This window comes from Moschus berezovskii, chromosome 2 (genome assembly GCF_049115385.1).
Source record: "Moschus berezovskii isolate FMDL1 chromosome 2, NW_MosBer_1.0, whole genome shotgun sequence".
Classification (NCBI taxonomy): Eukaryota; Metazoa; Chordata; class Mammalia; order Artiodactyla; family Moschidae; genus Moschus; species Moschus berezovskii.
Genome location: NC_142461.1, coordinates 135,886,230 through 136,030,408, shown reverse-complemented (window position 1 = coordinate 136,030,408; position 144,179 = coordinate 135,886,230). Strand labels below are relative to the sequence as shown.

The following is a 144,179-nucleotide window of genomic DNA, read 5'->3' as shown; positions in this document are numbered from 1 at the left end:
TTTCAGCTAAGTGGACATCCCTCACACTGACCTGAACCCCTCAACTCAGGATGAGAACAACATTTTATGTAGCAATATTTCCCAGTCCCTGGCACAAGGCCTGGCCAGTAACAGAAGAGGTAGACTAAATAATTCCTTTAATGCAGAAGATGGCATTAAGGCAGCTTTTCTTCCTGTGCCCCAAGTCTCAGGAGAAGTGGCTTCTCTCCCTAGAGGTTGCACCCCCTGCCTACTGGTCAACAGGGATGCCATTTCACCCTGGGCTGCCAGCTCCCCATGCACAGGCAACACTCCGGAGTCCAGGACACAACTGACTTCACCACTGGCCTACTTGACACTGTCCCCTGAAATCCCAGCCCCTGACCTCCTACTTGGTCAGGAAGGGCACAGGGTCATAGGGCATGTAGTTGGCAGCAGTGGAGTGGATGGGCCAATGTGCAGTGGTGCAGGGGCCAGACTCCTCTAGAGTGAGCAGGACTTCTGTGTTAAACTTCAGGCAAGCCAATCGAGATCCCCTAGTGGCCCTATGAGGTCCTTGCCCCAGAGGTCTCCACCACATCACTGTGGCCGGGACTGGACATCATCAGGATTTGTCGGGCCTGAACAGACCATTCTGATGGTCGAGTGCAGCCGAAACAATGCAGAACCATTTGTGGTCCCCTTCGAGTCTCACACGGACTGCATGGGGTCGCAGAGCCTGACACTACTGAGCGGCTCTCACTTTCGAGTTTTCACACTCCTGTGAGCACCCCTTCACCAGGAAGAGATGATCTTTTCATTTCCCGGTGGATTTTGCCCCAAGAAAAGAACTGTCTCCCTTTTCCCTTCCCTCAGCAATAGCTTTGCAATTAACGAAAGGAGACCTGATACTGTTTTAAAGAAGCTGGTTCTTGGATGAATCCCACACGCTCGGCAGTTTGCATCCACTGTGATCGGATAAAGAGCACTTGGCCTGGAATAGACAAACTGCCTGGTGAAACAGATGCCCCTGGTGAGGAGAGTGACCCCAGCTCCAGGAGGGGAGGGGACTGGCAGTCACACAGTTCCCCCATCCCTGTGGTTGGCTGCCGCAGGCTGGCTACTCTCAAACCCTTGTGCTTGATGGCCCTGATGGCCTGTGCACTTGTCATGGGGATCTCAGTGCGTGGCGCCCTCCCCGACCGGGGGCCTCCGGCACAGCTGTTGGTCACAGGGCGAGTGGCCATGCCACTCTCTCTGTGTTCAGGGTCCTGCCTGGACTCTAGGGCTGCAGCCTTTGGGCTTGTCACCCCTTGGCGCTTTTCTAGCTCTTCCTGCTTCATGGCATTAGCTCACCCCAGGAGAGCTGCTTCTCTGCACTGATCTGGACTCTCACAGGCACCTGAGAGGCACACGTGGTCCTCCTCTGCTTACAGGTGAGCAAACTGAGGCGCAGGAGGAAAAAACTAGACCATCCTTGCCCGAGGAAGGAGCTGGCACATCAGACTTCAAAGCCCTTCCTGGGAAGCCTTAACCTACAGCTTTGAAAGCCATAACTTCTCCAAGGAGCTTTTCCAGCCCACTGGCAGCTAAACCCAGAAGAGATGAAGATCCAGGGCCCTTCTCAGGAGGGGTGGGAGTCCCCCATGGAGAAGTCAGGTTTCGGGATTACTCACAGAAAAGGACCCTGGACTGGAGAAAGACACCTGTTCTTGATAGAATCCTGTCTCCAATCCAGGCCCAAGCCTGGGGAGGGGTGGCTGATGAATCGGTGAAGGGTGTGGGGTTTTCCCCAGGCTACAAATGCATAGTGCCTTAGTTGGCCCCCTCCCCCAAACCCTTGTGTCTGGTTTTTGGCATAATAGATGGTTTTGTGGATGAATTAACTTCCAGAAGCTTCCTCTAACCCTGCATCCCTGCCAAAACCCTGTTCAAGCCTCTTACTTCCAACCCAGCTCTGAAATCCCATTTCACTTCCTGGTTGAAAGAGCCAAGCCCTGGGAGACTAATTCTTCAGTCTTAGCTGTATTTTTAAGTCCGCTCAGAGAGTGTGGTGAAATCAAGGGAACTAGCACATTTGAATTTAGAATTTACATGCGCCAGCTGTTAGCCTAGGCCCCCAGGATGGGGCTATTAGTCAGTCAGACCTGTTCCCTGCTCTGGCAGAAGGGGGTGCCTGGGGCCCAATATTCATTCATGTGTTTATCCTTTCCACCCATGAGTGGTTACTGGTCACCTGCCCTGTGCCAGCTCTTTCCTAGGTGCTGGGATTCAGGACCTGAGGCCTCATTCTGTCAGGTGAGATGCACAGGTAGAATGTGACATTGTGTGCTAGGCAGGAGGAATAGAGCAGGAGAGGAAGTGCAGGGTGGGGGCGGGGGTGAAATTTGTGAGGCCTCTTGAGAAGGTGGCTTTTTAAAAGGGAAGGGACAACGTGGAACTGCATGCGGACTCTCACCCAAGGAGGAGGCAGAGTAACCAGCAAAGAGCAGAGGCTCCAGGAGCCAGCAGGGAGAGGGGCAGCGGAGGCCCCTGGGAGAAGGCCAGAAGGCTTCTATAGGGCAGAGCAGACCTGGAGGGGCTGAGCAGAGGCAGGCCATGGCCTGACCTGGAGGACCTCTTTGCTGCTGTGATGGGAAAGGCCTGCAGGGGGTGAAGACAGAAGCGTGTGACGCTCCTAGGTGAGCACAGTGGTCCTCCCAGCTGCCGTAGCAAACCCCACAGATGCCACTTCTCTCAGTGTCACCTCGAGGTTGTCCCTCTGCACATGTGTGTCTCCTAACCTCCTCTTCTTATATGGACTCCACTCACACTGGGTTAGGGCCCACCTCCCAGCAACTTCGGCTCACCTTACATCTTTGAAGTCTCCATCTCCAAATACAGTCGCCTTCTGTGGTCCTGGGTCTGGGATGCCACGTGTGGATTCTGTGGGGGAAGGTGGCGCGGCTCAACCCATGCAGTGACAATGACAGGAACCAGACGCGAGGTCATGGCTGGGACCACAGTGGCAGGGAGGATGGTGGGAAAGGGTCTGACCCCGCAGGCAGGTGCTAAGGTAGGGCGTGCGAGCAGTCTGCCCCAAGGCAAGGCAAAGGGGGTGCACTGCCATGAGACAATTTAACATCTAAGAATGGAAAACTCTAAATATTATCACTGAGAAAATAGTCCTCCTTCAAAAATATTTTGTCTAATTTTTAAAGAATGGCTGCAAATACTATTGAATTTTATTAATACATCTATAAACTTCAAATCTGCACATTTGGTCAACAATGTGTTCTATGTGAATGTTAATTCAGAGAACTGTCACTCCCAAAGTTGACTGCCCCCTTCTTCCAGGATCAAGTCACGCCTAAGTTCCTGTGGCTCTGAACCATGCAAGCTCACTTAGGGTCCAGATCAGGTCTCTAGATCTTGCATTTAAAGAGTAGGGTTGAAACAAATTTCGACAGCACTGCAATTACGAAGGCAAGGCAACAGTATGTGAGTTCCTTCAACTCTGTCATTTCATGTGACCACTTGGGATATTTTGTGTGTGTACATTTAAAATTTGAAGTAAAACAGTACAGACTGTGAAATGTGACATTTTTGTTTTGCAAGAAAATATTTTAATTCATATGCAAACTATTATTGATGGTAAACCATATTTTTAACTGAAATTTAGCCTTTTATAATTGTTAAGTGATCATTTTAAAGCCAAAGAACTAATAAAAGAAATAAAATATTGCATCAGTGATATCTTGCAGCAGTTGCCTGAAGTGTGCCTCTGTTGACTGACTATTTTACTGAAATTCATTCATTTCTTATTGGTATCACTATATACACATGCACTTCCCGGGAGGCACTAGTGGTAAAGAACCTGTCTGCTAATGCAGGAGACACAAGAGACATGGGTTTGATGGATCAGTAAGCTCCCCTGAAGGAGAAAATGGCCACCTCCTCGGATTCTTGCTTGGAAAATCCCATGGACAGAGCAGCTAGGCAGGCTACAGTCCATAGTGTCACAAAGAGTCAGACACGACTGAAGCAACTTAGCAGGCAAGCGTGCAGTCAATGTAAACACAAAGTTCCCTTTAAGAAAATTTGCAGTCGTTTCTGGACCTTATTACTTGTTTTGTTTTGTGATTATTACTGAATATAATTTTGTCACACAGAAGAGGATGTCAGTTTGAGTTGCCATAAGAGCATCAATGAAAAAATATAACCTGCCATATCAGTAAGCAAAGGATATTGCATCCATGAAGCCATCCCAGTACAGCCATCCCAACAGTGAGCCCTGAGGGAACTCAGGACAGAAACAATATGCCCACCGTTTCACAGTCAGCCTCTGCAGCCAGTCCTCCTCCCAGCGGTGCGTCCTGAGGAGACTCAGGGTGAGAAAGCACAGGATGCTGGCCCCAGATAGCTGAGGCACACATCAAAGGAATGACTTCAGTGAGCTCTGATGCTTGCATCTTCCCATACAAAAAAAAAAGGTGCTAAGTTCATTAACATGAGACATCTGGTTTTCTTTAATTAACAGTAATCTTTTGATGTTCCAACTACCTGGTCTTTGTTGCAAAAACTCCTATAAATGCTGGCTCCTCCCTTGCCTCTTCAGAGAGGTCCCTTAGAGCATCTGAATATCTGCGTCCTAGGCTTAAATTCTCCATTTTGTCCACCAAACAAAACATAATCCTCAACTTTCAGGATGTGCATTTTTTTTCAGGGCACAACAGAGCACCATAGATGTGGATGATTTAAACAACAGACTATTCCTCATGGTTCTGGAGAATGCAAGTCCAAATTAGGGAGCCAGCATGGTCGAGTTCACTATGAAGTCTCTCTTCCATGACCTTATATGGCCTTTTATGTTGAATGCATGCACAGAGATTTGTGTCTCTTTATCTTCTAAAATGGCACTAATCCTGTCCTGGGGACTCCACCCTCATGGCCTAATTACCTCCCAGAGGCCCTACCTTCAAACATTGTCAAGCTGCAGATAAGAGCTTCAACAGGTGAGTTTAAAAAAGACACAAACATAGAATCCACACAAGGGCGGTATTGAAAAAAGGATTAACTGCTGCTGTCAAATGTGCTGCGATTTGAATGTCCTTTGAGGTGGAGCCACTACCAAGGTAAGAGAAACCCAAGTAAGAGGGTAGGTATTGCAAGAGGGCATCACAGGGCAGACACACTGAAATCATAATCACAGAAACTAGTCGATCTGATCACATGGACCACAGCTTTGTCTAACTCAATGAAATTAAGCAATGCCATGTGGAGCCACCAAAGACAGGTGGGTCATGGTGGAGAGGTCTGACAGAACGTGGTCCACTGGAGAAGGGAATGGCAAACCACTTCAGTATACTTGCCTTGAGAACCTCATGAACAGTATCAAAAGGCAAAATGATAGGATACTAAATGAGGAATTCCCCAGGTTGGTAGGTGCCCAATATGCTACTGGAGATCAGGGGAGAAATAAATCCAGAAAGAATGAAGGGATGGACACAAAGCAAAAGCAATACCCAGTTGTGGATGTGACTGATGACAGAAGCAAGGTCCAATGCTGTAAGAGCAATACTGCATAGGAACCTGGAATGTTAGGTCCATGAATCAAGGCAAATTAAGTTCAGTTCAGTCGCTCAGTAGTGTACGATTCTCCACGACCCCATGAATCACAGCACGCCAGGCCTCCCTGTCCATCACCAACTCCCGGAGTTCACTCAAACTCATGTCCACAGAGTCGGTGATGCCATCCAGCCATCTCATTCTCTGTCGTCCCCTTCTCCTCCTGCCCCCAACATTTCCCAGCATCGGAGACTTTTCCAGTGAGTCAACTTGTCGTATGAGGTGGCCAAAGTATTGCAGTTTCAGCTTTAGCATCAGTCCTTCCAATGAACACCCAGGATTGATCTTTAGAATGAACTGGTTGGATCTCCTTGCAGTCCAAGGGACTCTCAAGAGTCTTCTCCAACACCAAGTTCAATAGCATCGATTCTTCGGCGCTCAGCTTTCTTCACAGTCCAACTCTCACATCCATACATGACCACGGGAAAAACCATAGCCTTGACTAGATGGACCTTGGTGGGCAAAGTAACGTCTCTGCTTTTTAATATACTATCAAGTTTGGTCATAACTTTCCTTCCAAGGAGTAAGCGTCTTTTAATTTCCCGGCTGCAATCAGCATCCGCAGTGAGTTTGGAGGGTGAACGTAGACATTCTAGGAAGCAGTGAACTAAAATGGACTGGAATTGGTGAATTTAACTCAGATGACCATTATATCTACTACTGTGGGCAGGAATCCCATAGAAGAAATGGAGTAGCCATCATGGTCGACAAGAGTCCGAAATGCAGTACTTGGATGCAATCTTAAAAACGACAGAATGATTTCTGTTCGTTTCCAAGGCAAACCATTCAATATTACTGTCATTAAATATTACAGTAATCCAAGCCTATGCCCCAACCAGTAACACTGAAGAAGCCGAAGTTGAACGGTTCTATGAAGACATACAAGACCTTTTAGAACTAACACCCAAAAAAGATATCCTTTTCATTATAGGGGACTGGAATGCAAAAGTAGGAAGTCAAGAAACACCTGGAGTAACAGGCAAATTTGGCCTTGGGGTACGGAATGAAGCAGGGCAAAGGCTAATAAATAGAGTTTTGCCAAGAGAACGCACTGGTCATACAAACACCCTCTTCCAACAATACAAGAGAAGACTCTACACATGGATATCACCAGATGGTCAACACCGAAATCAGATTGATTATGTTCTTTGCAGCCAAAGATGGAGAAGCTGTATACAGTTAGTGAAAACAAGACCAGGAGCTGACTGTGGCTCAGATCATGAACTCCTTATTGCCAAATTCAGACTTAAATTGAAGAAAGTAGGGAAAACACTAGACTATTCAGGTATGATCTAAATCAAATCCCTCATGATTATACAGTGGAAGTGAGAAATAGATTTAAGGGACTAGATCTGATAGATAGAGTGCCTGATGAACTATGGATGGAGGTTCATGACATTGTATGGGAGACAGGGATCAAGACCATCCCCATGGAAAAGAAATGCAAAAAAGCAAAATGGCTGTCTGAGGAGGCCTTACAAATAGCTGAGGAAATAAGAGAAGCTAAAGGCAAAGGAGAAAAGGAAAGATATAAGCATCTGAATGCAGAGTTCCATAGAATAGCAAGGAGAGATAAGAAAGGCTTCCTCAGTGATCAATGCAAAGAAATAGAGGAAAACAACAGGATAGGAAAAACAAGAGATCTCTTCAAGAAACTTAGAGATTCCAAGGGAACATTTCATGCAAAGATGGGCTCGATAAAGGACAGAAATGGTATGGACCTAACAGAAGCAGAAGATATTAAGAAGAGGTGGCAAGAATACACAGAAGAACTGTACAAAGAAGATCTTCATGACCAAGATAATCACAATGGTGTGATCACTCACCTAGAGCCAGACATCTTGGAATGTGAAGTCAAGTGGGCCTTAGAAAGCATCACTACGAACAAAGCTAGTGGAGGTGATGGAATTCCAGTTGAGCTATTTCAAATCCTGAAAGATGATGCTGTGAAAGCACTGCACTCAATATGCCAGCAAATTTGGAAAACTCAGCAGTGGCCACTGGACTGGAAAAGGTCAGTGTTCATTCCAATTCCAAAGAAAGGCAATGCCAAAGAATGCTCAAACTACCACACAATTGCACTCATCTCACACGCTAGTAAAATTCTCAACATTCTCCAAGCCAGGCTTCAGCAATACATGAACCATGAACTTCCAGATGTTCAGGCTGGTTTTAGAAAAGGCAGAGGAACCAATGATCAAATTGCCAACATCCTCTGGATCACGGAAAAAGCAAAGAGTTCCAGAAAAATATCTATTTCTGCTTTATTGACTATGCCAAAGCCTTTGACTGTGTGGATCACAATAAACTGTAGAAAATTCTGAAGGACCTGCCTCCTGAGAAACCTATATGCAGGTCAGGAAGCAACAGTTAGAACTGGACATGGAACAACAACTGGTTCCAAATAGGAAAAGGAGTACGTCAAGGCTGTATATTGTCACTTGTATATTTAACTTGTATGCAGAGTACATCGTGAGGAACGCTGGGCTGGAGGAAGCACATGGTGGAATCAAGATTGCTGGGAAAAATACCAATAATCTTAGATATGAAGATGACACCACCATTATGGCAGAAAGTGAAGAGGAACTCAAAAGCCTCTTGATGAAAGTGAAAGAGGAGAGTGAAAAAGTTGGCTTAAACTCAAATTTCAGAATACTAAGATCATGGCATCTGGTCCCATCTGTTCAGTTCAGTTCAGTTCAGTCCCTCAGTTGTGTCCGACTCTCCACAACCCCATGAATCACAGCACACCAGGCCTCCCTGTCGATCACCAACTCCCGGAGTTCACTCAAACTCATGTCCACAGAGTCAGTGATGCCATCCAGCCATCTCATTCTCCGTCGTCCCCTTCTCCTCCTGCCCCCAACCTTTCCCAGCATCAGAGTCTTTTCCAGTGAGTCAACTTGTCGCATGAGGTGGCCAAAGTATTGGAGTTTCAGCTTTAGCATCAGTCCTTCCAATGAACATCCAGGATTGATCTCCTTTAGAATGGACTGGTTAGATCTCCTTGCAGTATAAGGGACTCTCAAGAGTCTTCTCCAACACCACAGTTCAAAAGCATCGATTCTTCGGCGATCAGCTTTCTTCACAGTCCAACTCTCACATCCATACATGACCACGGGAAAAACCATTGCTTTGACTAGACGGACCTTGGTTGGCAAAGTAATGTCTGTACTTTTTAATATACTATCTAGGTTGGTCATAACTTTCCTTCCAAGGAGTAAGCGTCTTTTAATTTCATGGCTGCAATCAGCATCTGCAGTGATTTTGGAGCCCAAAAAAATAAAGTCTGACACTGTTTCCACTGTTTCTCCATCTATTTCCCATGAAGTGATGGGACCAGATGCCATGATCTTTGTTTTCTGAATGTTGAGCTTCAAGCCAACCTTTTCACTCTCCTCTTCCACTTTCATCAAGAGGCTTTTGAGTTCCTCTTCACTTTCTGCCATAAGGGTAGTGTCATCTTCATATCTGAGGTTATTGATATTTCTCCCAGCAATCTTGATTCCAGCTTGTGCTTCTTCCAGCCCAGCGTTCCTCATGATGTACTCTGCATACAAGTTAAATAATCAAGGTGACAATATACAACCTTGACGTACACCTTTTCCTATTTGGAACCAGTCTGTTGTTCCATGTACAGTTCTAACTGTTGCTTCCTGACCTGCATACAAGAATGTTCCACAGTTTATTGTGATCCACACAGTCAAAGGCTTTGGCATAGTCAATGAAGCAGAAATAGATGTTTTTCTGAAACTCTCTTGCTTTCTCCATGATCCAGCGGATGTTGGCAATTTGATCTCTGGTGCCTCTGCCTTTTCTAAAACCTGCTTGAACATCTGGGAGTTCACGGTTTACATACTGCTGAAGCCTGGCTTGGAGAATTTTGAGCATGACTTTACTAGCGTGTGAGATGAGTGCCATCACTTCATGGTAAATAGATGGAGAAGCAGTGGAAACAGTGTCAGACTTTATTTTGGGGGGCTCCAAAATCACTGCGGATGCTGATTGCAGCCATGAAATTAAAAAAATGCTTAGTCGTTGGAAGGAAAGTTTTGACCAACCTAGAATGCATATTAAAGAGCAGAGACGTTATTTTTCCAACCAAGGTCCTTCTAGTCAAGGCTATGGTTTTTCCAGTGGTCATGTATGGATGTGAGAGTTGGACTATGAAGAAGGCTGATCGCTGAAGAATTAATGCTTTTGAATTGTGGTGTTGGAGAAGACTCTTGAGAGTCCCTTGTACTGCAAGGAGATCCAACCAGTCCATTATAAAAGAGATCAGCCCTGGGTGTTCATTGGAAGGGCTGATGCTAAAGCTGAAACTCCAATACTCTGGCCACCTCATGGGACGAGTTGACTCACTGGAAAAGACTGTGATGCTGGGAGGGATTGGTGGCCGGAGGAGAAGGGGACGACAGAGAATGAGATGACTGGATGGTATCACTGACTCGATGAACATGAGTTTGAGTTGGTGATGGACAGGGAGGCCTGGCGTGCTGTGATTCATGGGATCGCAAAGCGTTATACATGACTGAGCAACTGAACTGAACTGATCTTGAAGTGGAGCCAACAGGTAATAAATGAACCCAAGTGTGAGAGTGGCAGAGACATCAAGGGTAGGCCGAGTGTGAACGGCTGCACTGGACCCTGCAAGAGAGGCAGCTCTGTCACTGGTGGGATTGGGAACTTGGTTTTCAGACATGTTCCCTGCTGAGGTGTCTGCTGGACATCCCCGTGGAGATTTCAAACAAGTGGACAGATACCCAGGCAGGCTGAGAACCCAGAGGAGAGGGTAATGTGGGAAATACCAGTGTTTCCATGCGATTTAAAACCAGGAGACTACAGGGTGTTGCCTCATGCAAATAACAAAACCACAAGTACAGCTATTTAAGGTGTCATGGACACGCTTCAGAGACATGGATCCCTGACCTAGTCTGAGAGCATAGCACGTGACCTTGGGAAGCACAGCATGGTGAGGCCAGGCTAGCCAGACAAAGGCCTGGAGGAGTGGGCAGCACGGAGCTCTTAAGAAGCAGGAAAAGGCCAGTGATGAGTGAACTCCGGGAGCCAGGACTCCACTTGTACCATGGATCAGGAATTTTGTCAACAGAGCTATTGGAAAAGATTGAAGAGTTCTAAGTACCAAAGTGACATGATCCAAGGGGAGTTTTTAAAGGCTCAAATAAGCTGCTTTGTGGAGAATGGATTACAGTGCCAAAGGCATCCATCCAGGTGAGAAATTACTTGTTTGGACTAGAGGGCTATCTGGAGAGATGGGGAAGGTGGTTAGGCTAAGAACCATGAAGCAGGCAAAACAGCACAGGAGGTGGTGGGGGACAGAAGTAGAGGGAATAGAGTAGAAAGGGTTTGCCTGGGCAGATGGGGTGGCAGGGGTGGACAGTGCCCTGTGCCTGGGGGACGATGAAGTGCCAGATCAGGGAAAAGTCCAGCTCAGTGGAAACACACTCAGTGCTGGCATGGCACCGATGACCCCATGAGGAGGCGTCAGCCAGCCACAATGTCAGAACTGGGGCTTAGAGAGACAGACTGAGCAGAAGGGAGAGCCGGCTGTTGACAGGTCGTGAATGGCTGGCAGGCACTACTATATGGGTAGGTGAGATCTCTCAGAACTGACCCTGAGCAGGAAGACTGAGAGCCTAGGGGACAGAGACCAGACCTTTGAGTCCAGTGAAGCAGGGGAGCCAGCAAAGGAGAGAGGGTTGGGGAGAAAGATAGGTGCAGAAAAGCTGGGTGTATCCTGGCCATCAAGAGGAGAGGCTGCCTCAGGAGGAAGGCAGCTGAGTGCTCTATGAAGTAAGATGCAAGACAAGATGCAAGGACCAGTGTGCAGGACTAATAGCCACAGCCATTCCTGATGACCCCGGGAGCAACTCCTAGCAGAGATGGGCTGAGGAGTGAAAGGGAAGTGAAGCAAGCTAGCAGGTGCAGACAGCTCTACCAGGAAGCCTAGTGCCAGACTCTACAGTGGACAGCAACCAAGGTGATAAACACCCTACTCTGGGCGGTCAGTGTGCAGACAGAGCTAAGGGCATTCTGTGTATTCACTCCCTTAATCTCTGCAACAGTCCTGTAAAACAGTGACAAATATTCCTGAAACACAATCAGAGGGACTGGGAAACAACAGTTAAAGCCTCACTGTCTATAAGAATATAGGGAGGGTGGGGTCTGAATTTGAACTCTGGGCTGAGGTTGTGCCTATGCTGACCCATGACCAGGAAGGTGGTGGCAACATGCAGAAGGAACAGAGAGTCTGGCTTGAGGCAGGATCCTGGTCCCAGGTCTCTCTGTGCCCCAGTTTCTAAGATGAAGGTAGCAATCCTTCCTTTTTCACAGAGTTCCTTGGTAGATGAAATGAGATTCAGGCATCTGTTTAACAACTTGAGCTTACACCTCATGGGGGAGCCCAAACAGTAATGGAAGATGTGGACAGACCTGGGGCCCGGGTGAAGAGAGAGTCAGTGGGACTTGCTGTTGGGTCAACTGTAGAGGTTTCAGTTCAGTTCAGTTCAGTTGCTCAGTTGTGTCCAACTCTTTATGACCCATGAACCGCAGCACGCCAGGCCTCCCTGTCCATCACCAACTCCCAAAGGCCAGTGAGTGGGGTGCAGGATGAATGGATGAAGAGGAGTTAGAGTTAGCGTCAGAAACATCTCTGATCATGATAGGGAATAATAATGAAAAAAAAAGGAATAATAATGAACCCAATTTGGAGCCCATATAATTTTCAACATTAGACTTTCAGTAGGTACAACATTTCACTGCTTACAGAGAGGAGCCCGAAGAAGGGTGAGAGCAGTGAGCCCAAAGCAGGACATGGGACAAGAGTTTGAATGTGAGCCCAGAAGTCCACCTTCCACTCAGGTCTTGGGTTCCTTGGGAGGTTGCCCCAGGCTATACACCAGGGTAGCTGAGAAGTTGAAATCCCCAGGGCATCTCCACACCTAGAGAGAGCCTGCGAGCTGTAAGCACATGGATTCTGCTTCCCCTCCCTGAGCTGGCTGCCAGCCCTAGCTCATCTACTACCTCATTGGTCTGTTCACATACACATTTGTTTAAAAAGCCACTAATGTTGACAATTAAATTGACTTCATGTTGGGTTCATTATTATTCCTGATCAGAACTGTTTCTGATACTGACTCTAATAAAGTCTGGATCTGATCAGACCTATACTGTATCCAAAAACTTGGGTCTGAACTGGACCCTGGTCTCACTCAGGAGGACAGACAAGGAGGCAAAGCAGAGAGTGATGAGTTCAGGGGTAGAGGGGCCTGTTGGGACTGGGGCAGCGGGTCATGAGGAAGGGCCTCGTTTGATTTTGTTGGGGGGAGAGGGGAAGTGACACATGTGCTGACTCTTAGCAGCCAGATGCTGTTATCCAGTGAAGAGTGGATTTCAAGGGCTCAGAAAGTAGAAGAGAAATCTTGCTCAGTCTGGTGGGTTTGGGTCCAAACTGGAGATGCTGGGCCTGGGCATGAGCTTTGGCTTTGGGCCTGGATTAACCATTTTTCAAGTCTACCCTTGGACTTGTTTCTCTTAATAGCCCTGGAAGGTTAGGACAATGTGGATAAACCCTGCTCAGAAAATCACCAGCCCAGGGCTTGACTCAGCTAAGATCACAAGCAAAAATAGTGACAGTGACAGGGAGAGAACATCCTTAGAAAGTGTTTATCATGCAACAGCCTCTCCCTGCAACTCTTTGCACACATGCTCTTCTTAACTGTCCTGGCTTTGAGCAGGGGGTGTCCATATGGGACAGGGGAGGAGGTGAGACTCAAGGAGGCTGAGCATGGCTCACTGGGCATACCTACTGAGGGCCACAGTTATTCAGTTGCTCTGTGTCAGGGTCAGGTGGCCCCCAGGGAAGCTGTCCCTATTGTGTATACCCACTGCTTAGAAGAGAGGCCCCCGTCTTTCTGAGCCTGCTGAGCTGTGGGAATCCACATGAAGCCCTGGCAGCTGCAGCCTTGGTGCCAGCAAGATGAGCCCTCACCTGAAGCAGCAACTGGTCAACAGAACAAGCGCTGTCCACAGCCTATTTCCAAGGTCCTTCTATCACTGCCCTGTGGTTTGATGTCCCTCTGAGCCATGCCCCCTCCTCTTATTTCTCTTCCAATCTTAGGCCACCGAGGACTCGATGTCCCTCAGTGCATCCTTGGGCTTCCCCACAAAGGCCCTCTGTGCCTGGGAGGTGAGCCCACCTCCCAACAGACCCCAGAGATCTGGCAGCAGCAGGGAAAGTATCTTGTCTGGGGACCAGTTGAGAACATGCTCCAGCTCCCCGACTCTTCCAAGGACGACAAATGGCCTGAGAAGCCTAGGCGTTTCCCCAGCTGTGATCCATCCTACTCAGGAACACAAGCTTCACACAGAACAGCCTCAGATCACTGAAGAGCAAAGAGAGAAAGCCTAACACCCAGCCATGCAGCCAACCCACTCGCAGCCCTGCAAGCTGCAGCTGGAAGCATGCCCCATCTCAGGCAGGATCTGAAGCAAGATGCAGCATCAGGGAGGGCTGCTTCCCAGATGGGAGAACACAGCACATGTGTATGCTCGTAGGAATGAGCCAACAGCACCAGGGGATGACGATGGGAAAAAGAGAAGGAGAATGGGAAGTCCTGCCCACAGCCTCTGGCATGCACACTGAAGGGTCACCCTCCCATAGAGGGCTGTCAAACTGTACACTCTTCCCAGCCTGTAGAATCCTTGAAGGGCCCTGAATGTCAGCTGCTTTCTGAAATAAAGAAAGCAAAACTCTAAGATGCAGTAACCTTGGGACCCGATGAAATGACTCATCAAAGCATATGTCTTACCCTAGTTTGGGGGAGAATGCTTTTCTTTTCATTGAAAAATTTCTCACTGAAAAGAGAAAGTACCAGCTACTCAATAAGACTATAAAACAATAAAAACAATGGTGAATAACATGAGAAATACAAAATGTTCTACTGAAGCCTGTTATACAGAGTAAAGTAAGTCAGAAGGAGAAAAACAAATACCGTATTTAAATGCATATTTATGGACTCTAGAAAAATGGTACTGATGAACCTATTTGCACAGCAGGAATAGGGACACAGACACAGGGAACAGACTTGTGGACACAGTGGTGGTTGGGGGGAGAGGGTGGGGCGAACTGAAGCATACACATTACCATATGTAAAATAGATAGCTAATGGGAAGCTGCTCTATGACACAGCGAACTCAATCTGGTACTCTGTGACAACCTAGAGGGGTCGGGTGGGGAGGGGAGATTCAGGGTGGAGGAGACACACGTATGCTCATGACTGATTAGAACTGTTACACTGGAGAAGTCAACACAACACTGTAGAGCAATTATCCTCCAGTTAAAAATAAATTTTAAAATATAAATAAAATATTCTACTGCGCTCCAAATATGTACCAGAAACTGTTCTCGTCGCTGTGAGTAGAGCAGGATCCAGGAAGCCTACTGGGATAGAGGGATAAGAGGCAATAAGTGAGTAAGTGAAGCAGAAGGGGGTGGGCAGAGCCAAAGCACTCTTACAGTCCTCGTGGTATCTGGGGACAGGGTGCATGGCTGATTAGTCTTAGACTTGTTGACACGTTCAAAGTGTATGTGTTTAATCCATTTCACATTTTAAGTGGGTAAAATAGAGGTTTAGTCTCATTTTTTAACATGTGTAACTTGAATTTTCCCAGCACCATCTATTAAAGAGAGTATCTTCTCCATTGACTATTTCCAAACATAAGATCAGAAATCATAAAGCTCCTAGAAAAAAGCACAAGAAAAAAGTTTCTTGACATGGATCTTCAGAATGAATTTTTGGATATGACACTCAAAGCAAAATTAAAAGCAAACAAGTGAGGCTACATCAAACTAAAAACCTCTGCGCTTTTAACAAAATGAAAAGACAACCCACAGAATGGGGGAAAATAGTATTTTAAAATTACATATCAGATAAGGGATTAATATTCAAATTATATAAAGAACTCATTTAATTCAATAGCAAAAAAAAAAAAAATCACCAAATAATCCAATTAAAAAATGGACATAGGACCAACATAGATACTTTTCTAAAGATGATATAATGAAAGCCAACAGGTACATGAAAAGTTTCTCAACATCACTAATCTTCAGGGAAATGAAAATCAAAACCACAATCAGATATCACCTCACAACTGTTAGAATGTCTATAATCAAAAAGACAAGAGATAAATTCTGGCCAGGATATGGGGAGAAAGAAACCCTTGAGTGCCACTGGTGGGACTGGAAATTGGTGCAGCCATTATGGAAAACAGTATTCAGGTTCCTAAAAAGTTAAAATTAGAATCACTACATGATTCAGCAATGGGAAATGAAGATATTATTCCAGAGGTATCTGCACACCCGTGTTCACAGCAGCATTATTACAGCAGCCAATGTGCTGAAACAACCTGAGTGTCCACTGGTAGATGAACGGGTAAAAATATATGACGTATAATATATATATATACACATATCATATGTAATAAAATGCTATTCAGCCTCAAATTAAAGAAGAAAATTCTGGGACTTCCCCGGTAGTCCAAAGGTTAAGACTCCACACTTCCAATGCAGGGGTCACAGGTACAATCCCTGGTCAGAGAACCAAAATCCCACATGCCACACAGCACAATCAAAAACAAAAAGAAGATCCTGTCATTTGTGACAACGTAGATGGACCCTGAGGGCATTATGGTAAGTGAAATGAGTCAGACAGAAAAAGACAAATACTATATGATCTCACTTTCATGTAGAATCTGGAAAAAAGAAGCTCATAGAAAGATATATAATACTTGCAGTCACTGGAGGTAGGGAGTCGGGGTGTGGGGGAAAGGAGTATTTGATGAAGGTGATCAAAAGATACAAAGTTCCAGTTATAACATCAGTAAGTCCTGGGGATGTAATGTAGGACATCTGTTGATGATATACAGAAAAGTTATTGAAAGAGTAAAACCTAAGGGCTCTCATCACAACGGAAAAAATCACTTTTTTTCTTTTTTATATCTATATGAAATGATGGATGGTAACTCAACTTACTGTGGTAATTATTTCACAATATATGTAAGTCAAGCATTATGCTGTATACCTTAAACTTACACAGTGCTGTGTTGTGATTACATCTCAATAAACCTAGAGGAAAAGTTTTGTAAAAAAGCGATGGAGGAAGTTTCCATGTGATCATGAGATGAAGAGGAAGAGAATGCATAACTTTCAAACAATCAGAGGAGGAAAAGAGGAATAAGAAAACTCACTTGTGCCAGTAAAAGGCAAAAATGAAAACAGAAAATTAAAGTAAAAGCAAAACAAAAAGCAGACATAAATTGAGGTGTAAAAGTAGGAGGAAACCTAAATAGATCAATAATCACAGTAAACACACATTTTCTGAACTTTCCTGTTTAAAAATAAAAACTAGAGGTTTGGGTTGAATTAAAAGAATAATCCAGAAACAGGTTGTTTATAGGAATCATACCTAAAACATAGGGATACAGGAAAATTATAAGTAAAGAATGTAATATATATATATATACACCAGCAAAACACTAGCCAAAAGAAAATCATTATTAAGAAAAGTAGAGACTATACTAAATAATGAGGAAAAAAGAATTTATCAAGATGATGCAAACTTTCTAAAGTATCAGTTCAGCTCAGTCACTCAGTATGTCCGACTCTTTGCGACCCCATGAAGCACAGCACACCAGGCCTCCCTGTCCATCACCAACTCCCAGAGTTCACTCAAACTCATGTCCATCAAGTTGGTGATGCCATCCAGCCATCTCATTCTCTGTCGTCCCCTTCTCTTCCCGCCCCCAAACCCTCCTAGCATCAGACTCTTTTCCAGTGAGTCAACTCATCGCATGAGGTGGCCAAAGTATTGCAGTTTCAGCCTCAGCATCAGTCCTTCCAATGAACACCCAGGATTGATCTCCTTCAGAATGGACTGGTTGGATCTCCTTGCAGTCCAAGGGACTCTCAAGAGTCTTCTCCAGCACCACAGTTCAAAAGCATCAATTCTTCGGCGATCAGTTTTCTTCAGTCCAACTCACATCCATATATGACCACGGGAAAAACCATACCCTTGACTAGATGGACCTTGGTTGGCAAAGTAATGTCTCTGCTTTGTAATATGCTATGTAGGTTGGTCATAACTTTCCTTCCAAGGAGTAAGCGTCTTTTAATTTCATGGCTGCAATCAGCATCTGCAGTGATTTTGGAGCCCCCAAAAATAAAGTCTGACACTGTTTCCACTGTTTCCCCATCTCTTTCTCATGAAGTGATGGGACCAGATGCCATGATCTTCGTTTTCTGAATGTTGAGCTTCAAGCCAACCTTTTCACTCTCCTCTTTCACTTTCATCAAGAGGCCTTTGAGTTCCTCTTCAGTTTCTGCCATAAGGGTGGTGTCATCTGCATATGATAGCTTATGGCTTTATATTTATAAAGCAAAAATTGACCTAATGAGGAAAAAATACAATACTGTATTTTTACAAAAAACAATACTGCGAGATTTTAAGTCACTTCTCACTAATTTGCTATTCAAACATATCAGAAAAATTTGTAAAGATATAGAAAATCTGAGCAACACAATCCATCAGATAATCATGCTGCTGCTGCTGCTAAGTTGCTTCAGTTGTGTCAGACTCTCAGCGACCCCATAGACGGCAGCCCACCAGGCTCCCCTGTCCCTGGGATTATCCAGGTAAGAACACTGGAGTGGGTTGCCATTTCCTTCTCATAAGTCACAAGAAAATCAAAAGTACAAAACTCTCAATAACATTTGAAATATCAAGAAGAAATTGATTGCATACTAGGCCTAATTTAAACTTCACTTTCACACATTGGAGAAGGAAAGGGAAACCCACTCCAGTGTTCTTGCCTGGAGAATCCCAGGGAAGGGGGAGCCTGGTGGGCTTCTGTTTATGGGGTCACACAGTCGGACACGACTGAAGTGACTTAGCAGCAGCAGCAGCAAGCCTAATTTAAAGATGCTGTATGATGCAATCAAGTTAGAAACATAGAGCATGTAGAAACATACCAGTGAAAACATACTGTGGGTGAAAAAAGAAAACAATCTATTAATCAGAAGATCCTTTAAAATGAGCAATAACGAAAGTAATACATATCAGAACTCAAGATGGTACTTATACAGAAACTTATACCCATGGATGTTTATATCACATTAGGAAAAACTGAAGACTAATGAGCAGGACAACAACTCAATGAGAAAAACGATGGTGTAACCCCAGGAGAGTCGGACACGACTGAGCGACTGAACTGAACTGAACCCCAGGAAAGAGGAAGGAAGATAATGACAAAGAGTAGAAATTAGGAAAAGCAAGATTGCAATTTTAAAAGTGAGAGACTCATTTAAAACGCCATGCAAACTTAGGCAACTTCCTAGCAATTTCTGCTTCCCAAAACTGACTCAAGAATATGGGGAGGGAGGTGGGAAGGGGGTTCAAGATGGGGAACACACATACACCAGGGGCGGATTCATGTCAAAGTATGGCAAAACCAATACAATATTGTAAAGTAATGGGGAAAAAAAAAAAAGAATGGAAAAGCTGAGTAGACTCATATCCATCAAAGTTTTCAGTGTTTTAAAATCTACACTGGGGGCGGAGAGGAGACTAGAGACACAGAGAAAGAGACAGAGAAAGATATCAAGCCTGGATGCCAGGGGATGTTAGGTGAGTTCCAAAAATTAGTGGAGGAATAGAAAATCCTATATTATACACACGATTCAAACTGGTAGAGGGAATGCTCCTCAGCTCATTTTATGAGGCTAGTGTAATCTTGATATCAAAAATCAGACAAGGATAACACAAATAGGAAAAATTATAGGTCAGTTATATTTGTGAACATACATATCAATATCATAAACAGGGTATTAGGAAACCAACTTCAGTAATGAATAAAAGCAGCAACATATGACCAATTTGCCACCAGGAAAGCACGATTGATTTAATATTAGAAAATATATCAATATAATTCACCACACTAAAAGGCTGAAAATGGGGGAGAAAAGATAATTTTACTACAAATGGATTTTTTAAAAATCAATGAAAAAGCACCTCTTTACATACTGGAATTAGGAGGGAACTTTCTTAACTTGATGAAGACTATGTCTATAAATGAAGGCTATCTCTATAAATCCAGTACAAACACCATACTGATTAGCATAATTTAAAGTCAAGCATAAGATCTATTATAATTATTTCACTCATTGCTGTACCAGTACAATAAAACTTTTTTAAATTTATATAAGGATTAGAAAAGAAGAAATAAATATTTTATTATTTGTAGATACTATGGGTGTCTACACAGGAAAATCTGCAAACTGTTAGAACAGCTAAAAGAATTCAACAGGTTCACTGGATCCACAGGATGATATGTGTATATGGGCACAGTCACATGTGCACACACACAAACTAGCAACATTAAATTAGAAAATGTAAATTTTTGAAAGGTGTGTTCTAGTAGCAATAAAAGCCATAATTATTATGAATAAATAAGAATCTTAGGAATAAATCTAAGAACAGGAATAAATCTTATCTTAGGAATAAATCTAAGAACAGTTGCACAAGACTTGCACACCTAGTTGTTCTGGGCAGCCATGAAGTGTGTACACTGCATAACTCCAGGCATCATTACATAGACTGAGATACACAACCTGAACAGTGGGAGATTTGCCTTACAAAGAAAGTTCTAAGGCAGTATTGAAAAAATGTAAAGTAAATGAAAACAAATGAAGATTTTTGCCATGTTCAAGGATGAAAAGATTCAATATCATAAAAATATCAATTCTCCCCATATTATGCTATAAATTTAGTGCAATTTCAATTAAAATCCAGCAAGGTATACTTGCTCCTTGACAAAGTGATGATATTAAATTATATCTGGTCTAAGTATTTGGGTCAAAATATCACCAACATTTTTAATAAGAAGAAAAAATAATATATACACTTATCAAAAATCAGGACTTAAAGCTGTAGTCATTAGGGTGGTGTGATATTGGCCCAGGAACCATCAAATAGGAAAATGGAGCAGAGTGATAGAGTCCAGGATCAGGTTCGTATCTATATAAAACAATATATGAGACAGTTGGCATTAAAATAAGTGGGAATAGATTTTTCCACAAATGACAAAAATATTATACATTTGAGAAAATATAAAGACAGATCTGTACTTTGTAGTGTATGTATATACATATGTACCATATACAAAAACCTATTTCAAGTGAATTAAAAATCCAAATATGAAAAGAAAACCTTTAAAACTCTTAGAAGATTACATTGAGAGATACCTTTCATGATCTCACTATGAAGAGATTTCTCCAAGGACACAGAGATAACATATCATAAAGAAAAATATCATGAATTTAGCTATAATAAAAATTTTAAATTCTATGAACAAAAGTTATCCCCCCCAAAATATGAAAAGAGAGTCACTAAGGGGGAAAAATACCTGCAACTTAAAAAGGATTAGTAGCCAACAGGTATACAGAAATCCTACAAATCAAAGAGCAAGAGACAGATAACCCAACAGAAAAAAAACGGTGATTCACAAAAATGGAAAAACCAAAAGAATAAAAAATGTGGGAAGAGATGTTCAGGACTTTCCTGTAAAGACAGGTGTCCTTGATTCAAGATATGTCCAGAATCTGGCCACTTCTCTCCACTGCTGTCACCCTCATGGGAGTCACCGTCACCTCTCACCAGAAGCTTTGTAATAGCCTCCCTAGGACTCTTCCTGCTCCTCTCTGGCCTCCACGCACAGACCCACAGTGACCCTGTTAAAAGAAGGGTCGGATCATGCTACTCCTCTGGCCCATCTCTCCCTCGGCTCCCATCTCAGAGTAAAAGCCCTAGTTTTCACCATGACCTACGAGGACCCGCCTGCTATGAGCTCTCTTATTGCAGTAGTGCTTCCCACCTTCACTCTGCTGCAGCCACACCAGGCTCCTGGCTGTTCCAGGAGCATTCCAGTGGGATCCATTCAGGGATTCTGCTATGGTTGCTCTCTCTACCTAGAACATGCTTTTCCCAATATCCACTCCACAAGCTATCTCCCTCTCCTCCTGTGACTCTGCTCAATGCCAACTTGACATTGAGGCCTTCCATGACCACTTCATACAAAATTGCACACCACCTCCTGCCCTCACCCATCCCAGCCCTCTCTGGATCCCACTGATTTTGCTCTAATGTATTCACGCACTGTCTCCTTCAAACAGTCTACATAATGTCCATGGTTTATAACGTGTCTCCTCTCTGCTGGAAGGCAGCCATGCCAGGGTGGAGAGCTTTGTGTGCTATGTCCAGTGCTGAGGACAGCAGCTGGCCCATAGTAGGCCCAGCAAATAATCACCTTCCCCTTCCTTTAAAGCCTGGAATCTTAAACCTGCCTCAAAAGTGCTTACTGTTGCAAGCATCAAAGGAAAACACTTCTAAAATAGTTAACATTATGTGTGGAACAGGTGGGGAGAACCCCAGTTCCTCATTTCAAATAGCTCTTTAGTAAAAGCTGGAAAGCACCGGCCAGGAGTGGAGAGTCTGGTGGATGATTCAGTGGGGCCTCGGACAGCCAGGACCACAGTGCCTGCTTCACCAAGTGGCACTGACTGCACTATTTTGAACGCTTATTTGCTACCTTAGCTCAGGTCACTCAGCAACAGACACTGATTTTTCACAGTTCTGGGGTCTGGGAAGTCCAATATCAAGTTTCCAGCAAGTTCAGCCTCTTCCTGGCTTATAAATGGCCACCTTCTCGCCATGCCCTCATGTGTCCAAGAGGGCAAGCTCTGGTCTCCCTTTCTCCTCTCACTTGGACGTTAATCCATCACAAAGCTTCATCTGAATACAATCACCTCTCAAAGGTCCCGCCTGCCAATACCATCCCTTGGGGGTCAGGGATTCAACACCTGAATTTCAGGTGGATACACACATTTACCCCATAACACTCTCTCAATGGGTTTCTGCGCAGAAGTGGACAGAGGCCCACAGAGCTATGATCTGGCTGTTGGCACTTCCTCAGCTGAGCTCAGGGTCTAATGACGCAACATCTTCTCCAGTGTGGTCAGTAGATAAGAGGAGGGTCAGGGCTACTTCCAGTCACTCTGCAGAGTAACTGAATCCCTGCCCCAGCTCCCTTGGCAATACGATGCAATTTCACATTACACACAGGTTGCAGCAGGACAAGGCACTGCGTGGAGTTGGGATGCCATCTCTCCCACATCACAATTAATTTATTGTCTTCTTCACCAGGACACAGAACCACGGCTCCCTGTAATTGTGCTAATCAGAACTCCCATCTCTAATCCATCTCCCTCTCTTATTGGTCACAATCACATCCAGGGTGGGCTGAAGTTTCCAGCTGGAATATTGCACCCTTGGATGAATGGACTAAAATGTAGCCCAGCACTGCCAATGGATTCCCAAGGGTAAGTGAATTTTGCCTTTTCTCAGAGAGTGATTTCCAAGAATCATAAACTGGGATCACGCCAGCTCTAGAGGAGCCGCCAAGGCCTGGGCTGAGTCCTGATGTTTTCACTGACCATTTCCAGACTGAGCTGGGTCATCCAGAGACCATGGAGGTGACCTCCCCTCAACCTCAGACTCAGGAGGAAACTGCTGTCATGACCTGTCTCCCAAGCACCTCTGAGCCTGACTTTGGCTTTGCAGTTTGGGCTCAGTGGAGGTAGGTTGCATTCAGAGAGCCCTGCTGTTAACAAGCACCGTAAGGTGTCCCCCTGGGTCTCACAATAACCCTGTCCCCCATCTGTCACAGAAGGGCAAAGGTCCCAGAGAGGCAAGGGTGAAAGGCTTCGTCATCCAGCAAGGTTGCATCTGAACTGAGAGGAAGACCCAGCACAGCCCATTGTCAGTGAGTAGGGGCCCCAGATTTCTCCCACATCCCATCCTCCTTCCTAAGTGCCTCGTTACTTGGGGGTGACAGGAGAGGAAGGTGTCAAGCAGGCTGCATACAGGCAAACAGCCTTCTAGCCAGTGTGCAGGGCCCGGCCCAGCCAGAATGCTAACAGGCATGGCTGACACAGGAGCAGGGACAGTACGGGGCTTCCTGACCCTGGATGTGGAGGAAGGATGCTTTCAGGCTTGGGTGAGAATGAGGGCCTGTGACAGGACAGGTCCAGAGGTGGAGGAGAAAGTGAGGGTCTCCAGGATAAGCCAGTTACTAGAGAAAGCTGAGTTGCTAGATAAACCAGAGTTGGGCAAGCCCCTCAAGAACCCAGAAAGCTGTGGCTCTAAGAGGGAGGGGCTGCAGTCTCTCCAAGGTCCAACCCCTATGAGCCTTGGACACCTCAAGGTGACCTGTCATCATCAGTCCTTGGGGCTCCCACTCTTGGGGAAGGGATTGGGAAACATGGCATTACCAGGCTAATGACTCCATCAAAGGAGCTGAAGAGAACAGAGGAAGGGGCCACATCTGGTGGGAATGGTGAAGGGAGTCAGACCAGGGCCTGAGCACGAGCTCCCCATCAGACTTTCCCCTTCCAACCAGGTGGCACCTTAGCACCTTCTGCTGTGAAATTAGGGTCCTCCACTGGCCCAAATCACTGTGGACAGTGATTGCAGCCACAAATTTAAAGACACTTGCTCCTTGGAAGAAAAGCTATGACAAACCTTATTATGACAAAGCTTATTAAAACACAGAGGCATCAGTTTTCTGACAAAGGTCCATAAAGTCAAAGCTATGGCTTTTTCAGTAGTCATGTACAGATGTGAGAGTTGGACCATAAAGAAGACTGAGTGCCAGAGAACTGATGCTTTTGAACTGTGGTGCTGGAGAAGACTCTTGATAGTCCCTTGGATGGCAGGATCAAACCAGTCAATCCTCAAGGAAATCAACCTTGAATATTCATTGGAAGGACTGATGCTGATGCTGAAGCTCCAATACTTTGACCACCTGATGTGAAGAGTTGATTCATTGGAAAAGATCTTGATTCTGGGGAAGATTGAAGGCAGGAGGAGAAGGGGGCAACAGAGGATGAGATGGTTCGATGGCATCACCTATTCAATGGACATGAGTTTGAGCAAACTCTGAGAGATAGTGAAGGACAGGGAGTCCTGGCATGCTGCAGTCCATGGGATCACAAAGACTCAGACATAACTTAGCCATTAAACAACTGACCAAATACAGAGATGACTTTCCCATCACTTTATCTTTGCCAGGGTGCACAGGAGGCCCCTGTACTCACTCAGGGGACAGCCCTGCCCCAGCTGACAGCTGGATGGGTCTGCAGGGCCTGGAGTGCTGGGCTCACCTCACCCCTCTTCCCTCACATGGTTGAGGAAGCTGCCTGAGATCACAGGGCAGGGAAGGCCCTGGCCCAGGACCCAGGCCCCACTATCACACTTGACTCCCTAGTCTCAGAATTAGACATGGTCCACTTTTAAGCTCTCTAGTTCTGAAGTCTGGGTTCTCTGCAAACAGCCAGTGTATGCGGCACCAGAGGGCAGCCCTTGGAAGACACTGGTCCTACCCCTCCTGTACTGCCTTTGGCTCTGGACTGGTGCTAGCCTGGCCAGCATCACCCCAGCTGCTGCACCCAGCCCCAAGACTAAAATGAGCACATCGTTCTTGCCTGAGCTAGTTAAGAAGTCACCGTTGCATGTGCCAGAATTACCTTATCTTTGCACAACAGACATTTTTACAGGAAAATTTGAAATGTTTTCATCCATCAAACTGCTAGGGTTCTGCACAGGGAGCCCCACTTTCTGGAGATTTCGTTTTGAGCCTATTTTCAATGCACCAAATTGTGAGTGGCCCTGTTCCAATTTATAAGAAAGGTCCCCTCAGGTCAAGCATCTCAAGCTTCAGGGGCCAGGGTCTCAGACCCAAGGAGCTTTGTGTGGAGACCCCAAGAATGGTGTGGTCTCATGACCATGGATTGCCAAGTGACCTCTTCTTTTGCTCAAATTCTGGCCCTACGATCTGTGGCCTTGGGCAAGTTACTTCACCTCACTGTGTTTTAGACACTTCATTTGTAAAATGGGGATAGTCTAAGTGAAATAATGCATGTAAATCATGTGAAGATAAATAACGATGTGTGTGAATAACATCTGAAAAGCCCATGGTCCTCAATAAAAGGGAGTAATACTCCAGGCCTTGGTTCACTCGGGTGCCATAGCAAACTCCACACCCTGGGTGGTTTAAACCACAGGGTTACCCCACCGCCTGGAGGCTGGAAGGTCATGATCAGGTGCCATCATGGTTGGTGTCTGGTGAGGCCCTCCTCCTGGCTTGGAGATGGCTACCTTCTTGCTGGTCCTCACATGGCCTTTTCTGTGTGTTCAGAGATTGAGAATGAGAGGGCACCGGGGTTCCCTCCTCTTCTTATAAGGACACCAGTCCGGGATCAGGGCCCCACCCTTATTCTCTGTCTCTGAAGACAGTCACGCTGAGATTTAGGGTTTCAACACCTGAGTCAGGAGAGAAGGGGGACATAATTCAGTTCATGACAACTGGAGTCCTGAAGACAGTCATTCAGCCAATTGGCCAACATGGGGTCCCCAAGGATGTTCAGCACCAAGACACTGTGAGGACTAGACAACAAAGAGTGGCATCTTTGGGTTTAGGGTCTATTGAACCCACGTTCTCCACTTTCCAGTGGGGCCAGAATTCAACAGTTTCATAGCATGGAAATGCAGGGCCTCCCACATAGAGACACACATATGGGCAGCATCCGTGCAGCACCTACAACCCCGAGCTCATGCTCTTGCTCCTCAGGTCGACACTCTGGGGGCCCCTGAGAACACATGTGCCCCCTCATTGCACAACCTCCATGCCAGGATGACAGGGAAGGTGATTCTTTTCCATCAGCAAGGGGGTTTGGCGAACTGAGTTCTCCTTGTATTTCAAGTATCCATTTGCACACCAATGGTGTTGAATGGAGAAGCAAGGGGGAGAGAAATCTCAAAGTGACTCTGCTGGAATTTCCCAGACAAGCCCCACCAGCCACACTAGCCCCACCACTGGAGGCTATCACTGATGGAGCCCTACCAGTTCCTGGAGCTACACATGCCTCTCGAGCAGGGGTTATGCGAGCTAAGTGTTGGTCGCTCAGTCGTGTCCGACTCTTCACGACCCCATGGACTGTAGCCTGCCAGTCTCCTCTGTCCATGGAACTCTCCAGACAATAATGCTGGGGTGGGTAGCCATTCCCTTCTCCAAGGGATCTTCCCAGGGATCAAACCCGGTTCTCTGTCTGAGCCACGAGGTGTAGGTGGTATTAACACCATGTCCTGAATTGGAAGGACTGGTGCTGAAGCTGAAACTCCAATACTTGGCCACTTGATGCAAGGAGCTAACTCATTGGAAAAGACCCTGATGCTGGAAAAGATTGAAGGCAGGAGGAGAAGGGGACGACAGAGAATGAGATGGTTGGATGGTATCACCGACTCCATGGACATGAGTTTGAGCAAGCTCTGGAAGTTGGTGTTGGACAGGGAAGCCGGTATTGGACGGGAAGCCTGGCGTGCTGCAGTCCATGGGTCACAAAGAGTCGGACACAGTTGAGCAACTGAACTGAACTGAACCAGGGAGAAACCAGAGAAGCGAAATAGCTTCTTCTCCAAGCTGCTGAGGTCCAGGCCAGAAGTGACCCCCAGCCTGTAAGACTCCGGGGCCCTCTCTTATTTTTCATGCTTGGAGTGTGACTGCTAGAGGGACTCAACACTGCAGCCAGGCATGCCTCAAGGACTTCTGGCCACCTGAGAGAGTACAAGTGGACAAGTGGGCTCTGAAGCCTGGGGCCAAGTTCAGGAAGGCTCACCATGGGCCCTCCTTGGGGCTGTAATGATAAATGGTACCAGCCAGCTCTCTAAAGTAAATGAAAAAAAAAGCCTGAAGTGCTGCTGCTGCTACTGCTAAGTCATTTCAGTCATGTCCGACTCTTTGCGACCCCATAGATGGCAGCCCACCAGGCTTCCCCGTCCCTAGGATTCTCTAGGCAAGAACACTGGAGTGGGTTGCCATTTCCTTCTCCAAGGCAAGAAAGTGAAAAGTGAAAGTGAAGTCGCTCAGTCATGTCCGACCCTCAGCAACCCCATGGACTGCAGCCTTCCCGGCTCCTCCATCAATGGGATGTTCCAGGCAAGAGTACTGGAGTGGGGTGCCATTGCCTTCTCAGCCCTGAAGTGCGGCATGAACCAATTCCCATGGTGTAAACATTCTCCGTGGTCAATTGCAAGCTATCAACAGTTTGATGACCAACTCTCAAAATTTCTAAGATTGTGATCAGTTGTGGTTCTGAGGCAGCCCCGGCCTGTGGACTGTAAGCAGACAAGGCACAGAGCAGATTTAAAGGGTGCAGAGTTCACACAGCGGGACCCTAAGGCCACTTGAAGGGAATAAGGGAGCACCTGGAGCTCAGAGGGCGAAGGGGCCCTTTCCCTGGTGCTGCAAAGGAAAGGAGAGACCACCGTGGGGGAGGGATGGCTGTGTATGACCAGAGAGGGTGGGAGTTAGGTACACGAGCCTGACCACGCCCTTGTGGTAGGCCCACTCCCTGAACCATGAGGGTAGTTCCAGGGAAGCCAGTCACTCGCAGAATGCAGCCAGGAAGGGCACTAGGCTCCTTCCCCTCCTTGGTCCTTGGTCCCAACTGGGTTGCTGAGGAGCAGATCATAAGGACAGCCTGAGTCTGCCTCCCCTCACTTACTCAGACACAGCCCAGACCTTGGAAAAGGAAAATGTCAGGGTGACAGCTCCAGTGTCTGCATCACTGTAACCAAGCAGGACCCTACAAGACCTTCCCAGGATAGACCCCCACCCATGTCCTCCAGCTGCCTTTTGTCTGTAGCAAAACTTTAGTCAAAGAATAAATTTAATCAGAAAAGTAAGAAAATGAAGAAAGGAAAGCTGTCAAGCAAGACAAAGTAATAATACTTTAGCCATCATACAAAGTCAAGGATCTTTAGTTCTTCCTCAAAGACTATAGATAATATTCTGGACCACGTCCTTTGAGCTGTTTTGAAGATACCAGAACCCCACCGGGTAAAAGAAGTTAACCTGTATGCTGCCCACAAGCACATAGACCCCAGACTGTTTGGAACCAGAAGGCTAATGATGCTCATTCCCGATTAACTCACAACCAACCAACAAAAAGCATGTCCACGAGCAGTTCACATGGACACAATAAAACTGCTCACTATCCCCTCCAGGGTGGGACACACAGTTTTGAGAGCATTAGCCCACTGTGGCCCCCTTTGCCTGGCAAAGCAATGAAGCTCTATCTACTTCACCCAAAACTCTGACTCTGAGATTTAATCCATTCTGCATGTGCCTGGTCAGTCGTGTCTGACTCTTTGCAAACCTGTGGACTGTAGCCTGCCAGGCTCCTCTGTCCATAGGATTTTACAGGCAAGAATACTGGAGTGTGTTGCCATTTCACCTGAACACATAGACCTTGGGTCTGCAGGAGTAGACCTCTGCCCATCCACTCTCCAGCACTGAGGTTTATCATGTCACTTCAGGGATGTTATATCCCCAAGCCATACCAAGAACTGTTGGGCATATTTTAAACCTTGTCTAAATGGCCTGAGACCACCTGCAATCTTCTGCAAACTGCTTCGCAGTTTTTCATAAAACTTTTCTGAGACAAGTGGCTAGCAGTTGGAAGGTCTTGGAACTTAAGCCTGCACTTGGCAGCATGATCCACATCAAGTCACACAGCCTCCCTGCTCCCCCCCTGCAGCAAGCAGCATGTCATCAGGAGTAACCACAGATGGGTAGGCCCTTCCTCAATACCTCCTGTTTGACAGGATAATGAGCTGAAGACAGGTCATCAAGTTCTCATCAGGATTACAGCAGAGGGTTAGGGGATGAGTGGGTCTCTTACTCCTCACTGGGCCCCTCCTCTCCACCTGGCAGTCATGGGGTCCTGGCTGATGGTCTCCAGCACCTGTGCCCCCTCCCCGCCTCTGCCCTTTGAATCTGCTGTCTGTCACCAAGACCCAACTAGTGCTTTGCAGGGAGCAGCCTCATGAGCATGTCTGTGAACTGACATCGCATCCTGAGAGCATTTCCCTCACCACGGCCTTGGCGCAGGGCAAGAGGCGTGCTGAGAGGCACGCTGCTCATCCTCACAAGAACCTCACAAAGCAGGGAGTGCTGACTCTTTCACGAGTGAGGAGAACAAGGCAGTGTGGCTACAGCCAAGACACGTGATTCTGTAGCCTGCCCTCCCTCAGCCACAGGGTAGAGAGAGAACCTTCTAACTCATGCTTGGCAGGTAGGAATTTAGAGATTTCTGCTCAGATGATAATTCCTTACAAATTAGCAGAAAAGTGTGGAAGGAGGGTTCAGTTAAGTTCAGTTCAGTTCAGTCGCTCAGTCGTGTCCAACTCTCCGCGACCCCATGAATCACAGCACGCCAGGCCTCCCTGTCCATCAACAACTCCTGGAGTTCACTCAAACTCATGTCCACAGAGTCGGTGATGCCATCCAGCCATCTCATTCTCTATTGTCCCCTTCTCCTCCTGCCCCCAACCTTTCCCAGCATCAGAGTCTTTTCCAGTGAGTCAACTCGTCGCATGAGGTGGCCAAAGTATTGCAGTTTCAGCTTTAGCATCAGTCCTTCCAATAAACACCCAGGATCAATCTCTCTTAGAATGGATGGGTTGGATCTCCTGGCGGTAAAAGGGACTCTCAAGAGTCTTCTCCAACACCACAGTTCAAAAGCATCGATTCTTCGGCGATCAGCTTTCTTCACAGTCCAACTCTCACATCCATACATGACCACGGGAAAAACCATAGCCTTGACTAGACGGACCTTGGTTGGCAAAGAAATGTCTCTGCTTTTGAATATATTATCAAGGTTGATCATAACTTTCCTTCCAAGGAGTAAGCGTCTTTTAATTTCATGGCTGCAATCAGCATCTGCAGTGATTTTGGAGCCCCAAAAAATAAAGTCTGACACTGTTTCCACTGCTTCCCCATCTATTTCCCATGAAGTGATGGGACCAGATGCCATGATCTTTGTTTTCTGAATGTTGAGCTTCAAGCCAGCCTTTTCACTCTCCTCTTTCAATTTCATCAAGAGGCTTTTGAGTTCCTCTTCACTTTCTGCCATAAGGGTAGTGTCATCTGCATATCTGAGATTATTGATATTTCTCCCAGCAATCTTGATTCCAGCCTGTGCTTCTTCCAGCCCAGCATTCCTCATGATGTACTCTGCATATAAGTTAAATAAGCAAGGTGACAATATACAACCTTGACGCACTCCTTTTCCTATTTGGAACCAGTCTGTTGTTCCATGTACAGTTCTGACTGTTGCTTCCTGACCTGCATACAGGTTTCTCAAGAGGCAGGTCAGGTGGTCTGGCATTCCCATCTCTTTCAGAATTTTCCACAGTTTATTGTGATCCACACAGTCAAAGGCTTTGGCATAGTCAATGACGCAGAAATAGATGTTTTTCTGGAACTCTCTTGCTTTCTCCATGATCCAGCGGATGTTGACAATTTGATCTCTGGTGCCTCTGCCTTTTCTAAAACCTGCCTGAACATCTGGGAATTCACGATTCACATATTGCTGAAGCCTGGCTTGGAGAATTTTGAGCATGACTTTACTAGCGTGTGAGATGAGTGCAATTGTGCGGTAGTTTGAGCATTCTTTGGCATTCCCTTTCTTTGGGATTGGAATGAAGACTGACCTTTTCCAGTCCTGTGTCCACTGCTGAGTTTTCCAAATTTGCTGGCATATTGAGTGCAGCACTTTCACAGCATCATCTTTCAAGATTTGAAATAGCTCAACTGGAATTCCATCACCACCACTAGCTTTGTTCGTAGTGATGCTCTCTAAGGCCCAGTTGACTTCACATTCCAAGATGTCTGGCTCTAGGTCAGTGATCACATTATTGTGACTATCTTGGTCGTGAAGATCTTTTTTGTACAGTTCTTCTGTGTATTCTTGCCACCTCTTCTTAATATCTCCTGCTTCTGTTAGGTCCATACAATTTCTGTCCTTTATCGAGCCCATCTTTGCATGAAATGTTCCCTTGGAATCTCTAATTTTCTTGAAGAGGTCTCTTGTTTTTCCTATTCTGTTGTTTTCCTCTATTTCTTTGCATTGATCGCTGAGGAAGGCTTTCTTTTCTCTCCTTGCTATTCTTTGGAACTCTGCATTCAGATGCTTATATCTTTCCTTTTCTCCATTGCTTTTCGCTTCTCTTATTTCCTCAGCTATTTGTAAGGCCTCCTCAGACAGCCATTTTGCTTTTTTGCATTTCTTTTCCATGGGGATGGTCTTGGTCCCTCTCTCCTTTACAATGTCACGAACCTCCGTCCAGAGTTCATCAGGCACTCTATCTATCAGATCTAGCCCCTTAAATCTATTCCTCACTTCCGCTGGAAGGAGGGTAGCAAATGAATTTTAATAAAACATGAAATGCAAGATCCCTTTTGCAGAGGACACTTGCTGATGCCCCCTTGGCATCACTCACCCTCCTGCTTCCCAACAGCCCTGATCCCACTGAGCCACCCCAGGGGCCTCAGGGAGGCAACACCTCTGTAGCCTCCAAGCACAGAGCTGGCCTTCTGGGCTGAGCCGGTTCTGGCATCCAGTCATGGGAATAGAGATGGGCTACTGTCTCTGCTGGTCCAGACTGTAACTGCAATGGCTCGAGCGCCAGAACCAAGGCTCCTCTAGCTGGATGTCAGAAGACTCAAGTCACTCAAGAAGCTACAGTCTGCCATCTTGGGACCTGATAGGAAGCGCTCATTTGTTAAATCTGACATTGCAGAAAGCGGCATGGGGAAATGAGCCTTTTGACACTTCTAAGCCACTGGAACAAGCCTCACCTGAACCCATGCCAGTCTGGACTTCTCACTTGAGTTAGTCAAAAAGTTTCTCTATTGTTTCAACTAGTTAAACTGCTTTCATGTTGCTCATGATCAAAAAGCACTCCAAAAAGACACACTATTAGACATTTTTAAAGAGTGGCAGGCATAACTCCACACTGGCATACTTTGGGGTGGAGGATGGAGACAGAGAGATGAACTGAAAGTCTATAAACAAATTGATTTTTATTTAAGAATTGCACAAGTCAGCATTTGCAGGGGCAACTCTCTAGGTCCTAGAAAAAAATTGGGTAGTGTGCAAATTTGATTTGAACAATTGGGTTAATATTCATTCAGCTCAGGGTTCTGCACCCCTTCTCTTCAGGAAGGGTCAAGCACATGTTTGCTCAGCCCTTAATCCCTACACTCAGTAACCCAATGCATTCTATCAACAGCCTCTCCAAGCTCAGACAGGGAGGGGTCAGGGCACCGACCGGTCTCAGGGACCCCCCCTCTAGGCTCCATTAAAACCCATCTGGTCATCTTCCTCCTACCGAAACATGATCTCTTCAGAATGAGAAATCTACTTTTCCAGGCTTCCCAAACTCATCTTTATGCTATAAACTTCATGTGCTGAGTTCTTTTCAAAAAGTCAAGCTCTTACCATTAAAAATCTAGGCTTGCAACACTGTGTCCCTGCTACGTGTCTTAGAATATTTTGAATTCAAAGTCAAACAGTGGTTCTTGGTATATTAGTCAGCATTTTCCAGAAAATCAACCAATAGGGTGTGTTTCTGTCTGTCTGTGTCTATGTGCATATGTGTGTATAAGGAGATTTATTATAAGAAATCAGTCCATGTTTTGTTGCAGGAACAGGGATCCCTTCTAGGGCTTGAAAGAGGGCTGTTGTCTAACAGTCAGAAATTAATTGTACGAGGAGACACATATGTTGATGAAGCAAGAGATTTTAACGGAAAGGGCACCTGGGCAGAGAGCAGTAGGGTAAGGGAACCCGGGAGAACTGCTCAGCCTCGGGTTTTACATGACGATGGATTAGTTTCCGGATTGTCTCTGACCAGTCGTTCTGACTCAGAGTCCTTCCTGGTGGTGTGTGTATTGCTTAGTAAAGATGGATGCCAGTGAGAAGGATTCTGGGAGGTGGTTGGACACGTGGTGTCTCCTTTTGACCTTTCCTGAGCTCTTTCAGTTGCTGGTGGTTTATTAGTTCCGTATTCCTTATCAGGACCTCCTGTTGTAAAACAACTCATGCAGACAGTTACTATGGTGTCTGGGCAAGGGGGGTGCTTTCAGTCAGTGTGCTTCCCCTAACAGTATCATGGAAGCGGACAAGTTCCACGATCTGAAGTTAGCAAGCTGCAGACCCAGGAGAGCTATGCTGTAGTTCCAGTCCAAATGCCAACAACCTTGAGACACAGGAAGAGCCAATGCTTCTGTTTGAGTCCAAAGGCAGGACTCCCAACTCCCTTGAGTTGATATCCCAACTCAAGGCAGTCAGGCAGAAGGCATTTACATTTTTGTGCTGTTCAGGTCCTTGGCTGATTGGTGAGAGCAACCACATGGGGAGGGCAAGCTGCTTTCCTCAATCTACCAATTCAAATGTTAATTTCAGCTCCCTCACAGACACACCCAAAATAATGGTTAACCAAACATCTGAGCACTCTTTGGCCCAATCAAGTCGAGGACATTATAAGATTAACCATCACATGAAATTCCAGGCTGTATCTGCCTCTATACACAGGAGGCAGGGCACACAGAAAGCAGCCTCTTCTAGGGGATATGGTACAAAGAGCTTGTGCAATACAGCTCATGTTGCCCTGCTCCACTGAAGCCCATCTCCAGGTTTTTACTAGCATGTTTCCCCCAACCATAAATTCCCTCCTTCCTCTTTGTGGTTACCCTAGCCTTGCTGATCACTCAAGGTCCAGCAAGATGCATACACCTACTGTCTGAATCCCCCCTCCCCAGAAAAGCTGCAAGCAGGGCCGATTGTGGGAAAGGGGGACATCTCTGCCCAAAGCTGGGGGTGAACTTAAGATTGGGAGTTAGTGTCCAGCTGGATTGTGATGGCAGATGGCGCAGGCTGATGTAGACCAATAGCTGGGTGCCAGGGCCAGGAGGAGAGGAGAGCCCAAGGGTAGCCGTGGGCACCCACTCAGGCCTTCCCTGCTCCACAGCACACACTTCCGGGTGAGGCAGGAGACAGACTGCCCGAGGCTGAACAAACACTCCAGGATGAAGATAATAGCAGGAGGGGAGCTGAGCCCTGCCCTGCCCAGATAAAAGATAGAGTTCTCATTCTTGAGGTTGAGAGAACCTTCCAGGCTCCACACACACAGAAAGGCTCCTTGGGGGATCTAAAGGGGAGGGGATGCCACCTCATAGTAAGAAGTGTCAACCTGCCAAGAGGCCTCTGTGCTAGGATATATCTTGACTAAGAGATGCGTGCACACACATGGGAGTGTCCTGAGATATACCATAAATGGACTCAGAGCCAGGCAAAGCAAAATGGCCAGAGGAAACCAGAAGAAATGCCCCACATAAGTGGTTCAAACTACCACAAGGGCTCTGCTGTCTCTCTGAGCCCGCTCACTGCCCCCACCTCCACCCCACGTGAATCTATTCATATACTTTTTTCCCTCCTAATGAACACTTTACTTGTTTCACTACTTTCTCTTTATGGAAATTCACTTCTACAAAACCAATGGGCCAGGGTTTTGTCATTGGCCACTGGTCTAATGGCTAGGATTCAGCACTCTCCCCACCACAGCCTGACTTCCATCTCTGGGTGGGACCCAAAGTCCCGCTGCAGGTCGAGGCCACCCAAGATGATGTGGACTGGATGCACCCGAGGTGATTTTGCCTCCTTCACCCACCAGGCGGACTTGCACACACCATTTCTCTGCCACCATCAGCCTAAGACCCAAACCTGGCCCCTCCTGCACTGTCAGAGAAGACAAAAGGCACTCATTTAATGGGCTGGGCCAAGGGTAATGGTTATCTCCACTGCCAGTTGCCCCCTTCCCTGTGAAACGCATAATGTACCATAAGCACTGCTCAGAGGCAGATAAAAATAGCTTTGTATCAAAGAGGTAGTTTCCTTATTTTGTCTCCAAGGACAGATCAGAGGACTGGACTGCATGTGGGCAAATCAGTTTTTGCTCTTGGCAGGAGTTTCAGTGCTTTTCCTCCACAAGCACGGAAAAGTCTGCTAATGTCGATATCTGAAGCTGAGATAATAGGCAGGGGCAGTGTTTTATCTTTTCTTGACCCACTCCTGGCCTTCAAGGTCTCTGCTATCCTTCTGTAGACAGACAGGCTAAGCCAGACATAACAGCAATAGCAGAGAAATCCCCCAGGCCTGCCAGACTGATGCAGCTATGTAATGATGATCATTGCCTCCACTGCAGACATCTGCCTGACATTCTGCAGACCCATAGCAGCAGCCTCATTTTACAAGTGGGGAAACCGAGGCTCAGAGAAGCCACATTATTTTGTTAAGGATCAGAGCTTAATCCAGTTACCCTCAAAGCTTGAAGCATTTTAGGACTCTGCAGATGTGGGACAATCCAGGGTTTGCCTCCTATCCTCCTCTTAAAAGCCTGGTCTCAGAGATTCAGGCTCTTCACCTCTCTGAGCCTCAGTTTCTTCATCTGTAAAATGGGAGTCAAAACTGCTTCCAGAGCTGTTTGCAACTCTAAGGTGATCACATAAGTTTTTTATCTGCAAATTGACATGTAGATACTAATTGTTGTTATTCTTTTAACTGAGCATTTAATGCACACAAGGCACTGCTCACCAGGCCCCTAGGAGGCAGGAACTGTTAATATCCCCACTTTGCAGCTGAGAGATAGAGGTACAAGAAGGTTAAGGCCTTGTACACAGCTCGAAGGAGGTGAAGCCATCATCTAAACAGAGGAAGCTGGCCCCAGAGCAGGCACAGTGAAGTCTAAACAAGGCGATGGTTATCCCAGATGTCTTATCCTGTGCTGAAGACTGTTAGGGGTGATGGCACCTTTGCAAGAGAATCTTCACCTCCCTTCAAATTCTCCCAAAGGTCTATTCTGTTCTCTAGTACAATCTTCAGTCTTGGGGGGAAAAAAAGATCTGATAAAGAAGTCACACCAAGGTGGGGCTGCTGATAACGGCTCAGTCTGTAACCAGCACTGTCTTTGCATTCAAATCAAAGCCTGGAGGAGCCATGTTTAATTCAAAGGGCATAATCCGAACAAGACAAGCAGAAGGCAGACAGAGGGTCAGTGCCCAGTCAACCACCTCTGCAGCGCATCCACTTTTTAGCCCAGCACCCCTCGCAAGGGGGCAAGGAAGGGGGCAGTAGGGGATGGGGGCCTTCTGGAGAAGACTTTAGCTCACTAATCTGGGCACTCACCCCATCAGTACCTTGGACTAGAGAGCAAGTCCAAGTTCACCTTGGCCCTACACCAGCCCTCTGGTACCTACTCCAGGGCAAGGATGTGGGAGGGGCCTGAGCAAGCCAGCCATGCCCTGCAGCAGAGTCTTCAGAGATACACCTCCTAGCCCTGCCCCCAACTGCCCAGCTCCAGGGAGAGTGTCCAGAGCATTCCTTCCCCTGTTATTGGTACCAGGGCCTCTCTCCCCAAGGTGGAAATGAAGGTTGGATGAGTCTTTGTGTAGTAGTGGTTGCAAAGCAGATGATCCAGGTGATCATGGCCCCCTCCACCGCCATGCATACTCCTCCCCAGCACCCATCCTGCCTGCCTCCCATGAGCTCACACACCTCATGCTCCTCTCAGTGCTGTGTTGAGTAGGTGCTAAACATTCAGCCCAGCGGCTAGCACCCGCTCCCTCTTGCTGTTGACCAGAACATAGTGGGAAGTCCAGATGCCCCTACCGCCAGGCAGGCAGGGCCAAGGACCTGTGTGCCCATAGAAGAGGATGAGCAGAGTTGAGCTCAGGATTTACCCAGAGGCCCAGAAGAAAGCTATCTTTTAGCTGGACTTCCCTAAGGAGTGCTGAGGCTGGCCCCAAGAGCCATCTTCTCATAGAGTATTGAGGAGCAAGACCTGCATGAGGAGGAGAGAGGTGAGGAGAAGGAGCAGGGACCTCTTAGGAGCTGTCTCAGTCAGCTTGACAGCCATAACAAAATACTGCACACCAAGTGACTTCAACAACAGGAATTGATTACACAGGCTGGAGATTGAAAGGCCAGGATCAGGGTGCCAGCAAAGTCTGGTGAGATTTCTCTTCCTGAACTGCTGCATGCTATCTCTGATAAGGAACAGCTCAGCCCTGAGCCCATGTGTTAAGGACTGAATCTTTCTATCCTTCCAAAATCCATTTGTTCAAACTCTAGTGTGATCATATTTGAAGACGGGGCCTTGACTGAATCTGGGTGTCAGAGGAGATCATGAGGATGGGGCCCTCATTAGGGGACTAGTGCCTTCCTGAGAAGAGACACCAGAAGCTTGCTTTCTCCCTCTCCTCTGGCCCCATCAGCCCCCAGCTAAAAGACTTCTGCTTCTCTCCCTCCTTTGCCTGACCTGGTCTTACCTAGTTTGGGGGAGAAGGAAATTTGGCCTTATGAGCTTGCTTGCGTGTAGAGAATCTTCTCTCTGCATCTACAATTCTGCCTCTTCTCAATATGACATGATGCTGCTGCTGCTGCTAAGTCACTTTGGGAGGGAAAATTGTTTTGGGGGATCCTGCCAAGAAATAGGTTGGCAGGGCTCGGAAGAGGTTCCAAGGGAGGAGAAGAGATAGGATGACAAAGGCTCAGTCAGAGCCCAGCACACCCGTATCCCGAACAGCACAGGTCAGAAGGACAGCTGAGAAAAGGCAGCCAGAGAGGGGTGGGGAGCCTGTGGTGAGCTTGGCCACCCCGAGGCCACGAGATGAGGGCTTTGTGAGAACAGGCAGGGTCGAGGCTGGTTCGTGCTGCTGAGAGGTAGAGAGGAGCACAGAGGGGTTGAACTCAATCCCTTGGTGAGAGGAGGTGGTCTCAGGTGGCCTCTGCCCACAGCAACTTGAAGCAGCGCCTTGGTTCTGGGAAGAGATTGAAGCCAGGCCTCAGCAGTGAGAGCACTGAATCCTAGCCAGTGGACCACCGGAGACTAATGGCCAAGGACAAGGCCCTGGCCGTCAGCTGTGTATAAATGAATTCCCACATGGAGACAGAAAGCAGGGAAACAAGCAGTGTTTGTTAGGAGGAAAAACCGGGAACATGGACAGACACACGAGCAGGCTGAGAGAGTCACACCCGCGTGGTAATCTGAATCACTTTTGTAGGACTTTCTTCCGGCTTTCCTTTGGCCATTCATCCTGGTTCTGAGTTCACGTTTAGTATATCTCAGGATCCTCCCGTGCGTGCGAGCGCACCTCTCAGCCAAGATGGACTCTTGCAAAGAGGCCAATGGGTAGGTTGACATCACTTACTATGAGGTGACGTTGTCCCCTCTCTTTTGACCTCCGAGAAGCCTTTCTGCACACGTGTAGTCAGGAAGATCTTGACTTTGAGAATGATAAATATGTGTTCTATTTCTCACCTAGGCAAAGCTCGGCTCCTCTCTCACTCCTGCTAATTTGGAGTCTCTGTCCACAGGGGATGATCTCCGGCTGCTTAGCCTGGGGTCCATCTATCCCCTGCCTCAGAAGCAGTAGGAGGACAGACAAATCCAGTGGGATGATGAATGAAATGAAGAAAGCAGCAGCCCATTGGGGAAGTCATGGGAAATAAGGCTCCCGAGAAGCTGGGCAGCCTCCCAGGGGCCGCGTGTTCCCTCCTGAAGAGCCCAGAGCACTATCCCAGGGAGACGGCAGGGGTGGGAAGGTCAATCCGCTGTCTTTCATCCATTCTGCAGTTGGCTGGGTCTATCGTCTCCATGTTTACACATCCGCTCTCACCAAAGAATATTTGCAGATTACAAATGCTAATCCAGTCTTCTTTCTCATTTGTTTTTTTTTTGTGTGGATATACCTTTTGTTTTCTGAGTACAAAAATAATGTACAGTTGTTTAAAAAAATCACATGACCTAGAAAAAGCATAAAATAAAGCATAAACTTCCTTCTCAAACCTTCCTTCCAAACTTAGCCGCTGCTTACTATAGATCCTTCCAGACGTTTTTGCTACATCTTCATTTTTTCTCTTTGACAAAGATGGAATGAGATCTTATATGCATTGCTCCTCACCCTGCTTTTAAAACTAGCAGTCACGGACATGTTTCTACCTCAATGCAAAGTGATCAAATTCATTGTTTAGCGTTTTCATCACCTCCGAAAGAAACAGTGAACCCTTCAGCTCTCACCCCTTTTACATGTTCACCCTCCCCTAGCCCCAAGAAACCACCAATCTACCTCTATCTCTGTCAAGTTCCCTATTTTGGACTTTCATACCGCATGGAATCACATAATATGTGATCAGTTGTGACCGGCTTCTTTCACTGAGCATATTTTTCAAGATTCACCCCTGTATCAGTACTTTATTTCTTATTATGGCAGAATAATATTCATATATATGCATATATCACATTTTGTTCATATATTCATCAGTTGATGGAGATTTGAGCTGTTTCTGCCTTTTCACTATTACAAATAACGCTACTTCAAAGACTTCCACAAGTTTTAAATAGACATGTTATCATATATGTTAAGTGGCATCTCATTGTGGCTTTATTCTGTTCATATAAATGCTGTTAAGCATCTTTTCATATGCTTATTGACTGTCTCTACATTTTCCTTGGAGAAATGTCTGTTCAAACATTTTGCCCATTTTCAGTGGGGTTAGTTGTCATTATTATTACTGAATTGTAAGTGTTTTTTATATACTCTAGATACAAGTCTCTTAGATATGTGACCTTAAATATCTGTCTCCATCCTAAAGATTGTCTTTTTACTTTCCTGACGGTGTCTTTGAAGCACGAAAGGTTTTCATTTTTGAAATCCAATTTATTCATTTTTCTTTTGTTGATCATGCTTTTACTAGGATATCTAAGAATATTTTGCCAAGTCATGTAGTAATGGAATTATAAAGATTTACCTGTATACTTTCTTCACAGTTTTATGGTTTTAGCACTAACACTCAGATCTCTGATACATTTTGAGTTATAAAATAGCTTCTTGATTGTGTATATCAAGTGTAAGGTAAGTTCAACTTCATTATATGTGACTGTCACTATTTGTTGAAAAGACTATTTTTCCACGATTGGCAATCTTGTTAAAATCATTTGACCATAGATGGGTGGGATTTATATCCAGACTCTCAATTCTATTGCTTTGTAGTAAGGTTTGGAATTGGAAAGTATGAATCCTTATATTTTTTTCTTCTTTCTCAAATTTGTTTGGCTATTTGGAACTCATAATTCCATGTGAATTTTAGAATTATCTTGTCAGCTTCAATAAAGAAAACAGCTGATATTCTAACAAGGATTGTGTTGAATCTGTAGATCAGTGGGGGAATGTGGTCGTCTTAACAATAATAAGTCTTTTGATCCATGAAAATGGGAGTTTTTTCAATCTATTTATATTCTCTTTAAATTGAATTTCAAAGTTTTTTTAAAATTTAATTTAAAAATTAAATTCAATTAATAATTTTTAATTTTAAATAAATTGATTTTTAATTTACATTTTATAATTTTAAGAGTGTGAGTTTGGGGCTTTTATTAAACTTATTCCTAAGCATTTCATTTATTTTGATGCTGTTATAAATGGAATTAGTTTCTTAATTTCATTTTTAGAATATTCAGTGCATCTGTATAGAAAGACAAGTGATTCTTTTTATGCTGACCTTATTCTGAAACCTTATCAAACTTGTTTATTCTAATGGTCTTTGAGTGAATATCCTATATCATTTAGTGTTTTCTATGAGTACAGATAGACTTTCCTCCTGGTTTTGAGCCTGGATGTCTTTTTTTTTTCCTGTTGTATTGCCCTGGCTAGAACTTCCCGTATGATGTTGAAGAGAAGAGGCAAGAGCAGATGTCTTCATCTTGTTCCTGATCTTAGGGAGAAAGCATCCAGCCTTTCTCACTAAGTGTGATAATCACTGCGTTTTTCATAAAAGCTGTTTAACAAATTGAGGACGTTTCCTGCTCATTCTGGTTGTTACTTATTTTATGATGAAAGAATACTGAATTTTGTCAAATGTTTTTTTTCTGTATCTATCGAGATGATCATGTGGTTTTTATTTTTTGGTCTATTGACATGCTCCGTTACAGTAATTTATTTTTACATGTTGAACTAACTTTGCATTCCTAGGGTAACTCCCACTTGGTCATGGTATATATTCTTTTATATGCTGCTGGATTCAGGTTCCTAGCATTTTTCCCTGAGGATATTTTTATCCTTATTTATAAGAGATACTTGAAGAAGGCAATGGCACCCCACTCCAATACTCTTGCCTGGAAAATCCCATGGACGGAGGAGCATGGAAGACTGCAGTCGGACACGACTGAGCGACTTCACTTTCACTTTTCACTTTCATGCATTGGAGTAGGAAATGTCAGCCCACTCCAGTGTTCTTTCCTGGAGAATCCTAGGAACGGGAGAGCCTGGTGGGCTGCCGTCTATGGGGTCGCAGAGTCGGACACGACTGACACAACTTAGCAGCAGCAGCAGCATAAGAGATAGTGGTCTGCAGTTTTCTTATGATGCTCTTTCTGGTTTGGGTATGGGTAAATCATTCCAGTCCCAAAGAAAGGCAATGCCAAAGAATGCTCAAACTACCGCACAATTGCACTCATCTCACACGCTAGTAAAGTCATGCTCAAAATTCTCCAAGCCAGGCTTCAACAATACATGAACCGTGAACTCCCAGATGTTCAAGCAGGTTTTAGAAAAGGCAGAGGCATCAGAGATGAAATTGCCAACATCCGCTGGATCATGGAGAAAGCAAGAGAGTTCCAGAAAAACATCTATTTCTGCTTCATTGACTATGCCAAAGCCTTTGACTGTGTGGATCCCAATAAACTGTGGGACATTCTGAAAGAGATGGAAATCCCAGACCACCCGACCTGCCTCTTGAGAAACCTGTATGCAGGTCAGGAAGCAACAGTTAGAACTGGACATGGAACAACAGACTGGTTCCAAATAGGAAAAGGAGTACGTCAAGGTTGTATATTGTCACCCTCCTTATTTAACTTCTATGCAGAGTACATCATGAGGAATGCTGGGCTGAAAGAAGCACAAGCTGGAATCAAGATTGCAGGGAGAAATATCAATAACCTCAGATATGCAGATGACACCACCCTTATGGCAGAAAGTGAAGAGCTAAAAAGCCTCTTGATGAAAGTGAAAGAGGAGAGTGAAAAGTTTGGCTTAAAGCTCAACATTCAGAAAACAAAGATCATGGCATCTGGTCCCATCACTTCATGGGAAATAGACGGGGAAACAGTGGAAACAGTGTCAGACTTTATTTTGGGGGGCTCCAAAATCACTGTGGATGCTGATTATAGCCAGGAAATTAAAACATGCTTACTGCTTGGAAGGAAAGTTATGATCAACCTAGAAAGCATATTAAAAAGCAGACACATTACTTTGCCAACAAAGGTCCGTCTAGTCAAGGCTATGGTTTTTCCCGTGGTCATGTATGGATGTGAGAGTTGGACTGTGAAGAAAGCTGATCGCCGAAGAATTGATGCTTTTGAACTGTGGTGCTGGAGAAGACTCTTGAGAGTCCCTTGGATGGCAAGGAGATCCAACCAGTCCATTCTAAAGGAGATCAATCCTGGGTTTTCATTGGAAGGACTGATGCTAAAGCTGAAACTGCAATACTTTGGCCACTTCATGCGTCGACTTGACTCACTGGAAAAGAGTCTGATGCTAGGAAGAATTGGGGGTGGGAGGAGACAGGGATGACAGAGAATGAGATGGCTGGATGGCATCACCGACTCGATGGACATTAGTTTGAGTGAACCCCAGGAGTTGGTGATGGACAGGGAGGCCTGGCGTGCTGTGATTCATGGGGTCGCAGAGAGTCGGACACGACTGAGTGACTGAACTGAACTTTCTGTTCCATCTTTTTAAAGAGGTATTGAAGGATTTTTATTAATTCTTCTTTCAGTGTCTGGAATTAGAATTCAGTGATGAAGCTACATGAACTTTAGTTTTTCTATGTGGGTCGTTTTTTAATTCCTAATTCAATATTTTCACTTGTTTTAGGTCCATTCAGATTGTCTAGTTCTTGAATCAGTCTAGGTAACTTGTGTCTTTCTAGAAGTTTGTACATTTCATCTTATCTGATTTTCTTGTCATATCGTTATTCATTGTGTCAACTACACTTGCCATTGGCACTTGCCATCTATGTCTACAAGGATTGAATCATGTGCTGCTACAGGCACTGATTTCAACATCCCCAAGAGGAGTTCGGGGTGCAGAGCAGAAATGCGGCACTCTGTGCTCTGGGAAAAACTGGCAGAATAGGTCTTAAAATAGATATTTTCAGGAGTTGGTTTTATGAGCCCAATTCTTTTATCTCTTCTTATCTAGAAAAGCACTAAAATCCTTTATGGTGATGCCTGCTCCTCATGACTAGCAATAACCATCTGCAAAAAAATATGCACTTGATTGCATATACTCCCCCTTCACCAAAATCACATGTATACCAACCTTCCTCCATACCTCCTTGGAGCAATTTCTCAGCGCTATCTGAGGTGCTCTTTCCCAGGCTACAGTTCTCACATTTTGCCACAAATAAAACTTAACTCACAACTCTCACACTGTTCATTTTTTTAAGTCAACAGCTTAATGACAACCATGAAAAAGGGACCCAGAGTGGACTTCTCTCCTTCACCTGAACTCCATGAGGAACCAGAGCCTTGGTACCAGCAGAGGCCCTTTGCACTCACTTGCCTCCCCAAGGAGTCCAGACAAATTTGAGTCTCTCCTGTTTCTTAGATCTCCATGTTGGTTGATGATCCTGAGTTTCATATGGCAGTGTATAGCAGGTACCTGCCCTCTCCCAGTTGAAAGATACTGGAAGGAGGGGCAATTGAAAGATACCATGGAATACCCATCCAGTTGAAAGATATTGGGTGGGGCTCAGTTGAAAGATACTGGGAAATGCCCACCCAGGGGAAAGATACTGGGGCTGAGTAGGGGAGCAGGCTGGTTGAAAGATAATAGTGTTTGCCCAGTTGTAGGAGACTGAGTGGTCTGCACTGAGCAATTAGGTAAGAGGCTGATCTGAGGCTTTTCCTCAATTTGGCTGCCTTAATAGAATTTGTTGGGATAAAAGTGAAGATATTGTGTGAGAGTTTTTGCTCTGAAGAAAGGGGACAAGACTTCTCCCTCTGGCTACAATTTTCTCAGGTGACTGAGAAATTTATGGGAGTGGTGGAGGCAGAGTCCTCACACCATGCAGAGGGCCCATAGGGAAACCCATTCATTAACTGAAACACTTGTTCATCCAGGGGTTGCAAATAAGAATTGGCCATACAGCAATCTGAGCACCCTCGGTGGTCTTAGATCACCAAGGAAAGAAACCAAGACACTTAAGAGGCCTGGAATGACTCTAGGGTGATGCCTAGAGGAATTAAGCTCACCAGCAGAACTCTGGCCCACCTCACAATTTCATTAGTAAATTTTATCCTGACAAATTCAACTTTATAGTGGGATATAGAGCCTATCAAAACAGAAACAAGGACCATCAGAAAGTCAGGCTGTGACTAACACCTCAATCCAGTTTATACCTACTAATTAAGTACCTACTTAATTGACTTCTCTGGTGGCTCAGATGGTAAAGTGTCTGTCTACAATGCAGGAGACCTGTGTTTGATCCCTGGGTGGGGAAGATCTCCTGGAGAAGGAAATGGCAACCCACTCCAGTATTCTTGCCTGGAAAATCCCATGGATGGAGCAGCCTGGTAGGCTACAGCCCACGGGGTCGCAAAGAGTCAGACACAACTGAGCGGCTTCACTTTCACTTTACTACTTAATTGGGAAACTTATACTAAAGGGGAGTCGGACACGACTGAGCGACTGAACTGAACTGAACTGAACTGATACTAAATGGGCACTTCCCTGGTGGCTCAGATGGTAAAAAAGCTGCCTGCAATGCAGGAGACCCGGATTTGATCCCTGGATTGGGAAGATCCTCTGGAGAAGGGAATGGCAACCCACTCCAGTTTTCTTGTCTGGAGAATTCCATGGACAGAGGAGCCTTAAAGCGATAGTCCATGGGGTTGCAATGAGTCCGTCATGACTGAACATGTGACACACATACTAAAGGAGATCTCAACCTAAAATGGCCAAATTGGGCATCTTCTGATATTCCAAAATTGCTGTTTTTGTGCACACAGAAAAAGCTGTAAAATCAGACAGACTGAATGGAATGCTTACTTTGATTGATATCTAGAAGCTTCTTCACTGAAAAAGGTTGCTAGCACTCTGTCTCTGACTCTGTCTCTCCCTCTGCTTCCCCCATGGATCGTCTTCTATCCGAATTGCCTAGCCCAGGCACTATCTCTTTTTCTCTTTCAACTCTTTTGCCTCCTGCTGCTCCCTCTTCCCAAGTAAAGGGGAAAAAATCAGAAGTGATTATAGCTCCCTTAAGGAGAAACAGGGAGAAGGGAAACATCCTGTGTTTATGTTCACACTGGACCCAAGCAGAAATTAGAGTCTTGGCTAAAAACTTCCTATCCAAGTCAGGATTCACTGGGATTTGCTAAGGAATTTGATTTACCCATCTGGACCTGCAAGACCAGGTTTTCAGAGCTTTATCAATTACTTCAGCTGTTAGTTTCTGAAAGCAAAGCTAGGGAATGCATCAAGAAAGCAGAAACAACCCTTAATGGATTTTTGAATCACAGACTCTCATTGAATGTAAGGAATTAGCTCAGAAATAACTCGAACTGATCCCAGGGCCTTTTCCAAAAACCATCAGACAGAGATTCAACAGTGCAAGCAAAGATCTAATGAATGAATCCTGGACTATTATGAAAGGTTTGAAAAAAAAAATTTAAGCAATATTCTGGCTTGACACCTGAATCATTCTCTAACCACCAAAATCATTCTTTGCTTAACTCTGCCTTTCTAGAACGCTTAGATGAGGATTTAGTTACTCTAATCAAAAGACACAATCTAGGTTTGTTCGTGTTACATACAAATGCCCTTGTTATGCTAGCTGACCAACTTTTCAAGGCCATAAAAAAAAGGACAGGAGAAAGGAAAGGGGTATCTGCGAAAACTATGAACCTCCAATTGCGCCAATTAAGTACACAACACCTGTCGAAGTTTAACCAACTCCTGTTTAATTTTGATTCCAAGTGGGTAGAGAAAGCTAGCTTGAAGGAATAAATAAAGTCTTCTTCAGAATTATGACACTGAGGGAATAAGAACCTGATTTTCTCTACCTGTACCTTCAGACTAGAGTTCTCAGGATCACTTATCTATTAATAGATTACCTCTAATTCCTGAGACTGAGAGCAAAATAAGGGATGGGAAAAATTCTTTAATGTATTTAACTGTTATTTACAACTAGTAAGTTTTATATTGTGATGATATCTGATTCATGATTTGCTTTAGAAAATGAATCTATGTGATCTCTCATTATGTCCATATGTTTATGTGTGCCTTTGTTTTTACCTTTGGATGATATTATCAGAATTAATTTGTGATTTTTACTTAAGTGGACTACAGGAAATTAAGCACCTATATAAATTCTCAACAACAAAAAAAAAAATACAGGTGGTAACTGGCCAGAATGAATTTCAGGTTCATGTGAGGTGAGAGATATTCAATATTAAATTAACACCTGGTATCAATGTTTAAGTTTGTTGATCTAATAGATCTACATATCTTTAGATTCATCAACATTAAGTATAATATTTTATTGCACCTAGGTTTAATATTACTTAAATAAAATCCTTTTTATATATATAGCAAATTTGTCAGCAAGGAGAGTAACTTAATGTGAAGAAATTTTTAAGGAAAGAAAATGGAAATGAGATAGAGCTTTAGATAATATCTATTAAGAATAATTATGTTTTAGGTATGTCTATCCACATAGTCTCCAGATTTTGGTAACTTTAAATTCTACAGTTGTGCTAAATTAAGTTTTGGAAGTTTATTGATTAGCTAGGTCATTCCCAAATAAAATAAGATACTGAAACATTAATTACTAAACACTGGCTTCTGTTTACAGAGAAATGAAAGTTAAAACTATTTATATGTTTGGTGCCACACTGAGATATTTTTATAAGGAAACACATTTTTCAAGAAATTATTATTTGGATTTATGTTTACCAGTCTACAGAATACTGATATAAAGGACAGTTATGGTTACTTCGGGCTTCCCAGGTGTCTCAGTGGGTAAAGAATCTGCTTGCAATGCAGGAGACACTGTTTCGATCCCTGGGTTGGGAAGATCTTCTGGATGAAGGCATGGCAGCCCACTTCAGCATTCTTGCCTAGAAAATCCCATGGATAGAGGAGCCTGGCAGGCAACAGTCCATGGGGTCACAAAGAGTCCGACATGACTAAACTGATTGAGCATACACACACGGATACTTAAGGAACCTTGAGTAGGATGTGTGTATTCAGTGAAGAAGCATGAGGAATGGAAGTGCATTGTATTAAGGAAAAAGAAGTAGGTCTGACTTACAGCTGACTGTTTCTGGGTGGAAAATATGAAAATGATGGTACAGAAAGTGGTGAAATGCTTGTGGAAGTGGACCCCAAGAAAGAAGTTTTCTGCATGGTCAGGACTGACAAAGTTTAAAATAAATTTAATTGAGTTCATGAATTTAAAAGTAAGCTGGTTTAAATTTTGAATTTGGCTTTTCTCTCAGTTAAGAGGACAGAATTTCTTATGTTGAATTGCCTTTGATAATAGATTTTAAGCTCTTTATCTTTTAAGTGCTATGCTCTTCATTTGTCTTTGAAATCTTTTGTTGTTACTTTGGCTAAGTGGATAACTCTTGTTTCACAGGGATCTATGATTATACCTGACTGAGTGTTCTAAACTCTTAAAACATTTTTTGACAAAAGTTCCTAAATGAAATTTTAATGAAGTCCTCCTGACTCCTAGCTATCTTTGGAATGCTTCAAAGATCTCCTGAAATACCCCAAAGAGAGATATTAAACTAATTAGGTTTATTTGATATGTTAAATTACATAGAAAGTATTGTCAAATGAGTAATAAATCTTCTTAGGTTACATTGTATAGTAAATACTTACTAACATAGGTATTCTAGAAATTATATGGCATTCCAAAAATTCTGATATATCCTGGTGAAATGTTATGTCATAATTCCAGTCATTATCTTAAAGAGTTGTATGTTACAGCAATAACCAAGTTCCTTTGTCAATTGTATTGTAATCAGATTTTAAACATGCCTTCTTCAGTCTTTTGTCATTTTAGACATTAATGGTTTTATTCTAATGGGTGTTCATTGGAAGGACTGATGCTAAAGCTGAAACTCCAATACTTTGGCCACCTCATCGGATGAGTTGACTCACTGGAAAAGAGTCTGATACTAGGAGGGATTGAGGGTGGGAGGAGACGGGGATGACAGAGAATGAGATGGCTGGATGGCATCACTGACTCGATGGACATGAGTTTGAGTGAACTCCAGGAGTTGGTGATGGACAGGGAGGCCTGGCGTGCTGTGATTCATGGGGTTGCAAAGAGTCAGACACGACTGAGTGACTGAACTGAACTGAACTGAATGTATTTGCAAAGATGCATCTTCTTCAAGAAGATTTATAGAAAGGACGTTTGGATAAATACAAGTTCCTGATGTTCAGACTTCATAGAACCGTTCAACTTCGGCTTTTTCAGCGTTACTGGTAGGGGCATAGGCCTGGATTACTGTAATATTGAATGGTTTGCCTTGGAAATGAACAGAAATCATTCTGTCATTTTTGAGATTGCATCCAAGTACTGCATTTCAGACTCTTTTGTTGACCATGATGGCTACTCCATTTCTTCTAAAGGATTCCTGCCCACAGTAGTAGATATAATGGTCATCCGAGTTAAATTCACCCATTCCAGTCCATTTTAATTCACTGATTCCTAGAATGTCTATGTTCACTCTTGCCATCTCCTGTTTGACCACTTCCAATTTGCCTTGATTCATGGACCTAACATTCCAGGTTCCTATGCAATATTGCTCTTTACAGCACCACACCTTGCTTCTATCACCGGTCACATCCACAACTGGGTATTGGTTTTGCTTTTGCTCCATCCCTTCATTCCTTCTAGAGTTATTTCTCCACTGATCTCCAGTAGCATACTGGGCACCTACCGACCTGGGGAATTCCTCATTCAGTATCCTATCATTTTGCCCTTTGATACTGTTCATGGGGTTCTTAAGGCAAGTATGCTGAAGTGGTTTGCATTCCCTTCTCCAGTGGACCACATTCGGCTGTGGTCCATGTGATCAGATGGACTAGTTTCCTGTGATTATGATTTCAGTGTGTCTGCCCTCTGATGACCCCTCGCAATACCTACTGTCTTATTTGGGTTTCTCTTACCTTAGTCGTGGAAAATCTCTTCACAGCTGCTCCAGCAAAGTGCAGCAACTGCACCTTACCTTGGACGAGGGGTATCGCCTCAAGGCCGCCCCTCCTGACCTTGAACGTGGAGTAGCTCCTCTCGGCCCTCCTGCGCCCGTTCAGCCACCGCCTGTTGGACGTGGGGCAGCTCCTTTCGGCCGCTGGCCCTAGCCTCAGGCGTGGGGTAGCTCCTCTCAGCGCGCCTCTTTGCCTGGTCGTTTGCGCCGGGGCCGGCATCTCTCGCGTCTGCGCCGCCGGGGCCGGCATCAGTTGAACGGTTCAATGAAGACCTACAAGACCTTTTAGAACGAACACCCAAAAAAGATGTCGTTTTCATTATAGGGGACTGGAATGCAAAAGTAGGAAGTCAAGAAACACCTGGAGTAACAGGCAAATTTGGTCTTGGAGCACAGAATGAAACAGGGCAAAGGCTAAGAGAGTTATATCAAGAGAGCGCACTGGTCATAGCAAACACCCTCTTCTAACAACACAAGAGAAGACTCTACACATGGACATCACCAGATGGTCAACACTAAATCAGATTGATTATATTCTTTGCAGCCAAAGATGGAGAAGCTCTATACAGTCAGGAAAAACAAGACTGGGAGCTGACTGTGGCTCAGATCATGAACTTCTTATTGCCAAATTCAGACTTAAACTGAAGAAAGTAGGGAAAACCACTAGACCATTCAGATATGACCTAAATCAAATCCCTTATGATTATACAGTGGGAGTGAGAAATAGATTTAAGGGACTAGATCTGATAGATAGAGTGCCTGATGAACTCTGGATGGAGGTTTGTGACATTGTACAGGAGACAGGGACCAAGACCATCCCCATGGAAAAGAAATGCAAAAAAGCAAAATGGCTGTCTGAGGAGGCCTTACAAATAGCTGTGAAAAGAAAAGAAGTGAAAAGCAAAGGAGAAAAGGAAAGATATAAGCATCTGAATGTAGAGTTCCAAAGAATAGCAAGGAGAGATAAGAAAGCCTTCCTCAGTGATCAATGCAAAGAAATAGAGGAAAATAACAGAATAGGAAAAACAAGAGATCTCTTCAAGAAAATTAGAGATTCCAAGGGAACATTTCATGCAAAGATGGGCTCGATAAAGGACAGAAATGGTATGGACCTAACAGAAGCAGAAGATATTAAGAAGAGGTGGCAAGAATACACAGAAGAACTGTACAAAAACGATCTTCATGACCAAGATAGTCACGATAACATGATCACTGACCTAGAGCCAGACATCTTGGAATGTGAAGTCAAGTGGGCCTTAGAAAGCATCACTATGAACAAAGCTAGTGGAGGTGATGGAATTCCAGTTGAGCTGTTTCAAATCTTGAAAGATGATGCTGTGAAAGTGCTGCACTCAATATGCCAGCAAATTTGGAAAACTCAGCAGTGGACACAGGACTGGAAAAGGGCAGTCTTCATTCCAATCCCAAAGAAAGGCAATGCCAAAGAATGCTCCAACTACCGCACAAATGCACTCATCTCACACGCTAGTAAAGTCATGCTCAAAATTCTCCAAGCCAGGCTTCAGCAATATGTGAACCGTGAACTTCCAGATGTTCAAGCAGGTTTTAGAAAAGGCAGAGGCACCAGAGATCAAATTGTCAACATCCGCTGGATCATGGAGAAAGCAAGAGAGTTCCAGAAAAACATCTATTTCTGCTTCATTGACTATGCCAAAGCCTTTGACTGTGTAGATCACAATAAATGGTGGAACATTTCTAAAGAGATGGGAATACCAGACCACCTGACCTGCCTCTTGAGAAACCTGTATGAAGGTCAGGAAGCAACAGTCAGAACTGTACATGGAACAACAGACTGGTTCCAAATAGGAAAAGGAGTGCGTCAAGGCTGTATATTGTCACCTTGCTTATTTAACTTCTATGCAGAGTATATCATGAGGAACGCTAGGCTGGAAGAAGCACAAGCTGGAATCAGGATTGCCGGGAGAAATATCAATAATCTCAGATATGCAGATGACACTACCCTTATGGCAGAAAGTGAAGAGGAACTCAAAAGCCTCTTGATGAAAGTGAAAGAGGAGAGTGAAAAGGTTGGCTTGAAGCTCAACATTCAGAAAACAAAGACCATGGCATCTGGTCCCATCACTTCATGGGAAATAGATGGAAAAACAGTGGAAACGCGTCAGAGTTTATTTTTTTTCAGTTCCAAAATCACTGCAGATGCTGATTGCAGCCATGAAATTAAAAGATGCTTACTCCTTGGAAGGAAAGTTATGACCAACCTAGAAAGCATATTAAAAAGCAGAGACATTACTTTGCCAACCAAGGTCCGTCTAGTCAAGGCTATGGTTTTTCCCGTGGTCATGTATGGGTGTGAGCGTTGTACTGTGAAGAAAGCTGATCACCGAAGAATTGATGCTTTTGAACTGTGGTGTTGGAGAAGACTCTTGAGAGTCCCTTGTACCGCCAGGAGATCCAACCAGTCCATTCTAAGGGAGATCAATCCTGGGTGTTCATTGGAAGGATTGATGCTAAAGCTGAAGCTGCAATACTTTGGCCACCTCATGCGATGAGTTGACTCACTGGAAAAGACTCTGATGCTGGGAAAGGTTGGGGGCTTGAGGAGAAGGGGATGACCGAGAGTGAGATGGCTGGATGGCATCACCGACTCTGTGGACATGAGTTTGAGTGAACTCCGGGAGTTGGTGATGGACAGGGAGGCCTGGCGTGCTGTGATTCATGGGGTCGCAGAGAGTCGGACACGACTGAGCGACTGAACTGAACTGATGTTCAGACTAAAACACTGAACTGGGTAAGAAATTAAAGAATTCTAATGGAAAACCTAATGCCTTCATAAAACTGTTAACAAAAAGGATTGGTTATATAAGACTGAGTGAACTGGTGAATATGGTTATAATTGTTAAGGTTTATGTCTAAAAAATTACTGGTTTGGATCTATGTTTTCCAGATATAAGGAAAACCTTCCCTTCAAACTAATTAAGACTTACAGTAATTTGGTAATTTATACCTTTGAAAACAGAATTGAAACATTCACCTTTTCTATCTATCTGATCCCTCCAGAGATTGGAAACTCTTAGGTTTCCAGCAGCTTTCCTAGATAAACTAGGAAGGCTACATCACTAAAAGGTACAGAAAGCTTAAAGCATTTTGAGGACCTTGAAAATGGAGGAATTCACCTACATCTGTTAGGCGAAATCTGTGATAAATCCTGGCATTACTTTCCGTGCCCTGAGAATTTTTTAAAAAGTTCAGTGTGAGACTCCTTATAAAAGTTCCATCAAAGCGAAAAAGGACTACATGATCAATTATAGTTACATAAATCATCAGGTCAAGTTTATTGAGACCAGACTTATTTTGCAAACAAATTAATTTGGTTATATTTGGTAGAAAATGAGGGTAATTTTAGAGAAAGTAAATATTATGTTTCAATGAATATTACATCCCAGTTTTGTTAATAGAGATCTGTATTTAATAAGACTCCATTCCTGTACAGTTCCTTTTTGTTTCATTATGCTAATGTAAAGTTTAATTGAATTATTAAAAAGACACTCTAAGTTTGTTTCTGAAGCATATCTTACTAATGTATCTTTGGATGAAGATCAGATGCCCCATGACCTGAAACCAGAGTTTGTCTCCAACCTAAGGATCCTTATCAGGTACTCTTAACTACTTCATGCACAGAGAAACTGAAGGGAATTGACTCTTGGATTAACTCCCACTTACAAACGGTCATTACACTGGACTGGCTGACCAGTCACAATGGCTGACCTCAAAAATCACTTTATTTTTTTTAATTTATTTATTTTAATTGGAAGCTAATTACTTTACAATATTGTAGTGGGTTTTGCCATACATAGACATGAATCAGCCATGGGTGTACATGTTCAAAATCACTCTAAAACAATGCTCAAACAGTGGAGGAGCTGCACTCACACTAGGATGAGAAGAAGATGACATCAGAAATAGACAACTAGCAAAAGATCCTGGACCTAACTCATACGATCTTTATGATGTTTTCTTGAGTTCTTGGACCTTTGCATATGAATCAAAAGTTTTCCTGTTATGGGATAATCATATGCTGATTTTAAAAACCAAATCAATCCATTGTTGGGTGTGCCAAAAATTACCTGTGCCTAGCATTCTAAGGATGCCTTGGTGGATTTCTCCCCTCCAAAGCTCTGATTGGATAGCCCTTAGGAAATTATTTTAGAAGAAAGAAAGTTCAGTCCTGTTAAGGCTACTTTTGATATTCAGTTCAGTTCAGTTCAGTCACTCAGTTGTGACCGACTCTTTGAGACCCCATGAATCACAGCACACCAGGCCTCCCTGTCCATCACCAACTCCCGGAGTTCACTCAAACTCATGTCCACAGAGTTGGTGATGCCATCCAGCCATCTCATTCTCTGTTGTCACCTTCTCCTCCCGCCCCCAATCCTTCCCAGCATCAGAGTCTTTTCCAGTGAGTCAACTCGTCACATGAGGTGGCCAAAGTATTGGAGTTTCAGCTTTAGCATCAGTCCTTCCAATGAACACCAAGGATTGATCTCCTTTAGAATGGACTGGTTGGATCTCCTTGCAGTCCAAGGGACTCTCAAGAGTCTTTTCCAACACCACAGTTCAAAAGCATCAATTCTTCGGCGATCAGCTTTCTTCACAGTCCAACTCTCACATCCATACATGACCACGGGAAAAACCATTGCCTTGACTAGATGGACCTTGGTTACAAAGTAATGTCTCTGTTTTTTAATATACTATCTAGGTTGGTCATAACTTTCTTTCCAAGGAGTAAGCGTCTTTTAATTTCATGGCTGCAATCAACATCCGCAGTGATTTTGGAGCCCAAAAAATAAAGTCTGACACTGTTTCTACTGTTTCTCCATCTATTTCCCATGAAGTGATGGGACAAGATGCCATGATCTTTGTTTTCTGAATGTTGAGCTTGAAGCCAACTTTTCACTCTCTTTCACTTTCATCAAGAGGCCTTTGAGTTCCTCTTCACTTTCTGCCATAAGGGTGGTGTCATCTGCATATCTGAGGTTATTGATATTTCTCCCAGCAATCTTGATTCCAGCTTGTGCTTCTTCCAGCCCAGAGTTCCTCATGATAGACTCTGCATAGAAGTTAAATAAGCAGGGTGACAATATACAACCTTGATGTACTCCTTTTCCTATTTGAATCAGTCTGTTGTTCCATGTACAGTTCTGACTGTTGCTTCCTGACCTTCATACAGGTTTCTCAAGAGGCAGGTCAGGTGGTCTGGGATTCCCATCTCTTTCAGAATGTTCCACAGTTTATTATGATCCACACAGTCAAAGGCTTTGGCATAGTCAATGAAGCAGAAATAGATGTTTTTCTGGAACTCTCTTGCTTTCTCCATGATCCAGCGGATGTTGGCAATTTGATCTCTGGTGCTTCTGCCTTTTCTAAGACCTGCTTGAACATCTGGAAGTTCACGGTTCACATATTGCTGAAGCCTGGCTTGGAGAATTTTGAGCATGACTTTACTAGCGTGTGAGATGAGTACAGTTGTGTGATAGTTTGAGCATTCTTTGGCATTGCCTTTCTTTGGGATTGGAATGTAGACTGCCCTTTTCCAGTCCTGTGTCCACTGCTGAGTTTTCCAAATGTGCTGGCATATTGAGTGCAGCACTTTCACAGCATCATCTTTCAAGATTTGAAATAGCTCAACTGGAATTCCATCACCTCCACTAGCTTTGTTCGTAGTGATGCTTTCTAAGGCCCACTTGACTTCACATTCCAAGATGTCTGGCTCTAGGTCAGTGACCACGCCATTGTGATTATCTTGGTCATGAAGATCTTTTTTGTACAGTTCTTCTGTGTATTCTTGCCACCTCTTCTTAATATCTTTTGCTCTTGTTAGGTCCATACCATTTCTGTCCTTTATCGAGCCCATCTTTGCATGAAATGTTCCCTTGGAATCTCTAATTTTCTTGAAGAGGTCTCTTGTTTTTCCTATTCTGTTGTTTTCCTCTATTTCTTTGCATTGATCACTGAGGAAGGCTTTCTTATCTCTCCTTGCTATTCTTTGGAACTCTACATTCAGATGTTTATATCTTTCCTTTTCTCCTTTGCTTTTCGCTTCTCTTCTTTTCACAGCTATTTGTAAGGCCTCCTCAGACAGCCATTTTGCTTTTTTGCATTTCTTTTCCATGGGGATGGTCTTGGTCCCTGTCTCCTGTACAATGTCACAAACCTCCAACCAGAGTTCATCAGGCACTCTATCTATCAGATCTAGTCCCTTAAATCTATTTCTCACTTCCACTGTATAATCATAAGGGATTTGATTTAGGTCATATCTGAATGGTCTAGTGGTTTTCCCTACTTTCTTCATTTTAAGTCTGAATTTGGCAATAAGGAGTTCGTGATCTGAGCCACAGTCAGCTCTCGGTCTTGTTTTTTCTGACTGTATAGAGCTTCTCCATCTTTGGCTGCAAAGAATATAATCAATCTGATTTAGTGTTGACCATCTGGTGATGTCCTTGTGTAGATCTTCTCTTGTGTTGTTTGAAGAAGGTGTTTGCTATGACCAGTGCATTCTCCTGGCAAAACTCTATTACCCTTTGCCCTGCTTCATTCCGTACCCCAAGGTCAAATTTGCCTGTTACTTTTTTAGTGTTTCTTGACTTCCAACTTTTGCATTCCAGTCCCCTATAATGAAAAGGACATCTTTTTTGGGTGTTCGTTCTAAAAGGTCTTGTAGGTCTTCATAGAACTGTTCAACTTCGGCTTCTTCGTCATTACTGGTTGTGGCATAGGCTTGGATTACTGTAATATTGAATGGTTTGCCTTGGAAATGAACAGAAATCATTCTTTTGTTTCTAAGATTGCATCCAAGTACTGCATTTCAGACTCTTTTGTTGACCATGATGGCTACTCCATTTCTTCTAAGGGATTCCTGCCCACAGTAGTAGATATAATGGTCATCTGAATTAAATTCACCCATTCCAGTCCATTTTAGTTCACTGATTCCTAGAATGTCTACATTCACTCTTGTCATCTCCTGTTTGACCACTTCCAATTTGCCTTGATTCATGGACCTAACATTCCAGGTTCCTATGCAATATTGCTCTTTACAGCACCGGACCTTGCTTCTATCACCAGTCACATCCACAAATGGGTATTGGTTTTGCTTTGGCTCCATCCCTTCATTCTTTCTGGATTATTTCTCCACTGATCTCCAGTTGCATACTGGGCACCTACCAATCTGGGGAATTCCTCATTCAGTATCCTATCATTTTGCCTTTTCATTCTGTTCATGGGGTTCTCAAGGCAAGTATACTGAAGTGGTTTGCCATTCCCTTCTCCAGTGGACCACATTCTGTCAGACCTCTTGACCATGACCCGCCCGTCTTGGGTGGCCCCACACGGCATGGCTTAGTTTCATTGAGTTAGACAAGGCTGTGGTCCTTGTGATCAGGTTGACTAGTTTTCTATGATTATAATTTCAGTGTATCTGCCCTCTGATGTCCCCTCACAATATCTACTGTCTTATTTGGGTTTCTCTTACCTTGGTCATGGGATATCTCTTCACAGCTGCTCCAGCAAAGCGCAGCCACTGCACCTTACCTTGGACAAGGACTTTTGATATTACCAGATAGGAATTCCCCCACCTAGTCAACTAATAATACCTTCTCTGACCCTGGCCATAAAAAATGAATTTTCATCTAACGTTATTCAAGCCCAATGAGAGAAACAAGAAAAATTTCAGCCAAGAAATAAAACCTCTCACAATTACAAGATGGATATTTGGTTAATACTAGACTATGTTCATAAAAGTTTAAAGCTCCTCTATATTGGAAACAATCAAGTCATATTAAGGATGATCAGCCTCGTAACATTAGGAAACTAGGCTGGGTGCCTTATGAATTATGCCTACACATTACTACCATTAGTGACTGGTATGGAACTGAGTGGGTCAGATGACCAGAGATTCAGTGGTTTACACCTAATGGAACTCAGTGAATTTGTGGTACTTAGTTTTATGGCCTTAGCTTCCACCAGGATGGATAAGAAGATGTATCCTGGGATTCCCTTGGACTCAAGGTCACATAAGTAACAATCTAGAGATGACCCTGGCCAATCTACCATTGGTACGAGTCCAGTGGGTTAATAGAATTGTATTTCACTGGTATGACCATTTATCAGCTATTTTTGCACCTTCAGTAAGATTGGAGAATGTAATCACCCATACTGAAGCCTTAAGAAAATTTACTCAACAGGCTTAAATGATAATAACCAACTTTAGCCAATTGAATTCTGAGATTTCTATGATGAGAAAAGCAGTGTTACAAAACCACATGGCTCTTGACATTCTTACAGCCTCTATCTCATTACTTCAAATTGAATGCTGTGCCTGATGAATCCACTAATATAATGCACTTAATGAACCATATCAGATCAGAAGAAAAATCAGATTTCTTCCTTGAATGACCCACTCCCTAGTCTTGATGATCTCTTCAGAAACTGGTTAGGCATGGGAAATTCTTGGCTTAAATATTTACTTATAATGCTATTAATGTTATTAACTATATTATTTTTATTTTGCCTCTATTACAAGATTATTGTTTCTTGTATTACCAAGTGTATGACTGAACCTCAAGCAAAAGTAATAATGACTCAGCAACTTGAAGAAATTGATCATATATATGGTTCTGTATGAAATCAAAGATTGTAGTAGTGTAACTATAGATATGGAAAGATGCAAGAGGGAATTTTCCTGGACCATAACAGACTAGTAAGACAGGTGGTCCAGAGTCACCTTTCAGTTCAGTTCAGTTCAGTCACTTTTAGTTACTGTTAATAAGACCTAGTCCAGTAATAGCACATTGAGAGGCCCATCAGCAAAATCTTTGCCAGATCTAGGAATGAGCCTTTCTAGCACCATGGGACAAAATGGTCATGAAATGCCTCCCAAAGCATGGTCAAATTTATGATCATGAGGAGGCCCTGTCAACTACAAGTTAGCACTTTGCATTGGTACCTGCTACCTCTGTAAGGATTAAATTGTGTGTTGCTGCACTGCTGATTTTCAACACCAGCTGAAAGGAGTCCAGAGTGGAGAGCAGAAGTGAGGCTGAAACTCTGTGCTCTGGGGAAAACTGCCAGAACAGGTCTTTAGATTGATATTTTCAGGAGCCAAATTTATGAGCCCAATTCTTGTATTTCCTCTTATCTAGACATGTTCTAAAATTCTTCATGGTGAGGTTTGCTCCTGGTGAGTAGCAGTAATCTTCACAAGACTAGCAGAAATCTGCAAAAAGTATGTGCTTGATTGCATGTACTCCCCCTTCAGCAAAATCGCACATACACTGACCTTCCATCTTACATCTTTGGAGCAGTTTCTCAGAGCTATCTGTAATGCTGTCTCCCAGGCTATAGTTCTCATTTCGCCCCAAATAAAACCTGACTCATGACTCTCATGTTGTGCATTTTTTTTAAGTTGACAACGGTATCCCTTTAGAGTCCTTTTTATTTCTGTAATGTTGATAATAAAGTTACTCTTTCATTTATGATTTTAGTAATTGTCCTCTTTTTTCCTAAATTTTAATCAAGCTAAAGGATTGCTGATTTTGTTGACCTTTTCAAAAAATCAGCTTTTGGTTTACTTGAACTTCTCTGTTGTTTTCCTAGTCTCTATTTCATTAATTTTCACTCTAATCCTTATTGTTTCTTTTCTTTCTTGCCTTACATTTAGATTGCTTTTCATTTTTAGTGTCTTAATATGAAAGTTTATGTTATAGATTGAGGTTCTTTCTCTTTACTTCATGAGGCATTTGCAGCTATAAATTTCCCTCTAAACATAGCTTTTGCTGCATTACATGGATTTTTTAATATGTTTTATCTTCATTTTCATTCATTTCAAAATACTTTCTTATTTTTCTTTTAAATTTTTCTTTGGCCCATTGGCTATTTAGAAGTATGTTGGTAGTTTCTCAATTTCTTTTCTGAGGTTGATTTCTAATTTTTTTCCAACGTAACTGGAGACTACACTTTATATTATTTCTGTTCTTTTAAATGTATTGAAGTTTGTTTTATGGGCTATGACCTATCCTGGAGAATGTTCCATATGTACTTGAAAAGAACATGTGTTATTTTTGTTGGGTGGAGCATTCCATAGATATCTGTTAGGTCTATTGGATTTACAGTGTTGTTCAAGTCTTCCACTTCTTTGTTAACTTTTTAAAAAATCTCCTCCAGCTTTATTGAGATATAAGTGATGCATGGTACAGTATAAGTGTGTGGCATATAGCACAGTGACTTGACTAATACACATCTCATAATGATTACCACAGTAAGTTTAGTTAACATCCATCATCTCACATAGACATAAATATTTTTTTCCTTGTGATGAGGACTCTTAGGATTTGCCCTCTTCACTTTCATAGATTTTATACAACAGTGTTAACTATAGTCATCATGTTATACATTATATCCCTAGTATTCATTTATTTTATAAATGGAAGTTTGTGCCTTTGACCACCTTCCTCAAATTCCCCTTTTCTCCAAATCCACACCTTTGATAACCACAAATCTGACATCTTTTTCTATGAGTTTTGTGTTGTTATTGTTGTTGTTTAGATTCCACATATAGGTGAGGTCATTTAGTCTTTCTCTGTTTGATTTATTCCACTTAAAAAGTCATGATTACCCTGAAGCTCCACCCATGTTGTCTCAAATGGCAATATTTCCTCATTTTGACTGAATAATATTTCATTGTATGTATATAGCACGATTTCTTTATCTACTTATCCATTGATGGACACTTAGATTGTTTCCACATCTTGACTACAGTAAATAATGCTGCTATGAACTTGGGGGTGCAGAAATATTTTCCACATAGGGTTTCACTTTCTTTGAATTATTCCAGAAGTAGAATCACCGTATTATATGATAGTTCTATTTTCAATTATCTGAGAACTCTCCATACTGTTTTCTATGGTGGTTTTACCAATTTACATTTCCAGCAAGAGTACACAGAGTTTTCTTTTTCTCCACATTTATCATTTTTTGCCTTTTTGATGCTAACCATTCTAACAGGCATGAGGTAATCTCATTATGGTTTTGATTTACACTTTGCTAGTGATTTGTGACGTTGAGCATCTTTTCACGTATCTGTTGTCCTTATTAATCTTATGTCTACTTCCTCCATTATTGAAAGTGGATTACTGAAATCTCCAACTATTATGTTTAATTCCTCTCTTCATTTCAGTCAGCTTTGCTTTCTGCATTTTGGTCCTCTCTTATTAGGTACATATATGCTTATAATTGTGACTTCCCTGGTGGCTCAGACGGTAAAAGCGTCTACGTACAATGCAGGAGACCTGGGTTCAATCCCTGGGTTGGGAAGATCCCCTGGAGAAGGAAATGGCAACCCACTCCAGTACTCTTGCCTGGAAAATCCCATGGATGGAGGAGCCTGGTAGGCTATAGTCCATGGGGTCACCAAGAGTCAGACATGACTGAGTGGCTTCACTACACTACACTATGCTTATAATTATTATATATCTTCCGAGAGGACTGACTCTTTTATCACTATAAAATGTCCTTCTTTGTCTTTCATAATTTTTCTGTGTTAAAGTCTATTTTATCTGTTGTCAGTATAACCACTTCAGCTTTCTTCAGTTCTTACAAGAAATAAATCTCTTTCCATCCTTCTATTTTTCATTCTACCTGTGTCTTTAAATCTAAAGAGTGTTTCTTCTGTGCTGTGCTTAGTTGCTCAGTTGTGTCCAACTCTTTGTGGCCTCATGGACTGTAACCTGCCAGGCTCCTCTGTCCACGAGTATTCTCCAGGCAAGAATACTAAAGTGGGTTTCCATGCCCTAATCCAGGAAATCTTCCCAACCCAGGGATCAAACCCAGGTCTCCCATATTGTAGGAGGATTCTTTACCATTTGAGCCACCAGGGAAGCCCAAGAATACTGGAGTGGGTAGCCTTTCCATTCTCCAGGGAATCTTCCCAACCCAGGAATTGAACTGGGATCTCCTGAATTGCAGGTGGATTTTTTACCAGCTGGGCTACCAAAGAAGCGCAGAGCTACCATGTGCTAGGCTGTGCTTAGTCGCTCAGTCCTGTTCAACTCTTTACAACGCCATGGACTATATAGCCTGTCAGGCTCCTCTGTCCATTGCGATTCTCCAGGCAAGAATACTGGAATGGGTTGCCACACCCCCTTCCAGGGGATCTTCCCAACCCAGGGATCAAACCCAGGTCTCCTGCACTGCAGGTGGATTCTTCATTGTCTGAGTCACCAGGGAAGCCCACGAATACTGGAGTGGGAAGCCTATCCCTTCTCCAGGGGATCTTCCCAACCCAGAAATCCTGCATTGCAGATGGAGTCTTTACCAGCGGAGCTACAAGGGAAGTTCCTTTATTCACCTGCCTAATTATTAGATTGCTTAAATCATTCACATTTAATATTTGGGTCTTTAAGGGTTTTTTTCCTTTGGTTTTTTAGTGATGACTCTAGGATTTACCATGCACATCCTAACATCAGAATCAACTTCAGATTTACACTGGTCAGGAAACAACAGTTAGAACTGGACATGGAACAACAGACTGGTTTCACATAGGAAAAGGAGTACGTCAAGGCTGTATATTATCACCCTGCTTATTTAACTTATATGCAGAGTACATCATGAGGAATGCTGGGCTGGAAGAAGCACAAGCTGGAATCAAGATTGCCGGGAGAAATATCAATCACCTCAGATATGCAGATGACACAACCCTTATGGCAGAAAGTGAAGAGGAACTCAAAAGCCTCTTGATGAAAGTGAAAGAGGGAGTGAAAAAGTTGGCTTAAAACTCAACATTCAGAAAACTAAGCTCATGGCATCTGGTCCCATCACTTCATGGGAAGTAGATGGAGAAACAGTGGAAACAGTGTCAGACTTTGTTTTGGGGGGCTCCAAAATCACTGCAGATGCCGATTGCAGCCAGGAAATTAAAAGACGCTTACTCCTTGGAAGGAAAGTTATGACCAACCTAGATAGCATATTAAAAAGCAGAGACATTACTTTGCCAACCGAAGTCCGTCTAGTCAAGGCTATGGTTTTTCCAGTGGTCATGTATGGATGTGAGAGTTGAACTGTGAAGAAAGCTGATCACCGAAGAATTGATGCTTTTGAACTGTGGTGCTGGAGAAGACTCTTGAGAGTCCCTTGGACTGCAAGGAGATCCAACCAGTCCATTCTAGAGATCAATCCTGGGTTTTCATTGGAAGGACTGATGCTAAAGCTGAAACTCCAATACTTTGGCCACCTCATGCGACGAGTTGACTCTCTGGAAAAAACTCTGATGCTAGGAGGGATTGGGGGCAGGAGGAGGAGGTGATGACAGGCTGGATGGCATCACCGACTCGATGGACATGAGTTTGAGTGAACTCCGGGAGTTGGTGATGGACAGGGAGGCCTGGCGTGCTTTGATTCATGGGGTCGCAAAGAGTCAGACACGACTGAGCGACTGAACTGAACTGAATTCCAGTAAATGTAAAAATGATACACTACAGTTCTAGTCTCTCTTCCTCTTTTGTGTGCTATTATTGTCATATATATTACACATATTAATGTTATAGACCCAACAATACATTACTATAATTATTGCTTCACTATCTGTAGTTATTTCCTTAGCAGCTTGCTACCACCCACCTTTTTTGTAGTTATTGGCAATATATATTTTTCAATGTGTTACACACTCTACAAAACATTATAAACATATGATTTTATACAATTGCTTTTTATATCAGCTAAGAAAGGAAAAGAGAAAAATATGTCCTTATACTGTCTTTTATAGTTATATAACTGCTATTACATACCTTTCCTTTTCCCTCACTCTGACTGCCCTCCCTTGGCCTCTTAACAGGCAGCTTCAGACCTCCTTGTGACATTTAGGACACAGAATATCCAGGTGCCTCCCCCAACAGCTGTGGAAGTTACCCTGGAGGGTCAGCCACACCAGAGCAGGAGAAACAGAGAAGCAAGTCATGCAGAACTCTCTGCTTCTGGGGCCTGTCACCAGGGAGTCAGAGAAAAACCATCACCATAGTTGAGCTGTATATCAGGACCAGACAGAATGTGTTCCTTACAAGATCATTAGCCTCACAACAGCCTGGCCAGAAAAGTGTCATCATTCCCATTTTGCAGATGAGAAAAGTTAAATGACTTGCTTATAGTCAACAACTGAGATTTTAAACACTTTTAGCAGATTGCAGTGCTAGAGTCAAATAAGCTTCCAAGGATGCGGGGGGAAATGAATATTTGATCCACATTCAGGTGCAATTATTGAATCTTTATTCAAAGGGTGTCTCAAGGATTTACCTTGGTAAATCCACCTGGTTTTACATTGTTTCTCTGATAGAATACCATGATGGGAGGGGAGGTTGTGTGTTGCTGTTTTTAAATTATTTTCCTTTACCTTCCTATTCAATAATGAAACTTTTCTAACGGGGAAAAAATTTGAAACACATCCATGTTCTATCAAGCTGGACAGCATCATCTCAGAATACAAATTGTTCTGTTACTTTTCAGTAATTTTTAAAGATCTCTTTCTTATTATAAAATTAATACATGCATCAAAATGGAAGTAATATATACTTCTTTGCGACCCCATGGACTGTAGCCTATCAGGTTCCACCATCTATAGGATTTTCCAGGCAAGAATACTGGAATGGGTTGCCATTTCCTTTTCCAGGAGATCTTCCTGACCCAGGGATTGAACCCGGGTCTCCCGCATTGTAGGCAGACACTTCACCATGAGCCACCAGGGAAGTCCCAAAGTATAAAAAGGAAAAATATAATCACACAAAATTCCTTTATTTAAAAAAAACAACCACTATTACTATTTTCGTGCATTTTCTTGCTTTTCTCGAGTTTTCTGTATATCAGATGTACACATGAGCATGATTACAAGGCCCTTTAGGTGCTGCGGGAATAAGCCAGTGACAGGAGAGGAAGAGGGAGCAGGGCAAGACATGGTTCCTACCCTGGAAGAAACTGATGGAGAAGCTAATGGCCCCAAAGTAATGGACTTAAATCAGATTAGGAGAGACAGTCAGCAAAGTTACAATTCAAAAGCAAAGGGGAAAAACAAACTCAAAAGAAAAGATAAAATGTCCTAGTCCGTCATTAGCCCCAATGTGGGGGCTCTCAGGCAAGCAAGTGCAGGTTCTAGGGCAGTCTGCTCTGAGCTGGGCTCAGGGAGATCCAACCAGTTCATTCTAAAGGAGATCAATCCTGGGTGTTCACTGGAAGGACTGATACTAAAGCTGAAACTCCAATACTTTGGCCACCTCATGCAAAGAGTTGACTCACTGGAAAAGACTCTGATGCTGAGAAAGATTGGGGGCAGGAGGAGAAAGGGACGACAGAGAGTGAGATGGCTGGATGGCATCACCGACTCGATGGACATGAGTTTGAGTGAACTCCGGGAGTTGGTGATAGACAGGGAGGCCTGGCATGCTGTGATTCATGGGGTCGCAGAGAGTCGGACACGACTGAGTGACTAAACTGAACTGAACAGAACTGATGCCAGGAGGAGCTTAGGGTGGTGACTGGCAGGAAGGACTGCAGAGGAGTGGACCAGTGTGAGCAGCCCTGTGGACACCCTGTCATTTAATTCTTGCAGCCTCTGGAGAACACTGAGCTGTTAGGACTCACCCAGGTCGCCAGCTGGCCTGCCAGTGCCAGCACTCTGAGAAACCCCACTGTGAGCCCTGGAGCTGGTGCTTTTTCTGATTCTGGGCTCAGACCCTTTGGTGCACAGCAGCTGACCGCCTGGTGCATGAAACCTCTGAGGCACTGAGCCCAGGACAGCCCATCAACTGGACCCAGACCTGGCCAGGGAAGGACAGAGTCCACTCCCCAGGGACATGGGGACCCCAGTTCCACCTCAGGGGACCCTTTTTCGGAACCACACAAGGAAGGCTAAGTATTCTCATAATGGCAGGCATGGATGTGCTAAATTGCTTCAGTCATGTCCAACTCTTTGCGACACTACAGACTGTAGCCTGCCAGGCTCCTCTGTCCTTGGGATTCTCCAGGCAAGAAAACTGGAGTGGATTGCCATGCCCTTCTCCAGGGTATCTTCCCAACCCAGGGACTGAATCCATGTCTCTTCTGGCTCCTGCATTGGCAGGCAGGTTCTTTACCCCTAGCGCCAACTGGGAAGCCCTAGGCATGGACACAGCACACAAAATTGTAGCTTGCTTTCTCTGCCTGACTAGACAAATATGAGAACAAAGCAGCCCAGGCTTTGGTTTAGGGGTGGGTCTTAAACATCAGACCCACTGTCTCAAAGCTGATATTCATTCTCCCTGCTCTTGGGGACAGGACTGGAGACAGTGGGGAATGAGTAGGGAAGGTAGGTGTATGAACACGTGTGTGTGTGTGTGTCCACTGACATCATAAACTGTACTTCAGATGGAAGAAGTGGGGGTTGGGCAAAGTTGAGTCCCACTGGTGGGTGGTATTGATATTTTCTAGAAGTTCAGCCCCAGTTTCTTCATCTGCAACCCCCATGGGCTTTAATGAACACACAAATGTGAATGAAAGCAGTTTTATGGAAGTTTGCTAATTATTCTCCTTGATGGCGGGGGCCATGTTTTTATGCATTTTTAAGTCTCCAGAATTTAGAAGACTGCCTGACATGTGGAAGTCTTTATATAACTTTATTCTTTAAGTGATTATGATTGCTTCTCTGCCTTTTAGCTAAGATTAGTGTAGGATCTGTTCTTATCAGCTTAAAATAGTGATGATGATGATGTCATTTTAATACAATTCTGTCCAAACATTTTACCAAAGTTTATTATGTAAATATTCATGTTCAAACTTTTATAACAGTGTGTCACGTATTTTAAAGAAATGTGGAGCCCAATACTTGACAGAATCTACAGAAGCAAAAGTAGCCCTCATTCAAGAGACGGGCACAAAGTCCACTCTATACCTCTTGTCCGATGGCAGTCCCGGCAGCAGCTTCACGGAAGCTTCAGGCACGATTTGGAAAATAGTTTCAGAAACAGTTTCCAAATCACCCTCTTGAGTAGAGGATATCCTTTCAATTTCAGAATTGGGGCTCCGGGACACAGCACAGTGAGAGGTGGTTTCAGCTTCTCCCAGGACCCTGCTGGATGGCCTTTCTCTAATTCCAGCCTCCCCAAGAGAAGAGGAGCCATTGCAGCAAGTGTCGTGGGGACAGCAGCTGACATTCACCAGACTGAGCTAAGCCCTAAGCTCACAACATTCAGGGCACCCTCAAGGTCCAATATCATCCATATGCCCATTTTGCAGATTAAAAAAGTAAATAAACGCTTAGGGAGGTTAACCAACTTGCCTCAGATCAATAGCTACTAAGCAAAGGATTCATAATTGCACCCAAACCAACGTCCAAACTTGTGGCCACCCGTACTGGAACACACTGGGGACACCCAGACAGTGGAAGGAACAAGCACACCAAGGCTGGGGTGCTTGGTGCCAATGAACCCCCTGCTCCCGCCCCTCCCCTGACAAGGCCCTTGATGAGTGGAGGCAAGTGATTCCAGAACTACTGCCTTCTCCCTTGACAGAAGTGGGGCCGCTAGGCAGGCAACACAGGGGAGAGGATGGGGTTGCCTAGGCTTTAATACAGAGAAGTAGTGCGAGGTACACTGAGGTTCCCATCTGTGGCCCAGGCCAGGTCACCAGGCCAGAAGACCCCAGTGAGGAGGCTGGGCCAGGTACTTCGGCCCCAAGAGAGGAGCCCCCACCACATCCCTGAGAGCAGGGAATCAGCCTGGTGTGTTGGGGATGGGGGCTTGCAGATCCTGTCTAGAGAGGCAGCCAAGTCTGCACTGCAGGATGACAGATGTTCCCACGGATGTCCTAGGGCTGCCGGGCTTTGCCAGCACAGACTCCTTCCCTCCCCCAAGTGGCTGGGTGGACTCCCTGCTCTTTTGATGCACTGACTAATGTTTTTTAAATGGTGCCTACTAAGTGCCTGGTACCCTGCTCGGGGCTGGGTTGCCAACAGACACTGGTGTGGAGGCAAAAATGAAGGACAGAAGCAGGTGGGGACAGGACCCCGTGCTGACCAGGACTCTGGGTACTGTAGGGAGGCTCAGTGGGGGGCCTGAGGAGAGGCCCTCTGAAGACACAATACACACACAGATGGACTCCAGAGAAGGTCTCTGCAGTTCCAACCCTTGGCCATACCAGGCCTAGGAGGGGAGCCACCAGGCCTTCTGTGTGCCAAGGGGCCCGCAGCCTCCAGCTGAGGAGCTCCGGGGCTGAGTCCAGGAGAAGAGTTGGGTGGGACCCTTTAGATTCCAGGCGATCTGGGATGGGGTGGATGCAACCCCAAAGAGAGAGGATCAGAGACAGTCAACCAGTCCAGGGCCCTTGTGAGGACCCCCAGAGTGAGGGCGTTAGGAGCATTCCCTGGCCTGGGTCAGTGTAGCAGCCCCTTGCCCAGACCTCCCAAAGGAATCAGTCCTCATCCTTCAGAGATGCCTCCTGAACTCAGAAAAAAGCCTGCACAGAAGGCTGCTAGCACCCTCACGACCCCACCCTTGCCTTTTTTGGACTTAGTGATCCAGCACACTCTGATAAGGTGTGGCTGCAGCCAACCCAAACCAGGCCTGCAAATGTGCTTGCCCTTCCACCATGCAACTGGTCCCTTCTCTTCCCCAGCGGAGAGGACATCCTGGTGACAGGAGTGTGTTATGAGAGATCATTCAGAGCTCAGCTTGGGCTCGGCCCCTTGAGGAACAGGGACCCACTTCAGAACCAGAGGACAGAGGTATGGGGATGGGCCAGGGTACTAGCAAGACTTGTGCCATGTACATCACCCTTTCTGCTGGGCCTCTGCCCCATCACAGCGCCTGCTCCAGCTGATGAGGCCCAGTAGCTTCGTGAGATGAGGTGTGATGGTCCCTGCCCCACAGCTGTCGAAAGGATGTGGAATTAAGTCATCTACATGCCTACTCTGCAACCAGGTCAGCACCAATACCTCTAAATGCACAGCCAGCAACTGCCCAGAGCCAAACCAGCTTCTCCTTAGACTCGTCTAGAGCCCTGCAGAAGCAGAGGTTAAGACCCCAGGTTGGACTCTCTGAGGCCTCAGGGAAAACACTTCAGAGAGCTGATTTTTTCCTGTCTGGGTGGGGCCCGAATGATGGTGAGGACACACGCCTGCTCCCCTTGGGCATCCCTGCAGTGTCAAGACAACTGCTGCGGGAGCCCTGTCATCAGCAATGAAGCCAAACATTCCACACAGACACATAGAACAATCTGCACAATCTGACTTGGGTTCCTCTAACATAAATGTCAATAGAAATCGCCAACTCTGTTTTCAGAAAACCCAGTAATCTGTCATGTGTACTGTGCGTGATCAAGAAAGACGTGGCTTTCCGCCTTCTGACACCACATCACCAATCTTCCCTAACTGCCAGGAGGCAGGGGAGCATGTCTGTGGACAGTGTGACCACCCATACAGTAGCCTTCTCAACCACATCCCTCCACAGATAAACATCCCCCCCAGAATGAGGAACTTGGTTGCCCAGAACCAGCCCCACGAATCAGGAACAATCTGACATCTCAAGGTCAGCTCAACGGAAAAACCATCATGAGTGTTTCAAGGCAACAGATCTCCCCGTGATGCCTCGGGTGCTTTCCAGCCACAGTGCTGCCAGCACAGTCCTGGGTCCTGGTGGGACTGCAGGAGGGAAACAGGCAGAAGGGAGGGAGCAGAGCAAGAGGCAGCCAAGCCAAGATCAAGGGGGCTTCATCACCTCTCATGGGCATCACTTTGCAGTGATGCGCAGGAGCTCAGAGCCGGAAGGAAACCCAGAGATACTTTGCTTCAATAATCTGTTTTGTTTTCTCAGAGAGAACCAAGACCAGAAAGGTAATGACCTTACTGGTTCATTAGGTGACAACCCTGGGAGGGGAATTCAGATCCCTTGCCAGCACCTCCTCAAATGAACAAAGGCAGAACTCCAGTCCTCCAACTAGAGGCAGGTGCAAATATTCAGTAAGCGTCAGAGATGGCCCAGGCCCCATGGAGGTGCCCCCCACCAGATTGCAGGTGACAAACAGATAATCACACAAACTGTTATTTAATATGAATTTCAGTTTTTTCAAAAAAGCACATGGGGCTAAAAGGCCTACTAACCAGGGAATCTAACTTATCTAACCTAGTCTTGGCCTGGCAGGCAGGGAGGACCTGCCTCAGGGGATGCTGTCAAACCTGAGACTGGAAGGTTAACCAAACAAAAGATAGGCAGAGACCCGTGAAAAGGGTGTCTCCCTCTCCCCTCCCCCTTTCTCCTGGCCTTTCTCCCTCCTCCTCCAGGAAAGCTGTTTGCTCCAAACCAGCTAGCCATACTGCCGGCTTTCACACATGGCATAGTCATCACTTTCCCTCAGCAAGATCGCCTGCACTCACATCTCTCAAATTCCTCCCCCTCAGCAATTCAGTTCCTGCCCTTGCCCCGGGATCCCAGCTTCCCCCAAACCCATCATCCCATGTGGGCTTCCTCCCCTCAACACCAAACACAGCGTTGGACACACCTTAGACTTTCAACAATGGATGGAAGGGTGGATGGCGCGATGGGCCCATAAGATGTGGCAGGAAACAGGGCAAGGGAAACTCCGAGATGTCTGTCCTAGCCCAGCAAGCAGCCCACAGCAGTGGGTATGCTTGTGAGCCCTGAACAAGGTCCAAGACTCCTCTCTAAGTAAGAACAGAGACCTTTTAGAGCTGTTCCCTATTCCCTCAAGATGCTTCACTGCGTAGTGGTCCAAACACGGCCTTATTGAAACTCCCTTACATCTTGGTCTCATAGGGAAGACTCCACACAGATGGGGAACAGCCATCTTGTCCAGACCTGGTTCCTCCATCTGCTGCCCCAACAGGCTCCCAGAAGTAAGGGCTGCAGGGTGATCAATAGACAAATGTCCTGGATACCAAGACACCCTACCAACCTGTGACACTGCCCATGACCTGCCAACCCACCTGGGTGGAGGAGGAAGGGAGCAGTTCATACCAGCTGATGTGTGTGTGCTCAGTGGTGTCTGACTCCTTGCGACCCCATGGACAATAGCCTGCCAGGCTCCCCTGTCCATGGGATTTCCCAGGAAAGAATACTGGAATGGGTTGCCATTTCCTCCTCCAGTGGAATCTTCCCAACTGAGGGATCGAACCCATGTCTCCTGCATTACCAGCATTGACAAGCAGATTCCTTACCATTAAGCCACCTGGGACACCTTTATACTGGCTGATAGATCACCAGGAGCCAATCACTTGAGCCTGCTTATCTACACCTGTGAGGAGGCGCCAATGAGCTGGAATTTTAAAGTCAAAGCAATTTTTCCGCATCTAAAACTAGAGACAAGTCGCCTTGCAGTCCAGTTTTGCTTTCTGGGGAAACCACAGGAGTGGTCCCTCTCCAGTTATATCAGTGAACCACCCTTGCCCCAGGAGAATTTATAACGGGACCTTTAGTGTTCTCTGCTGTACAGTCTCCAGTGAAGGACCCTGGGACCCTCTTGGAGAGAAAGGAATAACATCACAACCCTGTAGCCAAGGCATGTGCACAGTGCAGCCTGCGCTGTGGCCCTCGCCACTGCATTGGACCAGCCTCCACTGAGCGGTGCAGGGCTTGTGTACAACAGCGACACAATGTGGCAGCCGTGGAAACCACAATGCCTCTGGCTTGATTGTTTTCCCAGCTCTCTCCCTGGTGTCTGAAGGCAGGACCAGCTCCAGATTCTGGGACAGATTAAGGACTTCCCGCCCTTCTACTGATGAAAACTGGTGAAGACTCCAGTTGTTCACTGCCATGTAGCCATATCTCCCCATCTCTCTCAAGCTGGTATGGGGCCATTCCAGTTTGGCATGCCCTGTCTTGATTGATGCTCATAACCACCTGAGTGGCACATATCCGTATTGTCTGATTTCTGCAGATAGTGTTGTTCAGGGATTAACAACTTTCCCAAAATCACACACCCCAAATAAATGGCAATGCTGGGATTCACACCAGGTGTGACTCCAGGATCCACACTCCTTCTGCACTCTACAAAGCCTTTCTCAGCCCACAGCAGAAGCCAGAAACTACAAAGCATCTTGGGGCCACACTAGGTTTAACCCAATTAATGCTTCCCTGTAAACCTGTCCCTGTCCACACCTTCTCCGGCCAGTGTAATGTCTTTGGCATTTGGTTCACATGTGGCCCAAACCCTTTAGATCAAAGACCACATGTGCCATATGGCATGGGTTTTGTTTGGGGTTGGGTTTTTTTGTTGTTTTTCATTTTGCTTAGCTGGTGCAAGAAATATGTCTAAGCAATCAGCATAACTTGAAAATCAATTTGTATCCTGTCAGCCCAAGTAGCGTTAAGAACCTCTACTAATACAGCAGTAATGAACATCTGGAAACACAACAGCTGTTGGGGAAACGAGTTCTAAAAACACTGAGATGACAGCTTGTTTTTCATAAGCTAGACTGGCTCTTGTACAAATGGGAGAGGCAAACAGACAAAATGGAAACCAGAGCAGGAGGAGGGGAAAGGAAGCGGGAGGAGCGGCTATGCCCCAAGAGCAGCTTCACTGGGCGAGTGTCTTCACTCCCCACCTTCTCTGAGCTGGGCCACCCTGGGGCGGGTACCTGTGGGCTCAGGTATCCCTCTTGCCAGTCAGAGAGGCCAGCAGTCCAGCATATGGACCTCTGCGTGGATGAACATCCAGAGGTGGGCAAGCTGGTTGAGAAAGCAAGAGCGCCACCCAAGGCAGGAGACACCCAGGCCTGGACTTGAAGTCCAGGGAGCCGAGGAAGCAGGACTCTCCAGGCGAGAGGTGCTGAGGTTCTAGAGATGCTGGGTGTGACCAGAGCATCAGTCCTGGAGTCGAAGGGACAGAGGCTCCTCCACGGGAGGCCCTGGCAGGGGTACACTGGATCCTGGAAGTGGGTGTGACATGGGTATTTTTAGGGCCGTGTTTACAATGGGACAGATGTGTGAGGCACAGCAGGGGCTCAGCCTCACGCCTTTTCCCAAGCAGCACCGCTGAGCCCCACCTCAGAACCTCAGTACCAAGGGTCCCCCACCTCTGGGCTATGGACTGGTACCTCCTGTCAGATCAGCAGTGACATTAGATTAGAAATAAAGTAAGTGCACAATAAATGCAATGCACCGGAATCATCCCAAAACCATTCCCCTTCCCTAGTTCCTAGAAAAATTCTCTTCCATGAAACCAGTCCCTAGTGCCAAAAAGGTGGGGCACCACTGCAGTAGGCAACAGCACAGACGAGGTCTCTGCGCCCCCGAGACCCGCAGAGAGAGAACAGGTCATCAGGCTAACGTGATCCCCTCCTGGGGAGGACGCTACGGCAGACGAGGTCTCTGTGCCCCCGAGACCCGCAGAGAGAGAACAGGTCATCAGGCTAACGTGATCCCCTCCCTGGGGAGGACGCTACTCCAAATAGAGTGGTCATGTGCAGCTTCTCAGAGAAGACTGGAGTGAGCAGAGCCTGGGGAAGCGTGACCCACAGCTTTATAGGGACCAGGGGCTCCAGGCACAGGAACCAGCAAGGAGAAGATCGAATGTGCTCAAGAAGAGGGCCCTGAGGACCAGGAGGGTGAGCAGGAGACTGGTAGGAGAGAACAGGCTGTAGGGAAGGGCCTACTCTGGCCCACTGGCCACAGCTCAGATTCTGAGGTTAGGATAACTGACTGCCGTAACCATTCACAGCAGGAAAACTAGCTGCTTCTTTGTACGAGTTTTGTACAATTAGTCTGAAGCAAATTCTCAGAATTTGCATGATTAAGAGTAGGAACATTTTCTCACCCTCATACTTGGCCAGCCATACTATTTTAATCTACCAACAACAACAACAACAAAAAAAGACAGTCTTAAAAAGTCAATTCCCTTCCAGTCAGTCTTTTGTTATTCCTTATATGGGAAAATTAACTCCAAAACTCAATAAAAGAATATTTCTAGGTAAGATTTTAGCTAACTACATGGTGCTTTTTTTCTGTGTTCATTTAAGTCTGCAAAAAATGGGTTTTCCGTCCTTCAAAGAAGCATCACTTTTTTGCAATGTGGAGCCATGGAGTGTGGCATCTGAGCTGACACTTAAAGGACCCTTTGGAATTGGTTTCCAGGATGATGATGGATTCATCTGCACAGGGACCCAGGGAAGATGGTATAACAGACACCCACCTCTGCTTCCTGAGATGTGAAGTAAGTCACCTGCTTAGCCCCTGAACTACATTATCCTGGGGAAAGGCCCACCTCTACTCAGACCCAGTGTCAATGTCAGGGCAAGCGCAAGGGCAACACTGTTTGGGGTCCAAACTGCCCCTCATCCCAAAAGCTGCCCTGGCCCAGTAGTGGAAATTTGAGAAGCAACAGCTGAGCTTTGGGACAGTGAGCCCAGAAGAGCTCCTTGGGCAGGAAGCATCAACAAAGGGGGCTCCCCAGCAGGGGGTTGCCATCCAATGAACCAGCAGAGGGTTAGGGCAGGGACCCCCATGATAGCATTTCCAGAGGGCCGAGACATGAGATCTCTCCCCACTCTTCACACTTGGCGGCTAGACACACTGCTGTCTCTGCACTGCTATGATTGCTGCGGCTTTACAGTAAGAGGGGCTTTGGATGAGCAATTCATCTCCTTACTCGTTCTAAATCTGTTGAGATTTTCTATTTCATCTTGAGTCAGTTTTGGGAACTTGTGTATTTCTAGGAATGAGTCCATTTCATCTAGACTTTGTGCTTTGTTTTGTTTGGTGTATAATTATTCATGGTTTTCTCTCACAATCCTTTTAATTCCTGTAAGATTGGTATAATGTCACTTTAATTTCTGATTTTAGCCATTTTCTGATTTAGTCCTTTTAGTCATTTATGTATCCTCTCCATTTTTCTTAGTCTAACTAAAGAGCTACCAATATTTTTTTTTATCTTTTCAAAGAAATGACCTTTGGTTTTATAGATTTTCCTTATTGTTTTTCTATTCTGTTTCTATCCCTATTCTAGTTATTACTATCCCCTTTCTTCTGCCCCCTTTGGTGGTTTCTTAAGGAATAGTTCTGTTTGAATGTGTGCTTTCATAGCTCTAACCTTCTCTGAGCACTGCTCTCACTGCATCCCATCAGTCCAGTTCAGTTCAGTCGCTCAGTCATGTCCGACTCTTTGCGACCCCATAAATCAAAGCACGCCAGGCCTCCCTGTCCATCACCAACTCCCGGAGTTCACTCAAACTCATGTCCATCGAGTCGGTGATGCCATCCAGCCATCTCATTCTCTGTCATCCCCGTCTCCTCCCACCCCCAATCCTTCCTAGCATCAGACTCTTTTCCAGTGAGTCAACTCGACGCATGAGTTGGCCAAAGTATTGGAGTTTCAGCTTTAGCATCAGTCCTTCCAATGAACACCCTGGATTGATTTAGAATGGACTGGTTGGATCTCCTTGCAGTCCAAGGGACTCTCAAGAGTCTTCTCCAACATCACAGTTCAAAAGCATCAATTCTTCAGCACTCAGCTTTCTTCACAGTCCAACTCTCACATCCATACATGACCACGGGAAAAACCATAGCCTTGACTAGATGGACCTTGGTTGGCAAAGTAATGTCTCTGCTTTTTAATATACTATCTAAGTTGGTCATAACTTTCCTTCCAAGGAGTAAGCATCTTTTAATTTCCTGGCTGCAATCAGCATCTGCAGTGATTTTTGAGCCCAAAACAATAAAGTCTGACACTGTTTCCTCTGTTTCCCCATCTATTTCCCATGAAATGATGGGACCAGATGCCATGATCTTTGTTTTCTGAATGTTGAGCTTCAAGCCAAACTTTTCACTCTCCTCTTTCACTTTCATCAAGAGGCTTTTGAGTTCCTCTTCACTTTCTGCCATAAGGGTGGTGTCATCTGCAGATCTGAGGTTATTGATATTTCTCCCAGCAATCTTGATTCCAGCTTGTGCTTCTTCCAGCCCAGCGTTCCTCATGATGTACTCTGAATATAAGTTAAATAAGCAGGGTAACAATATACAAACTTGACATACTCCTTTTCGGTTTTGGTGTGTTGTGCTCTTGTTTCCATTCATCTCAAAGTCTTTCATAATTTCTCTAGTTGTAGCTTTGACACATTGGTTATTTAAGAATACATTGTTTAATTTCCATGTATTTCCTTATTTTCCAGTTTTCCTTCATTTATTGACTTCTAGCTCCATTTGTTGTGGTTGGAGAAGACACTTTTATGATTTCAATCTTTGAAAATTTATTTAGAATTGTTTTATGGCCTAAATATGATCTATCCTGATTAAACTTTTAAGGGTATGTAAGCAGAATATGTATTTTATTTTTTTCATTGGGTGAAATTTTTATTCACTTAAATCAATAATATAGAGAAAAAACAGACAAAAAGTCAGTAAGAACATAGACTATTTGAATAGCACAATCAGTAAACTCAACAACAGACATATACTGCACACGACATCATGCAAATTCATTTCAAAAACAGAAGTTTATTTTCAAAAACTGACTCAATGCTCAATCATAAAACAAGTCTTTAAGATTTCAAGGGATTAAAAGAAGTTTCAAGGGATTAAAACTTATACTAATGTTTCCTACTCATATTGCAGTGCAAAATTAAAAGTAGACACATCTCTAGTGAAGTTTTTATTTCGTCTATTGTACTTTTCAGCTTCAGAGTTTCTATGTGGTTCCTTTCTATAACTTTGTCTCTTTATTGATACTTCCTACTTGTTCATACACCGTTATGGTTCCTTTAGCTCTTTGCCCATGGTTTTCTTCAGTTCTTTTAGCATCTATAAGGCAGTTAATTTAAAGTATTCATCTAGCATATTCAATGCCTGGGCTTTCATAGGGATGGTCGCTATCAATTCCTTTTACCTGTGGAGAAATGAACATTGCTAATACTATAATGTAATAACTCTGGAGATCAGATTCTCCCTCCTCCCCATGGATTGTTGTTGTTTTTTATTGTTACTGAGGGCTGAAGCCATCTATTTGTTTAGTGACTTTTCTAAACTATTTTATTTTTTTGCAGAATCTTTATGCTTTATTTCATGTGGTCACTGAAGTCTCTGCTCTGTTATCTCTGTGGCTAGACAGTGACTTGACAGCAATTTCTTTGAAAGCTGCTGCTGCTAAGTCACTTCAGTCATGTCCAACTCTGTGCGACCCCATAGATGGAAGCCCACCAGGCTACCCCGTCCCTGGGATTCTCCAGGCAAGAACACTGGAGTGGGTTGCCATTTCCTTCTCCAATGCATGAAAGTGAAAAATGAAAGTGAAGTCGCTCAGTTGTGTCCGACTCTTCGCGACCCCATGGACTGCAGCCTTCCAGGCTCCTCCATCCATGGGATTTTCCAGGCAAGAGTACTGGAGTGGGTTGCCATTGTCTTCTCCCTTTGAATGCTGGGATCCAACAAAAAAGAAAAGATGCTCTGTTTCTTTAAATTATTTTAATACACAATACATGCTGCTCAGGAAGCTACTTCAGCCAGAGGGGCTGAAAAAAATGGTCAGCATCTATGTTGACCCCTGGTTTATCCATCAAAGCAAAATAAAACAACACAGAATTCTATCTTTGGAGGGTAAGTTTTATTGCCCACTCTGGCACCAGCAAACACACCAGGAATACAGGCTATCTCCCCCATAACTGCTCACCTCATGGCTGGACAGTGGAGGCTGGAGTCTGCCACACAAACACCAAGTTACCAAACCCTCTCTTCATCAAGCACTCCGCTAGATGCTGCAAGGATTTGACTAGGTTCCAGAGTTCTAAAATAGTTTATTCTGACAGTTTATGCCAGCTCAGTAACTGTTTTGGTGGAGGGACCAATTCCTAGAACTTTCCACTGTGCCATTTCTATGACATGTAATAGTTGTTTACCGTTTTATGGATCACTTTTCTACTTTTTCCGTAGTTATTTCCATATTCAGGCTTTCTCTCTCTTTTAAAGTTAAGTTTTGGTCGTTTATACTTGTTTGGGAAGTTGTCTATCTGTTGAGCTGTATTTAGCACTTTTTTGACCCCATTTCAATCCCCTGCACCTCTGAGGTGCTGTTTCTCCCTTCCCGCTCCTTCCTCTTTTAGGTTCCTGCTTCCTCTCCATCATGAAAATGCATGGGGGGCATTCGGTTAAATGTACAATGAAAGGTTTTGTTTCTAATTACAGTTCAGTTTCTAAAGTTTTGCAGATCATTTTAATTAATTAGACCAAACTCAAATTTATCCTTGAACGGATCATGTGCCACCAGTTTCCATTCCAGGAGAGTTTTCCTGAGTATTTGAGGAATGGAGCTCCTGGGAGGGGCGTGCACTTGCACATTAGTCCTGGGTTCACCACAGGGAGCTGTCCTGGCTGCAAGGCCATCCATCATGCGCATCCTGGTGAAATACGCCAGGGCCAACAGGACCCGCCAGCCGTTTATCTCTTTGTTGGGGGTTTTCCAAAGTACCCATTCTAGTATTTGTTTATGATTTAGGGTTTCTGATTCACTAATCTCTGTTCCTAACTCCTAATTCCTTTGTCCTGACTTCCTTCATTTCCTTTATTCTTCTCTTTTTAACTTGAATTGAAAGCGTGCTTTATTCATTTCTCCTTTCTACCTAACTTTGAAAGCATGTAAGGTCATGAATTTGCTTCATTATATCTTTGACAGATCTCCTAGGTTTTCACACTGCCATTTTCTTAGTATTCAACAGTTGTGGTTTCAAATTTGCTTTGATTTAGAAGTTATTTAGGAAATGGTTGCAGCGTTTCTATGTTTGTTTAATCTTCACATGGATGAAGATTTTGCTTTTACTTTTGTTATTAGTCTCCATTTTCACTGCACTGGGTCAAAGCGCTGACCTGTACAATTTCTATTATAAGGAACTTACTGGAAGTTTTTTTCTTGACTGTTGCGTAATGAGTGAAACTCTTTTGCAAGTGTCCCACGGGTACTGGAGAAGAGCACGGCTTCTCAGTTGAAGGGCACAGTTTGGTATGTAAGTTCTGGGTCGTCCCCTGATTGTACCACTAAGGGTCTCCACGTCCTCACTGCTGCATCCAGCACCCAGAGCCGTGATAGTTTTTCACAGTTAGAGTGTTTTTCTCACATTTTGCTTGTGTTCCTGGGTGCCGTTGAAGGTGCCTAATGTTATTCTGGAATGCTATTGCTTATAAAGAAATACAGTTGGGAAAGGTCACTGCTCAAGGGATAAGCAGCACATCCACGGTCAGAGGCAGGAGCCCCTCTGTGCCCCGCAGAGGCCAGCGTGCCCGCCCAAAGGAAGGTGCCACCCTTGACTGGGACCTGCTGCTCTCGCGACATCCTTGGGCTGCTCCACGCTCCAATTCTGGGGCACGCCCAGCATGTTAGGAAATTTTCCACATTCCATTGTTTGGTGCAACCAGTCAACAGAAAGGACTTGGGGAGCTAGGCAGAAAATGACACCAAGTTAAGGAAACTGAATTGTACTACCAGCCCCTGCTTAAAACCTCCACCCAATTCTTCCCCATCAATAGCTTTAGCCTTTGTGTCCCTTAGAAGCTGAGCAAGGGAAATTTTTAGTATGACTTTCATGGATCTTCTCACACTGACATTACACAAGGCCCAGTAAGTTACCCAAGCTCCAGGCAATATCCACTGACTAATTCAGTGTTAGATGGACAAGAGGCATGTTTTCACTCTCTGTCCCACACTTTCTCCATCTTTCTTCCAGTTTTTATTGTTTTTTGGAATTTTTGTTATTGCTGTTTGGGTTTCTATTTTCGGTTTGGCTTTTTGGCCACACTGCATGGCTTGTATGATCTCAGCTCCCCAATCAGGAATTGAACCTGGGCCGTGGCAGTGAAAGCCCAGAGTCTTAACCATTAGGCAACCAGGGAACTCCCAAGGCTTTTGGAATTTGAAAGTCAGTTTCTCTTTGTTTTTATTATCACTAAAATCTTTCAGTGACTTATATTGAAGTAGTAATACATACGTCACAAATAAATCAGGAAAATACAAATTAAGAGCATAACAGAATACCCTATAAACCCACCATATTGACAGTACATCAGCAAGCACCATGGACCCACCGGAATTCTCAGACTCACAAGATGCTGCTAGGAAGAGTGCGAGATGATACAGATACTTTGAAAAACAGTTCGATTTTATCAGTAAAACTGAAAATATGCTTGTTTATGACCTAGCACTCCCACTTCTGGGTGTATAGCCCATAGATACGTGAGCACATGTGCCCATAGAAAGGATGACCACAGTGGAAATATCCATATGAGCCAAATATCAGGCACAAGCCATGTGTTTAGTGAAGTGACATGGATGAATAAATGGGGATTTATTCTTCAGTGGAATTCCATACAGCAAAATACATAAACTATAGTACATACAACTTTCACAAATATTATGCCAAGTGAAGTAGAAAGACACAAAAGCACACAGGAAGAGCTGGACACACTTCCAGTCCACGCCCCAGGCTCTGTCCCCAACCACCACCCACCTCTCCACGAGCAGCACAGACTCAGCACGCACAATCCGAGTGTCTGATCTTTGCCCTCAAGGCCTGGTCCTCCCATCAGCTTGTCTGATGACAACTCCACCTTCCAGTGCTCAGGCCAAATACCCTGCAGTCATCCTTGCCTCCTCTTCTCCTTTCACGGCCAGCAGCCCTCTGCTGAATGCTGGTCCACGCCACCATCATCTCCCACCACACCACTTAACAGCAACTTCAGATCTCCCTACTTCTCCCAACACCGACGAGATCATGAGCCAATGTGTTTCGGTCTTCTTGGATCTCTGTTCTGCTCCTCACTCACCCTGCACCGGCCCCTCTGGCTTCTATCCTGGGCCTTGAACATACCAAGCATGGTCCTGCCTTAGGGCCTTTGCCCCTCAGCTCCCTCCATCTGAAATGCATGGCCCTCTCCAACTTCAGGCTTTCTTTCCGTCTGTGTTCGGATGTCAGCCTCAGTGTCGAGGTCTCTTTGGAACACCCTACGTAACGCTGCCCCTCCTCCCCATTTGGCGTTCCCCCGCCAGGGCCCCACTTCAGTTTGTCCATACTGCTCACCACTTTCTGACACTGTCTGTAACACTGTCTTCCCCAGCACACCACCACCTCTACAACATTGACTCCATGAGGACAGAGATGTTTTTCTGCTTTGTGCATTACAGTGTCCCAGTGTCCAAAACACTGCCTGGGACATAGGATGTGCTTCCTTTAGCATCCTTAGAAATCAGAGCCTGGGTCGAACGTTTGTGCCAACACTTTCAGGGAGCAAGCGTGAGAGAAAGACGAGTGAACCAGGAAGGAGGGGAAGCAAATCCTGACAGCACTCAGCCAAGTGGGACACAGCCTGAGGGCAGAGCGGCTGCCAGAGAGGGTGGCCAGGATGCCACCTCCTTGCTCCTCACACTGGCCAATGTCCACTCCCCGGGGCACTAACTTACCTTCACCCTCTGCCTCTCCAAGCAGCCCCTGTGGGTCCACTGCATCAGACCTGGGCAGGGAACTGCAGAGATGGGATTTGAGGCTGACCGTCACTCTAGGTCCCCAGAAGTCCACATGCTGTGGCCACAGAAAGTGCCGGAGCCATCAAAGGACCATCAAGCTGGGAGGGGAGGGGAGTAGCTCCAGCCAGGTCGATCCAGGCCCAAGTGGACTGTAGGGGACAGAAAATCTGGTCTTGGCGGGGGGCTGGTTGCGTGCAGTTGTTGGTAAATGAATCTACTCTTCCCAGATGACATGAAATGCCACTGTAACACAGAATAAATTGTTGGGGTTGCTCATTTTAAATCATTATTTTACATTATTTACTTTATCTTCCATTATTTTTAGAAACACTTTATCCTGTTTTGCGTTATTTATCTGTGGCTTCATGGTTTGATAAAGTCAGGCCTGACTGCTTGCTGCTAGCACAGTCATGCCAGAACATCCCGCTTCATTTGTATGCTTCTCCTTGAACAGCAGGGATTCTTTTTCGGGGGAGGAGTGTTGCGTTAGTTCCTGCTGCACAACAAGTCAGCTGTGCGTGTACACATGTCCCCCGTTTGGATTTCCTCCCACTGAGCTCACCGCAGAGCGCTGAGCAGCGTTCCCTGTGCTGCGCGGCAGCTTCTCACTGGTCATCTGTTTCACATGTAATAATGTAAACATGCTGATCCCAGCCTCCCAGTTCATCCCACGCCCCCTTTCCCGACTTGGGGTCCATACTTTTATCCTCTATGCCTGCCTCCATTTCTGCCTTGCAAGCAGGCTCCCCTGTGCTATTTTTCTAGATCCCACGTTTGTGCACTAACGTATGATATTCAGTTTTCTCCTTCTCTTTCTGTTAGCCATTCTGCATAACAGTCTCCAGGTCCATCCACATCTCTGCAGATCAGCAGGGATTCCGATATTGAGCCCAAACCAAGTGAGCGACCCCTCTCTCTCCACATGGATGTCTTCACAGCCTCCCTGTCAGGTCTCAGTGGCCCCGGCACCTGGAGGAGAGAGCAGGGCCAGGCCACAAAAAGTCATGGAGGGTGGAGTTCAGCTTTCCCTTTTGCCAGCAGCCACCCCGGGGCTCCCTGCAGGGGCCCCAGGTGTGTAGGTACGCAGAAAGTCACACTTAGACACTCAGAGTCACAGCCAACATAAATAATGCCAAGAGTATCCGGCACAGTCAAAGGTAATGAAAGAGAGACTAGAGACAAGAACACAATTGTGTTCACAACACAATTCATATAAGTGTTCAGTTCAGTTCAGTCGCTCAGTCATGTCCGACTCTCTGCAACCCCATGAATCACAGCACGCCAGGCCTCCCTGTCCATCGCCAACTCCCGGAGTTCACTCAGACTCACCTCCATCGAGTCGGTGATGCCATCCAGCCGTCTCATTCTCTGTCATCCCCATCTCCTCCCGCCCCCAACCCCTCCCAGCATCAGAGTCTTTTCCAGTGAGTCAACTCGTCGCATGAGGCGGCCAAAGTATTGGAGTTTCAGCTTCAGCATCAGTCCTTCCAATGAACACCCAGGACTGATCTCCTTTAGAATGAACTGGTTGGATCTCCGTGCAGTCCAAGGGACTCTCAAGAGTCTTCTCCAACACCACAGTTCAAAAGCATCAATTCTTAGGGAATCAGCTTTCTTCACAGTCCAACTCACATCCATACATGACCACTGGAAAAACCATAGCCTTGACTAGATGGACCTTGGTTGGCAAAGTAATGTCTCTGCTTTTTAATATGCTATCTAGGTTGGTCATAATTTTCCTTCCAAAGAGTAAGCGTCTTTTAATTTCATGGCTGCAATCAGCAGCTACAGTGATTTTGAAGCCCAAAAAAATGAAGTCTGACACTGTTTCCACTGTTTCCCCATCTATTTCCCATGAAGTGATGGGACCAGATGCCATGATCTTAGTTTTCTGAATGTTGAGCTTCAAGCCAACTTTTTCACTTTCCTCTATCACTTTCATCAAGTGTAGGGTTATGCAATTAATAGTTGTGATAAGCATTGTCATTAACAAATGCTTGTAAACCTCCAGAAACTCTGGTGTCTGCTCTGGGTTGACGGGTCTGCCCCCGTGGCCCTCAGAGCCCTTCAGAAGCATAGCCTGTGTACCGATGAAGCAGGGAGCACTGGTGATGGCGGAAAACTGGCAATTTGGGGCTTTTCTAAAACAAAATCATTCCAGAGAGATCCAACCTGGAGGGTGGAAGGAGCCAAGAAAAGAAAGGCCAGGGAGGCTGGAATACAGGGAGAGCCAGACAAGAGACCAGAGGTGGAGCTGGGACCAGGCTGGCCATGGACCTGGAAGGGTATTAGATGTGCACACAAAGGAATGGTCTTCAACCTGATGTCAGCAATCTGTCAAGCACTGGGCTGCACTCAACGACCCCGCAAGGTGGGTAGTAACTCCCAGATTTACAGACACTGATTGGTTAAGTCAACGAGCTTGCACTTAGTGTTTAAGCGCATCAGTGCTCCGGGCTGAGAATTGTGGTAAGTCCTAGTGGAAGGTTTGCACTTGGGGTTGGGGTGGGGGGCATGCAGAGGGCAGATGGGAGCATGCACATGGGCCCTGGCAGGTGGACTAGGGAACGTGGGCAGTAAGGAGAAAGTTAGCAGTGGGGTCATGGCCCCCAGGACTTGGGGATTAATGGGGAGGCCTGATCCGAGCATGGCTGCTGGCAGAACACAGACACGGGAGCCAGCAGGTGGGTCTGAGGGATGACACTGAGGTGCTGAAAGAGGACAGAACTTCAGGGGCACCCTAAAAGAAAAAAAGAGTCAGAGGGACCTGTGGCTTACGCAAAGAACCAGTTAGAAACGGAGAGAGGGGATCCAGCCCAGGGTGCCAACTCCAAAGCTACCTGCCACACCAGCAGATCAGAGTTTTGGGCACAGAAATCGGTTTCTAGTCGGGGAATACACACTGAGGCTGGACGGGAAGAAGGGTGGGGTCAAGAGAGAGCACAGGGTACAAGGCCTGGGTACAGAGATGGGTTTTCACCTTTATCCCAGTTACACACACACCATAGTTAGAAGAACGGAGCACTCAGAGGATGCTGATGGTCAGAGCTGACCGAGCTGGGCCGGTGACTGTGTGTACTGGGTGGAGGTCTCTGCCGAAGCCCCACCCTGGCCAACTGACCAGCCCAGCATAGTCTGAGCCTCTTCCCTGAAGTCTGCAGCAGCCTGGGCTCCCACCTGAGCCTTTAATGAAGAAATCCTTCCCGTCTCACTCCTTTCCTGGCCATCCACATAACAGGCCAGTGTTCATGGCACCTTCTCAAATACACACAAGGGCAAGGGCACACTTCTTCTCCCAGGATTCCATGCTGGGAAAGGTGGGGTTCGTGGGGATCCTGGATGTACACCCTGCTGAAAATAAGCACCTTGTGTCTCCCCAGGTCCCACCTGCCAGGGAGCTCAGAGCCACATTCAAACTCTCAGCTTGAAGAAATGACACAGGTCCTAAATCATCTGATAATTTGCCTGCTCACTTTTCTTGGATTTACTCTTCCATCTTCCCTTATTCTTTTATTTTGTTTTAAATACATCCAGCCAAAAAAGAAACAGAAGTTGCTACAAAGTTACATATATAGAACAAGTTAATACTGTGTGTGTTTGTTTGTGGCTCAGTTGCAGGCTTCCCTAGTAGCTTAGACTGTAATCTGCCTGCAATGCAGGAGACCTGGGTTTCATCCCTGGATCAGGAATATCCCCTAGAGAAGGGAATGGCTCCACTCCAGTATTCTTGCCTGGAGAATCCCATTGACAGAGGACTTAATGGGCTACAGTCCCCCAAAGAGTTGGACACGACTGAGCAACTAACACACATACAGGCTAATATTAAATTAGAATAAAAAGAGACCCAGGGCCAAGCTAACACGAGAGTGTGGAAGTGACTGACCCTGTGTAGTCAGAGCATCACCTCTGCACAACCATCTGCTTACTCAGCGCACCCCCCGCGTCCCGCCCAGTTCCAGGTACCTGTGGGGGCCTGGGGCAGCCTAGGAGGCAGCAGCAGTGGATGGGGCCAGAGCCTTCCCATCACAGACGTGGCAGAGGAGGAAGCGTGGGTGCCAGGGCTTTGATCAGAAGAGCACAGTCCAGCCCCAGACAGCGAGGTGAGGGGTGCCAACACTGCCCCAGCTCACGGAGGACGCAGAGTCCCCAGGGTGGAGTCAGCCCCCTGCGACGCGGTCTCCCAAATGAGGAGCCCAGTCCAAAGGCAGGGGGCACGGCCAGGCTGGGGGCAGGGGGGGTGAACTTGACCCCAGGGCCGAGGAGCAGCTGCCAGTGCCCGCCTGGCACACTTATTTAGCTTTGTCCCTGGGCAAAGCTCAGTCTCTACTTTGCAATTACTGTACTGTATGAGTTCTTGTGAATTGTCCTGAACCCTCTGTGGAAAGAAGGGCATTCACGAATCGACAAATTAATTAGCAAGTCCTGTTCCGTTCATTCTTTACAGCCTGGGCCTGCCCATTCCCAGCACAGCATCTGCCGCGAGCATCCTGCAGCAGGGAGAGGCGGCATGCTGGCGGGCAAGGTGGTCCCACTTGGAGACACTGGCAGACCACCCTGTCTCTCCTCACACCTGTGGGCAGCACACAGAGGCCTGGAGCCGGATGCCACCTTCAGGAGCAGGGTACCTAAGCCTGCCCCTCGGGCTCTGCCTACTAGCAGGTCAGGCCTGCTTCTCAGGAAGAGGGGACCCCACCCTGTGCTGGCTCCACCACACGCACAGCACTCCTCCTGGGCCACAGCAGCTCTGCAGTTGGGCCAAGTTGCAGGCCCAGGGCAACGTCCTCAGCACCCTGAGCCTCAGCCTCCACAGGGGACCCTGGAGACACCCAAGTATCAGGCCTAGCCCTGGGACCTCGCTCCTCCCTGGCGTCACCTGCCCTGGAGCTTCCTGTTGGGTCTGGCCAACGCGAGGCCTCAGTAGAAACCCAGAAGCAGAAGCAGGCAGGTGAAACCAGGCTGGCTGCCGCCCCAGGCCACAGCAGGCAGGGCCGTGTCCTCCACGGGCAGCGCCTGCGCCATGAGCAGGTGCTCCCTGCAACCACGGCTGCCCGCCCCTTGGGCCGCGGGCCTCGGTGGCCATGGCTCTCGTGGTGGCTCTCTCTTTGTGCTCACTGCGTCCCTCCACAGCCACCCGGGATGAGTGTGCCATTCCCTGCTGGGACCCCTTCTGGTACATCTTTTTCATTCCAAGATGCCTCAGACAAGGCTCTTTTGTTTACAAGGGAGAGAAACACACGTAAGCCACGGCCACCCTGTGCTGGGTGTCCCCAAGAGCATCCTCAGGCTGCAGAGTTAGCTAGACAGACTCTCACTACTCAGAAAAATAGTGTTCTGCTCATAGGGATGGTTTGTGCAGGGAGAAAGGCAGCACAAGAAGCTCAGGGGACACAAGCACAAGCCTCTGGGTGTCCCTACCAACGGAGCTACATGGAGACATACCTAATCCCCCCAACAACGTGAAAATAGGTGCAAAGTATTCCCAACCAGAGACTCCCCTGAGTCCTGGTGACCAGAGTTTTCGCTAGGGCTCAGTCACAGGAGCCTGCAGGACTGACTCCACTCCCCCGAGAAAACGCAGGCATTTACCGGCAATGAATACATTGTCCGGATAAACTTATCTAGTCAGACCGGTCCAGCGTGGCCCGAGGCCTCAGGCATGCAGAAACACTCCTGCCAGGCAGAATACTCTCAGATCTCTGAAGTCAGGCCTTCATCTGGAATGGACAGGGCCTGCCATTAAGCAAAATGAGGACAAAGCGGTTCCCAGAGCTGGGGGCTGACAGCGGGCCTCCGAGAAAGCAGAGCTGGCAGGGAAGCCCTCAGGATTCGCTCCTCCTCCTCTCCTTCCTGCTGTTCCTGCCCTGCGCTGTCTGCTTGTCTCCCCTCCACTTCCTTCCCAGTATCCTCCCTCGCATAGGCACGTGGGCCAAAGGCAGAAGCCCCACGCCACCTGCCTCCCGCCTTTCAAGGAGTGGGCCCCACCCCACCCCGCCAGCGCTGCATTAGCTCCAGCCCATGCTCATCTCTGTACCACCCGGCACCCTAAACTCAGCCTCCCCAGGGGACCTCTCTGTGTCAGACGTAGGTGCAGGTACTGGTGCGATCGCAACCATCTGAGGCCCAGTCCCCACGGCTGGGAGAGGGACTGTGGCTGGACTGGCTTGACTCAGATGCTCACACCTGCTCCCATCAGCCATGGTCAGAGAGGCAGGGGCAGAGAAAAGTGGTGTGGGCTGGGGAAGCTCCCCCAAAAGACATCCGCTCTGTAGGCAGAGCACTCAGGGCCCTCACTGACAGGTGAGACATCCGCTCCATAGACAGAGCACTCAGGGCCCTCACCAACCGGTGAGGTGAGGAGTGGGGGCAGAGAAAGTACACACATGGGACCAGGAGCCTGCGGAGGCCACACTCCCCGCTTTAGCCAGAGAGTCCACCAGCACAGCATCCTGGAGCCCTCCTTCTGGAGAAAGACCTGAAATGGTCAAGAGTGATCTCAGTCTGAGATGATCTGACCTCATCGTCAAGCGTGGTGGGACATTGGGGCCTGATGCTAGGTCTCCTGCATGGACGTGACTGGTCCCAGAGCAAGGGGACCAGTCAGTTTGACCAGGGGCAAAAGCGGCACCTTAACAAAAGGGACAGGCCTGCAGAGCCTCGTCTTTTGGCCCCACGCTACTAAGTCACCTCTGATGGACCGGGTGGCCCTGAGTGAGGCTCACAGAAGGACCCCCCAGAAGCATTCACACCGAGAAGGGGGAAGGAGCCTGCTTACCAACCCAGATCAAGGGCCTGCGAGGGGAGCCGTGCTGGCCAAGTGGGGTGAGTCTGAAAGCAGGGCAGCGACTCTGGCCCACTGCAGTCACAAGCGGGGCGCTCCCTGCAGAGAGAGGAGACGCACAGCGCATCAGTACCAGGACCCAGGCGCCAGGGCAGGTATGAGTGTGCGAGAAGGGAGGTGAGAATGGGCAGGCTGGGCAAGCCGCCACCGGGCTGCAGGGACTGGTGTGTGGCCGGGCCAGGAATCCCGTGGTGCGCTTGGAACTGGGACCAACTCCTCGAGTTGAGACAACCCCAGGACAGCCAAGGGGAAGGGAGTTCCCCTCCAAATAAGGTGCACACGAATGCAGTTGGAAAAATAAAAGTGATAACATATTTTCTCAAGAGGCAGGCACTCACCGAACACCCACCACAGAGGCCCCCATCTCCTTGTTCACTCCTCCTTCTCCGCTGTGGGAACCCTGCCTCAAGAATCACCCTGCTAGCTCTCACCAGGGGCTGCCAAGACTGGTACTGGATTAAAGGTTATTACTTCCAAGAAAGGCACTGTTGAACATAGAGGTCTCTGGGTGAATTGTCTGGACTGAGAAAATAGAGGAGCAGCACTGAGAGACCAAGGGTCCTGCGCACTGCCCTGCTCCCACCCAGTCACGAAGCAGAAGGGATCGTACATCCAGAGCACCCTTGGCCATCACTTGCCCACTGGCTCCGGGGCTCCTGTGGCCCCTGACCGAGCCCCTCCAGCGGGTATGCTGGGGACCCGGGAGCCAGGGCAGCACTTAGCAGGCATTTCTACCATCCCTACCTTTCTCACCTCTCCCCCCAGATCAGGCATGCAACCCCCCTGAGCTGCTGATGATCCGTCAGTAAAATGGATAGAATAATATCAATCTCACCAGGGTGTTATTTAGACTTATTTATTAATGCTGGCAATATACTCAAAGCCCTCAAGATTAAAGCAATAGATCACCAGGAAATATTATTGCATCCTGTTGCCATAGCGATGGTTCCATTCTCTCAGCTCCTTCTCGGAGCCCCATGCAGCATTAGGCTCCGAGGGTCTGGGGAGCAGAACTGCACCAACCAGGACATTAACACTAACAACGGTGATAATTAAATTACACAGAGAGGAAGTCCATGAAATATGTATGGGAGAGAAGTGGATTTGATTCATTTAGGCAAATGGGCATGTTTTCCCATTAGAAATGGCTCCCCAGAGCCTGGGGCTGGCTCCCCGCAGCACTCATCTCTTTAGACAAGGCCAGGGACTTGGGTAGGAGCCCAAGCTGGGAGCAGGGTTGGGGCAGAGACCCAAATAAAGCTTTCTGAAAGCAACAGCACTGCTGGGGCCCTGGACTGGAGGGCTAGCCCAAAGGCACAGGGCCCTGGATGGGACCCTCCCCTGCTACTCACTAGCAACTCCCCTGACTTTCCCTGAAGCCACCTCTTCTGAAAGATGGAGAAGCACTGGGTGACCCAGGTTTGTTGTAAGGATTCAAGGAGACAGAAATGGGCACGAATTGCCCTCAGGGGTCATTATCCCCTTTGCACCGAAAGGACTCTAGGCTTCAGAACTAGGTCAGGAAAATTCTTTACAGGTGGTTGGCTATCCAACTTACTGTCCAGTGGGAGCAAGCTGTAGCCACATAAACTGGGCCCCTGACCTAGAAGTATCAAAGCTAGCTGCCCCTCCCAGCTCACCCCCATCCACCCCACTGCCCTCCAGCTGGCCAAGCCCAGGATGGCCCTTCCAGACAGCCACCCCGTCCACCTCAAGTGGCCCTACTCACACAGGCCCCGGACACTTCTGTCCTATGGACAGGGACCAGCTGTCTCTGCTATGTCATGCTCCCTTCCCGCCCAGGATGCTAGTGAACCTCAAATGGGAGGGAACTCTCCAGCCCCAGAAACACATCCCGCCCTGCCTGGACCAGGAGCCTGAAAGTCTGCTGCCAGAGCCCCAGGCCCCTGAAGGGAGGAGCTGGAGCCCAAGCTTGGAGCCAGACATAGGTGGTGCCAGCCACTCCTTCACTAGCTCGCCAGGGAAGGTGGCTGGATGTGTCTGGGGCCACAGCTCTCCTGTCTTGGCTGTGGTGTCCTTTCAAGACCTCTCACCCCCTCCAGTGCCTATCGCTTGGGATGGATGTACCACAAGAGCCCCGTGCAGAAGGCACTGTTACTTGCCCATTTCACAGATGAAGAAACTGAGGCTCGGTGAGCTCAGCCAGTAGCCCACGGTCACGGAGCATGTCACTGGGTCAGGATTCAGACCCCAGCTCTCCCAGGAAGCTTTGTGTTCCTGGCCATGTTGCCCATCATGGAGGGAAGGGCTCTGTGTCAGGGGTAGGCTGTGGGCAGGGGCCCTGACTTTGTGTCTTGCTGCAGTCCACCTCCCTCAGAAGTTTTACAGATCCTCCTCCACCTGTGTGCGCCCTGCTGAGGACCAGGGGAGAACAGCTCTGGCACCCAGGGGCAACGTCAGTAAGGAGCTCAGGCTCCCTAAGACACACAGAAACCAGCCCTGCCCAGGAACCAGCAAGCAACCCCCTGGAGTCCCCACGGGGTCTCCCTTCCCTGGGAGGTCACGCCTGAGCCTGGTTCTAATGGCATCCTGGGTGGCTCTAAACACATCTCATTTTAAGCCTCGTTCTCCCCTCAGACCAGGAGCTCTTCACTGGCTGGGACAGAGCCTCTCCACCACAAACACACTCACACACACACACACACACACACACGGCCAAACCAGCTCTGTCTGAATCGAAGCCAGAAACTCTCCATACCCCACTGAGGCTCAGAAGTACCAGCACAGCCCCTTCCACTGTGACCCTGGACCTTGTTTCCATGGCCATGGGGTCAATGAGCTTCTTGCTGGTGACCTTGCCCCACAGAATATCTCAGCACACACACCCCACCCCACCCCGTGTCATGTGCCAGGCACTATTCCAGGCACAGAGGAGACACGGGGAACAAAGAACAAAGCCCTCCCTCCTGAATCTCACAAAGCCACGACAGATGGCATGTATGCAGCATTAAGGCAGTGACCAGGGGGCCTCACTGACAAGGTGACACCACGCAAACACCTACAGGAAGTTTAGGAGCTGACCACAGGGTACCAGGAAGAAGAGTGCTCCAGGCAAGGACACAGCATGTGCCAAGGCCTTCCCACTGCACCCACGTCCATGAAAGCACCTTGCTGGGCTCCCAGTCCCCAGGCAAGAGCCTGGCACCTGCCAACTCCTCTACAGTTACCGTACCCCAGGGGCCCTAAAACCTGCTGGCGAGGGTTACCTCGTTTTGCTGTTGCAGAAACTGGGGCTCTGAGATCTCAGCTGGCTTTCTGAGGGTCACATGCTTATGTGTGCAACGTGACAACAGGCCTGTCTGGCTCCAAGGCTTGTGTCTGTGCACGTCCCCCACCCCTCCCACCCTGCTTAATGCTGTGAGTCCAGCTTATCCAGCCTCGCTGTTGATATTCTTCCCGCAGAGAGAATGAATGGATGAGCGAATAAGTGAAGCAGCACCACGGCAGGCTCGCAGTCTGGGTGGCAGGGGCTGGCCCTGGGCCCTCTTCAGAGTCGGTCACAGCCAGCTGAGCCGGGCGTCCACTGAAGCTGCCCTGCTGCCAGGCAGCCTCGGGCCAAGACTGAGGAAGGCAGGAGCTGAGCACCACCAGCTTCCTCCAGGACGAGGGCGGCAGCTCGGGTTAAGTGGCAGGGGCTGTGCGCACACCCACGCCTGTCTCCAGAGGTGTCCCGCCCCCACCTGCACGGTGGCAGCAAGGAAAGGCAGCAGGACCGCCAGCACCTCTCTTGCCCACTGCTCCAGCCACACCCTCACCTTCACCCCTGGATTCCAGCCACGCCAGGCTCCCCCGGGTCCCTGCGGGGAGCGCCTCAGTGCTTCATAGCCTTTGGCTATGGTGTCCTTCTGCTCAGAAGGCTCTGTGTGGCTGCTCCGGGGCTTCTGAGACTCAGGACAACCCTACCTTCCCCAGGGAACCTCCTGACCACCAGTGTCCATCAATACCCCCTTGGAGACCCTGCGCCAAGGGTTGACTGCTTATTATGGCTGCAATGCTCGACACAGACCTTGTCCCTGGAGCAGCCCTGACAGAGCATCCCGCAGCCCTCTGTCCCCAGCGAGCCACCAGCAGACTCTCCAGAAAGCATCTGGGGACAGAACCAAGCCCTCTTTGCACATCTCAGGCAATCTGTTTTCTCTTTCTGAGAGCGCTGCAAATCCATTTCCCCAGCAGTGATGGGAATGGGTATTGTCAACGGTGGGGAGAACACATTATGAATGATTCCACTTGAGTCCATTTCTAAAAGGAGGAAATCAATATGCTTTTCCCGGCATGGCCCGCTCCCCTCACCTGACCTCTCTGCTCAGGCCCCAGCTGCTCCCTGCAGACACCCTCTCTCCTTTTTCCTTCCCAGAAGGGGCGGGTCCTTTCTCAGAACCACCCACAAGCCTCAGGAAACCAGGCTTCTCTTCCAGGGAAAGTGCACTCACCCCCGCAGGTCACCAGGGGACAGGAACTTGATCTGTGCTTGAGAAACCGCCATGGACCCAGCCTGGGGCCTCTGAAACCACAGTCAAGGGCAGGCCTGCCACGTGCTGGGCACTACTCAGCATTCACACACATTGTTTGCAAAACACGTGGGAACACCAGGACTTTCGTCTCCGGATGGGCCCTAGGAGCTCTACCTAATGGGCAGGCAAGGAAACTGAGGCTCAGAAAGGCACAGCAATTCCCCAAGGACACACAGCTCAAATGTGGGTGTGCTGAAATCTAGGTGCTAAGCTGCACCTCTGTGGGTCGGCTCCAGGGACACAAGGTCAAACCCCAGCTTCGTCAACACAAGCTGTGTGAACCTGAACAAGTCACATAATAGGTAAAAGCCTCCTCCAGTACAGGCTGGTACAACTCCTCAGGGCAGCGACGCGTCTATCCAACACTAGCCTATCTATAGACTAGCAATGGTAGTCTATCCCAGACAGCTGTGCCCTGAATGAGGTGGCTTCCTGCCACACTCATCCCAGCCTACATCCAGCCTTCTCCCTTCCTGGCAGACCTCAGGCCTGGTTGTGTGCTTCAGGAAGCATAACCCTTTGCCCAACGGTGTTCTGGACCTTGCCTGGCCACCCCGCTGCCAAGAAGCCTCAGGCTGTGTGTCGGCAGCTGTACACACCCTCCTGGCCTCAGGCTAACTTTAATACTGAGTGTCCAGTGAGCATTCTTTTCACTTTATTGACTCTCCCTCACCCCAAAGTCAGGGCATTCATTCTTCTGTTCTGCTTTGGAAGCATTTCCACAAATTCATTTCTGGAGGCAACATGATTCATCAAAAAAAAAAAAAGAGGCTAATGCAACAGGCAGACACTGGGCTCCAGCGATGCCACCCACGGGCTGACAGGCCTGAGGTGCCACCCTTCCCTCTCCAACCTAAGGCTCCCCCTCTGTAAAATGGGAGGGTTGAGCTAGACGTGTTGCAAGAAGGGGGATCCCTTCCAGGCCCCCTCCTTGGGGAAGTGGGCTCTTGCCTAACACTCGGAAATGAACTGTCCGAGGAGACACATGTGCTGACAAAGCAAGAGACTGCACTGGAAGGGGTGCCCGGATGGAGAGCAGGAGGGTGAGGGAACCCAGGAGGACTGCTCTGCCACGTGGCTGGCAGTCTTGAGTTTTACTGTAATCAGTTCAGTTTCCTGGTTGTCTCTGGCCAGTCACTCTGACTCAGGTTCCCTCCTGAAGGAGGTGCACACAGCACTCAGGATGATTCCAGTGAGAAAGATCTGGTAGTTGATAAGACATAAGGACTGTCATCTCCTCTCTCCTTTTGACCTTTTCAAAAGTCTTCACGGGTGGTGGCACCTTGTTAGTTCTGCATTCCTTAGCAGGATCTCGTGTTTAAGATAACCACTCCAGTGGTTACAACAGTGCCGGTCCGGGGCCAGTAGCTGCAATCAGTGGTTCCCCTAATGGATGCATTACCAGAGCCCCTCCAGTTAGGGGCAGCTCCTCCTTTCTGGGCAACGTGAGCTGACACAAGGCATCACCTGGCAACCCACTGTTAGTCATTTACAATCAAAGAGATTAGCTTTGCAAACACTGCCAAACCCAGATGAGCACTCTTCCGGGTGTTCCCTCACTCCAAGACTCACATGGAGTTAGGGCTACTGTCTGGAGATTGGCTGGTCCCTGGAAGAAGCAGCAGGATCTCCGAAGAGACTGACATCAGAGAGGAAACGCCCAGCCTGGAGGTGACACTTCTGCTCACAACGAAGCTGGAGTTAGTCCCTGGTCCCCACCCAACCATGAGGAAACCAGGAGGTTTCCCCATCCACCAACCTGGAAGGCCACAAGCTGGGCACCCGAGGAAGCAGCCCACTGAAGACCACCCAAACCTGCATTTCCCAGACAGGAGCTCAGGTGGGGCTGCCTGGGTGAGAGCCGCCTGGCCCTTGAAAAGGCTCTGAGGCCTGCAAAGAGGAGGTCAAGCCCCAGACAGAGGGGCTCTCGGTGAGAGCTCTGAGGGCCTGGGGCGGGGGGTGGGGGGGATACTCTAAGCCTGGAAGCTGGGGCCCTGCTCATGCTCTGCTCTGGACATCCCACTAGGGTACAGTGCATAAGGAAGGCTTCAGGGGGACAGAACAGGAAAGGGAAGACGGCATGGTCAGGGACGTGGGATCCCAGAAATACAGTAGTTTAAGGCTGGGGAGCTTAGAAAGACGGGGTGGGGGGGAAGCAGAACTAAACCTGGAAATTACTGCTGGCCATGTAGCGTCATCCTCACACCAGTCAGGACCCAAAGCAGCGGGAGAGGGGTTCTTGACAGAGCTGCAGGAACACAGTGAGCGTTCTAGGGCCATGTTTACTGCATCTTCCAGCAACGCCAGCCCTAGGCAGAAACAAATTCTGCCCAAGACTCTGGCCCAGTTCCTTCACACCGCACTCATCCAACAAGCCAGGGACTAGACGTGAGCAACAGCAGCCCTGCCCCCAGACACTGGACGCAGGGTCACTGCTGAGCTCTGACCCCAGCCTGCTCTGACCCTGCACCCGTCTCCCTCCCCTAGTCCTATGGTTCCTAGGGTTCTGCCAGCACCAGGCCCTGGGATGGGGTGGATGGAGCCCATGCTGACCTGCTGCCCACCAGCGCAGCAGGACACGCATCTCCCAGGAGCATCTGCAGGAGCGCAGCACACTGAGGCCGTTGGCAGCGGGCAGGTTACTACTCTCACTATACAAATGAGACGATAGAGGCCCACAGAAGCTGTGACTCAAGCTCGCTGGCAAACAGCCCACTGCAGACTTGCCCCCAGCCCACCTCAGGAGAAAAGAAGGCATAGCAGGCAGCAGCTCACCTCTGTCCTTCATGTAAACTGAAGGACACGCATGGAGCCCCACAGGCCAGAAAGCTGATTAAGCCCTCCTCCCCACTGGCACCCTTTGGGTCTGCCCCCAGGGCAGATCCTTCTGGAACTTCTTCTGAGAAGCTTTATCTTCACCCCAGGGCCCCTCAAACCCTCTCCCCTTCACCACAGCCAGAAAGCCTGGTCCTTGGTCAGCTGCCCCCAATACACATGGGTCCCCAAGGGCCAGGACCCAGTGTGACCCCCTGGGACCTCTGAGCCCAACACAGTTTCAGCCTCAGCAAGATCGGAATGTTCACGGGACGGGTCAACTCGCTGATACGCACCTCATATAAACAAGATAATAGCACTTCACCTTCTCTTCATTTTTTAAATAACTTTTGTCCTAATGGAAAATATGCCAAAAAATTAAGACAAAAAGAATAAAACTCATAAACTCAGTGTTGACATATTCACACATTTCCTTCCAGGCTTTTTAGCTGGCTTCTTAGATCTTATTTGTTTACAAAGCAAAACTGCGAGGACTAGGAATGGTTTTGTTGCCTGCTTTTTATGCTCAAGGTCATGTGGCAAGCGTTTTTTTGAGTGTTAATTCAGATGTTTAGTAAATTTTTTAATGACTGCACCACAATCACTTTAATCACTTCATGATTTAGATACTCATTCCTCTAACAGGGTCATTAAGTAGCTGCCAATTTTAGGCCACAGAAATGTGGCCACAGGGCCTCAGTACAGGCCTGAGCCAAGGTCTGCACATGCGAGGTGCCCAGAACAGATTCTCGCCTGGCCCCCCTGCTCGGAGACCTGTCCTCAGTAAGGCTTTGACCCGGATGCCAATGGCTTTCCAGCAACTGTGGCTGCTCCATCTCAAGAGCAGGCCCAGGAATCGCCCCCCTGAGGGTCCCCCTCAGCAGCCCCTGGTCCTTCCCACCTCCAGCCTGAAGGAAGAAGGTTTCTCCCCAGCCCTGGCTCTCCCCTGGACTCCCCAGTCTCTGCCCCTCACACCCTCCAGACAGGGCTGATCCAGGCCAGCCTCCCCTGCTTATCCATGGAACATGCCAGATGAGAACCTGGTTGTGTGTGTGCGTGCTAAACCACTTCCATCATATCCAACTCATTGCAACCCCGTGGACTGTAGCCCGTCAGGCTCCTCTGTCCATGGGACTCTCTAGGCAAGAATACTGGAGCAAGTTGCCATGCCTCCACCAGGGGATCTTCCCGACCCAGGGATCGAAACCAGGTCTCAAGTCTTCTGTATTGGCAGGCGGGTTCTTTACCACGAGTGCCACCTGGGAAGCCTGATGACTTGGTTACCAGTCTGGAAATAAACATAGAATGGGGAGGTGGCCCTGGTCTGGAACAGAGCCCTTGCTGCCCCTGCAGGCCTGGGGTGCTGCACCTGCCCCTGAAGAGGGGTCTGGGATGCCTTTGCTGAAAGTAAGTCCAGCCAGAATGGCCACAGCAGGAACCAGAATACCGCCAGCCATGTTACCATGGCCTCAGGCCCCGGAAGGTGGGACTCCCTGAGTGAGCGCCCCCTCCCACTGGGTGGGTGCCTCCCTGCACCTCTGCTCACTGCCCGCTTCTCCTCTCCCAACCAGCTCCCTGCCAGCAGCAGGCAGCTGCCTCCTGACCACAGCCTCTGCTGGCCTCCCCAGTTCACACGGGCCCTGCCTCCGGAATCTGACTGGCCCAGCTCAGGCCCTCACGGCTTCTCTTGGGGCATAGGTGGCTGCTTGGCCACAAACAGGTTTCTTCACCCAAGCAGCCTGCTCTGATCTCTTGGCTCAGACAGGGGAGAGAAGCAGCCCTGACCGCAGGGACCTGGGGCCGCAGATGCCCTCAAGGAGGGGCCGGGGGACAGCAATGAGCACAGGTGTGACAGGAGGAGGACCGGGGCTCCAAGGCCAGCACCTGGAAGACACACCTGCCTGCCAAGGATGGCCAAGCACTGAGTGGCCCCTGTGCGGGCAGAACACAGGGCCAGGTGGCACTCCTGGGATGCAAGGCCATCTCAGAATAACCCACAGCATCTGTGATAGCACCAAATACATGACATTAGCCAAGAGCTGGCCCCAGACAGCTCCCAGGTACCTCCAGAGATAGCCAGGGCCCATGGGGAGGAGGAAAAGGCAAAGGGAGGAGATGCCAGACAAGCATTAGGGACCCAGGTGCCAGCAGCCATGAGATGTCCCCTGGGGATCCCTGCTTATGGGGGGATGGAAGGTTGGGAGGGGGCTGCCAGGGCAGAGGGGGAAAGACAAGAAAGCCTAAATGGGCAGGGGTGGGGGTAGTTCGGGAGGAGGGGGCAGACCGCAGCTGCAGGGGCCACACCCTTCCAGGCAGCTAGGCCCAATGGCTGGTGGAGGCAGAAGCATAGGGGCCTGGCCATCTCAGCCCACTGCCCCCGGGGGACATCTCTGAAGGCCACTCCAGCCCAGCAGTTGGCCTGTGTGGCAGCCCCAGTGCTCTCTGCCTGCTCTTGCTTTATCCCAAGATCACTCTCTAAAAATCATCCTGTCCAGTCCACTCTCTCTGATCCTGCCTCCAGGAAGCCAGTATGGACCCTCACTGAAAAGCCCCAGGGATGCTGCAGCGGTTCTTCCTGAGCAAGCTGGATGCAGTCATCTGGGCAGCAGGCTTCTTCAGCCTGGGCCCTTGACCTGCCCTCCTCCTCCCCTGGGGCTCACACCTGCTCCCCGTGACCCAGTGTCCACCACTACACTGCCAAGGCTGGTGACCCTGCTCCTGACCCTCACTGCACCTTCTGTTTGCCACGCGCTCCCTCCTGCAACCTTGGCCCTCTGCCAGTTGCTCCCCACCACAGCCATCCTCAAGGCTTGCTCAGAGGCCCGCCACACTTCACGCTGCTGTTCCTCTGAGGTTGCCCACTGGGAGCCCCAAACCTGCCTCAGCCTCAGGTTTGGCCATCACAGTCAGGACAACTGTGCCAGGGGAGCAGGGCTGGAGCAAAGGAGCGGCCTTATGCTCCTGCCTCGACCAGCCATTGGACCTGGCTGCCTGGGAAGGCGTAGCCTCTGCAGCTGGGACCCGCCCCCCAGTGTTGACAGCATCTCCTGGAGACTATCTGGCCTTTCCTGTCTTTGCCCCTCTGCCCCAGGCCCACTGGGTCCCAATGTGCAAAGTCAGGGCCAGCTTGGGTGCAGATCACCGAGAGTTGCCCATGGAGCCTTGACAGAGAATGTACCAGGCTGCCCCACCTTGGGGGCTTCTCATCCATGAGACACAGAGGTGGAGGGACCAAGGGCCCAGCTGGAGGGCCACTGCTGGTTGTCCCAGTTGTGGGACCCCTCACCTCAACGAAGCCACAGAGAAACGAAACCACACGTGTGATGGACAGGGCCTTTGGGATGAGTGCAGCGTGGTGCTGTGAGCATCAGCTTGGAAACAAACACAGTCAAGTTTGGGGAGGGCTTGAGGACCCACCTCACGGAGGCCGTGGGGACACCATGATGGTGAGGGGATGGGTATCCAAACAGGGGGCCCCGGAATTCAGGCCAGCACACACCATGGCCACCCCCACGGTGGGCGTGACTGTGACCAGCATCCACACGTATGAGTGTATTCATCCACGAGGCCTGCCACAACAAAATGACACAGCCGGGAGGCTTAAACAACAGACATTATGATGTCCCGGCTCGGAAGGCCAGAAGTCCAAACTGAAGACGTCAGCAGGGCTGGCTCCACCTGAGGCAGGGGGGAAGGGTCCCGCCCAGGCCTTGCTCCCTGGCTCAAAGACTCCCCAGGTCTCCACAGGGCCCTCCCTCTGCGCCCTGCGTGTAATCTCCTCTTCTTACAGGGCGTCCAGTCCCCCTGGATCAGGGCCCACCCAGGGGTCTTTTTCTAAGTTGACTGCCTCTGAAAGGACCCTATGTCCGAGTAAGGTCAGATACTGAGGTGCTGAGGGTTAGGACAGAGGAACACGGTGGCTCTGCTGGACTTTTGTTGCCTCATCACATAAAAGAAGGGCCCGCTGGAAGCTCTGTGCACCTCTGCACAGGCTGAGGGCCACGGGGTCACTGGCCACTGCTCCCCACTGCCACCCGGGAGACAAGAGCAGGGAGGAGGGCAGCCCAGAGCCAGGCAGCGCCCCCGCACCCCTGTCGCCAGTCACCAGACAGCTCCCTGTTCTGCGCTGGGCTCCAAGATAACCTATCGATTTCTGAGCAGAGGCTAACTTTAGTTACCAGTGATGCCACTAGCAGGGGAAAGTAAGTAATCATCATTAGAACTGAATCCAAATGAATGAATTAGCATGGGTCTCACTGGGGTTGGGGCTGTTGCTTTATTTTTTTTAATGTCACGGTTTGCTGACATAGTTCTTCCTAAACTGAAGCAGGCATGAAAGAAACCTTTTACCAAACATGACACATTACCATGTGGGAAATATTAAGACATCGATTATTCTGCTTATCTACAGCTGTTTTACAAACCACCCCAAGATTTAGTGACTTAATGCAACACACTCTACTATCTCTCACTGCCTTGTGGATCGGGACGTGGGGCAGAACGTGGCTGAGTGATTTTCCTGCCTGACACTGACTGAGATTGCTCCCCCATGCCCGCTGGTTCAGGACGTCAAGGCCCAGGATGTCTACCTGCCCCTCAGTCTTGGCCTAAGGGCCTCCCACATGGCCTTCCCCACAGGACCGGGCCTTGGTGTGGGGGCACAGGGCCCCAGGGACAAATCATCTGGGCATAGATGCTAGGAGCCCACACCAGAGGGGGGAAAGCAACCTGGAGAGGAGCATGGGTGCCCAGCAGGCAGAGCAACCCCAACTCACACCTGCCCACTCACACACTCCCCATATGCACACCTGCCCACATTCACACGCTCCCACACACGCCCACACTCACACCAGCCCACTCACACACTCCCCATATGCACACCTGCCCACATTCACACGCTCCCACACTCGCCCACACTCACACCAGCCCACTCACACACTCCCCATATGCACACCTGCCCACATTCACACGCTCCCACACTCGCCCACACTCACACCAGCCCACTCACACACTCCCCATATGCACACCTGCCCACATTCACACGCTCCCACACTCGCCCACACTCACACCAGCCCACTCACACACTCCCCATATGCACACCTGCCCACATTCACACGCTCCCACACACGCCCACACTCACACCAGCCCACTCACACACTCCCCATATGCACACCTGCCCACATTCACACGCTCCCACACTCGCCCACACTCACACCAGCCCACTCACACACTCCCCATATGCACACCTGCCCACATTCACACGCTCCCACACTCGCCCACACTCACACCAGCCCACTCACACACTCCCCATATGCACACCTGCCCACATTCACACGCTCCCACACTCGCCCACACTCACACCAGCCCACTCACACACTCCCCATATGCACACCTGCCCACATTCACACGCTCCCACACACGCCCACACTCACACCAGCCCACTCACACACTCCCCATATGCACACCTGCCCACATTCACACGCTCCCACACTCGCCCACACTCACACCAGCCCACTCACACACTCCCCATATGCACACCTGCCCACATTCACACGCTCCCACACACGCCCACACTCACACCAGCCCACTCACACACTCCCCATATGCACACCTGCCCACATTCACACGCTCCCACACACGCCCACACTCACACCAGCCCACTCACACACTCCCCATATGCACACCTGCCCACATTCACACGCTCCCACACACGCCCACACTCACACCAGCCCACTCACACACACCCCATATGCACACCTGCCCACATTCACACGCTCCCACACACGCCCACACTCACACCAGCCCACTCACACACTCCCCATATGCACACCTGCCCACATTCACACGCTCCCACACACGCCCACACTCACACCAGCCCACTCACACACTCCCCATATGCACACCTGCCCACATTCACACGCTCCCACACACACCCACACTCACACATGCCCATGCCCACATGTACACTCACCCACACTCACAACTGCCCACTCACACACTCCCACATATGCACACTTGCCCACATGTTCACACTCCCACACTCATCCCACTCACACCTGCCCACTCACACACATCCCATAAGTACACCTGCTCACATTCACATGCTCCCACACACGCCCACACTCACACAGTCTGCCATATGCACACTTGCCCACATGTTCACACTCCCACACTCATCCCACTCACACCTGCCCATTCACACCCTCCCCCATATGCACACCTGCCCACATTCACACGCTCCCACACACGCCCACACTCACACCAGCCCACACTCACACCAGCCCACTCACACACTCCCCATATGCACACCTCCCCACATTCACACGCTCCCACACTCGCCCCACTCACACATGCCCATGCCCACATGTACACTTACCCACACTCACACTCACCCACACTCACACCAGCCCACTCACACACTCCCCATATGCACACCTCCCCACATTCACACGCTCCCACACTCGCCCCACTCACACATGCCCATGCCCACATGTACACTTACCCACACTCACACTCACCCACACTCACACCAGCCCACTCACACACTCCCCATATGCACACCTCCCCACATTCACACGCTCCCACACACGCCCACACTCACACCAGCCCACTCACACACTCCCCAAATGCACACCTGCCCACATTCACACACTCCCACACTCGCCCCACTCACACTCCCCCACTCACACACTCTCCCATATACACACCTGCCCACAGGTTCACACTCCCACACTCACACCTGCCCATGTCCACAGGTACACTTACCCACACTCACACTCGCCCACACTCACAGCTGCCCACTCACACACTCCCCCATATGTACACCTGCACATTACATGTTCTCATACACAAACCCACACAACATATCTGCCCATATACAGATGTGTGTCTCATACAACCCACACTCACACCTGCTCACACACAGTCTCACACACACTCACACCTGCTCACATGTACATTCCTCCATACTCACACCCACACTCACACCTATTCACACACATGCTCTCCCTGATTTGCACACACAATCACACATCCTCATACACATCCACACACTGACAGACACACCAACACACACTCATGGACACAAATTGCCCTCACACATCCATACACACACCAATCACACCCACTTTCCCTTATAGCTCAGTTGGTAAAGAATCCGCCTGCAATGCGGATTGCAGTTCGATTCCTGGGTCAGGAAGATCCCCTGGAGAAGGGATAGGCTACCCACTCCAGTATTCTTGGCCTTCCCTTGTGGCTCAGCTGGTAAAGAATCTGCCTGCAATGTGGGAGACCTGGGTTCACTCCCTGGGTTGGGATGATCCTCCTGGAGAAGGGAAAGGCTGCCCACTCCAGTATTCTGGCTGGAGGATTCCATGGGCTGTATTGTCCACGGGGTCGCAAAGAGTCAGACACGACTAGGGACTTTCACTGTCACATACATATGCACACGTCACACACATAGTCACACTCGCAGATGCTCACACATTTACACAATGTCACCACAGCACAAAGCACAAAGTTGTGGACCCCTGGGGCACAGTTATGGAGCATACACCAAGTGCAATCACCTCCTCAGGAATGACTAGTTGGACATCACCGGGCATCAGGCCTATCCCAGGTGCTGGGGAGCAGCAGAGAAGGAATGAAGTGGAGACGTGCGTGGGAGGATGCAGTGCTGACCCGACCTCCATGTCTTCTATGCTCTTCTACAGATTTGGTCCCATAACTCCTGGATTCCACCTCAGAGGCAAAAAATGGCACCCATGAGACATCTAGCTAGAAAATCATTCAGCCCTACAGTGGCTTTTTTGTTTTGTTTTTTAACATCTGTACTGTTTACACTTTATTTTACATTTTGATGCAAATACCTCCCAATAGAACACAAGCCTCTTATTAGAGCCACTCAGTATTTTTTTTTTCAGCTGCACTATGGCATGCGGGATCTTAGCTCCCCTGACCAGAGATCAAACCTATGCCCCCTGCTTTGGAAGTGTGGAGTCTTAACCACTGGATGGCCAGGGACGTCCTTGTGTTGTTTTTTAATTCATTATCAATTTTTAAAACTCAGGACCTACCACATAAAATCTGGATTTCTGGTTTCTCTTGAAACACTGGAAGACCTTAGAATGTATGATGCCAGGCTGAGTGCTAGGCCCACCCCAGTTCTGCAAGCTAGGCTCAGGCCTAAGGGAGATTTCTAAAGCCTGGAGTTGGTTACCTCCATGTCACAAAATGGCAGCCCTTAGAAATTTCATTTCCTGCTGAAGAGTCAGGCTGGAGAGGAGGCAGCCCCATATCTGGCACAGTGGAGCTGTGCAGGGCCACTCAACCCTCTCTGAAGAGGCCCGGGGAAGGGAAGAAGCAGGGAGGGGAGGCACGCACCCGACAGGTCTTCCCATCTCCACTCCCCCCTCCAACCCAGGGCTTCACCCAGCTTCCAGCCCCTTCTACCTGCCCCATGCAAATCCCTGGGGGGACTTAACCGTGGGAGAAAACAACACAGTTTCTCCAAATTTCACTTCCAAAGCGGAGTCCATGGCTCCAAACTCTGGACAGCTTGGGATAGGGGTCCTTCCCCAAAGAGGGCGACAGTGCCCAGGGCCCAAAATGACTCCAGGATGAAGGTCTGCCTAGGGGCCAGGCTGAGGCCAGATTCCCCACATCCTCTACGTCCCAGGGCCCTGTCTTACCTCACCAGCCAGGTCCCCACTCCCTGGGGCACCAGCCTCCCACCCTCACCTCTCCACGCTGTCCCCAAGAGCACCCACCTGCTCACAGAGGCCTCATCTGTGGCCCAGGTCCAGAGAAACCCAGATGACACAAGCTCCAGCTACTAAGTGAACAAAATAATTTCCAAACCCCACACAGAACAGTGACAACAGGCAAGGACACCTACCCTCAGCATGGTTGTTAGGGTGACAGCACAGGCACGATCGGACACCTTGCAGGTGCCTGGGAGATGACGGCTGCAGGCATGATTGTTATCAGGGAAAAATTCACATCCTCTCTGTACTAAATTTGGCCAACACCGGTATAGTGGGAGAGATTCGTTAATTTCACCATATGTCCTAATTGGAACCATAGCCTGAATCACTACCACTTGCCAGAAGAAAAAGGAGGAAAAAGCAAGCCAAAAGGCTTTTTTTTAACTTCCTATGGATTGGAGCAGTTATCAGGCAAATGTCTATCCGCTGATTCTCACAGCCCATCACCCTGTCACACTGCTTTTAATGTCCGCAGTCATCCCATGGCCTCAGACTGAGGGAATGTCTGAATCCCAGGAGGAAGTATGTGCTAACAGCGATCTTTCAGGCACCACTGTACACAAGGCAGTTCACCGAGCAAATTCTCACACATCAACCGCCTGTGGGGGTGACAGACAAAGCAGAGCTGAGCCCACCATGGTCCCTGCCCCAGGCAGTTCAGGGCAGACGGGAGGGACTGACGGACACCCTCTTAGGGGACCCTTGCCAGGACGCTCCATCAGCGCAGATGTGCTAGGGCCCCTGCAGCTGTGAGTTGAAGGGCTTGTCTCCACACCAGGCTCCCGGACCAGCCATATGCAATGGAGGCCGCGCGCGGGAAAGCCGCACCCTGCCTTCCACGAACAGGAAGCTCCGCCTCCATCACTGCGCAGGGAGCTGGGAGCCAGTTGCTCAGAGTCTTCACGTCCCTTAGAAAAAGGGTCACAGGTGCCCAGGTGTTGAAGACGCAGACCAAAAAAATCAAGTCATCTGTACAAGGCATTAATGCTTTGCACGTTTTCAGCTGAGTCAATGAGGAAAGGAAGGAGCAGGGTACCATTGACACGGAGAAAACATGGCCCAGGAGCCTCTCCAGATCCCGCAGGACTCATCTGAATCTGTTCCCAATCCCTGTGCTCTCTAGCCAACTGCACACAGATGAACATGAAGGGACGGCCCTGCGCCTGGCTCCCCTGCCACCTGAGCGTCCCTGCTGGCATCCCCAGGGAAGCTATGGCACCCACACACACATGGAGGAGCCAGGGGTTAAAGCCTGGGTGAACTTTTCCCCACGGGCATAAAGGAGCCAGTGGGCAGGTGCCTCCCACCCCTCCCCTACCCTGAGGGACAGCCTGAAGCCCAGGATGCAGCTGCTCAAGGGTCCAGACTCAGTCAAGTGGACCTCTCCCTCTGCCTCCCTCTCCTGCCCTGCCCACTACCGCCACCCCTAACAACCAGGACTTGCACTCTCAAACAAAAGCATTCTTTTCACAAAGCACCACATAGCATCGCCCTCCCAGGGAACACACCGGATGTGTGAATCACAGGAGGTCACCACCAGAAGGGTCTCCAAGGCTACCTTGTTCAACCCCGATCCCCCCTCCTTTTTACAGATGAAGAAACTGAGGTCCAGAGGTGAGAAGGGAGCTCACTGTTCAGGGCCACACAGTTGGAAACGCAATTGGGACTGAAGTCACGCCTTTTGTCTCCTCGGCCAGCTCTTTGTACCCTCTGCCCTGCCGTCTCTTGTAATGGCCCCATGTGTGCATACTCTTTAATTCTATTTCTCTGGCTGTGCTGCTCTTCGTCGCTGCACACAGGCTGCCTGTAGTTGCAGCAAGCAGGTGCGACTCTCTGATTGCGGTGCATGGGCCTCTTGTTGCAGCGCACAGGCTCTAGGGCATGGGGGCTTCAGTAATTGCAACTCGGGGGCTCCAGAGCACAGGCTCAACAGTTGTGGCATATGAGCTTGGTTGCTCTGCTGCATGTGAAATCTTCCTGGGCTAGGGATCGAATCCCTGTCCCCTGCTTTGGCAGGTGGATTCTTTACCAATGAACCACCAGGGAAGTCCCTCATAGCATATTTATGACAGGGCCCAAGCTCTGACTTCTGGTGTAGACCCATTTTCCCTTTTCCTGCTAAGATCATCATGGACCCTGGAAATGGCACAGTAGACAAAACACCAAAGGAGATTTCTGTTAAAAAAAAAAAAAAAAGGTAAGAAAAAGGTGAACTGCTTTGGGACTCCAGGAACAACACAGTGGCAAGAAGTTTTGCATTCCCTCTCCCAACATTAGAAGGAATCCCAAACCTGGTATTTCCCAAACTCCAGCCTAGCAAAAGAAGGCAGCCCAGGTGGGCTTACTCCTCCCCTGGAGCCATCAGGGTCCCCATACCTCCTACACAGACACACACACACACACATACTGTTACTCAAGCCCAACACCACTAGCAAGACCAAGCAGTTGGGAGACCCATCAGAAATAAGTGGCAGTGATAGTATTTTTTTCCTTTCTGAGCCTGAGACTCCTTTTTTCACTGAGAGATGCCAGGGTGGCTGGTGGGCAGGGCCAGCAGGAGAGGCGACCACAGGCAGCTTAGTTCAGGAAGCCCTTTGTCCTTCCCTGACTAGAAATACCTGGGAAGGTAAGAGCCAGGGGACCAAGACTCTCCTCTCCCACCCAAGACACCCAGCAAGCAGCAGTAACATACTGGCATCACTCCCCTCCACACCAAGAAACCTTGGGTAGATTAGCCTTAGCAAACTCCTCCCCACGAGCCCCTGGCAGCACAGCAGGGACCAGTGGGAGAGTCCCAGCACAAGATAAACCAACAGACCAAAGTAACAGTGCAAAGGCTCTGACGTCTCATTGGAACCTCAATTGACAGTCGTAGACAGCAAAGTAAATCTGCATGTTGTTGTTTCTGTTCAGTCACTAAGTCGTGTCTGGCTCTTTGCCCCATGGACTGCAGCACACCAGGCTTCCCTGTCCATCACCAACTCCAGGAGTTTGCTCAGATTCATGTCCGTTGAGTCGGTGATGCCATCCAACCATCTCATCCTCTGTCACCCCCTCCTCCTCCTGCCCTCAATCCTTCCCATCATCAGCGTCTTTTCCAATGAGGTGGCTCCCCACATTAGGTGCCCAAAGTATTGGAGCTTCAGTGCCAGCATCTGTCCTTCCAATGAATATTCAGAACTGATCTCCTTTAGAATGGACTGGTTGGATCTCCTTGCTGTCCAAGGGACGCTCAAGAGTCTTCTCCAGCACCACAGTTTGAAAGCATCAATTCTTCGGCTCTCAGCCTTCTTTATGGTACAATTCTCACACCCATATGTAACTACGTGACTGCCTGCTAAAATAAGGTTATATAGAACTCAGAGTCTCCTAACATAATAGACAAAATATACAAGATACAATAAAAGAAAAATTATCCGTCATAGCAAGAACCAAGAAAATCACAACTTGAAGGAGAAAAGACAATCAACCGATACTGAGGAAATATGGCAAAAAATTTTATGGCAAAAGAAAAAAAACATAAACATTTTCTCTGCCATTCTGGGCCTCTTTCCTCCCCTTTAGTGTATATGGTACATCTGCACTAAACAGACCTCCTTAGGAAATAACATTCCTTCTTAATCCTGCAACAGGTCATGGACTCACTTTGTACATGCAGATCTGGATTGTATAAACTGTCAATACATCATTTGATATATAAGCCTCAAAAATGTATATAACTGCGCTTTGACCTCTAAGGGGCAGAATAGTTCTCAGAGCTTTCTGAAAGACTGCCTCCCAGATTACAGTCCTCAGATTGGCTTGAGTAAAATTGTCTATTTCTTTCTTAGACTAACAGCTTTTCATCAATATTCACATGGTGTAGTCAGCAAGATATCAGAGATACGCACCAAAGGAGTCCACCCTGAGCCAGCATTTGGTTGCCTCTTGTGCTCTTTTAAGTGCCCCAGCTTCTCAGTACTCCCCAGTCATTCTGGTAAGTTTACTTGATATCTGGATCTCATTGTTTTTAAGTGATGATCCTAAAAATTGTATTCAAACTGTTTTTACTTATGCCTTGGAGTCTTAAAGGGCACCAATGCATTCCTTAGACAGGGACCCAGGGAGATCTGAGCAGGAGGCCCAGGGAAATGTGGATGGCTGGAGTTTTGTTAAATTTGGCTTAAACTTTGTAAAAAGTTGATGTATGGTCTGAACAAACCATTTGCTAATGAAATAGAAATTGACTTCTTCAGCTCCAAAGAACAAGGGACATCCACTCCTTCTAACCAAAAAGTGTTCTCAGCAAATGAGGACTTAATTGTCTGAGGATTCATTCTGTGACATGCAACCATCCTACAGGGAACTCTGCAACAACCATTAAGTAAATACCGCTCTTCCCAGGATGGAGTGGGGTGGCTGGGGTGGGGAGCTGAAGGGAGGCGTGCAACAGAGACAGATAACCTAGCACTCTAAGCAACCAGAGTGGTTTTAGACTGTTGGAGGTGAAATCGTGTAATCCAGATTGAGACTTGAAACTGCAGTCTTTTAACTACGATCACATCTGGTCTCAGGATTTAATGAAGCTCAGTTTCTTGATGTCTCATTGCAGTGAGATACAAAGTGATAAGTTCAGTTCAGTTCGGTTCAGTCGCTCAGTCGTGTCCAACTCTTTGCGACCCCATGAATCACAGCACGCCAGGCCTCCCTGTCCATCACCAAATCCCGGAGTTGACTCAAACTCATGTCCATCGAGTCGGTGATGCCATCCAGCCATCTCATCCTCTCCCAATCCCTCTCAGCATCAGGGTCTTTTCCAGTGAGTCAACTCTTCACATGAGGTGGCCAAAGTATTGGAGTTTCAGCTTCAGCATCAGTCCTTCCAATGAACACCCAGGACTGATCTCCTTTAGAATGGACTGGTTGGATCTCCTTGCAGTCCAAGGGACTGTCAAGAGTCTTCTCCCAGCACCACAGTTCAAAAGCATCAATTCTTCGGCAATCAGCTTTCTTCACAGTCCAGCTCTCACATCCATACATGACCACTGGAAAAACCATAGCCTTGACTAGATGGACCTTGGTTGGCAAAGTAATGTCTCTGCTTTTTAATATACTATCTAGGTTGGTCATAACTTTCCTTCCAAGGAGTAAGCGTCTTTTAATTTCATGGCTGCAATCAGCATCTGCAGTGATTTTGGAGCCCAAAAAATAAAGTCTGACACTGTTTCCACTGTTTCCCCATCTATTTCCCATGAAGTGATGGGACCGGATGCCATGATCTTTGTTTTCTGAATGTTGAGCTTTAAGTCAACTTTTTCACTCTCCTCTTTCAGTTTCATCAAGAGGCTTTTTAGTTCCTCTTCACTTTCTGCCACAAGGGTGGTGTCATCTGCATATCTGAGGTTACTGATGTTTCTCCCGGCAATCTTGATTCCAGTTTGTGCTTCTTCCAGCCCAGAGTTCCTCATGATGTACTCTGCATATAAGTTCAATAAGCAGGATGACAATATACAGCCGTGACGTACTCCTTTTCCTATTTGGAACCAGTCTGTTGTTCCATGTCCAGTTCTAACTGTTGCTTCCTGACCTGCATATAGTGATAGGTAAGAAGAGGATTTATTTAGAGAGAAACATTCGACAGGCAGAGTGTGGGCCATCTCAGAAAGCAAGAGGCCCCAAATATGGTGTGGCTAGTTTTTATGGGCTGGGTAATTTCATAGGCTAATGAGAGGGAGGATTATTCCAACTATTTGGAGAAAGGTGCAGAGATGTCCAGGAATTGGACCATCACCCACTTTTTGATCTTTGATGGTAGGCCTTAGAACTGTTATGGCACTGGTGGGAGTGTTATTCAGCTTATGCTAATGTATTCCACTGAGTGTATAATGAAGCTCAAGATCCACTGGAAATCACATCTCTCGCCGTCTTGGACCTAGTTGGCTCTAACCAGTTTTTGTCATGTGCTGTGGCTGTCATAGTAGTGTGTGTGACTCAGCATGCGCTGAAAGTAGGGTGCACGTTCTCAGTAAAAGAGGGTATGAGGAGTAGAGATGCATTTGTTACGGGAAAATAAAGCAGCTTTGTCCTAAAGCTGGTTATTTCTAAATGGGAAAGAAAATAAGGCACAAATTAATTTAGATATAGAACGTGGTGGAAGGTTTGTTTGAAAAATGAGGGAAAGCTCTTTAGAAAGGAATTCTATGTGTGGTCGGGATTAAGATTAGAATACATTTAATTGAGTGAATTAATTTCAATATTGAAAGTAAGTTGGTGCCAAACCTGAATTTGATTTTTTTTCCTCTGTTAAGAAGATAAAATATTCCTAGAATACTGATTTGCTTTTGATTATAGATTGTAAAATTTCTTTACCTTTTAAGTAATCTGTTGTAACTACCTGGATTTGCTTCTGAAATATTTTATTGTCTCTTGCTGCTGCTAAGTCACATCAGTCGTGTCCGACTCTGTGTGACCCCAGAGACGGCAGCCCACCAGGCTCCCCCATCCCTGGTATTCTCCAGGCAAGAACACTGGAGTGGGTTGCTATTTCCTTCTCCAATGCATGAAAGTGAAAATTGAACGTGAAAAGTGAAAGTGAAGTCGCTCAGTCGTGTCCAACTCTTAAAGTCGCTCAGTCGTGTCCAACTCTTAGCGACCCAACGGACTGTAGCGTACCAGGCTCTTCCATCCATGGGATTTTCCAGGCAAGAGTACTGGAGTGGGGTGCCATTACCTTCTCCATTTATTGTCTCTTAGTTAAGTGATTATCAGTAATCTATGAGCCTATTTGACCAAATGCTTTAAAACCTTTTTGATAATTTTGACAAACTTCCCAAAGATAAAATTCTAATTAAATTCTAATTCTAAATCTTCTAATTGAAGATCTTTTGACCTCTGATAACTTTGGGATACTTCAGAGGGCCCCTAAAGCATCTCAGAAGGAGAAATATTAAACTAATTAGGATTATGTGGTATGTTAAACTACATGGGAAGCATTGTCAAGTGACTGGTGATAAACCTCTTTAGGTTATTTTGTGCATGGGTAAATGTCATTAATATAAATGTCTTAGAAATTATGTGAAATTTCTGAAAGTTGACTATGTCTTAGTATAATGTTATCAGTCATAATTCTAGCTATCCTTTTAAAATGTTGTATGTTAAAGCAATAACTGAGTTTGTCAGTTGCCCTATAGTCGGGTTTTTAACCTTGCCTTTTTAAGTTTTGTGTCATTTACAGACACATGTTTGTACTCCAGTGCTTTTGCAAAAATGTTTCATCTTTGAGAAGATTCATAGAAATATAAACTTTTGACAAGTACAGGTTTCTGATAACTTCTAGATCATTCTGCTGAACTGGGTAAAAAAAATAAAGAATTCTAATGGAAAACCTAATGGCTTCATAAGCTGCTAGCAAAAGATCAACAAAGATTAATCACATACAGCTATTTCATCCTTATTTTTCAAGTATAAGGAAACTTTCCCCCACCAGTTGACTTACAGAAATTTGGTAAATTATACTTTTAGAAGTAGAATTGGAACTTTTATCTTCTCTATCTACCTAATTCCTCCAGAAACTGGAACTTCTTAGGTTCCTAACAGTCTTATAAGGTGAATAAGAAAGGACACCTCCTGGAAAGTGCAAAAGTCTCAGGATATTTTGGAGACCTATTAAATAAGAGAGGAATTCACCTGTATCGGAAGATATCACAGACAGATTCTGATGGAAAGCACTTAGTCTGGCTTTCTTGGCCTTGAATGCCTTTTGAAAGGTCAATTTAAGATTCCTGATAAAAGGTCCAAGCACAGCCAATTTACAAGAGCCTGCACGGTCAATCGCGCTGTCCTGTACTTAGTCGTTCAGTCATGCCCGACTCTTTGTGACCCTGTAGCCCACCAGGCTCCTCTGTCAATGGGTTCTCCGGGCAAGAGTACTGGAGTAGGCTGCCATGCCCTCCTCCATATGGTCAATTAGACTTAAGTAAATAATCAGGTCAAGTTTATTGAAACCAGACTTATTTTGCAAATAAATTAGTATTAATTTGGCTATATTTGGTAGAAAATAGGGTATTTCAGAGAGAAAAAATATGTTTCAGTGGATATTAAATTCCAATGTTGTGGGTTGAGGTCTGTATTTACTGCCTAAGACTCATTTCCCAAATAGTTCCTTGTTGCTATGTTACATTATTTAGCATATTTAAAGTTTAATTGAGTTATTAAAAGGACATTCTAAGTTTGCTCCTGAAGCTTATCACAGTAATCTATTTTGGTATGAGAATCAGAAGCCCCGTGACCTGGAACCAAAAGATGATGCATACTGGAAAAGTCATCAGATAAAGGACTAGCCATGTTGGAAAGGACCATATTCACCTTCTTCTCTTGAATGGACTACAACTCTTGTTTCTGACTCCTGACTTTGACTAACTAACATCAGCACTCTCAGACCAGGATGAGAAAACTATGACATCTGCAGTACACAGCTAACCCAAAATGCCAGACCAGGTTTGATACTGATTACTTTGATACTGCTCACACTTTCGATTATGTACCAAATGTGTTTCTTCCTTGGGCTCAATCACATGTAAGATTCAAAAATCAATCCAGTTGCTAGATTTGTTCCAATTTTCTCTGCCTAGTAGTCCCGGTTTATTTTGGTAGATTTCACCTCTCCAAGGCTGTAATTGGATGGCCCTTAGAAATTTTACTTTAGAATAAAGAAACTCTGGCTTCCCTGGTGGCTCAGATGGTGAAGAATCTGCCTGCGATGCAAGAGACCCAAGCTCGATCCCTGGATCAGGACGATCCTGTGGAGAAGAAAATGGCAACCCACTTCAGTATGGTTGCCTGGAGAATTCTATGGACAGAGGAGCCTGGAGGGCTACAGTCCACGGGGTCTCAAACAGTCGGACACAACTGAGCAACTAACACACACATTCTGAAACTAACCATATATACTCCTTTTCACTAGATGGTAAATATTGGGTAGCTACTAATAGGTTCAAGGGATTTTGGAATAAGTTTATGGTCTTGGCACTCCCCAGGTTAGTTAGGAAGATGCAAGATTAGTTTCCCTTGGGTTCAAGGTCATCAAATTTAGTCTTGGAAATAGTCCCTGCTAATTAGCCTTTAATCCAAACATGCTGGGTTTGATCAGTTTTCCAGTGGTATAACCAATTGGCCACAATATTTATTCCTTCACTTAGAAGATATCATTACTAATTTACTCAGCAATCTTTGTCAGTAATTAAGTCATTATCTTCTTCTATTCATAAGTCTCCATGATGAGAAAAGTGATCCTATAGAATTGCATGACCCTCACGTTTCTTCCCTTGGGGGGAACCATACTGAATGCTGTGTTTTTGTACATGATGAATATTCTAATGTAACTTCTCTTATGACACATATGAAGAATCAAATTTTTTCTCTGAATGATTCTCTTCCCAGTTTGGGGGAAATGGTAGGAAAATGGTTTGGTTTAAGAGAATCTTGACTTAAAACATTACTGATGAGACTGGTACTCTTATTGGCAATTTTGTTAGCCTGTCACTAAAAAGAAAGAATGAACCAGACTATTATGACCTAACATTGAAAAACATAATTGCCCCAGGGCAGGTACACAACCACCCTGACATTGAGGGACCAAATATTTGATCACCTAATGCTGTCTATCAAAAGATTAATGATCAAAATGGGGAAATCAATGACATGAAATTTATATTTTATGGCAAGATGAAAAAACTTTAAGCTTGAAACCTTTTTCTGTCTGTTTGGGCCTCCTCCCTCCCCTTTTGAATGCACTAACCAGACTTCCTTAGGAGATAACATTCATTCTTAATCCTGTAAAGATCACCAATATCATTACAGATTCTACAGCCATTAAAAAGGAAATAAGAGAATACTATGAACAACTTTACACTCATAAATTTGACAATAAGGAAAAATGGACTGGACAAATTCATTGAAAATTATAAAATATCAAGACTCAATCAAGATGTAATAGACATCTAAATAAACCCATAACTATCAAAGAAATTGAATTCACAATTGAAAAACTCTTCCCAAAATATCCAGGACCAGATGATTTCACTGGAGAATTCTATCATTTAAAAGAATTAACATCAATTTTATACAATTTCTTCCATAAAGCAGAAAAGAACATATTAATACCAAAAACAAATAGAAAACTATAGTCCAGTGTCTGTCATGGACTTAGATTCAAAAATCTTCAATATACTGGAAAGAAATCCAACATGTATAATAAGAATTATTCACCATGATTAAGTGAGATTTATTCCAAGAATGCAAGACTGAGTTAACATTTGAAAATCTAAATAATCCACTATCAACAAAGTAAAGAAGAAAAATTATTTTTCACATTTTGTGAAATATCTTCACAATTTGTCCAGAAAAAAATATTTAACAAAGTCCAACACTCACAAATAATTTTTAAAGAAAATCTCACAAAACTAGGGATAGAGAATAGTTACCTCAACTTGTTAAAGAACCTCTACCAAAAAAAAATCATCCACCATAACAATAATTATATTTTTTAAAAGGCTGAATATTTCTTTGGACTGCAAGGAGACCAAACCATTCAATCCTAAAAGAAATCAACCCTGAATATTCATTGGAAGGACTGATGCTGAAGCTAAACTCCAATACTTTAGCCATCTGATCACTGTGGACGGTGACTGCAGCCATGAAATTAAAAGATGCTTGCTCCTTGGAAGAAAAGTTATGACAAAACATGGACAGTGTATTAAAAAGCAGAGACATCACTTTGCTAACAAAGGTTTGTTTAGTCAAAGCTATGATTTTTCCAGTGGTCACATACGAATGTGAGAGTTGGACCATAAAGAAGGCTGAGTGCCAAAGAACTGATGCTTTCAAACTGTGGTGTTACAGAAGATTCTTGAGAGTCCCTTGGATAGTAGGGAGATCAAACTGGCCAGCCTTAAAGGAAATCAACCTTGAATATTCACTGGAAGGACTGATACTGAAGCTGAAGCTCCAATACTTTGGCCACCTGATGCAAAGAGTTGACTCACTGGAAAAGACCCTGGTGCTGGGAAAGATTGAGAGCAGGAGGAGAAGGGGACAACAGAGAATGAGATGGTTGGATGGCATCACCGACTCAATGGGAATGAGTTTGAGCCAACTTCAGGAGACAGTGAAGGACAGGGGAGCCTGGTTTGCTGCAGTTCTTGGGGTCACAAAGAATCGGATATGACTAGCAACTGAACAACAACAATAATACTTAACAAAACAGATACTGAATCTCTATGCTTAAAATTACAAAATGCTGATGAAAGCAATCAAAGAAATAAATGGAAAGATATTCTATTTATTGGATTATTCCATGGATTAGAAGACTCAAAATAGTAAAATTGTCCATTGATGGCTTCAATGCTATCAAAATCCCAGCAAGGTTTTTAGTACACCTAGACAGACAAATTCTAGCATTTATATAGAAAGGCACATTCTAGTGTGGTTAATGCAGATGTATAATACACACAAAAGGGGAGGGAGGAGGCCCAAACAGACAGAAAAAGGTTTCAAGCTTAAAGTTTTTTCATCTTGCCATGAAATATAAATTTTATGTTATCGATTTCCCCATTTTGATCATTAGTCTTTTGATAGACAGCATTAGGTGATCAAATATTTGGTCCCTCAATGTTAGGGTAGAATAGTGAAAAAAAGGAACTAGAACAGTAAAAAAAAAAAAAATCTTAAGAAAAATTGAATGAGAGGAATCTGTCTACCTGCTAATAAGCCTCCGTCAGTCAGTGTGGCGCTGGCAGAGGGCATGAGTCACATATCGATGAGTGGGGAAGAATGGGAAACACAGAAATAGAGCCACACAAACATGCACAAGTGATTTTCAACAAAAGGGCAAAATCAGTTCAATGGAAGAATAGCCTTTTCAAAAAACAAAAAAATGAACCTTGACCTAAATCTCATGTCTTACACAAAAATTGCTTCAAAATGGATCATAGATTTAAATGTAAAACATAACTATAAAACTTTCAGAAAAATTAAGAAAATCTTCAAACTCTAGGGCTAACAAGTTAGACTTAATAACAAAACATCATCCATAAAAGGAAAATTTGATAAACTGGACCTTGTTAAAATTTTAAATTTTGGTTCTATGAAAAAGAAAAGCTACAGACTGGGAGAATATATTTGAAAACCACATATTTGAAAAGGGACTAATATCTAGAATATATAAAGAATTACCAAAACTCAACATTAAAAAAAAATAAATCAATCTGAAGATCAGCAAAAGGTCCGAGAAGACATTTCACTGAACAGGATATACAGACGGGAAGTGAACACGTGAAAAGACGGTCACCATCATCAGCTGCCGGGTAAGTGCAAATCAAAGTCACAGTGAGAGATCACTATAACCAATGAAACTGGTCAAAATAGAAGCCAGTGACACACCAGCTACTGGGGGCGCATGCAGAGAATCCAGATCACTCATGCAGACCAGTCCAGAAATGGCACAGCCGCTCAGGAAAGCCATGCGACAGCTTCTGTAAAACCCAAACATGCAATTACCATATGACTCTGCACCCTACCCTAGAGAAATGAAAACTCACATTCCCACAAAAATATGTATACAGCTTTATTTGCAATAGCCTAAACTTGAATCAGCCCAGGTGAACCGTGAAGGTGAAGGACCTATTGAAGAGGTCCTTCGACAGGTGACTGGTTAATCAAAAGGTGACACTTCACACCATCTGACAATACAATCCAATACACAGAGGCTGCATAAATCTCCAGAGAGTTATGCTGGGCACAAAAAGTCATTTGCAAAGGGTTATACAATTCCATTCACATAACATTGTTGAAACAACAATTCCTTAGAAATTAGAGGCAAACTAGTGGTTACCAGGGGTTAGGGATTGGAGGTGGGGAAGGTGGTGGCGAGTGGTGGGCTAAGAACACCACCAGGGGAGAACTTTGGGGCATCTGCAGTGTGCAGCGGCTCGGCTATGCCCTGGAAACATGACCTTACACAGGTGGTAAAGCTGCGTAAACACACAGGCGTGTGCACACATGAGCAGGCACACACACTCGATTATGCAAATGGGCCGAAGGTGGCCTGTGTGTATCAGCTTCGAGCTCGTTTATTTCTTCACAGAAGGCTGAGACCCATTAGGTCAAAAGCCCACAGACACCAAGCTCCAATTTTCACACTTTCAATTACTTTAAAAATAGCTCAAAGCAGCAGTGTTTTAGCCATTTAGAAATTGCTTGTGTTACATACTCCTAGTAGCTGTTACCTGCTGGTAAGATAAGGCCCAAAGCCACTGCTGCCCTTCCGAGCTCCCTGGCCCAGAGACAGAGGGACATCATGCAGACAAACAGACACCTCTCAGGCCCCCTTCTCTCCAGGAAGCTCTATCGCTCACCCCTCCTGCCAAGTACTGAACCCCTATCACAGCCTCAGCCAGACTTCTTCTGGGAGGGGCTTCTTCCACGTGCAACCCCATCCGAGCGCCACCCAATAAAGCTCTCTGTGTGTCACTGCCTCCCAGGCTCATACCTTGACCAGCCCAAACGCCGCAGCACCCCCGTACACATGCGCGTGTGGCCTGGACACTCACACCACAGCGGACTAGAAGTGACCGGGAAATCTGAGCCAGTGGGTCAGAGCGACGCTAATTCACACTGTCTGATACTATCCTACTGTTTTGGAAGATGTTACCCTTGAATAAAACTGGGTAGAGAGTACAAAGGATGATTATTATTTCTTACAAATTTGTGTAAATTTATAATTATCAAAAAAAAACAATTTCACTTAAAGAAATTTCTGGCTCCTTGCAAACTCTGCCCACCCTACAGCCGCCGAGGTAAGTGACAGGGTGAGCAGGCCTGTCCTCAGCTGGTGAGATGGACACACATCCTCAGGAGAGCAGCCTGGTACGGACTGCACACATTAGGTACACACTCGCACACGCACACACCTTGACAGTCCCTCACCAGGGCCCTCTGTCCTCACCTGGTAGGGAAATGTCAGCTCAGGGTCCCAGAGCTCTGTGTTTGGGCCTCGGCTCTGTTCCCAGTGTAAGCCACTCTGAGCCCCAAGTCTCCTCTGCAAAATGGGGCTATGGTTTCACCCTACGGAGTTCTTCCTGGAACACCAGAGAAGAGACAAGACCTGTGAAGTAGGTAACAGCATCCCCACTTCACAGAGGAGCAACTTGGGTCCAGTAAATCTTATTATTATTAAAACACCAAACCACACGCATGTGAGAAGGTCCGAAAGTGGAGGGCCAGAGGAGTGGCAGGTTCGCCCTTTGCGATTCTTCGCCTCTAATTGCCTGGGTCATCAGTAACCTCCTTGTGGAACCCACGTGCATCAGAACACACTTATATGCATGTCCATACACTCAGCACAGATTGAGTCCAAACCTTGTATTTGTTACACGAATGTTTCATTTTTCAAGACCCCAGTTCCACAGTCTGCAGAGGGCAGAGTTCCCTGGGCTGTCAGAGAGATCAAGAGCTAGAAAGCGTCTAGGGTGGACCAGTGAGGCTGGGAAACAGTGGTGGTGGGGGGACAATAGGCCTGGGGTTCACCAGTCATCCCCATCCCTGGCACACTGTGCCACACCAGAGACCTCCAAGGCACCACGAACAGGACAGCTGTGCTCTGTGTGCCCAGGGCTAGTCAGTGCAGGGGAGTGGAGACAGGAGGAAACAAGAAGAAATTGCAGGAGGGAAGCTCCAAAGACTCTCCAAGCAAGCACCACAAGGGGGGTGGCAGGTAACAGGCACTTGCAGCAAAGGCGTGGTAAAGCTAGTCTTCTTTCTAGAACTGAGTCCAATCCCTTCTCCTGGGCAACAGTTAAGCCGGGCTCAGCACAGGAAGATGGGGAAGCAGAGCTCCCAAGGTAGGGCAGGAACTGACCTCAGGACGTTCTTTATGCCAGAAGCAGGGCAAAATAATCAGAAGCCCAAGCAGCCCAGGTAACACTGCCCTCAAGCACTGACTGAAGGACTGTGTTAAAAATTCTTAGCAAGATGTCCCCATGCCCCTCTCACCAACCCACCAGCTTCTGCTTCCTTTAGAGAGAACTTGGGAGGATTGATGCTGGGTCATGGTGTGGCTGGGCCATACCACTGCCTGGGAGTGCCCAGAGCCGCACACACAGACAGCAAACAGCTCAAGAGACAGGCTTGGAGAGCCACCCTCATCTATATGCTAATTAGCCCACACAAGAATTACGGGGTTAATTAAGCATCTGGGCCCTCCCTCCATTTTATCTGCCCCTGACACCAGGGCTAGAGGAGGCGATCTCAACCTCTGATCAAATTAGCTGTCCAAGGCGGAGGAACCAGCTCCCAGGGTTAATCATGTTTATTTCACAAGGCACTGGGGATTTAAAGAATGATTAGGAATCAAAGCCAGGAGCAAACAGCCCCTGAACCTTGTGCTCTCAATTTCCTCCTTGCAAAGAGTGTTTCACTGCTGCATCCAGGCCACACACTTCCTGCCTGAAGTGGGGTGACCAGCTGCCGGGGACATGACACCAAGGCAGCAGGCTGGTGGAGACTTGGGGTGGGGAGAGGAGGGAGAGACTTCCTCTTACTATCCTGTGCCCTAGGTCCAGCACCCAGTGCCCAATACTGTCAGAGGGCTCTGGTGTCTTTATGTTTCTGCCCCACTGTGTGGCCTTGGGTAAGTGATTTTTTTCAATTTATTTATTTTAATTGGAGGCTAATCACTTTACAATAATTCTCTGAGCCTCAAGTTTCTTATTTGTTAAAGAATACAGCATCCACCTAGACATACTATAGGCAGCATGGATGGCCTAGGTAGTAGGCATCAGGGCATAACAGGCATTATGTCGGTTTTATTCCTTTCCATTTCTCCCCTTGCACCCTAGTCTTGAGTTCCTGTCATTCCCCCATCAAAGTCCAGCTCAAAGCTCCCTCCACCAAGCACCTCCCTGATATCTCTATGTAACTCAGCAACAGCCCTGCATGAGCAATAGCCCATGCAAGAGCATGCATCAGTAAATATGTGTTGGAAAAAAAAAAAAAGGTGGAAGAAAAGGTGTAACCAAGATGACAGAGTAGGAAGACCCTGAGCTCACCTCCTCCCATGGGCACACCAGAGTCACACCTATTTACAGACAAGCTATAGATGAGAACAATCTGAAGACTAGCAGAAAAGATCTCCTACAACTAAAAATATAAAGGAACTACAGGATAGTTAAGAAGGGTGGAGACACAGTATAGTCAAGACCCTCATCCCCAGGTTGCAAGCCACAAACAGGAAGACAATTACAACTGCAGAGGTTCTCCCCAAGGAACAAGGGGCCCAAGCCCCACATTGGACTCCCCAGCCCAGGGGTGAGCCCCCAGAGCGTTTGACTTTAAAGGTCAGTAGGACTCACATACCAGGGACCCAGAGGGTCACAGAAAACAGAGACTCCACTCCTACAGGATGCACGCAAATCTCACATGCTCCAGGATCCAGAAGCGGTAATTTGAAAGGAACCTGGGTCAGATCTACCTGCTAATCTTGAAAGATCTCATGGAGAAGCAAGAGGCAATTGCAGCTCACTGTAGGGGCACAGACACTGGTGGCAGCCCTTGTAGGGAGCTCATTCTACCACCAGGACAAGTGCCATTGTGCAGTTCTTCTAGCTTATTAGCTCCAGGGGATTACCTGCCCACCAGCAGGTTGGAACAAATCACTGGACCCCCCAAGCCAAACAGTCAGCTGTTTGGGGATGCAGCCCTGTCTGTGAACAGGCCAGCACCAGGCCCCAGTCCCACGGCACCCACTCAGGGCCTTGCAACCAGCCACTCTGGGACTCAGCCAACCTACCAGAGGGCTGGCAGTAATCCCTAGACCCCCAAAGAATAAATCCAACCAAAGATCTGTATTTGGAAAGCTGCAGGTCATTAAAGAAAGAAGTTAAAGACAACACAAACAAATAAAAAATGTCCCATAATCATGGATTAGAAGAATTAATATTGCTAAAATGACAATATCACCCACGGCAATCTGCAGATTCCATGCTTCTTCTTGTTCAGTTGCTAAGTTGTGCCTGACTCTTTGCGACTCCATGGACTGCAGCACACCAGGCTTCCCCGTCCTTCACTATCTTCTGGAATTTTCTCAAACTCATGTCCATTGAGTGGGTGATGCCATTCAACCATCTCATCCTCTGTAGGCCTCTTCTCCTCCTGCCTTCAATCTTTCCCAGCATCAGGGTCTTCTCCAATGAGTTGGCTCTTTGCATCTTGCCAAAGTATTGGAGCTTTGGTTTGATCTCCTTGCAGTCCAAGGGACTCTCAAGAGTCTTCTCCAGCACTATAATTCAAAAGCATCAATTCTTCAGCTCTCTGCCTTCTTTATGGTCCGACTCACATCTGTACATGATTACTGGGAAAAACATATCTTTGACTATACATACCTTTGTCAGCAAAGTGGTGTCTCTGCTTTTTAATACATTGTCTAGGTTTGTCGTAGCTTTTCTTCCAAGGAGCAGGTATCTTTTAATTCTGTGGCTGTGGTCACTGTCCACAGTGGTTTTGAAACCTAAGAAAATAAAATCTGTCACTGTTCCCACTTTTTCTCCATCTATTTGCCCTGAAGTGATGGGACCAGACGCCATGATCTTAGTTTTTTTGAATGTTGAATTTCAAGTCAGCTTTTTCATTCTTCTCTTTCACTTTCATCAAGAGGCTCTTTAGTTTGTCTTCACTTTCTGCCATTAGAGTGGTATCACTTTCATATCTAAGGTTGTTGATATTTCTCCCAGCAATTTGGATTCCAGCTTGTGATTTATCCAGCCCAGCATTTTGCATGATGAAATCTGTATATAAGTTAAATAAGCAGGGTGACAGTATACAGCCTTGACATACAGCTTCCCCAATTTGGAACCAGTCCATTGTTCCATGTACTAACTGTTGCTTCTTGACCTGCACACAGGTTTCTCAGGAGGCAGGTAAGATGGTCTCGTATTCCCATTTCTTTAAGAATTTCCCACAGTTTGTTGTGATCCACACAGTCAGAGGCTTTAGTTTAGTCAATGAAGCAGAAGTAGATTTTTTTTCTGGAATTCCCTCGCTTTTTCTATGATCCAACAGAGGTTGGGAATTTAATCTCTGGTTTCCCTGCTTTTCCTAAATCCAGTTTGTACATCTGGAAATTCTGGGTTCACATACTGCTGAAGCCTAGCCTGAAGGATTTTGAGTATTACCTTGCTAGCATATGAAATGAGCACAATTGTGCAGAAGTTTGAACCTATTTTGGCATGGCCTTTCCTTGGGTTTGGAATGAAAACTGACCTTTTCCGGTCTTACGGCCACTGCTGAGTTTTCCAAATTTTTCCTGGCATCCTGAGTGCAGCACTCTCACACCATCATCTTTCAGGATTTGAAACAGCCCAGCTGGCATTCTGTCACCTCCACCAGCCTTGCTTGTAGTAGTGCTTCCTCAGGCCCACTTGACTTCACACTCCAGGACGTCTGGCCCTAGGTGAGTGGCCACACCATCATGGTTATCCAGCTCATTAGAACCACCATCATGGTTAGAACCTTTTTTTTAACAGCTCTTCTGCGTATCCTTGCCACCTCTTCTTAATCTTTTCTGCTTGTGTTAGGTCCTTACCAATTCTGTCCTTTATTGTGTCCATCTTTGCGTGAAATGTTCCCTTGGTATCTCCAGTTTTCTTGACGAGATCTCTAGTCTTTCCCATTCTATTGTTTTCCTCTATTTCTTTGCACTGTTCACTGAAGAAATGAATAGTTCCTTATCCTTCCTTGCTATTCTCTGGAACTCTGCATTCAGTTGGGTATCTCTTCCCCTTTCTCCTTTGCCTTTCACTTCTTTTCTCAGCTATTTGTAAGGCCTTCTCAGACAACCACTTTGCCTTGTTGCATTTCTTTTTCCTTTGATTCAGTGCAATCTCTATCAAAATACCAATGGCATTTTTCACAGAACTAGAACAAATAATTCTAAAATTTGTATGGAAACACAAACATCCCAAATAATCAAAACAATCTGAGAAAGAAGAACAGAGCTGGAGGTGTCACACTCCCTGACTTCAGACTACAAAGCTACAGTAATCAAAACAGTATGGTACTGACACAAAAACAGAAAAATAGGTCAGTAGAACAGAATAGGGAGCCCAGAAATAAACCCACAATTATATGGTTAATTACAACAAAGGAGGCAAGAATATACATTGGAGAAAAGACAGTCTCTTCAACAAGTGGTGCTGGGAAAACTGGACAGCTACATGCAAAAGAATCACACGGGACTATTTTCTCATACCATAGATAAAAAATAAATTCAAAATGAATTAAAAAACTTAAATATAAGACCTGAAACCATAAAAATTCTAGAAGAAAACATAGGCAATATACTGTTTGACACTGGTCTTGGCAATATTTTTTGGCTGTCTCCTCAGGTAAGGGAAACAAAAGCAAAAATAAATGAATGGGACTACATCAAGCTAAAAAGTTTTTGCACAGTGAAGGAAACCACCAACAAAATAGAAAGTCCACTAGTGAATGGGAAAAAATATTTGCAAACAACATATTGATAAAGGGCTAAAATACAAAACACACAAGGAACACATAAAACTCACCTTCAAAAAAATAAACAGCCCAATCAAAACATGAGAAGAGGCCCTGAATGGGCATTTTTCCAGAGAAGACATATAGAAGGACAACAGGCACATGAGAAGATGGTCAACTAATCACCAGGGAAACGCAAATAAAACCACAATGAGGCGTCATCTCACCCCGTCAGAGCAGTAATTGTCCAAAAGACACAAATAAGTGTTGGTGAAGATACAGACAAGGGGAAACTTTGTGCACTGTTGGTGGAATGTGAACTGGTACAGCTACTATGGCAAGGAGTATGGAGGTTCTTCAGCATTTTTAAATACAACTACTATACAATCTAGCAATCCCACTTCTGCGTGTTTTTCCAAAGAAAACAAAACACTAATTCAAAAAGATATATGCACCCCTAAGTTCAATGCAGCATTATTTATAATAGCCAAGATGAGGAGGCCTTCTAAGTGTCCATTAATAGATGAATGGATAAAGAAGATGTGATACATGCACACACATGGTAGAATATTACTCGGCCATCAAAGAGAGTGAACTCTTACCTTTTGTAACTACATCGTTGGATTTAGACTTTCCTGGTGGCTCTGCCTACAATTCAGGAGACCCAGGTTCGATCCCTGGGTCGGGAAGATCTCCTGGAGAAGGAAGTGGCACCGCACTCCAGTATTCTTGCCTGGAGAATCCCATGGACAGAGAAGCCTCGTAGTCTACAGTCCATGGGGTTGCAAAGAGTCGGACACGACTGAGCAGCTTCAATTCACTTCACTTCACCCTAGTGAAATAAGTCAGACAGAGAAAGACAAGTACAGCATGATTTCACTTACGAATGGAATCCAAAAAGCAAAACGAATAAACATAACAAAACAGAAACAGATTCCTAGATACAGAGAACAAACAGGTGGTTGCTGAGGTGCTGTGGGGAGGCAGACAATGAAAGGGGAAAAACGGAACTGCGTGAGGTGATGAATGCTAATTAACTTGATTGTGGCAATCATCTCACAGTGTATATTTATGTGAAACCATCATGTTGTACACCTTAAATGTATACAATTTTGTCAACTCTATCATACCTCTTTTTTTGTTGTTGTTCTTTTTTTTTTATTGGAGGCAAATTACTTTACATTAATATATTGGTTGGTTTTGCCATACATTGACACGAATCTGCCCCGGGTGTACATGTGTTTCCCCTCCTGAACCTCCCTCCCACCTCCCTCTTCCCCATATCCTCCCTCCAGGTCATCCCCGTGCACCAGCCCCAAGCATCCTGTACCATGCGTCGAACCTGGACTGGTGATTCATTTCACATATGATAATATACATGCTACAATGCCATTCTCCCGAATCATCCCTGAAAAAAGATTTTTTTCAGATGAGCTAAAGGGGCTTAGAGAGAAGACTGTAAGTCATAAGGGCCCACTGAACATCCTTGACAGACACCAATCACCACGGAGCCCATCGGTCAAGCCCAATTCATCCATTTATGAACGCAGCCTTGGGGAGAGGCAGCTTGGTGTGACAGCAATGAGAGCAGATGGCGCATGCATCCCTGACACTCTGCACAGCCCAGACTGAGCTCCTCTGTGTCAGCCTCATGGCACTGTGGAGAGTAGCTATGAAGAGCAGATAAGCCCCTCCTCGCAGGAGACTGACTCGGGGCATGCGGCAGGTAGAATTCTCACAGGGCCCCCAGTATTTTCACTCCCCAGATATACATGCCCTCTGGATATAATGGGCATTACTTCCACGATGACGTTATGTTTGGCATAACTGACTTCAAGACTGGGAGATTATCCAGGTTGGCCTAACCTAATCCCATGAGCCCTTTAAAAGCTGGTGGCAGAAAAGGAAGGCAGAGATTCCAGCATGAGAAGGATGTAGTACACATTTGCTGGCTTGAAGATGAAGGAGAAAACATGGCAAAGAGTACAGATGCCCTTTAGCAGCCAAGAACAGCTGGAACAGCTGACACCAGGAGAGGAGTGGACCTCAGTCCTATAACCACAAGGAACTGAGTTCTACCAGCAAGATAAATGAGTGAGCAAAAGCCCTGAACAGACACTTCTCCAAAGAAGAAATTCAAATGGCCAACAGATATGTGAAAAGATGTTCGATACCACCAATCTTCAGGGAGGTGTAAATCAAAGCCACAGTGAGCTGTCACCTTACATCTGTTAGAACGGCTGTTATCAAAAAGACAAAAGGCAACTGTTGGCAGGCATGTGGGGAAAACAGAAATCGTGTGCACTGTTGATGGGAGTGTAAATTAGTACCACCACCATGGAAAATAGTACGGAAGTACCATATGACCCAGGGACCCCACTTCTGTGTACACATCCAAAGACATTGAAATCAGGGTTTGAAGAGCTTCTGCACTCCCACACTCACTGCAGCATTATTTGCAAAAGACACAACATGGAGACCATGAAATATCCTTCAACAGAAAAAGAAGATACACACATATAAAACAGAATATTACTTAGCCTTTAAAAAGAATGAAATCCTGCCCTTTACATGGGTAAACCTGGAAAACATTATGCCTAGTAAAATAGGCCAGATACAGAAAAACAAATACTGCATGGCCTCACTTACATGTGGAATCAAAAATAAATTCATAGAAACAGAGAGTAGAATGGGTATTGCCAGAGTCTAGCAAGGTAAGGGAAATGGGAAGTGGAGAGAATATTGGTCAAAGAGTACAGAGTTTAAGTCTTTCAAGATGAGTAAGTCGCTTTGGTCGTGTCCGACTCTTTGCAACCCTGTGGACTGTTGCCAGCAGGGTCTTCTGTCTGCAGGATTCTCCAGGCAAGAATACTGAAGTGGGTTGCTGTGGCCTCCTCCAGGGGATCTTCCCAACCCAGGGGTTGAACCCGCGTCTCCTGGGGCTCTTGCACAGAAAGCAGATGCTTTCCACTGAGACACTGGTGTAGCACTGAGCTCCACCACATGTAGCATGATGCCTGTAGTTAACAATACTACATCGCATAGTTGAAATTCACTGAGTATAGATCTTAAATAAACTACACACAAGTGATCACCAAATGAGGTGACAGATGTGTTAGCTTGACTGTGGAGATCATTTAACTATATGTTAGTAGCTCAGTCGTATTCGACTCTGCTACCCCATGGACTGTAGCCCACCAGGCTCCTCTGTCCATGGGATTCTCCAGGCAAGAATACTGGAGCAGGCAGCCATTCCCTTCTCCAGGGGATCTTCCTGACCCAGGGATTGAATCCAGGTATCCTGCATTGAAGGGAGATTGCTCACCATCTGAGCCACCAGGGAAACCCCCATTTAACTATATATGTACAGTTAAAGCATAATATGATAATATAATTCATGTGACAATATAATAATATAATTGATACAATAATTAAATAGAATATATACAGAATAAATATATGGTTATTCTGTATTAACTATATATTATATATCAGTTAACTATGTACATATTAAATATATAGCTATATATTATATTAAATATATAGCTATATATTATATATACAATATTATATATAGTTATATATATTCCGTTCAGTTCAGTTCAGTCGCTTAGTTGTGTCCGACTCTTTGTGACCCCATGAATCACAGCACGCCAGGCCTCCCTGTCCATCACCAACTCCCGGAGTTCACTCAGACTCATGTCTATCGAGTCGGTGATGCCATCCAGCCATCTCATTCTCTGTCATCCCTTTCTCCTCCCACCCCCAATCACTCCCAGAATCAGAGTCTTTTCCAGTGAGTCAACTCTTCGCATGAGGTGGCCAAAGTATTGGAGTTTCAGCTTTAGCATCAGTCCTTCCAATGAACACCCAGGATTGATCTCCTTTAGAATGGACTGGTTGGATCTCCTTGCAGTCCAAAATATAATCATCATGTTAAAGATATTAAATATACACAATCTTATATGTCAAAAAAATGAAGAAAGCAGATTTTTACCCCAGAGCCTCCACAAGAAAACAACCTGGCCAAAATTTTTATTTCATGCTAAGCAAGGAACTCAGCCACACCCGTGCACGCTGGACTTCTGACTTGCAGAACTGTGAGCTAGTAAAGATGCAACATTTGTGATAATTTGTTACTTAGCACAGAAACCTATACAGGGAAGCCAAGCAACAAATGTTCAGGGAATTAATCGGAGGTGAAATAAATTGAATCACATTTCCTCTGATGGAGCAGAGCAGTATCTGCCTTGAATTGAATTCTGCTTTGTTAGACACTGGGGAGGAACACGGGATCCACCAGTGTGTTCTTGTCACCACTTATGCAAATCAGAAAATTCTTGCTATGCTCTATGTGAACTAGAATTGGCCCTGACGACTTCACCCAGTGCTGCTACAGATTTTCCAGAAGAGGCAGGAGACAGCCCCCTCGATGTCTCTGACCATGCCGGAGCTGGACACCTGAGAGAAGGGGGAGGGGAGGGTTTGGCTTCTTTACAAAGCTTTTTGGACATTCTTTACACTTTCTCCTTTACAAAGCTGCAGACTTCCTGCCATTGAAAGTGTCCATTAAGCGGCACACTTTTAGTTCTGGCCTCTGCTGCCAGGGATGCCATCAGGCTATTAAAGAGCCCTCCACTCCAGTTTGTGCTTAACTTGCACACACAGGCTGTGTTCTGTTGGAGAGGACAGGTCTTGGGTAGTGGGTGCCAGGGCTCACATCACCAGCCCAATGCCCAAAAGCTGTGGTACATTTTGGGATCTAGAAAAATGGAAGGAGAAGTGTAACTGACCCAGAAGAGCTTGGGAGGATGCCCTGGATGACGCACAGAGGCTATGCCAAGGGCAAGTGATGGCTGGCTCCAAATAACCCCTGCAGGAGCCAGACTAGGAGGCCTGGGGTGCACCTGAGGGCTAGGAGGAAGAAAAACTTACTATCCCAACTGGGCCACCTTGCGGAGTGGGCCATTCCTAATTATGTCACAACAGATACAACCCTGGTTGGCCTAGCGAGGAGACTCCTAGGACTGGTGAAAGTCTATGAGACTCAGGGCCTGTCCAACATCTCTTAAAGCCAGCAATTCCTCACCCCTCCAAAGTCAGGACATCAGAGTTTTGTTTCCTGGAGAATTGAGCCAGAGGCTCCAGACTGAGGGAACCAAGCACAAAGGAGGTTGGGTGTGAAGTGCAGAAGAAAAATAGAATGGGAAGGAAGTGTACACTCAAAAGTGTGCACCGGAGGTGGGACCACTGCCTCCCAGCCCCAGTCCTACCACCACTCCACCCCCTGGCTCAAGAAAAGCATCCCAGGGTCTGGTGTTTGGGGATCCCCAGTGGGTGATAAGGTCTGGTCACCACCTGTTCACTACTGACCAAAGCCTCATGCTACAAGCCCCATCTGTATCCTAGGGGCTTCTTACTCACTATGAGCACTTCATTCTTTTTTTTTAATAGCCTTTTTTATTATTGAAATCTAGTTTATTTATAATGTTGTGTTAGTCTGTAGTGCAGAGCAAAGTGATTCAGTTATAATATACATATTCTCTTTCAGATTCATTTCCATTATAGGTTATTAGAAAATATCAAATATAGCTCCTGATGCTATTCAGTATGTCCTTGTTAGTTATCTGTTTACTATATAGTAGAACGTACCTGCTACTCACAAATTCCTAATTTATCTCCCCACTTCTTTCTCCTTTGGTAGCCGTAAGTTTTGTTTGTTTGTGAGTGTGTTTCTAGTTTATAAATAAGTTCATTTGTATCATACTTTAGATTTCACGTATCACTGGAAAAGACCCTGCTGCTGGGAAAGATGAAGGCAGAGGAGAAGCGGGGAGCAGAGGATGACAGATAGATAGCATCACCAACTCAGGGGACATGAATCTGAGCAAGCTCCAGGAGACAGCGGAGCACAGAGAAGATCAGTGTGCCGTAGCCCGCAGGGCCGCAGGTCAGACACACGCGACTGAGCAACAAGTGATACCGCAGGACACAGTCTCTGACTTACCGCACTGGTATGATAATATCTAAATCCATCCGTGTTGCTGCAAATGGCATTATTTCAATCTTTTTTTATACTAGGCAGTATTACATTGTATATATGTACCACATCTTTTTATCCATTCGTCAAAAACATTTATGTTGCTTCCATGTCTTGGCTATTGTAAATAGGAACACTCCATCCTTCCATTCTTAAATATGAATTGACAGCCAGCAGTCACCAAACATTGAGGCAATCTTCTAACATAGAAACAATGAAACCAAAATGGAAAAAAAAAAAAGAAGGAAAAATGTAAGTCAGAAAGGTATTTCAGGTACTGAACAATAATAAGAGTTCTTCTGGGGGCTCAGTGGTAAAGAATCTACAGCAATGCAGGAGATGCACAGATGTGGGTACAATCCCTGGGTCGGGGAGATCCTCTGGAGGAGGAACTGGCAACCCACTTCAGTAATCTCTTGCCCAGAAAACTCTCATGGACAGAGGAGCCTGCAGGCTACAGTCCTTGAGATCGCAAAAGAGTTGGACATGACTAAGAGACTAAACAACAAGGGAAAATGAACAGATGCATGAAGAACACGTGGAAATTAAAATCATGATGGCTGAAATAAGTAGAACAAAATGACAAAAAGTAGAGCAAAAAGAGATGAAAATAGAAGAGAAAAGGTAAGACACTTAACTACCGCACAATTGCACTCATCTCACATGCTAGTAAAGTTTGCCACCTCATGCGACGAGTTGACTCCCTGGAAAAGACTCTGATGCTGGGAAGGATTGGGGGCAGGAGGAGAAGGGGACGACAGAGAATGAGATGGCTGGATGGCATCACCGACTCGATGGACATGAGTTTGAGTGAACTCCGGGAATTGGTGATGGACAGGGAGGCCTGGTGTGCTGTGGTTCATGGGGTCGCGGAGAGTCGGACACAACTGAGCGACTGAACTGAACTGAACTGAATGCTTAAAATTCTCCAAGCCATTCTTCAGCAATACGTGAACCGTGAACTTCCAGGTGTTCAAGCAGGTTTTAGAAAAGGCAGAGGAGCTGGAGATCAAATAGCAAACATCCGATGGATCATGGAGAAAGCAAGAGAGTTCCAGAAAAACATCTATTTCTGCTTCACTGACTATGTTAAAGCCTTTGACTGTGTGGATCACAATAAACTGTGGAAAATTCTGAAAGAGATGGGAATACCAGACCACCTGACCTGCCTCTTGAGAAACCTGTATTCAGGTCAGGAAGCAACAGTTAGAACTGGACATGGAACAACAGACTGGTTCCAAATAGGAAAAGGAGTACGTCAAGGCTGTATATTGTCACCCTGCTTATTTAACTTATATGCAGAGTACATCATGAGGAACGCTGGGCTGGAAGAAGCACAAGATGGAATCAAGATTGCCGGGAGAAATATCAATAACCTCAGATCTGCAGATGACACCACCCTTATGGCAGAAAGTGAAGAGGAACTAAAAAGCCTCTTGATGAAAGTGAAAGAGCAGAGTGAAAAAGTTGGCTTAAAACTCAACATTCAGAAAACTAAGCTCATGGCATCCGGTCCCATCACTTCATGGCAGGTAGATGGGGAAACAGTGGAAACAGTGACTGACTTTATTTTTCTGGGCCCCAAAATCACTGCAGATGGTGATTGTAACCATGAAATTAAAAGATGCTTACTCCTTGGAAGGAAAGTTATGACTAACCTAGATAGCATATTAAAAGCATTACTTTGCCAACCAAGGTCCTTCTAGTCTAGGCCATGGTTTTTCCAGTGGTCATGTATGGATGTGAGAGTTGAACTATAAAGAAGGCTGAGTGCCAAAGAATTGATGCTTTTGAACTGTGGTGTTGGAGAAGACTCTTGAGAGTTCCTTCGACTGCAAGGAGATCCAACCAGTCCATCCTAAAGGAGATCAGTTCTGGGTGTTCATTGGAAGGACTGATGCTGAAGCTGAAACTCCAATACTTTGGCCACCTGATGCAAAGAGCTGACTCATTGGAAAAGATCCTGATACTGGGAAAGATTGAGGGCAGGAGGAGACGGGGACGACAGAGGACGAGATGGTTGGAAGGCATCATCACCTCGATGGACAAGGGTTTGGGTAGACTCTGGGGGTTGGTGATAGACAGGGAGGCCTGGCATGCTGCAGTTCATGGGGTCACAAAGGGTCGGACATTACTGATTGATTGAACTGAACTGAATTGAAGAAACTTAAAAGATCGATTCAGAAAATTCACAGTCTGACTATATGATATAGAAATAGAGGGGGATAAAAAGACAGGAGAGGGAAATATTATCAATGAAATAATAGTAAAATTTTCCCAGGTTGTCTTACTCCCCTCTGACCACTACAACAAAAAATACCTTTAACTGAATGGCTTATAATCAGCAAACATTTCTTTTGCACATTCTGGAGGCTGGGAAGTCCAAGTTTGTGGTGCTGGCAGGTTCAGTGTCTGGGAGAGCCTGCTTCCTGGTGCACTGACATCTGTCTTCTAGCTCTCTGGAGTCTCTTTTATAAGGGCTCTAATCCCATTCATGAGGGCTCCACCCTCAAGACATAGCACTTCCCAAAGTTTGCACCTCGTAATACCATCACATTGCAGGTAGGTTTTAACACACGTATTTTAGGGAGAGAAATTTCAGTCCATAGCACAGGTCATAAGGTTAGGATTGACAGGGCCCACTGGGTGCCCAGCACAAGGGAAGAAAAACCACCTGCACAAACACCCATCATTATAACCTCTTGGAATATCAACCAGAAAGAGTAGATGCTCAGAGCTTCCGGAATGAGAAAAAAAGAAAGTTTCTCATAAAGAAATTAGAATGGTGTTCAATTTTCAACAATGAAATCAGAAATTAGAAGATAATGGAGCAATGCCTTCCAAATCTCCCGGGAGAAAAAAACAGTTTAATCTAGGATTGTATATCCAGTTGTACAATATTTGTGTTGCTCACCCAACCTACAATTTTTTTTTTTGGTAGAGGTTGAACCAGTTAAACTCAGTCTCCCAGACTTGCTCACAGCTGGGGTCCCAGATACAAATTATGTTCTGTGTTGGAGGGGGCTCATTCTCACCCAGGTTCTGGCAGTCAGTCTTGGGTAAAAGGGTCATTTTCCTTTAAGAGTTTCCCAGATTCCTTCCTACTGCTATGTTGGTGGGACACCAATCTGTGACAGTGGTAGAGGTGACTTTGAGCCTGGATGGAAGAACTGAGGGTCTGTCTATCCTCTTGCTCCAGGGGGTCCAGAGGCTGCTGCCATAGCAGGAGGATGCCAGACTCTGACTGCTGCTTCCAGAGGCTGCCTCAAGGGAACAGCTGCCTCGTGGGCTCTTCTATATTATTCTGAAAATCATTCCAAGAAGATCCACATAGCAATTGCTTCTTTAGTCCTTCCAACATTTGTGTGAACACCTACAATGAATTATATTCCTTGAAAATATAACTGCTAAACTGCCAGCAAGTGTGAGGCCATGGTGGAGCAGCCCAGTGATGCTTGGTCCTGATGGCTCGCTCCAGTCCTGGGGCACAGACTGCTGGGGCACATGGCTCCCAGTGATGCACACCACAATGGTCTCCAGACACCCACCCTCAAACCAGACAGAATCCCTGGAGTTGTTTCCTCTACACCTCATCCCTGCCTACAGACGACTCACGTCAACGACTGCCTCTTGCAGGACGAATTCTATGGGGGTAATTTCCACTCCAGAGCTGCTGCTCAGTCTGACACTGGCATCTCTCTGTCCTGCTTTCTTTTTTCCTTCTCCTATTTGCCCAACTCCTTTCCCAGTTTCTCCTGGGAGTATCATCCTAATGACTCATTTCCACACACACCCATGTTTCAGAGTCTTTTGGGAAGAAATATTTTTCAGACGTTCAGGGACCCTAAGAATTTACTGCTGATAACTTAGGAAGCGATGAGGGGACATGCTTCAGCAAAACAATGGTGTAAAGCAGGAAAGGAAGCTGTGAAACCCAGTTATCCATACAGAGCATGAGACCTAGAGAGAAGCTGAGAACCAGAAAATTCACCTGGAAGGGCCCCAGAGGATGGAAAGTGATAGAAAGTCAATTTGACTCTGGAAAATATTGATTCACATAAAAACTGACCTGGTAAACCATTTAGAAAAAGTAAATATAGGTACATAGGAAACCAAGTAAATGGAAAATATGCAGGCATTAACTCCAGGAAACATCACCATTGTCTACTTCATTTAGCAGTAAGCAAAATTTACTGTCATAGTAACATAAACACTGACCATCAGTTTAACCAAAGTGAAAGTGTTAGATGCTCAGTCGTGTCTGACTCTTTGCGACCATGGACAGCAGCCCACCAGGCTCCTCTGCCCGTGGAATCCTCCAGGCAAGAATACTGAAGTGGGTTGTCATCCCCTTCTCCAGGGGATCTTCCAACCCAGGGACCAAACCTGGGTCTCCCGCATTGCAGGCAGAGACTTTACCAACTGAACCACCAAGGAAGAGATGCAATTTAACCAAAACTTGTGATAAAAGTATAGTGAAGGATGGGGGAAGGGCCAATGCAGAGAGATCTGCGGAGGTCAATCACTACTGCAGTCAATAGACAACACTTCAATTGATTAATGAAGAAATAACAGGATCAAAGATGGCGGAGGAATAGGACAGGGAGACCACTTTCTCCCCCACAAATTCATCAAAAGATCATGTGAATGCTGAGCAAACTCCACAAAAAAACTTCTGAATGCTGGCAGAGGACATCAGGCACCCAGAAAGGCAGCCCATTCTCTTCAAAAGGAGGTAGGACAAAATATAAAAGACAAAAAGAGAGACAAAAGAGTTAGCGGTGGAGACCCATCCTGGGGAGGGAGTCATGAAAGAGAAGTTTCCACACAGTAGGAAACCCTCTCACAGGTGTGTATGTGGGGAGTTTTGGAATCTCAGAGGGCAACATAACCGGGAGGGAAAAAAAAAAAAAACCCACAGAATATGCGCCTAACCTCAACTGTCAGCAGAGAAGCAGCCCAGACGCTGGCGTCTGCCACCAGCGAGCGGGAAATGGACAGGGAGGCACGGGCTGCATATTTGGTGCTTAGGGTATGGACCAGGCCTCAATGCCCTGGGGACAATATGATGGTGCTAACGTGAGATAGCAACCCAAACTGTGGGATTGCCAGAGAGAAAAAAACAGAGAACTTTCCCACAAAAGGCTCTAACTCGAAGCCTGGCCCGCTCATAGAACAAATGATTGAGCAAACACCAAAGGAGAGCTAGCCGACTGCATACAGGCCCCTCCCCCACTGGAGGCAGAGAGGCAGGCGGGCGACAGCCAGAGCCAGAAGGCAAGGGGCTGCTCCAGTCTCAGCCCCAGAGACAGGCGTCCTCCACCAAACCGAGCAGGCTCCCAGTTGCTAGCCACGTCTTCCTGGGATCCTGGATGGTTGACATCTTCCAGGAGCGTCGCAGCCTGAGATCAGCCCCCCAGAGGAGACACACAGTACACCTGAGACCATGCGCTGGCAGCTCATCTGGGAAACCGAGCAACCGGGAGTGGGGAGGTAAGTAAGACGCACCGCCCACCTGGGACAGTGCGCTCACCAAACACCTGGCCACCTGAGCTGCTCGTACCTGGGAAAGACACAAAACACACACCCAACCGAGTCTGTGCCCTTGTGGAGGATCTGAGAACCTGAGTGCCTTAGACCTGGGAAGTGCACGAAACACAAGGCATCTTTGGACTGTGCCTCTGCACCCTGGAGCCTGAGCAGTGTAGATCCAGGAAGCACAAGCTGCCTTGAGCGGGGGCAAACCCAGTGGGGTCCATACACTGTGAGCACTCCCCACACACACCAGCGATATTCGTTTGCAGTGTCCCTCTCTCCCCACAACCCAACTGAAAAAGTGAGCCTAAATAAGTGACCACCTTTGCCCCCTTGTCTCAGGGCAGAAATTAGACCCTGAAGAGACTTGCAAACAGAGGAAGCCAAAATAAACAAAGATGGAACCACTCTGTAAGTCACAGGTGCAACAGATTAAAACCCTGTAGTCAACATTGACTAAGCATGGGAGGGGGTTTATAGACCTTGAGAACAAGTACAAGCTGGAACAAGGAACTATCTGAAACTGAACTGACCCCACACTGCCCACAACAGCTCCAGAGAAATTCCTAGATATATTTTTACTATTATCACTTTTTAAGTTTTTTTAAGTTAAAGTTCTTTATTACTCCTTTAATTTTCATTTGTATAACCTATTATTACCTTGCCAAAAAAAAAAGACCCTATTTTTAAAGTGACTTTCATATTTTTTATAATTTTTGTGATTGATTTTGTTTTGTATTTTTAATATTGTTTTTTTGAGAGTCTAACCTCTTCTAGAATTTTAATCTGATTTTTGGCATTTGTTATCAATTTTGTACCTTTGAGAATCTGATCTTCAGTATTCCTTTTCACTTGGGGTGTGATTACTGGCTTGATTGCTCTCTCCCCTATGACTCTCCCTCTTCTCCCCCAGGTCGCCTCTATCGCCACCCTCCCCCTTCTCTTCTCTACTCAGCTCTGTGAACCTCTCTGGGTGTTCTGGGCTGTGGAGGACACTTATGGAACCGATTGTTGGCTAGACTAGTCTTTCCCCTTCTGACATGACTGAAGCGACTGAGCAACAGCAGCAGCTTCTGCTCCCGGTCACCTGTCTCTCTCCTCCCTCTTCTCTTCTCTGTGTAACTCCACGAACCTTTCTGAGTGTTCCCGACTGTGGCGAGCACATAGGGAACCGATGACCGGCTGGATTCGCCCTTTTGACTCCCCCTCTTCTCCTCCTGGTGGCTCAGACGGTATCATCTGCCTACAATGCGGGAGACGCGGGTAAAATCCCTGGGTCAGGAAGATCTCTAGCAGAAGGAAATGGCAACCCACTCCAGCGTTCTTGCCTGGAAAATCCCATGGACGGAGGAACCAGGTAGGCTAGAGTCCGTGGGGTCGCGAAGAGTCGGACACGACTGAGCGACTTCACTCACTCACTCTTCTCCTCCTGGTCACCTCCGTCTCCCTCCTCCCACTTCTCTTCTCCATGTAACTCTGCGAACCTCTCTGGGTGTCCCTCACTTTGGAGAATTGTTTCACCATTCACCTAGTTGTTTTATCATCTGTGATGGATGGATGAAGAAGTCTTGAGGTTATTGTAAGAATAAGACTGAAAGCCAGAGGCAGGAGGCTTAACTCCAAAACTTGAGAACATCAGAGAACTCCTGATTCCAGGGAAGATTAATAGACAAGAACTCATCCAAAAGTCTCCATACCTACTGAAACCAAGCTCCACCCAAGAGCCAACAAGTTCCAGAGCAAAACATACCAGGCTAATTCCCCAGCAATGCAGGAACACAGCCCTGAGCATTAAAAGACAGGCTGCCCAAAGCCATGCCAAACCCATAGACACCCCAAAAGTCACTACTGGACACTTCATTGCACTCCAGAGAGAAGAGATCCAGCTCCACCCACCAGAACACAGACTCAAGCTCCACTAACCATGAAACGTTGACAAGCCACTAGTTCAACCCACCCACAGGGAGCAGACTCCACAATAAAGAGGAAGCATGAACTTCCAGCCTACTGAAAGGGCACCCCAGACACAACAATCTAAACAAAATGAAAAGGCAGAGAAAAATTCAGCAGGTAAAGGAACATGATAAATTCCCACCAAACCAAACAAAAGAGGAGGAGATAGGGAGTCTACCTGAAAAATAATTCAGAATAGTGATAGTACAGGTGATCCAAAATCTTGAAAACAAAATGGAGTTACAGATAAATAAACTAGAGACAAGGATTGAGAAGATGCAAGAAATGTTTAAAAAGGACATAGAAGAAATAAAGAAGAATCAATCAATAATTAATAATGCAATGTGGTGGTTTAGTTGCTAAGTTGTGTCTGACTCTTGTGACCCCATGGACAGTTGCCTGCCAGGCTCCTCTATCCATGGGATTCTCCAGGCAAGAATACTGGAGTGGGTTGCTATTCCCTTCTCCAGGGTATATTCCCAACCCAGGAATCAAACCTGGGTCTCCTGCATTGCAGGCAGATTCTTTACCAACTGAGCTATGAGTTCAGTTCAGTTCAGTTCAGTTCAGTCGCTCAGTTGTGTCCGACTTTCCGCGACCCCATGAATCACAGCACGCCAGGCCTCCCTGTCCAACACCAACTCCCGGAGTTCACTCAAACTCATGTCCACAGAGTCGGTGATGCCATCCAGCCATCTCATTCTCTGTTGTCCCCTTCTCCTCCTGCCCCCAACCTTTCCTAGCATCAGAGTCTTTTCCAGTGAGTCAACTCGTCGCATGAGGTGGCCAAAGTATTGGAGTTTCAGCTTCAGCATCAGTCCTTCCAATGAACACCCAGGATTGATCTCCTTTAGAATGGACTGGTTGGATCTCCTTGCAGTCCAAGGGACGCTCAAGAGTCTTCTCCAACACCACAGTTCAAAAGCATCGATTCTTCGGCGATCAGCTTTCTTCACAGTCCAACTCTCACATCCATACATGACCACGGGAAAAACCATAGCCTTGACGAGACGGACCTTTGTTGGCAAAGTAATGTCTCTGCTTTTTAATATTCTATCAAGGTTGGTCATAACTTTCCTTCCAAGGAGTAAGCGTCTTTAAATTTCATGGCTGCAATCAGCATCTGCAGTGATTTTGGAGCCCAAAAAAATAAAGTCTGACACTGTTTCCCCATCTATTTCCCATGAAGTGATGGGACCAGATGCCATGATCTTTGTTTTCTGAATGTTGAGCTTCAAGCCAACCTTTTCACTCTCCTCTTTCACTTTCATCAAGAGGCTTTTGAGTTCCTCTTCACTTTCTGCCATAAGGTTAGTATCATCTGCATATCTGAGGTTATTGATATTTCTCCCAGCAATCTTGATTCCAGCTTGTGCTTCTTCCAGCCCAGCGTTCCTCATGATGTACTCTGCATATAAGTTAAATAAGCAAGGTGACAATATACAGCCTTGACGTACTCCTTTTCCTATTTGGAACCAGTCTGTTGTTCCATGTCCAGTTCTGACTGTTGCTTCCTGACCTGCATACAGGTTTCTCAAGAGGCAGGTCAGGTGGTCTGGGATTCCCATCTCTTTCAGAATTTTCCACAGTTTATTGTGATCCACACAGTCAAAGGCTTTAACATAGCCAATGAAGCAGAAATAGATGTTTTTCTGAAACTCTCTTGCTTTCTCCATGATCCAGCGGATGTTGGCAATTTGATCTCTGGTGCCTCTGCCTTTTCTAAAACCTGCTTGAACATCTGGAAGTTCACGGTTCACATTTGCTGAAGCCTGGCTTGGAGAAGGTTGAGCATGACTTTACTAGGGTGTGAGATGAGTGCAATTGGGTGGTAGTTTGAGCACTCTTTGGCATTGCCTTTCTTTGGGATTGGAATGAAGACTGACCTTTTCCAGTCCTGTGGCCACTGCTGAGTTTTCCAAATTTGCTGGCATATTGAGTGCAGCACTTTCACAGCATCATCTTTCAAGATTTGAAACAGCTCAATTGGAATTCCATCACTTCCACTAGCTTTGTTCGTAGTGATGTTTTCTAAGGCCCACTTGACTTCACATTCCAAGATGTCTGGGTCTAGGTCAGTGATCACGTTATCATGACTATCTTGGTCATGAAGATCTTTTTTGTACAGAGCTATGAGTAACTGAGATCAAAGCACTCTGGAGGGAACCAACAGTAGAATAACTGAGGCAGAAGATAGAATAAGTGAGGTAGAAGATAGAATGGTGGAAATAAAAGAAGCAGAAAGGAAAAATAAAAAAAGAATTAAAAGAAATGAGGACAACCTCAGAGATCTCTGGTACAGTTAAGTGCCCCAACATTAGAATCATAGGAGTCCCAGAAGAAGACAGAAAAGGGGGCATGAGAAAATACTTGAGGAGATAATAGTTGAAAACTTCCCTAAAATGGGGAAGGAAATAGCCACCCAAGTCCAAGAAACCCAGAGAGTCCCAAACAGGATAAACCCAAGTTGAAACACCCCAAGACACATATTAATCAAACTAGTAAAGATCAGACGTAAAGAGCAAATATTAAAAGCAGCAAGGGAAAAGCAATAAATAGCACACAAGGGGATCCCCGTAAGCATAACAGCTGATCTTTCAACAGAAACTCTTCAGGCCAGAAGGAACAGACAGAAAATACGTTAAGTGATGAAACAGAAAAAACTACAACTCAGATTACTGTACCCAGCAAGACTTTCATTCAAATATGAAGGAGAAATCAAAAGCTTTATAGACAAGCAAAAGCTGAGAGAATTCAGCACTGCCAAACCAGCTCCTCAACAAATACTAAATGATCTTCTCTAGACAGGACACACAGAAAGAGTGTATAAACTCAAACCCAAAACAATAAAGTAAATGGCAACAGGATCATTCAGTTCAGTTCAGTTCAGTTGCTCAGTCGTGTCCGACCCTCCACGACCCCATGAATCACAGCACACCAGGCCATACTTATCAATAATTAACTTAAATGTAAAAGGGTTGAATGCCCCAACCAAAAGACAAATACTGGCTGAATGGATGCAAAAACAAGACCCCTATATATGTTGTCTACAAGAGACCCTCCTCGAAACAAGGGACACATACAGCCTGAAAGTGAAGGGCTGGAAAAAGATATTCCACACAAATAGAGACCAAAAGAAAGCAGGAGTAGCAATACTCAAACAAGATAAAATAGACTTTAAAACAAAGGCTGTGAAAAGAGACAAAGAAGGACACTACATAATGATCAAAGGATCAATCCAAGAAGAAGATATAACAATTATAAATATATATGCACCCAACATAGGAGCACCTCAATACGTAAGGCAAATATTAACAAGTATGAAAGAGGAAATTAACAATAACACAATAATAGTGGGAGACTTTAATACCACACTCACACCTATGAATAGATCAGCCAAACAGAAAATTAGCAAGGAAACACAAACTTTAAATGATACAATAGACCAGTTAGACCTAATTGATATCTATAGGACATTTCACCCCCAAACAATGAATTTCACTTTTTCTCAAGTGCATACTGAACATTCTCCAGCATAGATCACATCCTGGGCCATAAATCTAGCCTTGGTAAATTCAAAAAAAACTGAAATCATTTCAAGCATCTTTTCTGATCACTATGCAGTAAGATTAGATGCAAACTACACAAAAAATAAACTATTAAAAATACAAACATATGGAGGCTAAACAATATGCTTCTGAATAACAATCAAATCACAGAAGAAATCAAAATATGCATAGAAACAAATGAAAATTAAAACACAACAACCCAAAACCTATGAGATTCAGTAAAAGTGGTGCTAAGGGGAAGGTTCATAGCAACACAAACTTAACTCAAGAAACAAGAAAAAAAATCAAATAAATAACCTAACTATAAAAAGGAAGATAATGAAGAAACCCAGGGTTAGTAGAAGGAAAGAAATCATAAAAATTAAAGCAGAAATAAATGAAAAAGAAACAAAGGAGACTGCAGCAAAAATCAACAAAACTAAAAGCTGGTTCTTCGAGAAGATAAATAAAATAGACAAACCATTAGCCAGACTCATCAAGTAAAAAAGGGAGAAGAATCAAATCAGAAAAATCAGAAATGAAAACGGAGAAATCACAACAGACAACACAGAAAGCAAAGGAACGTAAGAGATTATGATCAGCAATTCTATGCCAGTAAAACGGACAACTTAGAAGAGATGGATGAATGCTTAGAGAGTATAACCTCCCAAAGCTGAACCAGGAAGAAACAAACACTTAACTGACCCATCACAAGCACGGAAATAAAAAGCGTAATCAAAAATCTTCCAACAAACAAAAACCCAGGAACAGATGGCTTCACATCTGAATTCTATCAAACAGTTCAGTTCAGTTCAGTTAAGTCACTCTGTCATGTCCAACTCTTTGCAACACCATGAACCACAGCACGCCAGGCCTCCCTGTCCATCACCAACTCCCGGGGTTCACTCAAACTCAGGTCCATCGAGTCGGTGATGCCATCCAGCCATCGCATTCTCTGTCGTCCCCTTCTCCTCCTGCCCCCAATCCCTCCCATCATCAGAGTCTTTTCCAGTGAGTCAACTCGTCGCATGAGGTGGCCAAAGTATTGCAGTTTCAGCTTCAGCATCAATCCTTCCAATGAACACCCAGGACTGATCTCCTTTAGAATGGACTGGATGGATCTCCTTGCAGGACAAGGGAATCTCAAGAGTCTTCTTCAGCACCACAGTTCAAAAGCATCAATTCTTAGGCGATCAGCTTTCTTCACAGTCCAACTCTCACATCCATACATGACCACTTGAAAAACCATAGCCTTGACTAGACCAACCTTTGTTGGCAAAGTAATGTCTCTGCTTTTTAATATACTATCTAGGTTGGTCATAACTTTCCTTCCAAGGAGTAAGCGTCTTTTAATTTCATGGCTGCAATCTACATCCACAGTGATTTTGGAGCCCAAAAAAATAAAGTCTGACACAGTTTCCACTGTTTTCCCATCTATTTCCCATGAAGTGATGGGACCGGATGCCATGATCTTAGTCTTCTGAATGTTGAGCTTCAAGCCAACCTTTTCACTCTCCTCTTTCACTTTCATCAAGAGGCTTTTGAGTTCCTCTTCACTTTATGCCATAAGGGTGGCGTCATCTGCATATCTGAGGTTATTGATGTTTCTCCCAGCAATCTTGATTCCAGCTTGTGCTTCTTCCAGTCCAGCGTTCCTCATGATATACTCTGCATAAAACTTAAATAAGCAGGGTGACAATATACAAACTTGACGTACTCCTTTTCCTATTTGGAAACAGTCTGTTGTTCCATGTCCAGTTCTAACTGTTGCTTCCTGACCTGCATACAGGTTTCTCAAGATCTCTAGTCTTTCCTATTCTGTTGTTTTCCTCTATTTCTTTCCATTGATCGCTGAGGAAGGCTTTCTTATCTCTCCTTACTCTTCTTTGGAATTATGCATGCAGATGCTTATATCTTTCCTTTTCTCCTTAGGATACTGGATGAGGAACTCCCCAGGTCGGTAGGTGCCCAGTATGCTACTGGAGATCAGTGGAGAAATAACTCCAGAAAGAATGAAGGGATGGAGCCAAAGCAAAACCAATACCCAGTTGTGGATGTGACTGGTGATAGAAAAAAGGTCCATTGCTGTAAAGAGCAATATTGCATAGGAACCTGGAATGTTAGCTCCATGAATCAAGGCAAATTGGAAGTGGTCAAACAGGAGATGGCAAGAATGAACATTGACATTCTAGGAATCAGTGAACTCAAATGGACTGGAATGGGTGAATTTACTGTGGGCAGGAATCCCTTAGAAGAAATGGAGTAGCCATCATGGTCAACAAAAGAGTCCGAAATGCAGTACTTGGATGCAATCTCAAAAATGACAGAATGATCTCTGTTCGTTTCCAAAGCAAACCATTCAATATCACAGTAATCCAAGCCTATGCCCCAACCAGTAATGCTGAAGAAGCCGAAGTTGAACGGTTCTATGAAGACCTACAAGACCTTTTAGAACTAACACCCAAAAAAGATGTCCTTTTCATTATAGGGGACTGGAATTCAAAAGTAGGAAGTCAAGAAACACCTGGAGTAACAGGCAAATTTGGCCTTGGAGCACGGAATGAAGCAGGGCAAAGGCTAATAGAGTTTTGCCAAGAGAACGCAATGGTCATAGCAAACACCTGCTTCCAACAACACAAGAGAAGACTCTAAACATGGACATCACCAGATGGTAAACACCAAAATCAGATTGATTATATTCTTTGCAGCCAAAGTTGGAGAAGCTCTATACAGTCAGCAAAAACAAGACCAGGAACTGACTGTGGCTCAGATCATGAACTCCCTATTGCCAAATTCAGACTTAAATTGAAGAAAGTAGGGAAAAGCACCAGACCATTCAGATATGACCTAAATCAAATCCCTTATGATTATACAGTGGAAGTGAGGAATAGATTTAAGGGACTAGATCTGATAGATAGAGTGCCTTATGGACGGAGGTTCGTGACATTGTACAGGAGACAGGGATCAAGACCATCCCCATGGAAAAGAAATGCAAAAAAGCAAAATGGCTGTCTGGGGAGGCCTTACAGATAGCTGTGAAAAGAAGCAAAAAGCAAGAAGAAAAGGAAAGATATAAGCATCTGAATGCAGAGTCCCAAAAAATAGCAAGAAGAGATAATAAAGCCTTCCCTAGTGATCAATTCAAAGAAATAGAGGAAAACAACAGAATAGGAAAGACTAGAGACCTCTTCAGGAAAATTAGAGATACCAAGGGAACATTTCATGCAAAGATGGGCTTGATAAAGGATAGAAATGG

At 46.2% G+C, this 144,179-nt stretch overlaps 1 pseudogene; it reads left to right on the top strand.

Moving 5' to 3' along the window:
• Positions 1–66,564: 66,564 nt before the first annotated feature.
• On the top strand, positions 66,565–66,669 carry LOC129538778 (U2 spliceosomal RNA; annotated as a pseudogene).
• Positions 66,670–144,179: the final 77,510 nt, after the last annotated feature.